Genomic DNA, 121,896 nt, shown 5'->3' on the forward strand with positions numbered 1-121,896 from the left:
TCAGATTGGATGTATAATGCCCACCACTGTGACTGAGAGAGTAAATAAACCTGTTCTTGTACAGACAAACACCTCACCTGCCAGTGGCCAATTAAGTGTCTAAATGATGTGTACATTCAGTGCTTCTGGGGGAAGTGCCGCTTCAGGTGCTCAGCAATGCCTGTCTTTCCACTTACCCTTTCCAAATCTATATTCATTTTGTTATGTATGGTGGACTTGATTAAAAAACACAAATGTAAAGTCTCTAACTTTTGTATCAGGATAGAAAAACTGCAGACACCAGAAGTCACATACTGTAGGAGACAAAAGGGCAAATATGATCAGAGAGCCACCAGTTGGGTGAAAATGACTTAGAGTGCCATCTGCAGGCTATTAGGGTATATTGTGTGCCATATACCTGCAGACTATATACTAAAGGGAAAACTGGTATACAATGGTCGCTCACTTTGTTCTCTTTTTTTCCTTAGAAATGTATTGACATCCTTATAGAAAAAGAGTACCTTGAGCGAGTAGATGGAGAAAAGGACACATACAGTTACCTGGCTTGAATAAAAAAAATAATTTTATACATATATTTAGAAATTGCCTGATTGGGTAACGTCATTTGTGTGACACTCGGCAGATAGTAAGTAAAGTGATGGAGAGAATGGTGACAAGGAAGAACTTCATACGAGCTGATTTGTTGCCACCTGCTCTGACACTTTTTAACCACACAGGAAACGGGACTCCAAAATGCCAGCCTCAGGACTGACACCATTTCAAGCATGTAAATATGGATATATGGACACCAATGCCCTTTAATTTAAGAACTGAGGGTAGCCTGTACCCAAGCAAAACAGATGTTTGCATGCTACCACCTCCCTCCTTTTAAATCAGTACATTTTGGCTGTATGGGCAACAGATGCCAATAAAGCTAGTCCCTAGTTATATTGGCAGCACAATGATATAGAGTATGAATGGACCTAATGTAATCTGCTATGAAATCCCATTTGTATAGTGTGTTTCATTTTTTTAATGTGTGAAAATAAAACAAAAAATATAAAAAAAAAAAAATCTGTACAAGTTGTTTTTGTCCCAGCAAAATATAAATCACTAACTTCACTGTGACAAAGTAATAATCATTACCTAAAGCAAGATTGATTGGATGCAAAAATGTATAATTGGATCTTGCCTGGAATGGAGGAGGTTATATTACCATTCACGTTTTACATTGGTGACTCCTACAAACAACCAAATCAGTATTCAGAAAATGGACTTTCTAAAACAGACACAGCTGCTGTTGGTGTCTTCTGTTTTATAGAGCTGTATGAAGGAAAGGCTAACACTGGGTTTGGCTAGTGCTGCCCTGTGTTTGTTCCCCTTGTATTTCACAAAGTGTAATAAAATTTGCACTGTCCATCAGGTCCAAAATAAATAAACAATAATGCATAGAGCAGCCTACATACATACATACATACATTCATTCATTCATTCATTCATTCTTCTTCAGGGTCCATAGGGTCCACAGAATCTACCTTGGCGTATGTAGTGGAAACGATCCATTGCACCAAACAGCTCTAGCTTTGCCGCTCCCAGCATGCATCAGTCCTCCCTATATACCCCACCCGCAGCCACAGGCATTCAGTTTTTTCGTTTGGTGCACCTCAAGTATCCAGACGTACCTGTTATAACAGCAGGACTGCCTAGGCAGTCCCAGGCTTTTTTCTTTTGATTTACTTAGTTTCAGACTACCGAGTTTAGCAGTACCAGGCGCCGTTAAAGACGCAGGTACTACGACTCCTTTTACCTCCGCCGGGGCAGAAAACACCAATATCGATATGTGCCCTGAGGTTCTCGGCGGCCCTCAACATGGCTTAGCTAGCACCTGTGCTGAGGTCCAGACTGCAGGTCCGGCACGGAGATGACCGGTAAGTCCTAGCATCCGGTGTAGGAGACACATCGATGCAACTGCGGGTGAAGGCCTCGTGTGACGTATCCTCATGAAGGCGGCCGGGGCCATATCGTCTGTCGCCGGGGATGGGTGGTAAGAGACATACTAGTCAACGTCTTGCTACTGTGAGGTCAGCGTACCCGGCCGTCAAAATCGCAGCCTAGGGGAGATAGGCGCTTCCGCAGCTGCTCCTCCCCAAAACCAGACGCAGCTTCCGGGGCGGAGTTTAGCGTCTGGTTTGCTATATTTGACCACCTTGTGGTGAGACGATCGCAGATTGCAAGTGTGTGTACTGCTGTAGCTGCTGGTTTCAGAGGTTGGTCGGTCTCCCTGTATACCTCTCCCTTGGGCCTAGTATATAGCACTCTGAATCAACTAGCCAACTCCGGAGGGGTATTGGTAGGATATAGAGTACCATTTGCAATAGCAATTATGTGTATTTATGCATTGCATGTGACTTTAATGCTAGCTGCTGTATTGTACTGCCTTTTTGTTCCAAACTGTCAGTTGTACCTATCAGTGTTTCTCCTCCTCCCTCTGAAAGTTGTGGGCAGTGTCATTGATAGGGAGTCGCATTGCATTTACGCTGTACACCTTATACCATTTACGCATTTGTCCTGTCTAAAGGTGTAGGGGAGGAGGAGGATATGCCAGTACTCAGATCATGTGTGTCTTGTTTGGCAGGCCTGTCTGAGCAGGATGTTAATCTGGATTGGTTGCGTAGCCTCTGTTGTAAACAGCTACCTGTTCAAGCCAGTACAGCTAGAGTTCCAGCGCTAGAAGCACCCGAGTGGTATCAGGTTTTCTCGCACTTGGACAAAGTCGCAGAAGCGTGGGCTCCAGCTCCGGTATTTCCTCATGCTATGGGGTATTCACAGCAGTTGCATCCTTCCTTGTATATACCCCCATTAATTCCTGTTGGGTTAATTCTACTACCCACTCTAGTCAAAGTATGCCGCCGTCTATAGCTCCTCAGCAGCCAGATAGACAGGTGGTGGCAAAGCAAGCGCATAAGAGAGATTCCTATCAGTTGCCTCATGACGACCCTGACTCCTTCAGATTCCGAGTTCTGGGTCTTGCTCAAAAGAAGACCATCAGTCTCTGGTGGATGTCTCCTCTCTGGTGAGAGTGGTTAGATCTGTCCTCAGTATAGAGGAAGAGGAGGCCCCACCGATAGCCAAGGTGGTCTTTAGTTGCCAAAAGGTGGCTAAGGACTATTTTCTGAACAACTGACGAATCTTATGTCTGAGGCATGGAGTACTCCTGGGAAGCATTTCCATGCTACGAGGAATATAACCTCTCGGTACCCATTTGCACTTGGTGAGTGTAACAAATGGGAAGCTCCCCCAACGATAGACGCTCATGTCACGAGGTTGGTTTGGAGCGCTATGTTGCCCATTCCTGCAGCATGCTCTTTAAAGGAGGCTACAGATAAGAAACTTGATAATGAAAACATTGATTTCATATGATTATCTGGAGCTAATACCAGACCAGCTATGGCTGTAGCCTGGGTAGCGAAAGCTATGGAGGAATGGATGACAGCTCTGTAGGGTACTATACCTGATTCTACCAGAGAACAACAGTCTTTACTCTTATCAGATTTGGGAAGCAGCTGTGTATATGGGGGAAGCGGTTATTGATGCAGGTATTTTGGCTTCTAGGGTCTCTGCAGCCTGTAGGTCACTTTGGCTAAAAATCTGGAAGGCGGATGCAGGATCCAAGAAGGTTCTTGAATCTTTGCCTTTTGCGGGGAAGGTATTGTTTGGACCAGAACTGGATGAAAGAATGACTTCTCTGGCAACACCAAAGTTTGCCTAAATTTAGTAGTCGTGGACGGCAATTCAGCTGTCGACAGCTCGGTCCTGTCGCCCACAGAGTAGGGCGAAGGGTCAGTCTTCCTCTAGACGGTCAGCCCAAGAAATCTTGGTCAGGCAAATGTCCTGCCTCCAAGCCAGAAAGTAAGTCTACTGTCTGATGGGGCAGGCCTCACCCTAGGGGGTCTTTGGGTTGGAGGTTGACTCCTACAGTTCTCCCAGACCTGGTATCTGGCAACTACGGATACCTGGGTTCGAGAACTGGTCTCTCAGGATTATGCCATCATGTTCAGGAGGCATCCTCCTCAGAGGTTTGTGGATACAAACCTGCGTTTAGACCCGTGCAGGCCTTTGGTATACCGGGAGTCTATTGGGACCATCCTGAGGTCAAGAGTCTTAGTCCCTGACCTGTGACGCAACAGGTAAAGGGTGGTGGTTCTAATTTATTTTTTATTCAAAAACCAAATGGGTCACGTCGCCCTATCCTGAATCTGAAGTCTCAACAGGTACATCCATGTGCCAAAATTCTGTATGGAAACCCTACGGTCAATTATTCTGGTGATGGAGCCTGGGGATTTCATGGTATCCCTGGACATACAGTATGCATATCTGCATGTGCCCATTGCACGATACCACCAAAGCTTTTTCAGATTGGCGGTAGATCAGCAACATTAACAATATCAGGCTCTACCCTTCGGTCTAGCCACAGCCCCTCGGGTATTTACCAAAATAATGGCAGTCATGACAGCTCATCTCAGATGACAAGGAGTCAGGATACTGCCATATCTAGATGACCTCCTGATATTGGCTCAATCTTAGGAGATATTACAATGTCCTCTGCGGTTGACCATTGCTTACAAGAGCACAGCTTGGTAATCAATTGGAAAGTGTCTGATGGTACACTTGAGGGTGCTGCTGGACTCTCTGGGACACAAGATTCTTCTACTATAGGACAAGATTGTTGCACTACAAACTTGGGTGCGCAGTCTGCTCTGCAAACAAAGTGTCGGTAAACTTGGCAATGTAGGTGCTGGGCTCCATGGTATCCACATTCGATATGGTGGCCTATGCCCAGTTCCACTCCAGGTCCCTGCAACAATGGATCCTGGCTCATTAGGATGGTCAGTATCATCAGATAAAGTCCCAGATGATCCGCATCTCACCAGAGGTTCGGCTCTCCCTTGCATGGTGGCTGGAGATAACTCATTTAAACAAGGGTCACCCATTCTGGATCCCGGGAAATGGTATTCCTCACCACGGATGCAAGTCTGTGAGGATGGGGAGCGGTAACAGGTCACACCTTTAAGGGAAGGTGGACGGTCCAGGAAAGTCACCTGCCAATAAATATATTGGAGCTTTGTGTAGTGCACAAAGCACTCTTACTGGCGCAGGACCTCCTACAAGGCAGGCCTGTCCAGGTTCAGTCTGATGTAGGCCACTGCTGTCGCATTGTCAATCATCAGGGAGGCACACTAAGTCCGGCAGCCATGAAGGAAGTGGCAAAGATTCTGCTATGGGCGGAATGCCATCTTCCAGCAATATTCATCCCAGGTGTACTCTACTAGGAAGCGAACTTCCTAAGTCGCCAGGACATACACGCCGGAGAATGGGCTCTTCATCCGGACGTTTTTCAACTCCTGGTGACCAAGTGGGGATTACTTGACATAGACCTCATGGTGTCACGTCACAACCACAAGGTCCCCAGGTATGGGTCCAGAACAAGGGACCCCTCAGTCACCTTCGTGGATGCTCTGGCGGTGAGGTGGAACTTCAGGTTGGCATACCTGTTTCCTCCAAACTCTCCTCCCAAGGGTCGTCAGAAAGTTCAAGCAGAAAGGTGGCAGGATAATACTGATAGCTCCTGCCTGGCACAGGAGACATTGGTTCTACGACCTGACATATCTGTCGATAGAGAGTCCACTTCCACTGCCTCTACGGCTGGATCTGCTAGTGCAGGGTCCCTGCCTATATCAAGATTTACCTAGTCTGGCTTTGACGGCATGGCTGTTGAGTCTGACGTCCTCAAAGCCAAGGGTTTTTCGGCCTGATTCAGACGATGCTGAGGACAAGGAAGCCTGCTTCTGCCCGCATTAATTTTTTCTCTTTGGTGTGCTCCCAGAAAAGTTTACCCTAAGATTTTCAAGGTCGCAAGAATTCTTGCTTTTCTTCAGGCGAGATTAGACCTAGGTCTTTGCCTGGCTACCTTGAGAGTTCAAGTTTCTGCATTGTCTGTTTTGTTCCAATACAGGATTGCCCCTCTGCCGGATGTTAGAACATTCTTGCGAGGGGTTCTCTGGCTGCAACCTCCATTTGTCCCTCCGGTAGCACCGATGACTTTGTAGACTTTGATTATCAGGGCATTACAGGCGGCTCCCTTTGAATCTTTGGATACGGTGGACGCAAGATCGTTGACAGTGAAGACACTTTCTTCCCGCTAGCTCCTCGGCTCGTAGAGTTTCGGACTTGGCAGCGCTGTCATGCCGCTCTCTATAATTGATTTTCCACCAGGATAGAGCTGATCTCCGTACTAAGGCGGGTTTCCTTCCAAAGGTGGTTTTCCGTTTCCATATAAATGAGGAGATTGTAATTCCCACCTTTCAGTCTTCAGACCTGTCTGCAGGTGAAGCTTCCCTGGATGTGGTTCGAGCTCTTCATATTTGCGTGTAACGTACCACCTCCATCAGGAAATCAGACTTGCTGTTTGTGTTTTATATGGGTTTCACAAACGAGGCTGGCCAGCAAACAAACAAATGGACGTTGGCTCGCTGGCTGTGTACGACTATTTCTCAGGTCTATACATAGGCTGGTCTCCCTGTTCCTAACACGGTGACAGCACATTCTACTCTGTCTGTCGGACCGTCGTGGGCAGTTAGACATGTTGCCTCGGCTGAACAGCTGTGCAAGGCAGCCACTTGGTCTTCTGTCAATACGTTTATCAAATTCTATGCATTTGATACTCTTTGCCTCCCAGGATGCTTCCTTAGGGCGGCGTATTCTCTCTGTGCAGGAGCGTCCCCACTCTTAGGGGAACTGCTTTAGGGCGTCCCCAAGGTAGATTCTGTGGACCCTATAGACCCTGAAGAAGAAAATCAGAGTTTTGGTATAACATACCTTAGATAACTCCTTTTCTTCGAGGTCCATAGGGTCCACAGAGCACCCTCCCTGACGCACCTGGCCTCAGTTGGGATCTGTTCTTCTTTTCTGTCACTGATTCCCTCTTCGTGTGTTGAGTGTTTCTTGTGTACAATGTAATAACCTTCTCCACTATCAGTCTCTTGTTGTTAGGCTTGTTTACAAACTGAAAGCCTGGGGGTTGGTTATATAGGGAGGAGGACCGATGCATGCTGGGAGCTGCAAAGCTAGAGCTGCTTGGTGCAATGGATTGTTTCCACTACACACCCTAAGGTAGATTCTGTGGACCCTATGGACCTTGAAGAAAATTTTCTAAGGTATGTTATACCATAACTGATTTTTCTAGGGTTATTAGCAAGACTTAGAGTACATTGCCCTAATTAAAATGGTCTTGCTTAACTGAGGCTACTAGAGGAAAATTACTATATTAGACACTGTTTCGGTACCAGGCAGTACTGGCTGAGAGATTTTGCTAAAGATTTTCTTGTTCGTGGTCCATAGGGATCCACATGGATACCATGGGGGATGTTATGGTTGGAAGGCCAGGCACCAAACAGTTAAAGCTTCTGCTCCAAGAATGCCCCTGGTCCTCCATATATACCCCACCCATAGCCATAGGACTACAGTTGGTTGTTTGGTGCGCCAGGTTCAAGATGCACCTGCTCAGAGCTGTCTTTAGCTTTTATGTTATTTTATGTTTTCTGATTTGGCAGTACCAAGCGTCTGAATTAAGATGCACGTACTGCGGCTCCATCTACCTCCGCCGGGCCACAACATCAGTAATTGTGCTGGTGATTTTGGCGGGTCGCGGCTTAGCTAGCAGCAATGCTGCGACCTGGACTGCACCGGATTCTTGGAGATGTCAGGTAAGGCGGTTCCTCTCTTACGAGGAATCGCACACGGCAGTCCTTGCTTTTGGTGTCAGACACACCAGAAGCCGCTACTGTCAGGGCCCGGAATTGTCCGTGCCCTCACTACACCAGCCGGGGCCTTATCGTTTGACACCAGGGATCGGCGGCAGACGCTATCTGCTACCACGAGGCCAGCGTACCTGGCTGGTAAACACCGCTTAATGGAGGTAGGTGCTCTCCCCCCCCCTCCTCTACTTAGACGCAGTTCCTACGTTTTGCTTGTCTGGGTTGCTCTACTTACCCTTCACGTGAATATGAGACTCTCACGGTCCATGCTCAGTGCGCCCTGTAGCTGTTGGTCTCAGGAGGGTCTGGGTCAGTCTCCCTGTATAGGTCTCCCTTGGTTAAGGTATATGTTGCTCTATGTCCTACCATTCCTTTGCGTTGCTGTAGTTGATTTAGAGCCGATTGTAATTATATTACATATGTATTGTATGCGATTGTTTGCTAGCTGCTGTATTGACACGGTCTTTAATTTCTATCTGTCAATTATAACTCACTGGTTTCTCTCCATCCTCTTGGGGTGGGGGTTTCTTTCTGAGTACTTCACATTCATTAAGATATTTTTTTGAATTTAATAGTTTTTATTTATTTTTAAGAAAAAGCAAAAGAAGAACATAAAACAGAAAACAAAACAAGTAAAATAATAAAGTGCATCACATTAAACAATCTGTGTGGTCTCTTTTATATTAATCATATCCAATAATATAGTATAAAGCATACAGGGCATATTACGCCACGTATTCTCAATTATGGCATACATCTCGTCTATACATTACATACCTAAATTTAAGCATTTCTACAACCTCCTCATAAGAACATGTAATACAATACACATATACATCCCTTCGGCTGCATTACAATTATTACAAAAAAACTAAGTATTGTGCACATCTCTATCCCCATTGGTTATCCGCGCCTGATCAAATCTATTCTCTTCCTGTCTCTTCCCATACGGCGATTCCAGCCATCTACCCCAAACAAGATAAAATTTCTTCTCAACCTTCCTGGCTAAATACACAAATTTCTCGTGTGCCAAGGTCTCATTTACCAGTGCTACCCATTGTCCTATCGTTGGACCCTCAGGAGCCAACCATGTTCTAGCTATGCAAACCTTTGCGAGCATACATAAATGAACAACATATTGTACAAAATGTTTATCTAATGTATCCTCGTCAATAACAGCCAGTGTACATACCATAGGTATTAGCATATCCCTAGGAACACCAGTGGACGTCAATATACAATTAAACTCTTCCCAAAAATAACTTATAATAGAGCATGACCATATTAGGTGCCAAAAATTACCATTAGGGGAGTTACATTTTGGGCATTTTGAATCGGATCTACCACCGAATTTAAATAAACGATCTGGCGTTAGATATATTCTATGTAGCAGGAACGGTTGCATTTGCTGAAACCGAACTGTTGTAGTAGCTACTCTTGGACTACCCATGGCTGATTTCCACACATCGTCTGGCAATAGTCCAAGGTCAGCTTCCCATTTTTGCCTAATGGATGGTAAATCCATATTGTGATGCTTTCGCATTAAAGCTGCATACATAACAGACACTAAGTGGCTTGGTCCAGCACCCATTAATAAAAATTTTACAGGGGAATCCCAGATCATTAGGGGGGCATCCACGAATTGTGCATCTATAACATGACGAAGCTGGAGATATCTATAAAAATATTGTTTTGGAACATTAAACTCACATTGCAGCTGTTCAAACGTCTTAAGTACCCCAGACGCATATAGTTGTCCAAGTGTGTTCACCCGCCATTTCCCCCAGACCCTGTCTACCTGCAGCGAGGCAAGCTCCTCAAGCCCCTTGGTATTGAGTAAGGGAGTATCAGGATCCCATCCCTGGCCCTGGAAAATCTGCGTGACCAGCCTCCAAATCAAGACCGCTTGCCTAACTAATGGAGCTCTAACACCCCTCAGGTTGCTACTAAGTAGCATTTGGAGTGGAGTATGTCCACGGGATTCCTGTCCCACCAGAAGAGTCGGTAATCCATCCGCCTGAAGACCCTGTATCCATATCCACAATTGCGTCGCATAATAATAAAACTTAAAATGGGGTAACACCAATCCTCCAGCATCCCCTGACCTAGTAAGTGTATTCAGTTGAATACGGGCTCTACGGTTAACCCAAATCAAAGAGGATAACAATTCATCTATTTGTCTGAACACACTCTGAGGGAGATATATTGGGGAGTGTTGCAACGCATAAAGGAGTTTTGGTTGTAAAGCCATTTTTACAAGGTTTACTCTGCCAGTGAGTGTTAATGGCAGTTTTCCCCATGTAGCCACCTGGGATCTTAAATATTCTATTTGCGGCTTAATATTTAATGGCATATAACTGTGCGGATTGATAGTTATCCATATACCTAGATATTTGAAAGAGTCTACCCATCTTAATGGGAGGGATATAAGCAGAACAACAGGGCACGCTCCTCTAATGGGAAGTATACATGATTTGTCCCAGTTTATCGACAGACCCGAATACTTTCCAAAGGAGTTAATAATTGCAAGGGCATTAGGCATGGAAGTGTCGTATTCTGAGATAAAGAGCAGGATATCATCAGCATATAATGCTATTTTATCTGATCTTTTTCCCATGGAAAATCTCTGAACAGCAGGACTAGCCCTAATCAAACAGGCTAAAGGCTCAATGGCCATGGCAAATAAAATAGGCGACAAGGGGCAGCCCTGCCGTGTACCCCTCGAAAGAGGGAAAGAGGATGAGACAAAACCTTTGACAGATACCCTAGCCACAGGCGCCGAGTATAGCAATTTAACCCATTTAATGAAGCCAGAGCCTATCCCAAAGCCCCTCATTGTCTCCCATAAGAAAGGCCACTCCACAGAGTCAAACGCCTTAGTGGCATCTAATGACACAATTATTTTAGAAGAGGGATCCTGGTGTGAAATCTGTAGTTGGGTAAAAAGGCGTCGAAGATTAAGCGCAGTTGATTTTTCGGGCATAAATCCAGTCTGATCTGGATATATCAACTGGGCAATCACTTGATTTAACCTAATGGCCAGGACTTTAGCAAGGATTTTAATGTCTGTAGGGAGGAAAGAAATAGGCCGGTATGACTCCGTCTGTTTAGGGTCTTTTCCCGGCTTTGGTAACACTATTATAAGGGCTTCTGACATGGATTGAGGGAGAGAATTACATTCATACAATTGATTAAATAGCTCGAGTAGGCGAGGCACATAAAACTGACTATGTTTTTTATATAATTCCAAAGGAATCCCATCTAACCCCGGGGCCTTGCCATTTGGGAAGGATCTTATAGCTATGCCAATTTCCTCCGCAGTTAAAGGGGAATCCAGGAAAAGTTTTGCCTCGGGACAGTTGAGGTAAAACTATATCTAATAATGTTGCATTTCCTCATTACTATATGACATGCCTGAACTGTATAGCCGCTGATAGTACCTAACAAACTCCTGTGTAATATCTGGTGTTTGATCATAAGTTATGCCCCCTGGATCCACAATCTCTACTACAGTTATAGAAGGACGTTCTAATCTTGCTAAATTGGCCAAATAACTACCAGGTCTATCACCTGTTGCATATCTAGAATGTGAGTTGAATAAAAATTTATATCGAGCCTTATCTGTCAAACAATCGTTCCATGCCCTCTGTGCAGACAGCCATGCATCCTTGGATGATTCTAATCCATCAGCTAGGTAAGTGAGCTCCAATGATTGGCAGGAAGCCTCCAACTCCAATTCCTTTTTTTTTACAAAAAGACCTTAAATCAGCAACACGTTTAATCAAAGTCCCCCTAAGGAAAGACTTAAAAGTATCCCATACTACCTGAACTGGGGCCGTACCACAATTAATTAAAAAATATTCCTTCCACATTTCTTCCAAATCAGAGCCCACCCCCATACGGGTCAACCAAAATGAATTAAGTTTCCAAAATGATTGGCCCCTTTGCCATCCCAGATCTAGTCAATGGAGAATGGTCCGAGATTCCCCTGGTCTCTTAGCGCACAGATTTAATTCTAGGCAGCATATCCCGCGTGAGGAGTGCCAGGTCAATTCGGGAGAACGTGAGATGAGAGTGCGAAAAACAGGAAAACTTTTACAGTAGGGTATTTCGTCCTCCACACATCGACCAAGCCCAACCCAGCCACATATGACGAAAACCTGTTGCCTTGTGGTGAAGGACTTTTCTGAGTCGTACCCCTTCTATCCAGAGCCTGGTCCAAAAATTATTGAAATCCCCAACACATATTGTAGATGTTCCCGGGGACAAGGCCATAAACTCAGCTACTTTTTTTTAAAACTGCCGAAGAGTAAGGAGGCGGTATGTATAATGCCAACAATAAAAGTAATCGATTATTTATCCTACATTTCAAAAAATAACCCCCTGGGTCAGTCTGCACCATCTCCAATACAAAAGGGACCGATTTGCGGACAAGAATGGAGACCCCCCTGGAGGCAGATGTGTGTGTGTGTGATGCGTGATAAGCCCAACCCACCCATGGTTTTTTAAGGGACAACAGTTTCCCGCCTACCAGGTGTGTCTCCATAAGACAGACTATATCTGCTCCATATTGTTTAAGCTGTCGTAACACTAGGGAACGTTTTATTTTATCATTAAGACCCCGTACGTTCCAAGTGAGAACATTAATATTAGCTTGGCCAAATGTTTCAGGCAGCCATTTTTCCAGAAATTCCTCCGGATTCGAGCCCTCCTCTTTTTACGGTAGCCCCACAAATCTGACGTTGTTACGCCAAAGGCGCCCCTCCATATACGACAGCTTCTTATGCACCGTAGCCATCTGAGAATCCAAAGCAGCCACTTTCTCTTTTAACGGAGATATTGTATCCTCAAGCTTAGAAGTACGTGTTTCCACCTCTCCCGGACTCGTTGCAGATCATGATGGATTATAGATAGGTCAGACTGCACTTTGCCAATCTTGTCAGCGAGCCTTTTCTCACTGGCCGTGACTGCATCTAGCACACTCCGCAAGGTAGCTACAGAGGAGTCCTCCGGTACAGTATCGGCAACAGGAGACGCAGGAGGAGAACAGACATCCCGTTCATCTCGGGGTGGAAGCTGCTGCATTGATGAGCGAGAATAACGCTCCAGCTTCGCTGCTGCAGCAGCATGATGAGTTTTCCCCATAATAAATAGGTGAGGCAGTATAGTAGTGTAAAGTAGATAAATATCAGTATCAGCAGCACCAAGCACTATATCTGTATTAGGTGAAGCCACAGACTCAGTACACAGCCCAGCAAACAAAATGGCGACCAGCAGCACATCCAGCCCGCAGGATAGAAAGGCACCCATGCAGGAGATCAAGACAGCAGGCAGGGGCATCCAGTAGCAGGTATGGCAGGGTGTCAAAGCCAGCCAGTAGGGAGAGTCCAGCAAGGCTGTATGCGGCAGCGTGTATATCAGCACCGCACGTAGACATGGAGCCCGCCGGCGTCCCACGTGACCCGCCGCGGCTATCAGACCCGCCCGGGAAGTCTGCCTCTAAGAAGGCTCAGGAGGCTGTGAATTGCTCCCAAATCCATCGCAGCAGGTGCTCCAGGATCTCCGACTTCTGCCCAGTGCACTCTATCCCCGGGGCGCTGGAAACAGGAGGTGGTAAAGAATAATTACACTGGAGAGCTCACACCTGCGTGTGCTACTCCATAGATGCCGTGGCCACGCCCCTCATTAAGATATTTTTGAAGGTGGTCATTGTTACCTTTTATACTTATATATGCTAAGCGTAAAGAGAAACAGGAGTTCAGGCAGGTTTTATTTATTTGACACTCTGTTATAACTATCACTGCTATTGCTCCACTTGACCCTCAACTACCAAGATGTGTAGGGGTTAAATTGTACTTCACATTTACTTGTGAAGACTGAGCTGCCCAATTCCCTCTCTCCTAATTGGCGACGCTCAGCTGCAATTGATCATGGATATGTTTGCTGAGGGGAGATTTGGTCTCGCTATCTGAGTATACCTTATTCTCAGGACCAAGTTATATCGCACTGGAATCCTACCAATTTATTTGCTTGTATAAGTTGATTCAGTGCGGATTTGTAAGTATATTTGTATGCATTGCACTTGTATCCTACCAATGTGATTGCGTTTGAGTGCCATTTGCAAATATATTTATATGCCTGTAGATCCTGTAGTTGTCTTGATAAAGCTCCCCAAAGGAAGCGAAACTGGTCGACAAAAGGATAAGTGCCCACAGACTGCATCCAGGCAATCCAGATATATCTGCTTTGTCACATTGTGTGGACCTGTACCTTTGGAGGACTGTCTTACCAAGGTCCATCAGCATGCATCCATTACCAAGTGGCTATCACTGACTGTAACCAGAGACAAGCGATCCCCAGGAGGAGTGCCAGAAACCGCACCAGCCGCTGTAAACAGACACTGTGGTTCCCCAGACTCAGGAGGAGAGCCATACAGCGGAGATGCACTGCCGCCATCCTCAACAAGTTATACGGGGAGGCAGACACTAATATTGAGTGAAAGCATTTCCTCTGGATCCCGTGCACTTAAGGTAAAGGAATCTCAGTTTGTGCTTTTTCAACTTGTCGGTGAGCATTGCATACAATATGTACGCAACTAAACTAAACAGGAGACCGAGTAATTGTAATTCATTAGTGAGGATTTATAAAGTTACCTTGTTTCATATTTCACATCATTTTATACAAGGGCTGAATGTAGTCCAAGGCACACTATTTTATACATGTATGTTTTATTATGTGGTAGGTTTGTTATATTTCATGTGTGTCAAAATTGCAAACTTTGAAACAAAATATTTAGACAAGGCTCCTCTTAGTAAAATATAACAAATGTAATATACATATTCAAAGTCAAGTGGTTATTATATTGTAGTAATTTATTAAGCTTCACTCTAAAGCGCAATCCAACAATCTTTTGGGTTTATTTGATGTAGATCCTACCAAACTTATGTGTTTAGGTAGTTTATTTTAATGCCCTTTTGCAAATATATTATAAGCATTTTATGTGACTTATGCTAACTCTGCTGTAAAAACAAATAAAAAAGTTTTTGTTCGCTTTTGTTTTTTTCCTAACCCCCCCAACTACCTGGTGTATAGGGGTTAGAGAGTACTTCACATTTATTTTTATCTGTGAAAAGGGTCACTTTGCATTGTTAACCCTACACTGGTTGTAGGTTACTTGCAAGTATTTCCCATGTCTCAGGACAAGGGTAAAAAGGAGACTGTTGTCCCTGTGCTGGTTTCATGTAAATCCTGTGCAGTTGGCTTCTCAGGATTTCATACAGGATGGACTGTGTGTTGATTGTTATACACCACAACAGTCCACCTAGTCAGGACCTCTTCAGGGGTCACCTTGAATGTCCTCCTGCTCTCAGGTTATGACGTAGTTAATGGACCGCTTATCAGCCCCCACACTGCCTCCCACTTTGGATTGCCCGCAATGATTACAGCCTGCTATGTTTCCTCTTCCTGGGAAGATGTACAAATCAAGAAAGTCATCTGCCAATACACATTCTGGAACTGCGAGCAGTATACAGAGCACTGATCATGGCACAGGATCTGCTCCAGGGCAGACCAGTCCGATAATGCGACTACAGTGGCCTACCTCAATCATCATGGAAGCACAAGAAGTTATACAGCAATGAAAGAAGTGTAAAAGGTTCTGATTTTGGCAGGACATCATCTTCTAGCCATCTCTGCAATATTCATACTGGGAGTGCTAAATTGGGAAGCAGACTTCCTAAGTCGCCAGAACATACACACCGGAGAGTGGTCTCTACATCCGGGAGTGTTTCAGCTGCTGGTAAACAAATGGGGTGTTCCGGAGATTTCATGGCATCATGCCACAACCACAAGGTCCCCAAGTATGGGTCCAGGTCCAGAGACCCATCAGCAGCATTCGTGGATGCACTGGCAGTAAGATTGGATTTCAAGCTGGCGCATCTATTTCCTCCAATTTCTCTACTCCCAAGAGTTTTCAGAAAATTCAAGCAGGAAGGCGGAACGGTAATACTGGTGGCTCCGGCTTGGCCCAGACATCATTGATTCACCAACATACAGAATCTGTCCATAGACAGTCCTTATCCTCTTCCTCTATGGCAGGATCTGCTTGCCGGCATACGGACTTACCTCGTCTGGCTTTGATTGTATGGCACTTGAATCTTCCATCCTAAGAGCAAAAGGTTTTTCTAGTTCTGTAATTCAAACGATGCTTAGGGCACGGAAGCCTACCTCTGCCGCATCTATTAAAGAGTTTGGTATTCCTTTGGTCAATGGTGTTCCCTGGAAATACTGAATATCTTCAGATCAAATTTCCTATGGGAACTGGCTTTTCTTCAGACTGGATTAGACAAAGGTCTCTGCCTGGCAACTTTGGGAGTGCAGATACATGCACTCCCAATCAGTCTGGTTCCAGAAGAAGATTGCTTCAATACCAGATGTTAGAATTTTTTTCCAAGGAGTTCTCCTCTTTGTTCCATCGGTAGCACCGTGGTATTCGTCTTTGATTCTAAAGGGGCTATAGACTCCCCCAGTTGAACCTTTGGACTCTGTGGATTTGAAGAAAAGATACTTTTTTTTTTTTGCTATTCAGTTCGCAGAGTCTCTGATTTGGCAGCGTTATATTGTCGCTCCCCATTTTTGATTTTTCACCAGGATAAGGCTGTTCTTTCATACAAGGGAGGGTTACCTTCCTAAGGTGTCCCATTTTCATGTGAATTAAGAAATTATTGTTCCAGCCTTTCAGGCTCCAGACCTTTCTGTAGGTGAAGCCTCCCTGGTTGTAGTTTGTGCTCTCCGTATCTATGTGGAGCATTATATGGTTTTTACAAACAAAGATGGCCAGCTAACAAGCAGAACCTGGCTCGATGGTTACGTATGACTATCTCTTAGGTGTACACACAGGTTGATCTCCCTGTCCTATACACAGTGACAGCACATTCTACTCGGTCTGTAGGCATTTACTCATGGTGCCTCTGCTGAGCAATTGTGCAAGGCAGCCACGTGGTCTTCTGTCCACACCTTTCTTAGGTGTTATACCTTTGATTCTTTTGCCTCTCAGGATGCTTCCTTTGGGCGACTAGTTCTCCTTTCTGCTCAGAAGTGTCCCCCACCCTAGGGGAACTGCTTTGGGACATCCCCATGGTATCCCTGTGGATCCCTATGAACCCCGAAGAAGAAAATTAGTGTTATGGTAGATGTACCTAGATAACTCCTTTTTCTTCGAGGTCCATAGGGCACCCACCATGACGCACCTGATTTCATTGGGTTATTTTCTTTCGGTCACAGATTCCCTCATCTTACTTAAGTGTTTCTGGTATACGATTGCTCTTCCTTCTCTTCTTTCCTTCTGTCTTGAGGCTTGTTAACTAAACTGAAGGTATATATGGAGGAGGACCCGGGGCATTCTGGGAGCAGAAGCTTTAACTGTTTGATGCCTGGTCTTCCATCCATAACATCCCCATGGTATCCCTGTGGACCCATTATGGACCTTGAAGAAAAGGAGTTATCTAGGTACGTCTACCATAACTCTAAATTTCTTGGCCACAACCACAATTATGCCAAATCTGTTACTTGGCCATGCCCAAAGCTGTTTTATTATCAGGTAAGAATAATAATTAGTAGGATTTGGTTGGACATGAGGGGATTATGGGATAGAACTAAAAATAAGAACTTCTTTGTCAAACTAGACTAAGCACACCATTAAGAGCGAGGAAAATTTTACCCCTTCTTTGGGACCATTGTTGCTACTTGCAGCCAGGAGACTGATCCTGGTATGTAGAGGATGCCACTGCAGATGTCTGCACAGTAGAAATAAGCAGTACGTAGACTATGGGTACCTATGAAAGTACAGATAGTTTGACTTTAATATTGTTTGTAAATCACTTTGCCATGTGCCGTTGAATTTAGGGTATTGTACTGTATGTATAGCTCACTAAACACAGTGAATTGAAGTAGAGTAATTGTGAGATCTGCACCTGTTTTCAATGAAGTTGGCTAAATGTGACTGACATTCAACGTGCCACAATTTACTGTAATTAGAAGTAGTAGCATCTAGTCCAGTGATTCCCAACCTCGGTCCTCAAGGCACACTAACAGTCCTGGTTTTAGTGATATCCAGGCTTGAGCACAGGTGGTTCCCTCAAAATAACTGAGGTACTAATTAAGTCACCTGTGCAAAAGTATGACTATCCTTAAAACCTGGACTGTTGGTGTGCCTTGAGGACCGTGGTTGGGAGCCCCTGATCTAGTCACATGACAAAGGGGTAGTTATAGTAAGGAGCAGGTTGTCAAAGCCTGTGATCATCAGCGGCTTTGACCGATGCATTGAAACCAGCAACTGAAATAAATGCTAAAAAAAAGCCTGATTTACTTCTATTGAGGTTTTAAATAATTCTCTAAAAAGCGGTCTTGTGTCAGTTGAAAATGTTGCTAAAAAAAATAATTTGCATGCGTCAGTCGCCCTGTGTTTTCCATTGTGCTTGGTCACATAACTATAAATCACTTGTGTGTTGCAATTTATTAAAAAAAAAAAAAAAATGAAAATGTTCCCTCTGGTTTAGCCCAGACAAAACAAAAATAAAATCAAATATTGTATCTCCTTGTACAATCATTTCAGCTACAAGAACCATCATTACATGTGATATACCATGATGTATGTGAGAATCTTAATTAATGTTTCCCTTGATCATCAATAAAATATTCTCACACTTGGATTTTTTTGTATTTGCTTTCTTTGCCCCACAAAGGCCTCTACTAAGCCAAATGAAAATGTGTAATCTTTTCTTCAAATAAGTGTGTGGGTTGGTGAGTTTGGGATAATCCACATGCAAAGCACTTTCCCTTACGATTTATACATTTTAATTTTGAGTGCTGTGTGTTTACTAGAATATATAATTTCTGTACAAAAACATAGCTGAAGCCATTTTAACTAGCAAACAATACTGCAGCCTAGTGACTTACTGTACTTTTAATGGTAGCACCCATATTCATGATGCAGTGATCTTAGTGGATTGATAAATATAATTGGACCAAACCACAAAATGGCTGCCTCCACTGTAAAGATGTGTCCTCATCCATCTAGCCACCTTGCGTGTTAAATGCCCCTTCTAGTCGCGCCATGCTGTGGCGTGACTTTGTAGCGCTGAGCGTCTTTTCATGCAACTTTTTACCTAGAAATGTGTCTTATTCATATAGCTTCTGCTCATTCAAATGATATGTAGCACGCCTATATACTGTGCATGACTACGGGTGTATCTGCATGCAAAATACAACGTTATAGTTCCACAGCCGCTGACACTGTAACATAGTATTTAGCATGCAGGTGCAGCCGCAGTCACGCACAGAATATAGGCATGCTGCAGATCATCAATCAGAAGAAGCTGATTGTGTCCTATTCGCATTGCTGTGCGAATAAACTCTTTTAAATGTAGAGTTGGAAGAAAAGATGCACTGCGCTACAGCGTCACGTGGTTCTCAGGCGTTGTGTAATGAGACTTGTAGTGTACACATCTGTATAGACAGATGCTAATTGACTAGCTTTGGGACACATAGAAAATCACTTCAGTGATGATTTTCAGGTTAGAAAGTTTCTTCAGAATGCTTTTTCTAAGAAAGAGAAACTCATCAAGGGATCAATGAGTTTTACCTGCAATGCTTATTTGCCACACACAGCATACTAAGTTTTCTAAAAGTGGTGACCGAGACTCCCGTAGAGAGCGCCGTAGGTGACTGTATTACTGGCTATAGGACGAGCGGAGTAAGGTTCGGCGCTGCCACCACATGTACCGCTAAACTGGGAGAGCAGTGAAGCTGTGAGTCGGGACTTACCTGCATAGCAGTTGGGCTACATTACTTTGTGGTACAGTTGCCATCACCATCTATTTAAGCTCTCTGATTGGAGCTGACACCCTCACAGTAAGGCATTATACGTAAGCACATAGTGCAGTGATTATTGGAATCGGCAGGTTTCCAGCATTTAGTACAGCTATTTGAACGGACATGCAGAACTATCTGGGCAGTAAGCCCCCCTCAGTCTAACTATTGTGTCACATGTTACAACTTTCTGATTTTGAAGATCTGGATATTCATTAATATCAAGCATGCTCTGATCTGTGACAGTTTTTAACTGATAGTAAAATGAAACAATTTGTTAATCCAGCTGCAATTGGCTACATTTTATGTTGCAATTGATTCTACAAGCAGTGCTTTATATATTTTTGAGGAATTTTCCTTTTAATATGTCATCTGTATGTATTTGTATGTTAATTGTTTACGGATTGAAATTGATATTAGCATATGCACAATTTTTAGTGTTGGAGTGCAGGCACTCTTGTTTTAGTCTGTTTGAAGCATATATTTGCCTAGAGGGTATAGGTAGTTTACCCTCTGTGAGCTGCCACTCCAGACACATTTTTGAGTGAGACACACTATATACAGTATATGTTAGGTTTGCCAGAAATATCATAGACTACACCAGTGCTTCATAATACCCCTTTGTCCTTCATCCACCAGGGGACACTGGAGCCTCAGTACAATGGGTATAGGAGTGGGTTAACCGGGAGCTTGCACCTTTAAATAAAAAACTACTGGTAGCTAGCTCCTCCCCCTCTATACCCCCCAGGGCAGTCTAAAAAATGTGCCCTGGGAGCTGAACATAAGCCTCCTTAGGGCTCTGAAAAGTTTTCAAGATCTGCTATCAGCAAGAGGACAGACAGGCAGCCTACTGCCCCTGCCTGTCTGCACCGATGGAGCTGCCGGGGAGACCTTACCGCTGCTGCATGCGGTTTGCGTTGAGGTCTCCTGCTACAGAGACCTCAGTCTCTCGGGTGCCCAAAGACGTGCTGCATGCAGTGCATGTTGCAGGACCCTGTAGCACATGCCCGCCGCCGGCAGCACAGGCAGGGCTAAGGTTAGTACAAACAAAAATCCGGAGAATACCACTCTGCGCTCACCCAAAATATAGAATTTACTTATCTTCAATATGAAGTCCTGATCTTGGGACCTCAAATCCTTTTTATAATGGACACTTTATATGATAGGTGTGGGATGTATGTTCCAATGTTGATGAATATGTGGGAACATAAAACATAGAAAACAATCTAGTGCAGACGTATAAGAATTCACTTGAGTACACAATAATTCACATATAGGGGTGTATATGATCTACCCCAAATTAATACATATATAGTCCATTCAGGTATATGCTCTCCATATGTCCATATTAAAATGGAAAAAAAGGCACATTTAAAAACCAAAGAGACAAAATTTCCAAAAAAATAAAAGTGTTTTAATTGGATATATCCAAATGAAGGAGTTCCAAATAACTTTAAAAATACAACAATGCTTCACAGCTGAAATATCCACAAAAGGTGAAGATGGCTTCCTACCAGAATACAGTGGTTTTTTGTGCGTATAAGAGTGATCTCACTGCCCGCAGTAATGCACCCAAATCTTCGATGGAAATGGCACCGTCCTCCTCTGGTCTGGTCAGGATAGCTGTTCAACACCAATACCGCCAACGCGTTTCGATCAGTACTCTGATCTTCCTCAAGGCTTGGATGTCTGCCACTCTTCCCATGGGTATTTATACCCAGTGGGATAAAATGCACCTAATTACTGGGAGGAGCCATCCTCACTTACAAAATACACATGTTTACAAATATTGCATAAAAAACTCTCTAACATAAAAAATATCTTCCTGAACAAATGACCATGCCATCGTTTCTTTAATAACATAAAAAACATAGATTTTATAGTCTTTATTTGTAAATAAAGTTATATACATAAATTTCCGGCTATTACTTCCGGTTCGGCCAATAAATATGTCCCCACAAAACTTAACCATAATGGTTCCTCCTGCCATTAATCTGATCCTATACCTCCGTGTAGCCTGCGTTGCCCCAAGGGCATCACCATCCGGTCCCGCATCTGCATCCGGTTCGGACACAAAATGCGTCCCCGCGATGCTTCTACACCAGAGTTCCCCCCTGGCACTGCCTCAATGGGGGACTTCGGCTACACATCCGTAACGTGACGGACATCATCTTCCGGTCCCGCATCTGGGCGGGCCGAGAAAGATGTCCCCGCGATGTTTCCATACCAGGGTTCCCCTTCCATAGATTTATTAATAGGGGACAAAAAATAGTGTTGTGCATTGAACTCTAACCCGGATGTTATTCCGGTACTATTCCCGTTACATGCACTTCACAGTTACCTACCCAATTATTTTAAAAAACCTTAGATGAACAATACAACAATTATTGCTTTTTGAAATAACCAGATATCTCTTTTTCTTAAAATTTGGCAAATCGATATGTTGACATTTGGCCTATATAAAAGAATCTTCAGTGGCCATTTTAGATCCTGGCATATCTGTTTTTTTCACCAAATAATCAATTTGACAACCTATGCGTTGAATAATTAAATGTTATTCACAAAATTAACCATATTTGACATATTTAGTGATATACAGTTAAACAAATAAAAAACATCATTTTTTTTTTTTTTTTTTAAAACAGACATCATTTTTTTGGTGATCCGTTATTTTTCAAAGTTATCCTTGGTGTTCTCCATATGTTAGCCCTTTAAGATAGAGGAAAAATATCATATAAGAATTACATATTCAAAAACCAGAAACATTATTACTCCAAAAACCACTTCACTTCAAAATCCTTATTTAACCCATATGGCATCAAGGTTTTAAATGAGTATATGTGTTCCATCTCAGTTTTGGCTAAAACTTTCGCAACGTTATTGCATCTCCAACTCCCTTTTACTAATTTACATGCCCCAAAGGCTGTAATTTCTTTCCGATTTCCCTGATGGTATTCCTTAAAATGTAAGGAGAGTGCATGGGTTTCCAACCCATTCTTTATATTACGTAAGTGTTCCCCGAACCTTATTTTGAGGTTCCTGGAGGTTCTCCCCACATAATATTTCTCACAACTACATTTTATGAAATAAATAACATTTTTTGAGGCACAAGTTATAAATTCCCTTATTTTTTTGGTGTGGCCATTTATTGTTATTTCTTCACATTTATTCATCCCCATAGTGTTTTTACACATACAACACGTGCCACACCTAAAAAAACCTTTCGACAAAATAGTGGTGCCCGTTTTCTGTGGAGACAATGCACTCTTAACTAAATTATCTTTTATGTTTTTAGCCTTTCTGTATATGAATGTGGGGATATAGATAGAAAGTTCCTATTAGTTCCAAAGGCAAATATAGAGGGTAAGGGAGACAAAGGTGATACATTAAAGAGAGACTTGTCCATAGCATTTATCTCGGGTTATACCACCCAGTTCAAACAGGTAGAAAAAATCTTCAAAACACATTGGCCCATTTTAGTAGAGGACCCTCTTTTAAAAAATGTTATCTCTGATAAACCCAAATTCATATACAGAAAGGCTAAAAACATAAAAGATAATTTAGTTAAGAGTGCATTGTCTCCACAGAAAACGGGCACCACTATTTTGTCGAAAGGTTTTTTTAGGTGTGGCACGTGTTGTATGTGTAAAAACACTATGGGGATGAATAAATGTGAAGAAATAACAATAAATGGCCACACCAAAAAAATAAGGGAATTTATAACTTGTGCCTCAAAAAATGTTATTTATTTCATAAAATGTAGTTGTGAGAAATATTATGTGGGGAGAACCTCCAGGAACCTCAAAATAAGGTTCGGGGAACACTTACGTAATATAAAGAATGGGTTGGAAACCCATGCACTCTCCTTACATTTTAAGGAATACCATCAGGGAAATCGGAAAGAAATTACAGCCTTTGGGGCATGTAAATTAGTAAAAGGGAGTTGGAGATGCAATAACGTTGCGAAAGTTTTAGCCAAAACTGAGATGGAACACATATACTCATTTAAAACCTTGATGCCATATGGGTTAAATAAGGATTTTGAAGTGAAGTGGTTTTTGGAGTAATAATGTTTCTGGTTTTTGAATATGTAATTCTTATATGATATTTTTCCTCTATCTTAAAGGGCTAACATATGGAGAACACCAAGGATAACTTTGAAAAATAACGGATCACCAAAAAAATGATGTCTGTTTAAAAAAAAAAAAAAAAAAAATGATGTTTTTTATTTGTTTAACTGTATATCACTAAATATGTCAAATATGGTTAATTTTGTGAATAACATTTAATTATTCAACGCATAGGTTGTCAAATTGATTATTTGGTGAAAAAAACAGATATGCCAGGATCTAAAATGGCCACTGAAGATTCTTTTATATAGGCCAAATGTCAACATATCGATTTGCCAAATTTTAAGAAAAAGAGATATCTGGTTATTTCAAAAAGCAATAATTGTTGTATTGTTCATCTAAGGTTTTTTAAAATAATTGGGTAGGTAACTGTGAAGTGCATGTAACGGGAATAGTACCGGAATAACATCCGGGTTAGAGTTCAATGCACAACACTATTTTTTGTCCCCTATTAATAAATCTATGGAAGGGGAACCCTGGTATGGAAACATCGCGGGGACATCTTTCTCGGCCCGCCCAGATGCGGGACCGGAAGATGATGTCCGTCACGTTACGGATGTGTAGCCGAAGTCCCCCATTGAGGCAGTGCCAGGGGGGAACTCTGGTGTAGAAGCATCGCGGGGACGCATTTTGTGTCCGAACCGGATGCAGATGCGGGACCGGATGGTGATGCCCTTGGGGCAACGCAGGCTACACGGAGGTATAGGATCAGATTAATGGCAGGAGGAACCATTATGGTTAAGTTTTGTGGGGACATATTTATTGGCCGAACCGGAAGTAATAGCCGGAAATTTATGTATATAACTTTATTTACAAATAAAGACTATAAAATCTATGTTTTTTATGTTATTAAAGAAACGATGGCATGGTCATTTGTTCAGGAAGATATTTTTTATGTTAGAGAGTTTTTTATGCAATATTTGTAAACATGTGTATTTTGTAAGTGAGGATGGCTCCTCCCAGTAATTAGGTGCATTTTATCCCACTGGGTATAAATACCCATGGGAAGAGTGGCAGACATCCAAGCCTTGAGGAAGATCAGAGTACTGATCGAAACGCGTTGGCGGTATTGGTGTTGAACAGCTATCCTGACCAGACCAGAGGAGGACGGTGCCATTTCCATCGAAGATTTGGGTGCATTACTGCGGGCAGTGAGATCACTCTTATACGCACAAAAAACCACTGTATTCTGGTAGGAAGCCATCTTCACCTTTTGTGGATATTTCAGCTGTGAAGCATTGTTGTATTTTTAAAGTTATTTGGAACTCCTTCATTTGGATATATCCAATTAAAACACTTTTATTTTTTTGGAAATTTTGTCTCTTTGGTTTTTAAATGTGCCTTTTTTTCCATTTTAATATGGACATATGGAGAGCATATACCTGAATGGACTATATATGTATTAATTTGGGGTAGATCATATACACCCCTATATGTGAATTATTGTGTACTCAAGTGAATTCTTATACGTCTGCACTAGATTGTTTTCTATGTTTTATGTTCCCACATATTCATCAACATTGGAACATACATCCCACACCTATCATATAAAGTGTCCATTATAAAAAGGATTTGAGGTCCCAAGATCAGGACTTCATATTGAAGATAAGTAAATTCTATATTTTGGGTGAGCGCAGAGTGGTATTCTCCGGATTTTTGTTTGTGTTAATGTAATTTTGGTGAGGATAACACCAAGGAGATTTACCCTTTAGCAGCCTTTGTAGCGCAATTGTTGGCAGATATCACCTTCTACATTCTTAGGGCTAAGGTTAGTGTATCCCTGGCTCTCTGGTTAGCAGAGGAGCCAGGACAAGTGTTTAGGCATTCATCCACTGTGCGCTTCGCTAGCGCTAAGAGCGCCATAGTGGGGGGGTGGAGCCTAAGTTTTCCTTCTGTTCCTGCCTCCCAGCAGCCTCAGCGCTTCCAGAAGGACGCTGGTGGCCATTTTACATGCACTACAGGCTGGAGACTGTACAGAGAGCTGTGTCAGGAGTCAGGCTAGTACTCTGTGTATCAGCACCTACATTTTATTCTTGTTATCAGCACTATTCTGTTAGCGCTGCAGAGATCATAGTTTATCTCCCTCTGTGCCCCTTTCAGCAGGGTCTCTGTGGGTGTGATTGTATAATCTGTTATTGCGGTCCTACTATCCTTTTCTGGGTGTGGGTGTCTGTGCTATAGACATGTCTAACAAGAGGTCTAAAGCTGCCCAAAAATCATTTTCTTGCAAGACTTGTGGTGAGAAATTCACACAGGGACAGTCTAATACTTCCTTACTGTGTGACAAATGTGTGTCTCTGCCTCAAGATACTGATCTTGTAGTTCAGCCTATGTGGTCTGATCAATTGACATCAGTTATATCAAATCTATCATCAGAGCTGGAAGCAGCTCGCAAGGACAGGGAGAGGCTAAGACAGACAGCAGCTGAACCAGATTGGGCTCGCTCACTGGCCAGATCTGTTGAGGGACTTACAAAAGCAATGTCCCAGGCTCCGCCTGCTTCTTCTCCTGCTTAGGTCCTTAGTAAGAGATTGATTCATAACCCCTTACGCTGGGATTAATCAGAGGATGAGGAGGTGCAGGACCCTGAAGAGGGCGAGGTTCAGGAAGAGGAAACTTACATTCCTGAGAACCCTGAACCTGCATCTCAGGGCATGGATGCTTTAATTACAGCAGTACGCCAGGTGTTGCATGTAGAGGATTTAGAGGTTACTGAAAAACCATCTATTTTCGGTAAAAGATTTAAACAGTCTGTTACTTTTCCAGCATCGGAGGAGCTGGATGAGATTCTTTCTTCCGCATGGAAACACCCAGACAAAAAATGTCTAATTTCTAAGGCATATGTCTTAATCTCCTACTGTCAGGTGGAAAGGGGTAATATGTGAAACTCCTCCAGCAGTGGACCCGTCAGTAGCCCGTCTTTCCAAGAAAACGGTGCTTCCGATGCCTGGCGCTGCTTCCTTAAAGGAAACCTCTGATAGGAAGCTGGAACACACATTAAAATCCTTATATACAGTTGCAGGGGTTTTGATGCGTCCAGCACTAGTTAGTTGTTGTGTAAATAAGGCCATCGAGGCCTGGGTGCTGCAGCTGGCAGAGGGGATTAAGACAGGTACGTAAACTGACTGCAATCTGTTTGGCTAACCGAATTAGGTAGAGTCGGCTGCATTCCTTTGAGAAGCGTCTAAGGACATCTGTAATCTATCAGCCAGATCTTCAGAATTAGCTATATCTGCTAGAAGGGCTCTGTGGCTGCGTCAATCGCAAGCAAATGCAGTGTCCAAGAGAGCGGTAGAGGCCCTTCCTTTTACTGGGGAGGTACTTTTCGGATCGGAATTAGATAAGTGGATTTCGCAAGCTACAGGTGGGAAATCCACTTACCTACCATCTGTAGCTCCTCCTCCTACTAGAAGACCTTTAGCAGGTCCCTCCTTTCGGTCCTTTCGTGCTTCTGGAAGATTTAGAGGGCGTTCCAGAGGAGCTCCGGCCTTCTCCAGAGGCTGCGGTAGAGCTTCGGCATCAGCCGCCTCCAACACACAGCAGAACAAGGCAGCTGCCAAACCTGCCACATGACGTCCTTCTTTCTCATTTGGGGGATCCCAGGGTTGGGGCGTGCCTTTTATGTTTCAAGGAGATTTGGATCCAGTCTTGCCAGGACGCCTGGGGCGGGTCAGCAAGACACAAAAGCAAAGTATGTGCAGCTTGTGATATTTTTTTTCTATTGAATATAGAGGTGTCTTTTGTATTGAATGCCGTTATTTTTATAAGAAACTACTATTGAAATTGAGGGTCATCATGGCCTGAGCCGGCAGATTGTGGGGAAAAAATATATTAATAAGCAGAAAGTAAACATGCTAAGAATAATGGTAATTGGATGGAATCCCTGTGTGAAGCTTATTTAAACACCAATGCTTATGACATCAACAGTAGTGACTAGAAGAGCCTTCTGGTTATGCCCCTGGGAGTCAGATGCTCATTCTAAAAATAAATTCACTAATCTCCCATTCGAAGGGGCATTATTTCCAATAGATAGATTAGACTTATGCAAAAGTCCCTGGGAGAGAAATCACGGAGGATGGAACACTTAGACCATCGCTTCTCTATTACGTCAGCAATTCAAAACTAATAAAAAAAACAAAAACAAACTATAGAACAGGAAGAAGATAAAACAGGCAGAATATTCCTTCTCCCTCTAAACTAGAGATGAGGTTTTGCTGAAAACTGAACACACTCGAATTTTGGGGTTCAGAGTCTAACCTAGTCCCGACTCGGATCACTTGGGAGTTCTGAGTAGAACGGGGTCTTCTCGCCAAATTGGATTTAAAAGACTGCAGGCATCTTTGTCATGGTGTATGTATGTTTGTCAGACACTAGCTAGCACCTGCAATTCAGTGCTGACATGCTTACAATTGTTTTTCATAGATGTGATATATTCTTTTAAACTGCCATGTGTTTATGCTGTTTAGTTTAGCCAGCCAGCTCGCTGCAGCCTTTGGACAATATTGATGAAAACAATAGTTAGCTGGTCAAAATTTACTGGTTATTGATGTTTAGTACTATTATAGGAACAAAAGCAGGTGCAAGTTACATAATTTTAGCGGTTTTTTTTTTTTAATCAATTTTTGAAGAAATCTCATGGAATCACTGATTAATCCACAATGCTTACTTTCATCAGCCAAGTACAGTACAGAAAGTGATTCATGGACAATACTTTCCTTTTTTTTGTTTTCAGAATTTTTATTAAAGTTATTTGAATACACACCCCAAAAAAAAAAAAAAATAGTAAATGTGGCAAGCATGGAAAGAAAAAATTGTGGCATACATCCACATTTAAGTACAATTTGGAGTCATAATATTCAAAACAGGATATGCATACAACCCCAAATAACAGAAGAAAAAAATAGGAAGTACCCGAAGGTGCCATTCGGATCTTGGAGGCCAATAAAGAATGAGGTGCATAAGAAAACATGGAGATCTTACACAATGACCCTGCCAGAAACAAATGTAAACTAACCGCATATCAAGTCAGTAAAATTTTGTCCCTAAAATAAAAAACAAGCTAGCAACGCCTGCCAAAATAATAACAAAATACACCTAAAGCAAACCCCAACTCAGGTATACCTGGATCCCATGATGTCCTCCCCCCAACTGCACTAACACACCCCCCCCCCCGTTATATATGATAAATAACCGGGTAAATGACTGGGGCAAAAAAGTGGCCATACATGAGACGAAGCAGGTTCCTCCCGCAAAATACTTTTTTGCATTTCCGTAAAATAGTAAAAAATATACAGAAGTAGTTAAATATAGTAGGCTAGAAACAGACATATTATGAATACCTGGGGTGCTTAAACAAAGAAATTACCTTTACCAGATATAGCAGGGTAATCCCATAAAATAATAAATACATCAATTTATTTATACCCTTTTCACACTGAAAATGAAAATCCTGGGTCATTCACTTTTACCCGGTAATTTTGCTAAACAACCCGGGATTTTGTTGTGTGAAAGGGTCATCCCAGGACTAAATTCCCAGGTCTCCGACCCTGGTTTTTTACAGGGTCGTAGACCCGGGAAATAAGTCCCGGGTTGACCCTTTCACACAGGGAAAAAACCCAGGTTGTTTAGCAAATTACCAGGTAAAAGTGAATTACCCAGGATTTACATTTTCCTGTGTGAAAGGGGTATCAGACAGAAAATGGCAAAAAAAACTGGCACGCAAAATGCTGGGTAAAAGCGGTCTTGTGGGGTTGGTTTTTTTTTTTTGCCATTTTCTGTCTGAAAGTGGTATAAGATATAAGGCTAATTACAGACAATGTTCATATCTAAACAGCCAAATAAATGGCCTCCAAACTAAAGGAGGTAAATTTTACCCTTAAAATAACTCGTACACATACATTTATATGAAAAAAAAAAAAAAAACCCTCTAAAGCAAGCAAAAAAAAAAAACCAATATCTAGGCAGAGCGGGAGTCATGTATAAAATAGTGAATTGTGTACAGAAATTTAAATAAAAAAGAAATGACAACCAAATATATTAGAATTATCAAAAATAATAGTAAATAATATAAAAGTATGTAGCTAAGATGATATATAAAGACATAATACAAATAACTGGGCAATTACAGAAGAGCCTTTGAATAAACTACGGCAGATCATATTTTAATAACAACCTACAAACATCACATGGTAAGGTAAAAAATAGGCTAATGCATATCAATCCGGCCATGCTTTGGCCTCCTGTGAGAATGCAACATAAGGAACAGTCCCGTTCCAACACACCCGAGAGCAAACAGAAATCACATAAAATATAACGGTAGCAATTCCTGGAACCACGGCACACCCCATAGGATTAAAAGACGGGGCTGATCAAATTCAGGGAGAACCACAGTCATAAGGAAGGATAATTCCATGAAGTGATTTTCCACAAGTGGAGTGTGAACTGCAGGATCAGAAAATGGCGCTTCAGACATCTCAACTTCCTCCCGAGGCTTCCAAGGGATATAGCAAGGAGAGAGAATATCCACTTGCAAGTCACCAAATTTGCTGATAAGTCTCTTGGTAGAGGTATTAATATCTTGAATAATCTGTTGTAGAGGTTTCCATTCTTGCCTTACACAGTACAACAGATGAGATGAGAAAACCAGCAGTGAGGAGGTATGGGAGCTTTGTAATGGAGGCCTGGGTGGGGACAGTGTAGGTAATCCTGCAGGGAAACTGTCCCTCCACACACACCCAGGATCAACCAACCTCTAGAGCAGCTTAATGGGAGGTAGTGGTGGAAGCAAAGCAGGCAGTCATACACCACTGACACCAGGAAAGCGATAAGCAAGTTAGTAGGGAGCCAGATCAGCCACCTGCATCTATGACCTCCGGACTCTATACACCATACAGCAGGGTGTTGCCACAGGCCAGACAACACAGGAGCGCTGGAAGCATCGTGAAGGAAACTGCAGCCAGGACTGCAGCTAGACCAGGAGGCTGTCTTCAGCACCAGAGCTGGTAAGTAGAGTCAGCGGGCACGCAGGGGGATCAAACTACCACGGGCGGTGCAGTGATGGTTAAGGCACCTATGGTGCTAGTTTCAGCCCGATACCACTAGGGGAACAGCATAGTATATGGAAATTAAGCAGATTAATGCAGATTAAGAGATTAATGCAACCAACTGCCTTTGTTTGTATAAGCATTTTAGAAACTGTCCATCATTGGGAGAGAAGCAGCTGAATACAAAAACTTAATAAGTAATTAATCAATTGGTGGGAAGTAAATAGTTGCACAGGTAAATTCGAATAGTTTTGTTCTAACAATTTCACAACTAGCATTACTCCATCATGAATAGTTCAAAATAAAACAAATCATTAGGACTAACTAATATATGGCAATAGTCACATTGTAATACATGCATTATTATATGAATGTCATAACACAGTGACTATTCATAGGCTATCCTAAGAAATGCAAAGCTAAAAACAGTAGGTTTTATATCCAGTTAGTAGAGATGAGCGGTTCGGTTATATTCGGATCTCAAAAATTGCATCAAATTGGCTATCCTGCTCTCACGTGTTTTGGATAGCCAATAAGATAAATCAAATTTGCGTTAATTTGGTAAAAAGTACAAAGTTAAAACTGAACCGCTCATCTCTACCAGTTAGAACTACAACAAGACACTTTATACCAGGCAATTAAAAGAAGTCTCCTGCAGCTGAGTCACTGGTAATAATGCCCTTACATTTCAGATACTGTTTATGGAATCACTTTAAGTGACAGATATGAACTATTGGCTACAGTTTGTTAAATATTAAAACTTTTTTTTTAATGAGGGATGGGATTCAATTAAGGGCGATGGATGTAGAACAGCAAATAGCATTCGTCTACAGCGCAAGCTTTTCTTCGCACCCCATAGGTGCGCAGGAAAACTTAATATGCCAGCATTAACAACAGCCGGGATCGCTAGCAAATGGATTCCTCTGTAAATATGAGATCATCTAATACACAGCATCTCCGTTCTCAAGAGTAGAAAATATATTAATATATAACTTTCATAAGTTAATATATACAATTAAGTTTCTTACAACCACAAGTAAAAAATTGTTGGGTATACAAATAAATACCATGCAAAACAAAGTAACAGTATTTGACACATCCACTACAATTTCATCAGTAAACAATAAGGAAGATGCAACAAGTGTTGGGAATGTTTTTCTCCACCATTGGGCTGGTAACCTGTGCAAAATGTATAGTCTTCAGATAGAATTATTTACCCTGTTACCAAGAAATCTCTCACCTAGTGGAAACTTCCAAGAGTAAAGAAAATCTCACTGTTAGAGACAGATTGGCAAATACTGACAACAGATTCTATTGCGACACTGGGAGCTAAACTCCTCACAAGGTACATGCTCATGGGAAGAAACAAATTCACATAAATGTACTAGAATTAAAGTACCCAGTTCCAGGGACAAGGTATAGGCTAGCTGAAATCTCCCTGGGAATGACTAGGCCTCCCCTCAGTTTCCTCTCATCCTTCCTATGCTGAATAAAATCAAAAGTACATTCTGGCTACAGCGTATGTGCTGCCTGGGGAGCCTGGGAGATGCTTCTACAGCAAACATGGCCTTCATCCACATTTATTGCTTTAGGGCCCAGTCGCTCTCATAAATGTACAGCAACTACGTTTAATGGGATAGAAATGAACTGAAACAATGCAGAGATGAGGGAATATCAACACAGGCAAATAAGAACTCTTCAAAAGTGTAGTAGTTTGTGGACCGTGGTGGGATCTCAGTCTGGTGCTTTATGCTCTGATGGATGCCCAGTTTGAGCTAATTAAGGAATATGGATGTTCCTGGTGTCAGGTACTTCTGCCACAGTTGTAATGTTACAGGCACTGTGGTGCAAAAAGATGCCGGATAAAATGGTTCTGAGAACAAATACCACTTTCTTAATAAAGGCTGTATCTAGATTTCATTTCAACGAGGAGTTTATGCTCCCATCTTTTTACCCAAAGCTCGTGAGTGAAAAATAAACTGCATTCACTAGATCTAATAACAATCAATATACAGTATATATATTTACCCAGGGGGTGTCAGGGAGCACAAAATGTGTGATGATTGATGTGCAGGAGGGGGAAGCAACAGCAGAGAAGCATGAGGAGATAGGAGGGAAGCACCATGCACAGACAGTATGGATGAGTCTGTGGATAGGGGGATGTGGTGTGGAGGGGGAACAGTGGAGCACGCAATGTTGGATGAGGTGTGGAGGGGGAACATACTAATTAAACACCCACTGCAATTCTGTATCTCCTGTTGAGATTTGGAGTGCACTCACTACTGTGCAGTCTCCATGATGCTCCTTAAAGGAGGCATCAATCCATAACCGAGATGGCCATCCTTAGGTCTTCACATGTGCGGCGCCATCTTGTTACTGTGAATCAGCATCACAGTGGGGCTCAAACATGTCCCACATAGCTCTGAGAGACCCTGCGATATCCTGCATTATATGCCACTATCATTGCTTAATACATGCACAGATACCCAAATACAGTCACTGACTGGTGACCTGTATGTTCTGCTCCATCCAATAGTCTGACTTAATATGGCTGTGCAATCATATTGCTGCTTAAAAAAAAAAAAACACCTCACTGGTTAAGTACTGGGATGTTCTATGACTTGGGGGATCTGCTGGTGTGTACTATTACTCTGCTATTACCATATCAATAGTACAAATACAGCGGGTAAAATAAGTATTGAACACATCAACATTTTTCTCGGTAAATATATTTGTAATGGGGCAACCCATGCAAAGAAATCATATATATATTAATAAATTAAGTTATGTGTAATAATGTGAAATGACACAGGGAAAAATACTGAACACGCTTACTGAAACTTATTTAATACTTCGTACAAAAGCCTTTGTTGGTAATGACAGCTTCAAGACGCCTCCTGTATGGAGAAACTAGTCGCATGCATTGATCAGGTGTGATTTTGGCCTATTCTTCCACACAAACAGTCTTCGAAACTTGAAAGTTCCGTGGACCTCTTCTATGAACTCTGAAAATCTATGGAAAGAACTAAAGATCAATCGGATTCAAGTCAGGTGATTACCTGGGCCATTTTAGCAGCTTTATTTTCTTTCTCTGAAACCAATTGAGAGTGTGTGTTTGGGATCATTGTTTTGCTGAAATGTCCACCCTCGTTTCATCTTCAGCATCCTGGTAGATGGCAGCAGATTTTTATCAAGAATGTCTTGGTACATTTTTTGTTTTTGGGATGATGTGCAGTGCCATTTCTCCTCCAAACATGGTCTGTATTACGGCATCCAAAGAGTTAAATTTTGGTCTCATCTGACCAGACTATATTCTCCCAGTATTTCACAGGCTTGTCCAAATGTTGGGCAGCAAACTGTAAACTAGCTTCAACATGCTTTTTCTTCAGCAATGGAGGCATATGCATACAGGCCATGCCGGTTGAGTGCATTACTTATTGTTCTCTTTGAAACAATTCTACCTGCTAATTCCAAGTCTTTCTGAAGCTCTCCACAAATGGTCCTTGGCTCCACAACTCTTCTAATAATTATTTTCACTCCTGTGTCAGAAATCATGCGAGGAGCGCCTGGTCATGGCCGGTTTCTTGTGAAAGGATGTTCTTTCCACTTCCAGATTCTGGCCCCAACAGTACTCACTGGAACATTCAGAAGTTTAGAAATACTTCTGTAACCAATTCCATCAGTGTGTTTTGGAACAATAAGGTTGCGAAGGTCTTGAGAGAGCTCTTTGCTTCTACCCATCATGAGATGTTTCTTGTGTGACACCTTGGTAATGACACCTTTTTACAGGCCATCAGTTGGAACTGGATCATCTTATATTCATTTGCAGTGACAAGGGGCAGAATTACTTTCTAATAACTGATACATTTCAGCTGGTGTCTTGGCTTTCCGTGCCTTTTTGCACCTCCCTTTCTTCATGTGTTCAATACTTTTTCCCTGTGTCATTTCACATTACTTATTTTATGGACATCTATGGTTTGATTTATTTGCATGTGTGGATTACATGGGTTGTTGCTGACATTTGGTGAAAATGTCATTACAATAGCCCCATTACAAATATATTTACCAAGAAAAATGTTGATGTGTTCAATACTTATTTTACTCGCTGTATATTCAACATCTCCCCATCACCTTCTGCCTCCCCACAATCACCCTCAAAGCATTCACAGGGGGATAAACTTAGCATTTGTTTGAATGTGTTAAAAAAAAAAACACATGCATGGACAGGGGCACTGAAAGGAGCTCATCCCTGTGATGTGTAATAAATAAATGAAATCCCTGTGATGTGTAATAGTGGTCACTTCACTTCTGTTCTTTCCCTCCGCAGTGCTACTGTGCATGCACGGTCGGCTGACCACGCATGTGTAGCAGCCATTCTGCAGTAACTTGCTGGGCTTGTAATAATTTTTGTCGTCAGACGGAGTCCCAGAGCAAAATATTTTGAGAGCCCCTGTTCTAGACATTCAGTGGTGCCTAAAATCTGTATTAAACCCACCACAAAACATCAGTGTATCAGTCCTTAATGAGGAGAACCATCAGAATATGTTTAGAGATAAAATAAAAGATGTAAGATAACATTACTGACAGCAATTGAGGAAGTGTAAAAATAGGTTTGTAGTCTTTGTCAAGGGAAGAATGAAACCAGACATACAGGAGGTAAAGAAGTTCAAGTATATTTTATTTGAGGTGGGAGATGTACCACAATACATTATTGCCAAAAGTTCACTGGTACAAAACATTTTGCAGCTGGCAAAAAGAATAATGGATTTCTTTTTCATCTCTATAAATTACTTGTACAGTACTCCGTAAATTCAGAACTTCAACTCGCATTTTTTCTTTGTAGCTAAAATTGCGCCAGTATTAGAAATTCCTGAAGAAGGTAAGGCATGGGCTGTAAGAGGAGGTAGCTGGTGAATCAGGGGATCTCCATTTCTCTCTCAATACCCACATATTTCAGAGCATCAGCTTGGCTATATCTACAAAAAGGAAGAGGGTGACAAATCTCACTTATATGCTGGTATGATAGACGTTTCACATGTTTAGAAATCAAAAAAGATTGATAGTAAAGCACACCCCTGACTGATACATAACATTTGCAACCACATCATAAAGCAGACAACATATCATCATGCTCAGGGTTGTGCACAAATAATGCTGGGCTGCCCTGGTTGACGCTGGAAAAGCTGTGACTACTAGAAAGCACAGTGACTAAGACAGTGCAACAGTCTAGTAACAATGTGTAAGATGATGGCACTTATAAAACCCATCAGCAGCAAAGATTACAGGAGGCAGAAGCACCTATTCCAAAATTGCGATACACATTCACAGTGGAACAAACCAGGCTCTTGCTTTATCAGGACACACATTATGCCAGGAAACCCCACTTGCCGACTTTGGTAACATCACTCAGATGATAGAAGTAGCACTATTACAGAATACCCAATCACTTCCATCTGCATATCATTGGAACGTGGTTCTAACCCTATTGTAGCTGGAACCAATTTAGTTTCTGCTGATCTCTGTGTTATACGTTCAGTCTGTCCCCAGTAGGTTGACCTGAAAATGTTCTTGTTTCTCCAAATGTGTCAGTATTGTTTTGTGCCTTCCATAGTATGTCCCTGTACTCTGAATGTTATTGGACCACTGCTGTTATAAATAAATAGGTTTATAAAAAAAAAAAAAAAAATACACTGTAGCTCCTATCTAGTAGGGTTCTGCAGTTTAAGGTAATTATCATAATACGCACCTGTAATCAAAGAAGAGTTCTTCACCTGTCTGGATGGCTCTTTTTGCAAATATGCCTATTCTATGGTCTCCATTCACCATCATTACTGAAACGACAATAAAATATATTGTTAAGGCTGGATCAGTTAAATTGTGGCCTGTGATGCTATCAGTTTGCTTTTTGGACAGGACAATGGGCCTGATTCAGAGACACATGATGGCTATTTTTACGCAGATTGAGCGACTGTTTGCCGTTGCGCATGTGTACAAGCTGCACTGCGCACACGCTGTGATTGTCTTGCGATTCTGCACAGAGGATCCATTCGTAAAGCGAGTGATGGTAGTCAGCGTTTGGGGGAGGTAACAGGAAAAGTGGTCATAAAAAACGCACGTGTTTTAGCATTTAAATGCCCTTACAGGGGCGTGCATAAGTTAATCATTGTAATCTCATATGCAACATGAGAACCCTCAGCGTGTTAGGAGAGCTGCAGCATTTGTGGCTGGTCAGACCTGCCACAAGATGGCTGCTTGGTGTGCGTCGATGTTACAGATATTTCCGCAGGTAAGCGGTGTCGTACGCAGATGAGAAGGCAGCAGTTGGTGTCCTTATGCTTGGGTGATCTTTGGAACCATTAACATTTTCACATCTGCGTTACGTACGAAATCACAGCTGCAAATCACATTAGCGGCCATCTCTGAATCAGGCCCTGTATTTGCATAAATGACAGTTTAAAACCAAAATAATTTATAATATACATTGCACTACATGCAGCACAGACAGTTTCCTCATTGCACATCTCTGTTTGTGACATACTCCGCTAGACAAACTTGGTCCTCCAACAAAATATGGTGATCGAAAAGCAAGCGATAATAGGATCTGGTGGTTGAAAGTGTAAATGTTTTAATCAAAATATTAAACATCAAAAATGTTATTGTGCTAGATAAATTCAGATTTGTACTCACAACAAAGAGCACTGAATTTTTTTTGTATTATTTTTCTAGTGCCTTTAAATTGTCACAGCTGTCCCCGATAATTTGTTTTTGGTTTTTTTTTACACAGCAATTAACCTGGTTCTTAAATTATGAATTTACACAAAACTGTGTTCGCACTGGAGTTACCAACGCCTCCTTTTAAAATAATTTATGACTAAAGTCCCCCATACATATGCAGTTCCCGTTAAGCCAGTTTCTTGATCGGACCAGAAGAACTGATTCACCAGTCAGACATGCAGATCGGCTGCCATCGATGTTCGACGATCCATCGTCAAATCAGTGAAATTATTCATGTTAAAAAACTCAGATTTATTGATCCCAACAATATTTTGATCAGGTTCACCAAATCCGAGAAATCCAACATGTCAGATTTCAACAATACCCTGGCGTCTGAAGATCGGGGAATTGCATCAGATATATGAAGGCCTTTAGCCAGGTCTTGGGAATGGCTGCATCAGGTGTGATGATTAAGTGTACATACAGAGCATTATGCATCTCCCTTGTTTATAGGGATGAGCTGGCAGCTTTAGTCCCAATGGCAGTAACATGATCCTTTTCCAGATCTATTGTGTACTTCTAACAAAACTTTTTCCCTCCAGAAATGCTGAATATTAATTAGCATGGAGCTGGCACTTAATAAAACTGTATCTTTAAATCCTAAGCTCCTCCCCCCCTGCAATCCCACAATTTCCTGCCTTTGTTCAGTGCCTGAGGAGTATGGCACTGCTGCGGAAGCTGTGTTACAGCTTGCCGTTATGCAGCTGCGGCGCGGGGGGAGGCGGGGTGTGCGCCAGCGGGACCCCCCCACAGAGCACTCCAGTCTCTAGGAGAGACTGTCTGGACCCGGGGACAGTGTCCGTTCGCACCCTTTTAGAGGGTGCTGGGTGGCAGCGCTGTCCCGAATGGCGGCACCATCTTGCCGGGTTTGAAGAGGGCGGCTCCATTTGCAGGAGCGCGTACCTCACAGGCAGCTTCATCAGAGCATACAAAGTGCTTTCCCCAGAAAGGGGAGTAGCATGTGTGAGGGAGTGCAGCCACGTAATAGGGGAGGCAGAGCCTGTAGCTGCCAGCCTCCCCTACACATTACAGCAGCAAGAGTACCGTAAAGTGACAGTCCTGGCTGCTGCCACGATCTTTCCAAACAAGGATGGCTGCTGCACTCCGAAGCGCTTAGGCCCTGCAGGCTGGGATCATCGGCTGCTGCAGATCTCAGCTCTTCTCCTGTGCAGCGGTTGGAAGGAAGGCGGAGTATATTTCTTTTTCTATTGTTGCCTGTGTTATTATTTGCAAGGGGCGGCACATTGGTTCTGCCTCCTAAAGTGGATCAGGTGGCTCCATGGCATAATACACATGTTCTACAGATTTAGCTTGTGACAGACACAGGTTTTTCATCCTAGGATGAATTATGGGTCTACTGACGCATCAGCAAGGACTATGACAAACTACACCAGACCCGTTCCAGCACGGCGGCTCTGACGACACAGATGGTGTAATGGTTAGCTTTGTTGCCTTGCCGCACTGCGGTCGTGGGTTCGATTCCCGCTACAGCCCTGACTGTGTTTGTATACAGGAATTTTGCTGTATTTTGGCCGATGTTTTCTCCCATGCACAGGGTACCGGGCAGTTGCCTTGGGGGCCTTGTGTGGATAGGACCAGTGTTGCTTAGGCATCTGGGGTGCTGCATCCACCAGGGTAGGACCTGCATGGGCTGGGGCTCTCAGCAGGTCGGTGTAAGCCTAGTGAAGCTGGCAGCACTTCACAGGGATGCCAAGTTCTGGCTTTGGGTATTCCCTAATTTTTGGTGCAGACTTCTTTCCCTCTATAGGGTTAAGTTTCCGGCCAAGGTATGTCTTGCTCTGGCTGCGTGCTATGCAGCGTGGGGCGTCATAATATACGTCAGGTTCCTCGGTTTTGGAGTGCCTTTTCAGGAATCCTCTGCTGTGCAAAATGCAGGTGTAGAGTAGTCTTGGAGGTGTCTTACTCCTTCCAAGGCCCCGTTACATATTTCGCATGCGAAGGAAATGTGTGAAGTTTTGTACTGTCCCAAGGGGTGAGGACCTACTGTCCTTTTCAATTCTTTGCGGCTGTGTGACACTCCATGCGGTGGCAACGGCCAGTAACTGTTTTTCCTTCAGCATATCTCTCCCATCTCCTTAGGGAGGCCTAGGAGAAGCCAGAATAAGAGACCTCTCTTCCTCACGCAATTGCTTCTACACATTAGGTAACCTCCCATGGTTGTCGCTGTGGCAACCTTTTTCCGCCCTGCACACGCCCCTTCCTGTTCAGGGCGCAACGTCCTAAAACTTGAACAGTTGTCTCCAGCCTGTTTTAATGGGTTCTAGGGTTGTTATATGGCCTTGACGAGACTCGATGTGGGGTGCGTGTGATTTGGTCAATTCTGCTGACAAATTCTTCCAGGGGTTTACAGAGATTCGCCCTGGGATTCCCTGCCGGATTGATGGGACAGGTTAGTGGCGGGCTCTGTGTGGGAGGCCATACAAGACAGGGCACAGGTAGCTTACGCTACGGCCGACTTTGCCTCAAAGGTCCCTTTGGCTCTCCAGTTCACATGCACACTAATAACCAGGTTGTTCCTTCCAATATCTTCTGTTTGGTAAGGACTTTTCTCGATTAGCCAGACCTGGATACCATGTTCCCCACTGGTCGAGAACGTACTTTTCTTCCTCTGGCTGTCCCTCCCGGCTTGGTACGCATTTCCAAGTTTTCGCACCTCATTTTGAGGTGGTGCATCATTGGAAAGGTCAGTCTGCCACAAGCAGATTCTTCCCCGGCAGGGGTTGGATTTCCAGGGGTAATTGGTCTAGTTCCATTCGCTGTTTTGGGGACATGGCTCCAGGAAAGCCTAGTGCCTAACGGGCTTTCTCTCTCGCTACCCAGTTCACTCGTAAGTGGTAGGTCGGTTGCTCCGGTTTGGTGATCGTTAAGTCTTAGGTGAGTACTGGGCATAATTTGTCATGGTTCCATCTGGGACCTCGGAGGTCCGCCACCAGGGCGTTGTTTTTTTTTTTTCCCCATTGCTTTTCCCCAGGAAGCCATGAGTGCTATGACATTGTGCCGTGTTATCATGGCACTCCTCTCAGCTGGCATGATTTTGCTCCAGTTCCGCCGCAGGTACGAAAACTGGGGTTCTATTTCCTTCCTAGTTCAAGTGCCGAATGGCTTATTCGGGCCATTCTGGTCTCTTCGTGATAGGAGCACAAGGGAGGTGGGTAGTTCAGTTCGCATGAACTCCCTCCGATCAGGGATCCACAGTGTGGAGGCCAACACATCCTCGCTAGACATCTGAAACGCGTGGGAAGGTCGTTATGATTCTACAGCGGGTACTCGCCCTGTCTATTCCGGGCCCTACCGTTCGTGGGAGCCGGGTGTTTGCAACACAATACCGTCGGTGCTGCCGCGTATTGTGCACATGGAATGTGTCAGGATTCGTCCCCCTTCGGCGGTTCGGCTTGTGCAGGATACCTCGGCTTCACAATTACGGACCTTCTTAGGTTGATTGTTTCTAGTACTTTCGGATCAGTGCTGTATCTCGACTTTGCAGGGTCTCCTTTGTTCCTGGTCTGCGCCTTCAGTTTCAGGGGTGGCCTCTGACACCTCTCTCCGGGGTGTTTTTCTTGCGGCGGACAGTGAAGGGACCCTACCGACTTTGGTCGAAGGTTCGGTCGGTGCCTCGTCAGTTGAACCTTGTGGATCATTCTGTTGTTTATCAGTGACCAGGTTCTACTAATGGGTGTCCCATTGGGTAATTCTCCAAACTGGACAGGGTTTGCCCGGCATCCCTCTCGTCTCAGTTCCCCTTCTGTCTGACCGCACACGTCACTCTCCATTAGTGGAGGGTTTCCATTCTTCTTCTCCTCCAGGTCCAATCCTTGGTCCTTCTGGATTGGCTCACTGTGGCCACAGCCACGATTCTCCTGGGCTGAGGTGCCATGAAATTGCTCTTCTTCTCCGGGGCCTTGGGCCACCGTCTACAATGGCTCGGCTGTTCAATGGACTCGAGCTTCAAGCCATAATTCTAGCTCTAGCCAGTCAGTCAGTCGAACACCGACCCGGTGATGGCAAGTACATCTTCTGGCAGGTATCAGAGCACTGTGGCGATGTCAAAGTCTTCCGGGGCGGAGACTTTGGTTCAGTCTCTTTCAGCAGTGGTCATACAGATAGCAAAATTGGACAGTGGATTTCTACAGCAGAACCAGGTTTTCTCCCAGGACAGTGGTCTCCCTTTCCAGGGGTCTTCCTACCGTTTGGCCGTGAGGCCTTCCGCGTGGGGTTCTCATGGCCTCCCTGCATGTTTACGAGGCTCCACAGCTTGGTATGTGCTCCAGGTATCCGCTGGCTTCCTTGATTGTTGCGTGGAATTGTGTCCGCCATCCCCACTGTTCCCTCAGGTCTCCAGGGACATTGAGGTTTCCAGAGTGAATGTAATCATAGTGGCTCCAGGCTGGTTACGCTGGTCATGGTACGCGGACGTTCTCCCAAGGTCAGTAGGTCTGGGGTGGCGTCTTCCACTTCTTACAGACCTGTGGTGACTAGGCCCGTTCTACAAGACCATTTTCCTAGGTTGATTTTCACGACCGGACTTCTGTGACTGAGAAAGCCGAATGTTTTCTCTCTCCATCCGTATTAGGCTGCGAGCTTACCTCCGGGTTTGGAAACTCTACCTCTTGTGGGGTACCGTTAGAAGTTTTCGCCTCTCGTGTTTCTTGGCCTTCCTTCTGGAGGGTTTGGAGGCCAGTTGACGACTTTGTTTTGTGACAATACAGGCTTTAGCCCTTTCAATTTCTTTCCGGCGGCTTTTGGCTCTTCTTCCGAGGGTCCAAACTGTTTTTACAAGGTGTGCTGCATATTTAGCCACCATTTCGTCTGCAGGTGGAATCCTAATCTAGTCTTATCGGCTCTCACCCAGGCTCCATTGGGGTCGTTGCATCCATTGGATCTTCAGTTAGTTGCTTGGAAGCAGGTATTCCTTAGGGCTATTACCTTCCCTCACCATAGTTCTGTGTTTGGGGTTGGCAAGCCACCTTCTCTTGTTTTCCATGACGATTGTGCGGTTGCTCCGTACAGGGTTTATGTTCCAGCAGACACTTGTTTCAGCCTTGTACTTACACAGGATATTGGACCTTATTCAGAGGCGGCCGTACAGTCTACGACCGCACGGCCGCCTCAATGTTTTGCCAGTGCGCATGCGCACGAGGGAGCCGGGTCCCTCGTGCGCATGCGTGAGACCCGCTACGACCGACAATGCCGGTCGTAGCGGGTCTCTTTCCAAAGGGGGCGAGCTGTCGATGTTGATTGACAGCTCGCCCCGTTTGGAAGGCGGGCCGGGGGTGGCAGCCCAAACGGAGGCCAAACGCCTGCCGTTTGGGGGAGGCCCCACTCTCCGGGGCTTACGACAAGTGAGACCCTACCCTAGGGTCTCGTCGTAAGCCACGATGGTCGCGATGGTCTCTGACCATCGCGACCATCACCCGAGCGGTCATTAGAGCTGTGGGTGTTAACCCACAGCCTAACGACCGCAACAGAGGCGGGCGGTCAGGATGCAAGTGGCCGCCCAGTTTCTGAGCGACCGCTTGCATCCTCCGACCGCTTCTGAATGAGGCCCCTTTCCTTCCGGTTCTTCCTGGGACTGGGATGATCTGGCTTTGCTAGTTTTGTTGTGCTCTGCAGATTTCCTTGGATACGCCTTCTTGGTATGCTGCACTGTTCTCTGCAGATTCTTTCTGACTCACATGAACATGGTTGGCCGGCTACTCAGCAGCCACTTGCTCGGTTCCGCTCGTTCATCACTCAAGCCTATTCTGGTGCGGGGCGTCTGCCACCAGACTGGGTGTCGCCGCCTTCTGCTAGAGCGGCATTTATCTTCTGGGCAACGTGATGCGGGACTTCAGCAGCACCAGTCCATATTGCGGCTACCTGGTCCCTTGTCCGCACTTTTGCTCATTTTCACGATTCTGGTTTTTGCCTCCAGCGGAACATACTTTGGGTGTACAGTTCTCCGGTCAGGCAGCCTGAGCGTTCCCCTCCCCTGGGGGTGGCTTTTTAACGTCCCATAGTCCAGTCTTCCCCAGCGTTGCTGCAAGAGAAAATAGGATTTTTGGTCAACTTACCGTTGAATCCTTTTCTCTTAAGGAGGCTGGGGAACACTGCGATCCCTCCCTCACGCATAGTCGTGCAAGATGTTGGTTTCTTGAGGTCTTTTCCCTGCTAGTTTGTTTGGTTGTTGTAACAGTTTCACAACGTTCCTGCTACTCCTCTCCAGACTCTTCTAAAGAAGTACTGGAATTGTGGGATTGCAGGGGGGTGGAGTTTAGGATTTAAAGCTACAGTTTTATTAAGTACCAGCTCCAGCCCTAACCTACAATCCCTTGGTCCAGTGTTCCCCAGCCTGCTTAAGAGAAAAGAATTCAACGGTAAGTTGACCAAAAATCCTATTATAGTTAACCATAAAGTGAGAGATCATTACTAAAATCTGACTAAACAGATCAAATATAATGAAAAGGCTGGGTATTAGTATCTGGAATAGTTATAGAATTTGCTGGATAAATGTAGTGAATGGCCACATAAAGGAGCAGACTGATGTTACCTTTTGCATAGCAGTTTGGATTCACAGAATGGTTTGCAAAACGAATTTTGTTGCCTTTGCGAGTTGCATCAACCACAAAATCTAAAACAGACAATGAAGAAATCTCGTTAAAAAATAAATAAAAAGTAATACACAGGCAGCTGTATATTTCTTACAAAGTCAGTGTACACAGAAATAAAGTGTACTGTGTCTCTACAATCAACTGGATCAATGGGACATAAAGTAATAAAATGGCATGTCAGGGTGCAATGTTTTGGAAATCACTTTATAAACGCCTTTGCATCAAAGTCAATATGAAGGAAGATTGTTTGGTTTTAGGAGACAAAGACTGAGCATTGTGGCCTTAACGTCAGAGCTATGTATGGAGTATGTCTAACAATGTGCATCATCCCAAGCATAAAGAATGGTGGCAGGAGCACTATCCTACTGCTTCATGGACTGACAGAGGGCAAAATGTATGCAAGATGAAGACAACTCTTGAAAGAAATCCTGCTGCAGACTACATACAAGATTATATTCCAGCAAGACAATGACCAAAGCATAAAGCAAAAAAATATTTAAAATCAAACATCCTGACGTTTCACTAGTATAGCTAAAATCTAAATCCCATAGACAATCGGTAGAATGATCTAGAAATGGTTGTCCATAGCACCCTGATCCTGAACGTAAGCAGTATTGTACAGAGGACACATACGAAGTGATAGCAGTGCATGAATGAAGAAAATAAGAGTTATGGTATGACATACCTTTGTTAACTCTTTTTCTTTGAGGTCCATAGGGTCCACAGCCATTACGTTGGGGTATGAATCCCGGTCACCAAACAGTTAACGCAAACGAGTTCTCTGCTCCCAGGATGCACCGGGGTTCCTCCCCATATACCCCACCCCCTGCCTCAGGTAGCCAGTTCGTTACAAAGCTCAAGCAGGCAGAGACAAACAAAGGGTAAGAAAGAAAAGACCCATACTCACGAGTCCAGACTCTCAAGAGAAGAACTACGGAAAAACCTCCCCCAGAACTACAGGTGTGTCTGGGTGGGTGTCCTCTGGACCCCATGGACCTCGAAGAAAAAGAGTTAACAAAAGGTATGTCATACCATAACTCTTATTTTCTTCTTCGGGGTCCACAGCCATTACTTATCCCAAAGCACTAACCCTACGGGCGGGGACGCTCCTGGCTCTCAGAAGAGAGGAGAATCCTACGCCCAAAGGAGGCATCCTGAGAGGCAAAGGTGTCAAAGGAATAAAATTTGACAAAGGTATGGATGGAAGACCATGTGGCTGCTTTGCATAATTGCTCAGCAGAAGCACCCCGGCGGGCCGCCTATAATGGACCTACCTCCCTAGTAGAATGTGCAGTCACTGAATACGGCAACCGCATACCAGCCTGTATATAAGCCAATGAAATTGCCATGCGAATCCACCTGCCCAGTGTCTGTTTGCTGGCTGGCCAGCCACACTTACAACCATAAAGCACAAAAAGTGAATCGGACTTCCTCCATTTGCTCGTGCGTTTAACATAAAATCTCACCGCACGGACCACATCCAGGGAAGGCTCACCTTGTGAGAGACTTGTGCCCTGAAATGCTGGAACTACTATTTCTTCATTAATATGAAATTTAGACACCACTTTCGGAAGGTAACCTTCCATAGTAAATAGCACTGCTCTATCTTGATGAAATACCAAGAACGGCTCCCGAAAGGAAAGCGCAGCTAAATCCGACACTCTATGTGCAGATGCCATAGCAAGGAGGAATACAGTCTTTGCTGTTAGCCACTTGATGTCTATTGAATTTAAAGGCTCGAAAGGAGGAGCCTGTAAAACCTTCAGAACTAGAGTCAAGTCCCACGGAACAACCGGGAAAACGAAGGGAGACTGAATCCTCAACACCCTCTGAAAAAAGGTCTTTATATCCGGTCTCAGAGCAATTTTATGTTGGAACCAGACTGAAAAAGCTGACACCTGTACCCTTAAAGAGGCCAGGCGGAGCCCTTTTTCCAGACCGCTTTGAAGAAAATCAAGCAGGATATAAGGAATTTCTGTGGATCATACCCTTTCATTTCACACCACTGAAAGAAAGTATGCCAAACCCTATAGTATATACGGGCTGAGGATGGTTTCCGTGCCTTCAACATCGTCCGTATAACAGATACGGAAAACCCCTTCTTCCTCAAGACGGAGGCCTCAAGAGCCATGCCGTCAGCGATAGCCGATGAAGATCCGGGTACCAGCAAGGACCCTGTAGCAACAGATCCGGTCTCAATGGCAGAGGCCATGGAGTGTCTATGGAGAGAGACCGTAGATCTGTGAACCAGTGCCGTCTCGGCCATGCCGGAGCTATTAATATGACGGTGCTGCCCTCTTGTTTGATCTTTCTGACAACTCTGGGCAGAAGAGCAAACGGGGGAAACAGATATACCAGCTTGTAACGCCACTTTACTGTCAATGCGTCTACAAACTGGGCTCTCTGATCTCTTGTCCAGGATCCGTACCTGGGAACCTTGTTGTTCCTTCTTGATGCCATCAGATCTATTTCTGGTAGACCCCACCTGTCCACAAGGTTCCGAAAAACCTGTGGATGTAGGGCCCATTCTCCTGCATTTATCTCTTGCCGACTGAGAAAATCGGCCTCCCAATTCAGGATTCCTGGAATGAACACGGCAGATATCATGGGCAGATGAGTTTCTGCCCAAACCAGGATCTTTGATACCTCTGCCAAGGCAGCCCGACTCCTTGTGCACCCTTGATGATTTATGTAGGCGACCGCGGTGCGATTGTCCGACTGTATCTGCACCGACCTGCCCTTTAAGATTTCCTGAGCCTGCACTAAAGCTTTGAATATAGCTCTTCGCTCGAGGATGTTTATCGGTAGCCGGCTTTCCGCCACTGACCACTTTCCCTGGAAAGTGTGTGACCCCGTCATCGCCCCCCAACCTTGAAGACTGGCGTCGGTTTTGACAAATGTACAATCCGGCACCCAAAAGGGGCGACCCCGCCTGAGATGCTTTGTCTGCAACCACCAGGTCAGGGACAACCGTACATCTGGAGAGAGACGCAGCAGCTGAGACCTGATCGTGCGATGATCCTTGTTCCAGCGAGACAGAACTAATTGCTGCAGTGGTCTGGAGTGGAATTGAGCGTATTCCACCATCCTGAAGGTGGCCACCATTGACCCCAGGACCTGCATGGCTACTAGAACGGATATCTGCCTGTTGCGAAGCAACCTACGTATTCGTAATTGTAGGGCAAGGATCTTCTCCTCCGGCAGATATATTTTCTGCACCACGGAGTCCAATCTCGCTTCCCAATGACACATCTGTTGTACGGGACAGGATGACGACTTTTGTCAGTTTATGATCCAGCCGTGACTGTACAGACATGATACTGTCAGCCTCAAATGATCCTGTACCTGCTGTGGGGACTGCCCCAGCAACAGGAGGTCGTCCAAATAAGGCAAAATCCTGACGCCTTGGCGTCTGAGGCATGCCATCATCACCGCCATCACCTTGGTGAATACCCGAGGGGCTGTGGACAGGCCAAACGGCAGGGCCTGGAACTGAAAATGTTCCTCCCGTACCGCAAAATGAAGACATTTTTGATGAGACTGTGTGATTGTGATGTGAAGGTAGGCATCCTGTATATCTAGGGATACCATATAGTCCCTCTGTTCCATTGCCAACACAATAGATCGCAAGGTTTCCATCCTGAACCCGTGGGCTCGAACAAATTTGTTGAGCTCTCTCAGATTCAGAATAGGCCGGTATGACCCATTCGGTTTCTGAACCAAGAACAGATTGGAGTAAAACCCCTCTCGGAACTGATTCTCTGGCACCGGAATCACTACTTCTGATGCTAGCAAGGCAAGAATAGCCTTCTGAAGGGCCAAAGCTTTTTCTGAACCCACCTGCGGGTTTACACAAAAGAACCTTTGCGGAGGAGTCCTCCAAAACGTCAGGGCGTACCCGTGGGAAACAACTCCTCGAACCCAGGCATCCTCCGTCGTGAGGTGCCAGGGCTCTGAGAAAAGAAGTAGTCGGCCCCCCACCCCGGGATCCCCCAGGGGGAGGCCCGTCCCATCAGGCCACTGGTTTATCCTGGACGTTTGTTCTGCCAGGGCTTCCTGGGTCCTGCCTTTTTCGGTGGAAATCTCGCTGAGGGCTGACCTTTGGCCTTGCCCTGCTGCCGAAACCCCCGAAAGTACGCCCTCCTCAATTTAGACGAGGTTGCTAATGGCAAACCTGCCATCTATGAGGCTGCCATGGAGGATACAATTTTGTCCAATTCTGGACTAAAGAGAACACCTCCTGTGAATGGAAGGAATTCTAGGGCCTTTTTGGACCCGGCATCTGCTTTCCAATCCTTCAACCAGAGGATCCTACGTGCCACCACGGACTCTGCTGAAACGTTAGAGGAAAGGATCCCTGCATCCAAGGCGGCATCTCCCAAATAAGAGGCCCCTTCTCTAATAAAGGAAATCATATCCAGTTGCTCCTTAGAGGCATTTGGTATAGACTCCGTTAGAGTTTTGGTCCACTCCTCAATAGCTCTTGCTACCCAGGCAGTGGCCATAGCTGGGCGGGTGGCCGTTCCTGCCAGCGAAAAAATTGATTTGAGACAAGTCTCCAGTCTCCTAACCATGGTTTCCTTCAGTGAAACTGCTGGGATTAGCAGAGTGGTACGTTTAATCAGCTGTGCTACATATGCATCAACTGACGGTGGATTCTCCCACTTGGCACAGTCCTCTGCTGGAAAAGGATATAGAAGCGCCATTCTTTTAGAAGAATGGCTTATCTTATCCGGACGGACCCAGGCTTCCTCCATAAGTTCTGATAAATGTTCAGACTTTGGGAATTCTGCCTTAACCACTTTCTGGCGCTTAAACAGGGGGGCTTTCCTAGGCGGAACATCCCCTTCCTCGATATTTAACACCGATTTTACAGCCCTTATCAGAAAGGGGACATCAGCTACTGTGAAATGATCATCACCCTCCTCGGAGCTGGACTCCTGTGAAAAGTCCTGTGCCTGTTCCTCCTCGGAGGAGGCACTGGAGTACTCACCCATATGAGGCGATATATGGCGCCTAGATTTAGGCTACTTTGGCTTGACAGCCTGAGGCTGAAAAACCCCCGAGGATGATGCCATAACCTTACCAGCACCAGGGTCCATCCAAGGCGGCCACATCATGGGCATAGGATGCATCTGCTGAGGCAAACCCCAAACGGGTGGTACCGGGGCAGCCAACCGTTCCGCCACCTGAGCCATAACCTGAGAAAATGACACCCAAGGGGGCTCAGAGCCTGAAACAGGCAAACTTAATTGGTGTGGTGGCTGCCTGAAACAGTTCCCACAAAGCCCATTTTGTAGAAAGTCCTGTGGGAACAATCCTGCCTTGCAGGCTTTACAGGATATCAGCAATGGGGCTCCCGCCACCTGACCCTCAGACTCCTTAGACATAACACTATGCCACTGGTTCCGAGTGTATATGTGCTGCTTTCTACTCTCAACCCACACACCTGTAGCAAGGGAAGGGGAGAGACAGCGACATTATACAGGAATTACAGTTCTTTTACAGAAGAAACACTATCAATAACAACAATCACATGTCATGCATAAATACTCTGCAAGCCATATGCATATAAGCTCTCACTACCACAATCAGCCTAAGCTTAGGTAGGATAGAGCCCTGTAAAAACCTAGACCAGCAGTAGGCAAGGTATACAGGGAGACTGCCCAGCATCCTGTAGGAGCAGCGTTCAGAGAGCAACTGACACACACTCTGGCTGCCCTATATGGAGACTGGGAGGAGCAATCCACAATCACTGTGCCAGAGGACTGAACTAGCGTGTGGATTGGGGGAGGGGCCGCCGGGGAAGCGTACCTCCCCTATGCTGCTTGGACCTGCCCAGTAAACCCCATGGACCCCGAAGAAGAAATATATAGTTTGTTTTCAGGGTGTAAAAAAGTGCAAAAGGGGTGAACACTTTTTTTTTTTAATTCATTTTTAAAGCTACTGTAGACTTTTACACCTACCATTGTTCAAGTTGAAGAGGAAGCTACACATGTACTTGTCGTACACTTTGCCTCTTCGATCCGCTTCATCCTGAGATATGATCTGAAGACAAAACATAATCAGGTTTTCTTGGCATCCAAGTGAGAATTTCCCTGTATATAGTCACTATTAGAAGTAGATATTAATTTACTTCTACACATCAATTATTTATTCAAACTTCTTCTATCACTAGTAAAAGGGACCCGTCCCACCTCCCTCTCTGTCCGCTGCCCCCCCCACATTCTGTAACACCTGTACCCCTCTGCCCCGCCCCTCTCTGTTCATTGCTCTGTCCCCCTCGCCTCTGCCTCCTCCCTCCTACAGCTGTATACTTGACTTATCCGGGTCCTCTCTGGCTAGGGTCTGTCCTGATGCCCTAGTAGTGGGGAGGCGGTGCACCCCCAGCACATGCATTTTTGAGACAGGACAGACTAGGAGATTATTAAATAGATGTAGATTATTTTGTTTCCTGTACAGTACATGAGGTCTCTTTTTACCAACTACCTACTGAACTTAACCTGTCTGCCTTTCCCAGTGTGTTTATGCGAGAAAGGTGGCTACAGAGGTAATAAAATAAAGTTATAGTAGGAGTAAGAATACTTGAATATGCAAATGACCCGGTTTCATGCTCATGCACACAACATACCTCTCCACAGTACTCCGAAATGAACTCATTCTTCTGTACAGGGTCTTTAATGAAAATCCCCCAGCCAGCCACATCAGATGGAGCCAATAGCAAATGCTATGAAAATAGAGATCTTATGTTGCAAATTAAATATATATATGTATGCATGAAGAAAACGTAATGCCAGCAATAAAATGTCTTTTGCAAAAAGGGAGCAATAATAGAAAAAACAAAAAAAAATAATCTTTCAAAGACTAATGCAGTTTACATAACCCACCTCACTGTGCCATAAGCAGTTCGGTTGCAAGACATACATTCGAGTACGTGAACATGGCAAGCATAAGCCGCAAAAACCACAAAACTGCACCTGTTGCAAGGCACACATTCAATGGCATTTCCCTCCCCTTTCTGAGACACAAAGAAATGAACATGAAAAAAGTATATATAATAAAAAAACAAAAAAACAGATTAGATGAGACCTGTTCTAACATGGCTGCGTCTCATGATTGTTGTAGAAGAAATGTAGTTTGAAATGGCCGGCTCACGCTCTGCACCGTTTCTTATGTCAAGGCAGCCATATCGCCCATTCACGTGCATCTAATCCAAAGACTGGAGAGGCCTTACCTAGCATTCTGCCTCTTTGCCAAAATTGGATGAAATCAGTCTGCAGGATCAATTGTTATTGAAAGAGGGGGCAAACAAAGACAGGGTATTTGTTACACTCCTCTAACCCAAGGGAAAGGCAACATTATCGTCACTTATCTAATCATGTGTCAGATGTATGGCTGCGCACGGTCTGCTACCATAACACTCATGTTGTTACACAGTTTCTCTGGTCACTGGCTGCACAAGCTGCAGCTTAAATAATTGTACAGCACGTCTCCTTAATGAGTATTGTTATTACAGGTATAATATTTCACTGGGTGAGACCAGGGCTGTTTTAACAATGGGTAATAATGAGCAAATACAGTGAGAACCAGTGATGGAGTTGGGTAAAAAAAAGGCCCTAGAACAAAAACTAACCAAAAAAAACCCCTCTCTCTCAACTCCCCGGTGACTATAGAAAATTAATTACCCTTCTATTAAAAAAAAGGGTCTACTCTGTTAAGCAAGATGCTTGATCACGCTGATAGTAAGTTATCCTAGGCTAAACCAAGTAATAATCCTAGCACATACATAGCCCTAAAGATAGCTCAAGCTCAATTACAAACCATGGGCCGTATTCAATTAGAAGCGAAAAGCCGAGATCCGCGAAAAAACATCGGCGATTGCGACTTTTCACCTGTCGCTGAATAGCAGGAGAACAGAAGGGCATAATTTTTGTTTAGGGGTGGAAAGGTGGGAAAACCACTCAGAACCCTTGGGACAGCCCCTCAATGGACAGCTGCGTCAAAAAATTCCTAAAAGTAATATAAGAACACCCCAAATAAGTACTTTGAATTTGGGGGCGAAAATGCACAAAGTGGGGGGGACAAGTTTGCAAACTAGCGAAATAAGGTTCTGGGGGTGCACTAAGAAGGGGTCAAGTGTTTTTGGGATTGCAGGTGCTTTTATGAGGGAGGAAATTCACATTTATTAAAACTGCACTTTAGAGACATTAAAATATGCTAGCACCCATTTTCAGGTACCCCAAATTTGACAGGACTACTTATTTTCACCAAAAATACTGCTTTATGCCATTCTTCACCACTTGTGCAAAGATGCTAATTAGTGGCAATTGTGCGAACTTAAGTACCCCAAACAGTTATAATAGGGCTAATCGGGTACTACTACATTGATCCCCAATGTTTCTGCATCTTTTTAGGGGGCTCAGGCTGATTTCCCGAAGTCTGACACCACTTTTCGCCTGTTCCGACTTTGCGCGTTTTCACGTCTTTTGGAATTGAATAGGACGAATAGCGGGTACGCGCACGATAAGTTTCCGCAGCTAAAATACGCGATGTAGGCGAAAAGTCCGGCAAGCGAAACTTTATCGCATACGTGAAACTAATTGAATACAGCCCCATGTCCTTAAAATAAAGCGAGCTCAATATCTAAGTCTACTGACCCAAACATGCATATAGTGTTCGCTGTAACAGTGGAAACAAGTAAAAAAAAAAAAAAAGTTATTACTGTTCTGCTCTGGACCACTGGATGCATCTACTATTCTGTGTTCTCTCTATAGATTTGGCAAAGGAATATAGGTCTCACCAATGTGGATGCATCTACTATTCTGTGTTCTCTCTATAGATTTGGCAAAGGAATATAGGTCTCACCAATGTGGATGCATCTACTATTCTGTGTTCTCTCTATAGATTTGGCAAAGGAATATAGGTCTCACCAATGTGGATGCATCTACTATTCTGTGTTCTCTCTATAGATTTGGCAAAGGAATATAGGTCTCACCAATGAATATAGGTCTCACCAATGTGATATATATAGGTCTCACCAATGTGACCCACTGATATCATACAATGGCTGCTTGTGAAAGAGGAGGTACTCTTGCAGGAGGATAAGTCAGCCAATTCTTTTAGCCGAGAACTTAACCGTCAAGCCCCTCAACTAACATAAGAAGCAGCAACGCCAACATAACATGCCTGTGGTACTGACCTTTTTGGAACCCCGCTGAATGCTGCAGTTCTTGCATGACACATTTTTGCTGTCCCAGTGATCAGCAGCCCCACAGGTGAGACATAAGTCTGGGTCACACTCCCGCACAGCGAGGTAACAAGGACACTGCTTGGTGTTGCACTGTGCTTTACAGCGACATCCAGGAAACCGGTTTTGGCCTTAAATAATAGGTGTCAGTTAGTAATATACTATGTCCAATTTACCAAAATGGAAGAACTAGACTAAGCATGGCAATTGAAAAATGTAAATATTCTTTATAAATCAAAAGCAATAGGTCTCCACCTACTCATTATCTTCACTTATACATTTTGCTAAAGAATAATCTCCAACATTTAACCCTGGTATATTTTCTCTTCAGGCATGCAACTTACACTCAGAGCTACACTGGCAGAACTTCTCACAGAAATTCTGTGCAATCACACAGGGACAGGAGCCGTCACAGGGCTGGCGGGGGTGATCACAAGGCTGGTAATTGTAAACATGATTAGAGGAGCCATCTGGAACAGAGAAAATGGAATTAAGCAGGTAGAAAAAACACAGTATTAGCATTAAAGTCATACATGCGATTGTCTATCAACTAAAGTTGTTGCACAACGCAACGAATAGGTACATTGAGACATGTAGCATGCCTTCCAGCCTGTGGGGGTAACAACAACAACAAAAACTATAAACCAGGAATACATCCACCACTAGAAATGCATGGGCATAAATTCCTTCAACTCAAACACACCAAAACCTCATCCCTTTCCTCAGTCTGTCACAGACATGGGCAGAATGGAGATACAGTAGTAATTCTTGGGAGAGCACAAAATACCTTTAACTATTGCAAGTGAACCGCACTCTTATTTCAGAAACTCAATATGGCTTTTGCTGAAAAGTTCATGTTAATCTTTGGTAAAAGCAATGATCACTGAAAAATCTCTTCCTACCAACCATATCATGCTGGTTAGTACCTGTGTGCTACCCTGGATTAATAAGATTTCCACTAGCCAGGCGACCTTTTCAAAACCAGACATTGTTTTTTGTTTTTTTCCTTTCCTTCTCAAAAGAAAAAATGAAATAAGCAAATGTAAAAATAGAATACAGCTCATAGAGTAGTTCTATTCTCCTGTCAGTGCCAGATTAAATTTCTACATGGGCCTGGAGCCCTACACCCATTACATCATACCTTCGGGGCGGGGTTGTCTGAACCGCCGCCAGCTTCGGTAAGTAGAGGTCTGGATACTGATGCTGTAGTAGCGCTAGTGGCTGCAGGGTGCCATTCCAGGCACCCGGCAGCCACATGCAGGTGCCGCTACATTAAGGTGCCAGTGCCTGCTGCATTTATTCTGTGGTCGCAGTGTCCAACATATCACACAGAAAGCATCGCATCAACTGACATATCGTACAGAGCGCATTGCATCACAGTGAGCGACTGACATATCGTACACAACATCGCAGCGACTGACATATGACTGGCATATAATACAGTAGCGTTCCCGCTAGGCTGTTTCAGCGGGGCGCTGCACCCTGCTCTATTTCTGAAGAAAAGCACCCTGCCTGCAGCGCAGCACCCCGCTGAAACAGCCTGCTGCAGTGTCCCGCGGGTGGGGAAAACGGCAGAGCAGCGGTCACCGCCGGTGAATTGATGCCGTGCGCTTTCACAGTGACCACGGCACTTGGGGGCTGCCCGGCATGTCCGTAAGTGTCGGGCACGCCCCCAAGAGTGACGAAAAGGGGACGAGTCACAGACATGCCCCCTTTTCGGATATAATGGAGGACCTCTAAAATGTTACATACAGTACAGGGGGTATAGTGACTGATAAAATACCTGGGCTGCACTATACAGTTCAAGAGAAAGGTTGGACACAGTGCTGCTCTTTACAGTACAAGAGGAAACAATGAGGCTCAATGTGGACCCTACATGATACATGAGAACACAGTGCAGCTCTATAAGTGCCCTATATAGTATTGGGAAGCATATATCTCTCTATCAACTCACAGTTAGAAGGTGGTTGGATGTGCTGTTTGGGGGGTGAGTGGATGGGGCTTTAGATGAAACTCGTGGAACACAGCTGTGGATGGACCATGGGGGAGAGCTTAGCGCAACCGGAGCTTAGTGCGGCCAGGGTAGGGCTTTGGACTGCATGGAGGCGGAGCTCCAGGCGGCCCCCGATGGGGGAAGGGTGAGGGGTTGATTAACAGGGTTTCAAATCTGCCAGCCGGGAGGTGAATGGGCAGGGCATTGGAATGCTGTTGAAAGTGACAGGAGACAAGATTTTTTTTTTCGGGTCTGCACCGCACTGACTGGATCCTGTGGGAGGGCAGCTCCCATTGTTAATCCAGGCCCTGTATCCTGTGAATCATGGAAGAGACATCCTGACCAATCCTCAAACAGAATTGTCCAGTAGTGGATATCACACAGATCGATCATTATGAGATTATGCCAATTCCCCCAACACTATAATGCATTCTAGACTAACTTGCCTGTGCACATTCAGTAACCAGCCACTATAATGTAGATGCACAACATATATATATATCTATATCTCATAGCGTCCTGCATAAAATCCTAGTATATATACAAACCTTTTTTCAACTGTATTTTCCTGCAGTGTGCAGCCCAGAGTCTGTAAAAACAATATTCCATTAGGGAATTTATGGAATTCAGTTCAAAATAGCATTCTTTAGTTTATCAGCAAGCCTTACAACATATAAAACAAATTAACCTCTAGACATCCCACCCAAATAAAGAGGTCACAAGTGCATTTCTTACAGTGTAAATGTATGGTATATACCATTTGAAAGACAACGTACATTCTGGCTTGTATAACATGGTTTAAACAATTAAAATTCCCAAAAACAATCAATAAATCATTTTTTTCCTTATTAATCCAATGCCCTCTGTATTGATGAAAGGGAATATGTTATGGTAATGATTACCAGCAATAACTAATTGAGTGATTGTCAGCATGCTTATTTTTAATATAGATGCTCTAAAACTTGATTGTCATCAACACAGGATGAATGGACATGGCTTGCAGTCTGGCTATAAGCCATCTTATTTGAAGCATATTAAGTCCACACAACATTAATATACAAAGAAAACATTTTGTGGACTGTGCTAGCAATAAAACAAATGTAATTCCCTTTTGGTCTTCAGTGTTCTATTTATTGCCATGGGTTGGGAAAAAAATAAAAGCAGGGGACAAGCTCCCTCACTTAAAATGTTTCCATGAATCCCATTATCTCTCTCTAATGACAATCATTACCATTTTGTAGACATTGTGGTTTTTCTTCTCACAAGCACTTTTCAAATCTAACATAAATACCTATTCATCTCATTGGCAATTATCAGTGCACCAGACCTAATAAAACCCCCCTCCATACAGCTAGGGACACAAACACAATTAGAATAAAAATGTGACCTGTGTTTCCGTTTCTTCTTCCTTGGTGGTGTGTCTACATCCTCAGCAAGAATCGGAGCTATGATATTAGATTCCTTTACTCTGAACTCGTAAACCTGCAACAGAAATGCCGTACTTCACTCACTTTCTGGGGGAATTACAGCACATCTAGCAGAACTGAATTAAACATAAATCAGAAGGAAATTGAACAGGTATTATTTTGTTTCTACTGCAAGAGACGTTCAGAGATTTAGGGCATAAAACACAAGATGCATATATAAACCACAGTCTCTGAATCAGGCCCCACGAGGTCCCAGATTTGCTAATGACACACTATTATTTTTTCTAAATTCCTTCAACTTTTTCTAATCACTAACAAAAACAGTCTTATTGAGTTAGATATTGAATTGATGCTGAGGGAGTCAGAATTACCTGCCGACAAGTCTTTGTGCCAATCAGCCTTGCAATTGCACAGAAGTTGTCGTAATAGGTGCCAATGAGAACTCTAAACAATGAGGCTTCAGCTCCACTCCAATCTACATTCTCAGGGGGCTCAATATTTGGCTTCATCTTGACTGGCGTCTGACAACGAGAGTTTGCTTCTAGAAGACAAAATGAAATGAAATGACTGACATCAGTCAATACGTAAGACCACCACGACAATCATTAGTAATCCATCAAGTTACTTACCAGAAGAGCATGAGCTCTCGTCTTTCTTCTCTTCTTCCTCTTTATCATTGCTCTCCCCACTGGTTTCATTGCCAGCTTCCCTGTCGCTATCTGTGTCTTTAGCTTCTGACACATTGACTGTTGGAGTGCTTGGTCTGCTGGTGCTGTTGGGAAGTCTACCTCTTCGGCGACCACAAGGGCGTTTTGGTGGCGTCTTTATCCTCTCTGCTGTCAATGCTGCAGCAAATTCCGTAGCACCGTCCTGCAGAATAAAGTTCTCTTAGTGAAAGTGGTGCAAATTTATATTTACAATAAATAATAAATTGTACACTTATAGGGGTTTAACAGTGATGTTCATGCATACCTTTGAAGAGACTGTGGGGTCTTCAGCAGCTGTCAAAAACATATGATCCCATGATCCCCTGCAATAACTTGGCTAGCAAAGAGTCATGGGAGTTAGGCAAGAACTGACAATTTAGAAACAAAATGAAACTATACGGTGTTGCTTTCATTTGTTTTAAGAGTATACATATTTTATAATAATTAGAGGGTATCCATTGCCAAACACAGCTTCACCGTTTATATAAAACAAAAATGCTTTTCAGGTATCACATTTCATACATACAGAAAATAGCTTATTCATATACAATTATTATATAAACACAATTGTTATACACAAAATGACATAGAATAAATATATACAGAACAGTTTTGTTGTACGCTAAATAAAAGTCCTAGATTACATGTATACAAAGAAATCCCCTAAAACAAGGCAGATATTCAATCTACTGGCTACAATGCAGGCCCCCTCAGTCCAAAAATAAGAGTTATGGTAGACTTACCTTTGTTAACTCTTTCTTCGAGGTTCATAGGGTCCACAGGGATACCATGGGGTATGTAGTTGGAGTAATCCATTGCACCAAACAGCTACAGCTTTCAAGCTCCCAGCATGCACAGGACCTCCTCCCTATATACCTCACCCCCAGCCACAGGCCTTCAGTTCGTAAACAAGCCTAACGGACTGAAAGCGGAGAAGGAAGTAAAATGTACACAAGAAAAACTCTCAAAAAACAAAGAGGGAATCAGAGACACAAAAAGAAAAGAACAGATCCCAGCTGAGGCCAGGTGTGTCAGCGGTGGGTGCCCTGTGGACCCTATGAACCTCAAAGAAAAAGAGTTAACAAAGGTAAGTCTACCATAACTCTTATTTTCTTCTTCGGGTTTCATAGGGTCCACAAGGATACCATGGGGATGTCCTAAAGCAGTTCCCTTAAGGGTGGGAACGCTCCTGAGCAGAAAGGAGAATCCGCCGCCCAAAGTAAGCATCCTGGGAGGCAAAAGTATCAAATGCATAGAATGTGATGAAAGTGTGGACCGAAGACCAAGTCGCCGCCTTGCATAACTGTTCTGCAGAGGCGCCATATCTAAATGACCACGATGGTCCCACAGACCGAGTAGAATGTGCCGTTACCGTGTTTGGAACAGGGAGATCAGCCTGAGTATACACATGAGAAATAGTCATACACAGCCACCAAGCCAGAGTCTGCTTGTTAGCTGGTCAGCCTTGCTTATGAAAGCCAAATAACACAAAAAATGCATCTTACTTCCTGATGGAGCTGGTACGATCCACATAGATACGAAGAGCTCGAACCACATCCAGTGAAGCTTCATCTACAGAAAGGCCAGAACACAAAGGCTGGGACTACAATTTCTTCATTCAAATGAAAATGGGATACAACTTTTGGAAGGTAACCCGCGCTTGTACGGAGGACAGCTCTATTCTGGTGAAAAATTAAATATGGAGAGTGACATGAAAGTACTGCCAAATCAGAAACTCTGCTAGCTGAGGAGATAGCGAGGAGAAAAAGCGTCTTCATTGTCAACCATTTGAGGACCGTGTCTAAGGGTTCAAAGGGGGGAGCCTGCAGTGCACTGAGAACAAAGGATAAACCCCACGGTGCCACCGGGACGACAAACGGAGGTTGCAGACGGAGAACACTCTGAAAATTTTTTCTAACATCCGGCAGAAGGGCAATTTTGCGCTGGAACCAAACTGACAATGCAGAAACTTGAACTCTCAAGGTAGCCAGGCGAAGAAAAGCAAGAATTCGTCGACCCTGAAAACCTTAGGGTCATATTTTCTGTGGGAACACCAATGAAAAAATGATTGCCAAATCCTGGTGATAGATGCGGGCCGAAGCAGGCTTCCTTGCCCTAAGCATCGTCTGGATCACAGAAGTAGAAAAACCTTTGGCCTTTAAGACAGAAGACTCAAGAGCCATGCCGTCAAGGCCAGCCGAGGTAGATCCGGATATAGGCAGGGACCCTACACTAGCAAATCCGGTCGTAGAGGAAGTGGACTGTCTATGGATAGACATGTCAGATCGGTGAATCAATGTCTCCTGTGCCAGGCAGGAGCTATTAGTATCATCCTGCCGCCTTGCTTGAATTTTCTGAGGACCCTTGGGAGGAGGGAGATTGGAGGAAACGGGTATGCCAAGCTGAAGTCCCACCTCACCGCCAGAGCATTCACAAAGACAGCTGAGGGGTCCCTTGTTCTGGACCCATACCTGGGGACCTTGTGGTTGTAACGTGCTGCCATGAGGTCTACGTCCGGTAGTCCCCACTTGTCCACCAGGAGCTGAAAGACATCCGGATGCAGAGCCCATTCTCCGGCATGTATGTCCTGACAACTTAGAAAGTCTGCTTCACAGTTTAGGATCCCTGGAATGAATATTGCCAAGATTGCTGGAAAATGGCGTTCTGCCTATACCAGAATGTTCGCCAGTTCCCTCATGGCTGCCGAACTTTGTGTGCCTCCCTGATGGTTGATGTAGGCCACTGTGGTTGCGTTGTCAAGACTGAATCTGGACAGGCCTGCCCTGAAGGAGGTCCTGCGCCAGAATAAGCGCCCTTGTCCACTGCACGAAGCTCCAAAATTTTTATGGGCAGGTGACTTTCCTGAGCTGTCCATCATCCCTGAAAGGTGTGATGACCTGTCACCGCGCCCCATCCTTGCAGACTTGCATCCGTGTTGAGTACCACCCAATCTGAGATCCATAATGGGCGACCCTTGTTTAAATGAGTCGTCTGCAGCCACCATGCGAGGGAGAGGTGAACCTCTGGCGAGATGCTGATTGTTTGAGACTATATCAGATGATATGGACCATCCCAATGAGACAGAATCCAATGTTGCAGGGACCTGGAATGGAACTGGGCATAAGCCACCATGTCGAAGGTGGATACCATGGACCCCAGACTGTATTGCTAAGTGAACTGACACACTCTGATTGTGGAGCAGTTTGCATACCCGTAATTGCAGGACAGCAATCTTGTCCACTGATAAAAGAATCCTTTGCAACAGGGAATCCAGCAGCGCCCCCAAACATACCATCTGCTGAGTTGTAGAAAGAGAAGACTTTATCCAGCCGTGCTCTTGCAGACATGCAATGGTCATTTGGAGATGGTGTTTTAAAACCAGAGATTGCGCCAATATCAGGAGGTTGTCCAAGTATGGTAGTATCCTGACTCCTTGTCGCCTGAGATGAGCTGCCATGCCTGCCATTATCTTGGTGAACATTGCTGTGGGCAGACCGAAGGGCAGAGCCTGAAATTGGTAATGTTGTTGACCCACAGCAAACCTCAGGAACTGGTGAGATTGTGCAATAGGTACATGCAGATACGCATCCTGTATCCAGGGAAACCATGAAATCTCCAGGCTCCATTGCCAGCATAATTGACCGTAGAGTTTCCATACGGAACTTGGGCACATGGATGAATTTGTTGAGAAACTTCAGATTCAGAATAGGGTGATGAGACCCATTTGGTTTCAGGATCAAAAACACATTTGAATAATAACCCCTTCCTTATTGCGTCACAGGAACGGTTATTATAAGCCCTGAACTCAGGAGGACACAAATAGTCTCTTGGAGGGCCAAGGCCTTAACTAGGTCTGAAGGAAGAGTTGTACAAAAAAAAAAAAAAAAAAAACTTCTGAGGGACATGATTCAGGAACGTGAGAGCGTATCCATGAGAGATCGCTTTTTGAACCCAAGCATCCGTAGTTGTCTGATGCCAGGGGTAAGCAAATGGAAGAAGTCGGCCTCCTACCCTGAGATCCCCCAGGGGGAGGCCCGCCCCATCAGACTTACCATCCGGCTTGGAGGCTGGACGCTTGACTGACCAAGATTTGCTGGTCTGCGTTTCCTTGTGGGAATTATCCTGTTTGGAGAAGGACTGTCCCTTTGCCCTTCCTTGCGGGCGAAAGGACCGAAATGACGACTGCCTATACTTAGGGGTAGTCGTAGATGGCAAGGATTTACATGATACCAGCGCAGGAGTCTCAACCACCTTCTTCCCCATAACAATGTATCACAGGTATAAGGTATAAATGCAATGTGACAGTCTTCACAAGTAAATGTGAAAAGACAAATTACCCCACACACCTGTACAGAGGGATGAGGAGAAACACAGTGATAGATATATCTGACAGTTTAGATATAAAAGGCAGTACAGCAGCTAACATTAAAGTCACATACAATGTATATATAAATTCAAATGCACATTGTCTCTGAATCAACTGACCAAACCCCCGGGGGCTTGGTAGGATAAAGAGCACTATATACTTCACCCAAGGGACTGGCATACAGGGAGACTGATCCACACCTCTGAGAACCAACAGCTTTCAGCAGAGCACTCTAGGTGGACTGCGAGTCTCTCAATACACGAGGTGGTCAGAAATAACAAACCAGACGCGGGAACCCACACAGGAAGTTGCGTCTGGGTGGGGGAGGAGCAGCCTAGGGAGTGCCTATCTCCCATAAGCTGCGTTAACGGCACAAGTACGCTGGCGCCTCAGTAGTAGACGCTACTATTGCGCTGCTAGTGCATCTACTACCCATCCCCGGCATCGGACGATAAGGCCCTGGTGGTCTAAGGGAGGACGCGGCTCACAGGCCCCTCACTAGCAGCAGTCTCCGGTGAGTCTCCTACATCGGAAGCCAGGACTGCAGCGCACGATTCACCGACAACGAGAAATCACCTTACCTTGTCATCTCCTTGGATCCAATTGCAGTCCAGGCCCCAACATTGCTGCTGGCTAAGCTTCGCTGTGACCCGCCAGAATCCCCAGGGCCCGTTGCAGGAACTGGCGTTTCGGCATCAGCGGAGGTAGTAGTACATGCGTCTTATTTGGACGCCTAGTACTTAACCCAGTAGTATAAAAAACTAAGGTAAATCAAAAAATAAAAAGCCTGGGACTGCCTAAACAGTCCCGCTGTTTTAACAGGTGCGTCTGGATACTTGCTGAGCACCAAACACAAAAACTGAATGCCTGTGGCTGGGGGCGGGGTATATAGGGAGGAGGTCCTGTCCATGCTGGGTGCTTGAAAGCTGTAGTTATTTGGTGCAATGGATTACTCCAACTACATACCTCATGGTATCCCTGTGGACCCTATGAACACAGTAAAAGGAAGGTGACAGGTGGCTGTAGTAACAGTAATGCTTTTTTATTTAGGAAACGGTTACTAAGAATTAGGTGAGGATGGATTCAGCCTTTAAATACATACTTTAAAAATTTACATCATCCAAGCAGTTTTGAGAAAATCTCCATAGAAGTATAGTACATACTAACAATGTCTGCCTGTGTTTTTAGCCCATGAATTGTTTAAAATATTTTTATTTTATTTCAGAAATTTCAATAAATGTGGATTTTCTGGACACAAAGGAGACCTTTGACAAAACTGTAAAATCGCACTGTAACATATTCTGTATATATGGGTCAAAACCTACAGTGAAATATCTTATTCAGCGATATATTCACTACTCCGTTAGGTATCAACTATTCTAAAAATCATCTAATACAGTAGAATGAGCACATTCAGTCCTACAGAAAAGACAATCTATACAGGACGCAGAACTTGTAAAGAGAAATAAGTAATAGCTTCCCTGCAAGTACATGAAATACAAGCCTTGTGACTTGAGTAACACGTCTTCTCATGCCTTGAGGAATATAGCTAAGGAACAGAGTGGTGTAAGGGTGAGTCTATGTGTATGTGGGGGTGTATGGGAGGGTAAGACTCCACAGAATTGATTAACAAACAATTATCGGAAGCATCTTACCAATAGTTGATAACAGTGAGGTCCACAAGGTTTTCCATCATTTGCGCCTTCGTTATTTTTTCTTTTGTAGGTGTTGGGAGTGGCATGAAATGCTGTTTAAGACATTAAAGGGGAATTCATTTATCTAGCACTAAAAAAGCATATTTCATGTAGCACAAAAAATAAAAATAAAAAAACTTTGTTAGACATGTATAAGGCATGTGAAAGTCTTAAAATAAATACCATCAACATTCAGTGAAAACCACACCCCCTAGCACCACTTGGGGCATTGCAATGGAAGTAAAAAGTGTCACAAGCATGACAACACAAAGTAGAAAAACACATGCATACTATACTAGTAATAGGACTTTCTAAACCAACAGTGTTTGCATGATTTGTTCAAATGTTTAACATTTGAAGAAATTTCCTTCCATAGCGTTATATATTAGGAGCAGCTACAAGGGTCAGAAATAGATGCTGCTCTAATAAACAGTTTGTAATTATATATTATACAAAGAGTATACATGAAGTAACTTGGGAACCCATGCTCAAATGACATGTTTCACTAAATCTAAGTGAAAAGAAGTTAATACGACTATGAATGTAATGTGTGCAAATGTTTGTAACTTTCAGGCGCATCTGTATCAAGCTGATTTTTGCATAAAATTATGCAAAAACTGCAGTTTCTGCATAATTTTATGTATGGATCCTATGTACTAATAGCACAATGCAGAATATTTCACAGAAATCTCCAGCAAAGTGCTAATTAGCACTGCAGAAGGCAGTTCCCATTATTATCAATGGGGACTGCGATCTGACTCCTATGTGTTAAACTTCAAAAAGCGAAGCTTATCAGAGTTTAGCACCGATAGTTTACACCATCTTTAAGTGGTGTAAACTACTGTAAGCCTATGGGGGCTCCCAGGGCAGGAGAGAAATCTTTGGATCTCTCCTCCGCAGCCCCCGGCCATTTCCGGAAGCCAACGCTGTGCACATGCGCAGTGTCAGCTTCCCCTGGGAAAGTCTCACACTTCAGTGAAAGACTTCTCCTAAATGCCGGGGATATAACTCGCGGGGACAGCGTTTAACGCAACCGCTGTCCCTGTGAGTTCATCATAGTACATAGCCAGGATATTATTCTTAAAAATAAAAAAAAATAATACATAAGTACCACGATTATTAGTATATAGACCCCTAAGTCAGTACCAAGTAACACCTGCTTTGCTAAAAAAAAAAAATCAATAGCTTCCAAACGTTTCTTGTAACCAGTTAAGAGTTTCTTCTATTGATGTAGAAATCTTCTCCCACTTTTAATGTTTCCAGTTCAAAAAGACATTTTTGCACATAGTGCATGCATTAGAGCTCTCAATAATATTAAAGTCTGGGGGCTGTGAGGGCCATTTCAATAAGGTATGATTTGAATCGTTGTTTTCCTAAGAAATACAGTTTATTTTCAGGTTCAATAACTTCACTGACTCGAGTGATCTGCAGATATATCTTTAGATGATGGTCGTTCATACACACTGAATGACCATCATCTATGCGGGAGCTGCGGGTCGGAAGAAGGGTCGGGGCCGCCCGCTCCCCGTGGCTGCCGCTGCTGATCGCCCGTACATACTTGCCGATGGACAGATATGTCTGCAGACATATCTGTCCATAGGCTGTGCTGCACAGCTAATGCGATATGTCTGAACGACGTTGTTCACAGGCATATCGTCTGTATCCTCTGATCAATTGTTCAGCCAGTATATCGGCCAGTGTGTACCCAGCTTTAGTTTCAACAGTTCCTCCTAACCCATTTATTAATGAAAGATGAAATTCCAAGACAAGATCACTTAGATATACTGTATTTTTATAGCCTTCCATTACTTTGTAACCATCTTTATGTTTGAGCTCTGATTCAGCTGCTTAGAGAGCCTACAATTGTTGAGACTCTGTATCCTTTAAAAAAGAAAGTTTAAAGGTTTTTTTTAATAAATATGGAAAAAATGAAAAAGAAAGAAAGAGTATCAACTGGAAGAGTGCTGACATTGTTGCACATGCCACGTTCAGTTTTTTCTCATTCTCTTTAAGCTTATTTGTTTATGCTGCAGAAGTTGTGCTCCAGCATTTGCTAACTATATATTATAAACGTTGATTTATTGCTCTGAAAATACACCAATAGTTTGTAGATCTAATCTAGCTTGATCAGTGGTTCCCAAGACCTGTCCTACAAGTCCAGGTTTTAAAAGGCATTCTATGATTGAGTTCAGAATCACAATGGCTAAGTTTCTTGGATTTAAACTTGCATATCCTTAGAAGGACTGAAGAACTGGATTTGGGAAACCCTAATCTAGACACAAACAAGTGACAACCATACAGACAAAGAACTAATATGAGCACAAATTTTTAGTGTTAACAGTAGTGAGGGAAGCCATTTTTACCTAATAAACTACTGTGTGTGTATAGCTACCACACTCATTTTAACACACTGCACCAGAATAAGTAATATAGTTAGCTTGGTATTCATCAGAGTATGTAGCAGTTTAAGGGCCGTATTCAATTAGAGGCGAAAAGTCCGAATCCACGGAAAAGTATCGCGGATGGCATAATTTTACCAGGCGAAAACTAATCCCCGTATTCAATTCCAAAGACCTTTCGCGTACACAATGTAATCGGCGGAAAAGTTTCGCCTATGAACAGCAGTCGGAAAAAAGTGTAGAATTGGAGTTTTGCGCTGCAAACTTCGGGAAAACACCCTGCACCCCTTGGACAGTCCCCCAAAGATAAACTGTGTAAAAACAAATTGAAAAAATACTTTAGAACACCCCAAAAAAGTACTTTCATATTGGAGGTAAAAAAGTTCAAAGTTGGGGGACAAACTTTAAAACTAGCGAAATAGACTTCTGTGGGGTCCCCAAGTATGGGGCAGGTGTTTTTTGGTTTGCAAATGCTTGCGGCAGGTGGATTTTTTACGTGATTTTAAACTTCACTTTAGCAACTTAAAAATATGCTAGCCCCCATTTTCAAGCACCCCAAATTTGCTGGGAGTAGTTAATTTCACCAAAAAATGCTGCTTAATGCTATTCTTCGCCACTTGTGTTAATGCGCTAATTGGCACAACTTAATACCCCAAATACCTTCATTAGGGCTAATCGGGGGAATCTATAGTGATCCCCAATTTTAGTGCATCTTTTGGAGGGTGTCAGGCTGAGTTCCTCCTCATTTTTGACAGGACTTGTCGGCTGTTTCAGTTTCACCGGGTGCCGTTTTCACGTCCTAATTGAATATGACGAAAAGCGGGAGCGCGCTCGATACTTTCCTGCAAGCAAAACATGCGATGTAGGCAAAAAGTCCGGCATGCAAAAAAGTATCGCGGGTGCGAAACTAATTGAATACGGCCTATATCAGACATGTGTAGGAACTTTTATTGCACCAAAGTGTTTCACTTACGATGTAAAAAACAGTCATATTTGAAACATCGCCTACAGAACAGAGTATGGAATGAATGAAGACTCTGTTCCCTCTGCACAGATTTTGCGTTTGGTCCATCAATATTAGGTGTGCACTCTGGAGGCAGAGCGCCGGGTAACTGTTGCTCCGTTAATTCTTTGTATCTGAAAAAAGTAAAAAACACAAATGTTTTAGTTTTACCCCATACGGACTCAACAGCAACATATACTTATATCTATTGTGTTTTTCGCAAGTAATTAGATGTAAAACATTGTACATCAGAAGCGGGCAAGTTAAATGGCACACACTAACCTGCCTTTATTCATATAACATCCATGAGAAAACCAGAGAAGAAACTGTGGCCCCTTCCAGTTTTGGCCTGCATGCTAGAACGCTGAAGATATTGGTTTTGATGATCACACAACAAATCAGGAGCCTGTGCTAAATGCTGGTAGACTTCCTACAGTTTCAGGACATGAATGGGTTTCTAAAGAGCATGCTGAACATACAACTTTGCCAGTACCTCCTATGTCACACTCTAATACCCCTAAACACAACAGGTCTGATGCAGAGTTGAAGAGCTTTGCAGAGCGTTATCTTATGCATTTTCGCACAGTGGATGCTCTGTGTATGCAAGTACAGGCGATACAGAATCATACACATTTCAATCCCATCCACACTTACATCTAGAGATGTATAACTGGGGTTTCTCACCTAGGCAACACTCGGTGAGGGTGTGTAAATGCAACTGCGGGCTATGCAGAGTTGGCTGCAAGCAAAAATATAACTCTATGCAGCCTCATCTTTTGCAGCTAATATAGGGTAGGTACAATAACTACTAGCAAAACAAGCTTACAAAAACAAGATGTGTACAACGCTGCATACAGGCAAATATATTATTACCATGCACGCACAGAAGGAGCGACATACACCCAATTTACTTTACATCTTTATTCATATGTTGTGTGTGCAGATATTTGTTGATGAGTAGTTGTATGCTAAATATGGGCCCTCTAAAGTCCTCCCTGGAAGTTACAGTATTAAGCAAAAAAATAAATAAAATGGAGATCCATTGCTCTGTTAGTGGCTATGTTGAGATTATGCAGAGACAGCAATAAACTGGCATTGACAAATATACTGTGCACATTACCCAGGTGCAGAGAATCTGTAATGTGCAATGCTATTCAGTGAGCATTACAATCAGTACATTTCTGGTTTATAATAAAAACACAACCTGGTGCGCTGTAAGTTAGAAAATTAACTATAGGAAAAGAAGAAGTGGAGCGCTAGTTGGATCAAGTGACCACACTAATTAATGCAACCAAATTTATTGCAACATAACACAGTAAACATGTATAAACATACAATATATTCTACACTGGTAGGATGTGAGAATATGAATGAGCAATAGTCAATAGAATAAAAGTGTGGGACCAATCCAGGGTCCAATGGTAGGTAACGTTCACAATCAAGCTCTATATACGTCCACTGAAATAAATAAAGTCAGCAAGTCCATGTATAATGTTGCCAAAATTTGCCTTTTTGTCTGCTGAAGGGAGTCAGGGTTTTTAAATAGCCGCGACAGATGCATAAATGCGGCATTTAAGAAGGGTGAAGAATAGCACTATTTTTGGGGGGCAAAATAACTATGCCCATCAAATTTGGGGTACATGAAAATGTGTGTAAACATATTTAAGTTCCTTCAATAATTTTTAAAAATTCTTCAAAAAAAAACCACCTGCATACTTGGGAACCCCTCTGAAATCTATTTTGCTACTTTAGGATTTTGTCCCCCATCTTTTTTTTTTAACCCCAAAATTCAAGGTACCGTATATACTCGAGTATAAGTCGACCCGAATATAAGCCGAGGTACCTACTTTTACCCCAAAAAACTGGGAAAACTTACTGACTCGAGTATAAGCCTAGTGTGGGAAATGGCAGCAGCTGGTAGTGCCCCCAGTAGTAATTCCCCCTGGTTGTGCCCCCAGTAGTAATCCCTCCTGGTAGTGCCCCCAGTGGTAATCCCCCCTTTCAGTGCCTCCAGTAGTAATCCCCCCCTGGTAGTACCCCCAGTAGTAATCCCCCCTTTTAGTGACCCCTGTAGTAATCCCCCACTGGTAGTGCCCCCTGTAGTAATCCTCCCTTGGTAGTTCCCCCAGTGGTAATCCCCCATTTTAGTGCCCCCTGTAGTAATCCCCCCTTTTAGTGCCCCCTGTAGTAATCCCCCCTTTTAGTGCCCCCTGTAGTAATCCCCCCCTGTAGTAATCCCCCCCTGGTAGTGCCCCCTGTAGTAATCCCCCCCTTGTAGTTCCCCCAGTGGTAATCCCCCCTTTTAGTGCCCCCTGTAGTAATCGCCCCCTGATAATGCCCCCTGTAGTAATCGCCCCCTGGTAGTGCCCCCTGTAGTCCCCCCTCCCCACCTAGTAGAGAGAGACGTGAAAAGAATAAAAATAAAATAAACACTTACCTTAAACTCCAGCTCCTGGTCCCGCCGCTGTCCGCTCCTCCGGCCGCTTTGCATGGGAGAGACGTCGTCATGACGACGTGTCTCCCATTACCCACTGCGGGAGCCGGAAGATGGCTCCCGCAGTGGGAGCAGCAGCAGCCGCTGAGAGTCTGACAGACTCTCAGCGGCTGCTGATTACACCAAACACGCAGCTGCCGGCTCCGGCGGCTGTGTGTTTGGCAGTGTGTAGCGCTGACCGAACTCCGTCCGGTCAGCGCTACACTTGACTCGAGTATAAGCCGAGGGGGTACTTTTTCAGCACATTTTTTGTGCTGAAAAACTCGGCTTATACTCGAGTATATACGGTAATTTTTTGGGGTGTCCCGATTTTTTTTTAAAACCTTTTTTTTTACATTAATTTTAGGTGACATTCCCAGGGGTGCAGACTATTTTTTTTTTTTTTTTTTTAAGAATGCACCCCTAAACCCCAATTCTGCAGTTTTTTTCGCCACCTATTGTGTGGAGAAAAGTTATCCCCGTTTTTTTACAGAGACTTTTCGCACAGGCGAAAAATTATCGCCGATAACGGGTTTTCGCCTCAAATTGAATACGGCCCTATGTCTTCTAAATAATATATTTTGACTGCCTTAGTATGATATTGGCACTACAGATGGCTGCCTAGGCAGCCTATTTGCTCAATTAACTTTTCTCATAGTTTGGGTTGTGTTGTGACAGGATTATGTGTCCATCTGTTCATTTTCAGGACCCAGTGACCAGATCTTCCAGGTTGTTGAGAGCTTCCTGGATGTTGAGGTGTAGAGCCCAAGCTGGATGGATTCCCTGTCTACACTTCTGAAATGTTAGTTTATGGTGGTCTTTCTCCAGAATAGTTGGCTTTGGTTAATGTTTTTTGACTTGCACAGCTTTGCTGTGTGTATCCCCCCCTCCCCCCTAAGGAAAGCTTTGGGACATACAAAGATAGAAATGTTCCCCAAAGTGGATGCAAGTGAAAATAGTATTTTTGTTCTTACCATTAAAGCCATTTCTCCAAATCTATATGCGGGACACTACGGTCACACCCTTAATGGCTCTGTAGTTACTGTAAAGCTGGCCACACATAAAGATCTGTCCAACCAGCCAACTAGTTGATTGGTTGGAATGAAAATCTGGTAAGGTATGAAAGCAAATGACAATCAGCAATTTGCTCCCAAATGCCGGAAAATGGACAAAAACTGTTGTTTGAACAAATAGTTTAGTTCAAACATTTAACAAACTTGTCTGAATAACCATTTTCATCTGTTTTCTGGCATTTAGGAGCAAATTGCTGAGATTTACACCCATGCGTTACCAGATTTTCATTCCAACCAATCAACTTAGTTGGCTGGTTGGACAAAATCTTTAGATGTGTGGCCAGCTTAAGTGTCACAGTCCAATTCTTTGTTTTTGTCCTTTTTTGAGAGCTTAATTTGAAAAGAACTAATGGGCCCCATCCATCTGCGATGGATTGCCGCGATCCAGTGATGCTGCAACCCAGCATCGGGGAATCGCAGAAATCCAACATGTTTGATTTTGCTGATTTGACGATCGCGATCAAAAAATTATTGCGATCAAAAAATTTCTGCGGTTCGGCGACGGATCGCAGAACATCGATGGTGGGAGGTCGGCGTTTCCATCGCTGGATCGAAACTACTAGTCGCTGATGTATGGCCACCTTAAGGCACTTTTGCAAGGAGATGTTATATAGGTGAGGAGCTACATTACAAAGTAGCTGTAGCAGTTTGATTGACAAATCCTGCATTCTACCCTCTATACCGCAAGTGGAGAAAATAAGAGATATGATAAGAACTTACCTTAGTTATCTCTATTTCTATGAAGTCCATAGGGTTCCACAGGGTACCTTGGGGTATAGGTGGATGCGGCAGTCATCCGGGCACCTCAGAGTTAAATTTTGCAGCTCCCAGGATGCACTGGGGTCCCTCTCCTATACCCCGCCCCGAGCCAAGGCACCTTGGCTTACGTAACAAGCCATAGGACAGAGGAGGAGAACAAAGAGAGAAGAAAGTCTGGAACACACAAGAAGCACATTCTCACCAAAAAGGAGATGGAAAACCGGTGACCAGAACAAAGCCCATCGCCACAGGTGCGACAGGGTGGGAGCCCTGTGGAACCCTATGGACTTCGTAGAAATAGAGATAACAAAGGTAAGTTCTTACCATATGTCTTATTTTCTACTTCAGGGTCCATAGGGTATCCACAGGGTACCTTGGGGATGTCACAAAGCAGTACCTTCAAGGGAGGGAACGCTCCTATGCAAAAAGGAGAATCCACTGCCCAAAGGAAGCATCCTGAGAGGCAAAGTACCAAATGCATAATACCACGCAAAAGTATGGGCAGAAGACCACAGACCGAGAAGAATGAGCAGTAACAGAGGACGGCACTGGGACGCCCTCATGAGTAGAAGCCTTAGAGATCGCCCTGCGAATCCACTTGCCAACGTTAGTTCGTCGGCAGACCATTGCATATGGAAACCGTAGAGAACAAACAAGGAGTCCTACTACTGAAAGGAGCTGTTACGGTGCACAGAAATCCGGAGCACGTACCACACCCAATGAGGCCTCACCTGCCGAAAGGTCTAGAGAGCTAAAGGCCTGTACTAGAACTTCCTCGGTAATGTGGAAACTAGACACCACCTAAGAAAGGAAACCAGCGCGAGACCTAAGAACCACCCTGTTCTTGTGAAAAATCAGAAAGAGAGGGCGACGAGAGAGAGAACCCCCAAATCTGACACCCTTTTAGCTGAAGCAATAGCTAGCAGAAATACAGTCCTTGCTGAAAGTCCATTGAAGTCCACCGAGCCCAGGGGTCCAAATGGAGGTTCCTGGAGAGCTCGAAGGACCACAGCCACAACCTGAGGAGCCACTGGAGGGACAAAGGGAGGCTGAATGCAAAGGACAACCTGCATAAAAGAGTGGATATCATGAATGGGGGTCACCCCCCTCTGAAACCACACTGCACCCACAAGGAGGCAAGGCGGAGACTTATTTACGCCCTCCCGTAGAAAAGCCAGAACCCTGGATATCCAAAATACCTGGGGATCGGACACCCTTTAAAGTAGGTATGCCACACCCTGTGGTAAAACGTGGCAAAGGCGGGATTCCGAGCACTGAACCTGGTGTTGCACCACAGAGCTGGAGAACATCTGAGTACCAAAGATGTACGGACCATGCTTGAGCCACCAGCAGGATCGAACCCCCGTCTTGCTTTAACCCTTGAAGCACTCGAGGAAGTAGGGAAAACAGAGGAAACAGGTACGCAAACTGGAAGGTTCACCGTATCATTCAGCGTCTCTAGTTCTGGACCCATACACCCGCAGCCTGTGGTTGTGTCTGGAGGCCATAAGGTCCATTTCTGGAAGGCATTGTTCACTGGGAGCTGAAATACCTCTTGGTGAAGGGATGGTCCCCCAGGATGCACATCGTACCGGCTGAGGAAGTCTGCTTTCCAGATGAGGACTCCGGGAATGAACACTGCCAAGATGGCTGGGAGATTGCCTTCAGCCCAAGTCAGAATGCGGGAAACCTCTAGCTAGCGCTGCCTTCTGACAACGAGGTTCCCTTTGACATTGATGTAAGCCACTGTGGTGGCATAGGCAGACCAAATTTGCCCGGGCTGTTCGAGCAGGAGTCTGACTAGTTGCAGCGCTCTGGAGACTGCCCAAAGTACAAATATTGATCGGGAGGACAGGTTCCACTGACATCCACCATCCCTTAAAGACGTGTGGACCCGTCACAGCTCCCCAGCCCCGAAGACCGACATCCATCGTAAGAAGGACCCAATCCGGGATCCAAAACGGGGTCCCCTGTTGAGGTGAGACGTCTGCAACTATAAGGTTAGAGACAGTCGCCCCTCCAGAGAAAGCACCATTGTCTGTGTCTTTAACCGACGGGGCAACCCAGCCCACCTGGAGAGAAGCAACCTCTGCAGAGGCCAGGAATGAAAAACTGGGCATACTCCACCATGTCGAACGTCGACACAATGGACCCCAGTAATCACATCGCTGAGTGAAAGGATACTCGGCGACTCTGGAGACAAGTGCGTAACCTTGTCTGTAACACAGAGATCCTCTTACCCTCGAGACGATACTCTGCTATTTAGAGTCCAACAGTGCACACAGATGGAACATCCTCTGGGATGATGATAGGGAGGACCACTTCCAATTTATCAGCCAGCCGATAATGTCAGTTGCAGATGGCTGCTGAGTACTTCTGGAGACCCTGCTAACAGAAGAAGGTCATCCAGGAAAAGTATCAGGCGAACCCCTTGGATCCGCAGGAGGGCCGCCATGACCGCCATTACCGAAGAAAACACCCTCGGTACCAAAAAGAGAGTCCAAAATGCAGTACTCGAAACTGGTAATGGTGGTCCTATTACAGCGAATCTGAGAAAAAAAACTGAAGAGCTGTGGCAATGGGGAAATGCCGGTAGGCATCCTGAACATCCAAAAACACCATAAAGTCCCCAGGTTCCATAACTAACAATGGAACGCAGGGTTTCCATCCTGAACCGGAGTACCTTACAAATACATAAAGGCACGTGAGGCGGAGGATAGGACGGTAGGAACAGTTTGGTTTTTGTACCAGAAAGATCGGAATAAAAACCCATCCACCCTTAGGGGTAACAGGACAGGCACTATTACCCCTGCCTGGAGCATAGAGTGCACAACCTTCTGGATCTCCAAGGCCTTGTCTGAACAAAGGTCCGTGAAAAACTGATGAGGAGGCCCTCTGTGGAAGGAGAGGGCATACCCGTGAGAAACAACTTCCCTCACCCGAGTGCTGTGGTGGTCTGACACCAGCACTTGGCATATAGCAGAAGTCGGCCTCCCATCTCGGGGTCCCCAAGGGGGAGGCCCGTCCCGCCCGGCCAAGGGTCTATCGACAGGTCTGGCGGCCGGACGTCTGATACTCCAAACCTGTTTCTTGGGCTTACCAGCCTTCCTGGCCCCCTAGGGCAGTGTTGGCTAACCTTGACACTCCAGCTGTTATGGAACTACATAACCCAGCATGCACTGCTACAGTTTTGCTATTAGGGCATGCTAAAACTGTGGCAGGGCATGCTGGGATATATAGTCCAACAACAGCTGGAGTGTCAAGGTTAGCCAACACTGCCCTAGGGTCTCGGAAAGGAATGCTTTCCCTGGGAACAAAAGGACCAAAAGACGAGGTCCCTGACCCAGATGGAACCGGAGCTGAAGGTAGACATGCAAATATTGCTGCAGCCAGCGTATCCACTATTTCCAAAAAGAACCTGACCATTATAAGACAGAAAAGCTGTCCTTCTTGGACTCAGCATCAGCTCTCCAAGAGCGCAACCACAATGAGCGGTGTGCCGACACCGCAGCCGCGGAAACACGTTAAACAATCCACCTGAGGGGGGAGTCTCCCATTCTAACGGTAAGTAGGGCTCAAATGCAATAGTCTCAAATAGACAGCTAAAACAATTTTCCCACTGGGAGCAACTGGGGGAAAGGATGCCTCCAAAGCATCCGTCCACCGTTCCATGGCCCGTCACCCAACCGACTGCATTAGCCGGTCTGGAAACACACCACTGTCTGGAAGCCCCTCCAGCAAGTGAGTAAACATCCTACAAGGAGGATATGGACGGCATAGTTAAGGACGCACTCTTCACTAGATTAGTGAAAAAAAAATCCTCAGCAAACGGGCAGGCATAAGACAGGCGCCTGTGAGACTGGAACCCTGTGCCAGGCAATTTCCACGCTGCCTCCAAACGATCCATTAATTAACCAGAGAGGAAATACTGTGGTGTCACCCTTAATATCCTTAGAAAAAAAGGGTTATTAGGCCAGGACTACCTAAGTGGGAAATCTATGACAAAGACTCAGCCTCCTAAGGAGGGGGCTCAGAGTCAGACAAGTCAGGAAACTCACCATCAACTGATGTCACATCATAATCAGAATGAGTAGACTGGGATGACAGTAAAGACCATGTAGACGTCCGCAGCGGAGATTCCCCCTATAAAATGTCCGACAGGTTCTGCAGAGTGATGGAGAGTTCCCCCCCAAACAGGCTCCGGGGAGACTGTGTGGCGGTAACAGCTGAGGGATGCACAGAGGCACCATCATCAGCCGAGGGGAACCCCTGTATGGGAGATGGGACTACCGCCTGCTGCGAGAACCCCAACTGGCGAACGTAGGGGGGGGGCATATCCTTGCGCAGCGACAGCTACCTTAAGCGGTCAGTGACTACACCTCTCCAATCCTCCCTCTGCACTGTACACAGAAAAGGGAGACAGGGACATCATATAGTGCAGAGTCCATACTCCCAACATAGTAATGAGAGTGTAGATGACGTATGTGACACACCACACAGGAAACACAATATTAACTGTGAGGTAACATTGCACCCTGACAGAGAAAAACAGGGATAGTAAATGGCTAACAGTTAGTTAATAAAAGACACAGTCAGACACCACTAGCATATTCACATACAATATAAAAGAAAAAAAAAAAAAAAACACCCGCACTAAGATCAACTACACAGACGCAGAGTCTGGTAGAATATAGTGCAGCATACACTGACCTGCCAACGGAGGAGAGGTATGCAGGGGGACCCGGACCCAGATGCTGCCCTGAAACAGCATTCAGCGTCTGCACATTGATAAAATGGGCGCCGAGGAGCTGAAGGGGTTGTGGGGGGCGGGTCTGGGAGAGAAGCGCTGACACAGCCCGCCAGACTGCTGTGGAAAGGCGCTGTGCAGCGGGGGAGGTGCCGGCTATAAGATAGGGAAGGCGCACTCCCCTGGCCTGTGATTAACCCCCGGGTCCAGTGGGCGCCGGGACTCCGTGCCAGTCCCCGCTGTAGGCCGTCCCCAGGGAGCCCCCTACACTGGAGACAAATTGACTGTGACCACAGCGGGAACCCACTACTTACCTGCGACCCCCGTACACAGTCCGGGGATCCTCCGGGGTCCCCGCTAGCTGAGACCCCGGAATCCCCGGATCAGTACCGGCGTCCTGGCCCGGCGGGGTGAAGAAGCGATAGCATGGGCATCCTATAGGACTGTCCATGCTATCCGCTCTGAAGTTTGCAGCGTCTGCTGCCTCCAAAATCTTCAGGGGCTGTGTAGAACAGCCCCACTCTCAGAGTTACCCGACTCCGAGCCGGGCACCTACGAACTGAAGGTGCCTTGGCTCGGGGGCAGGGTATAGGAGAGGGATCCCAGTGCATCCTGGGAGCTGCAAAATTTAACTCTGAGGTGCCCGGATGACTGCCGCATCCACCTATACCCCAAGGTACCCTGTGGATACTCTATGGACACTAAAGTAGAAAGGGATTTAACAGTAAACACAAAAACCCTATTTTCACATTCATTCCAATTACAATATGAATGACCTATGAGTCTAACTTGATTAGACATTGATATGCAACAGAGGCAGGCAGTCTAAAAACAAACCTAAAGGTAACCAATGACCGGATTGAAGAGGTTGCCTTGTGTAAAGATTGAGGTAGACATTTTGGAAACCCATTATCAAAATGCTTAAACATTTGGTATAAGGGCATACTCAGACTAGCATTTCTACAGTTGTTGCTAATGCTATGTAAGGTAACAGGAACACACCAATGTAAAAATTGTGCATTATGCAGACTTATTGATATGATTTATGATTTACACTAGTGCTTGTATGAACAACAGAGACATGCAAGCTCCAGAGTAATGATCTTAATACTTGCACCATATTATCCCAGCAAGTAGTCCTTGTTACATTTGGAATGCAGCATGATTTGTTGCTGACAAGATGTTCATCTGATCAAACCCTTAAGTATTTTCACATATACCACAGGTTCTCAAACTCAGTCCTCAGGACCCCGAACAGTACATGTTTTCCAGGTCTCCTCACATAATTGCAAGTGAAATAATTAGCTCCACCTGTGGATCTTTTAAAATGTGTCAGTGAGTAATAAATACACCTGTGCACCTGCTGAGTGACCTGGAAAACGTGAACTGTGTGGGGTCCTGAGGACAGAGTTTGAGAACCACTGACATACAATGAAAGAATTTACTTTACAGCAAATACACTTTTTTTTAATTATTTGCTGTATTCCCCACATTCTACTGTACACTCACTGTACTGAGCGCCAACACCTGGCATTGGTGTGAGTGGCCATGTGATGTGTGACCTGGAGTTGTTTTGTCATTTCTGCAGGCATTAAGTTCACTTGGCTTTCGCCAAAATGGGTAGGACAACTTACTAATATAGTGCTGATCATCTTTTATTTCACATTCCTTTAACCACAGTAGAAAGGATGCAGTAGTACTTAGCTTAGTATTTAAAGCAAAACAAAGCTCTCTTAAGGAAAGGCATAACATGCACTAATGGTACAAGAACTTTGCCTAATACAGAAGTCAAATGTTGCAGCCCCCTTATATAGAATGCACTAACCAATAGATGTAAACCTATTTCATGAGGCTTATTCATTAACAACATAAAAACATGCCAGTCTTCTAATAGTGACATTAAAACTACTATATCTGTACTTGTAAGTGCCTAGGCCAGAACTGGAGATGCAAAAGTAAAAGAAAAAAACAATACTGCCTGCATAATTGATGCCAGTATGTTTTCTTTTACACACTCAAGAAAAGAAAATAGTAAAACCCCAATGCGTTGCCTTACACTATCTATACAAAGAGCACATCCAATATCAAAGCAGCTATTTCTGTGTAAAGCATTTTCTTATCAATGGTACATTCATGAAAAATGCACATCAGCTATCGGTGTAAAAATGTTCCGTAACCCATGGCAACTACAATGGAAAGTGGTGAATGGGCACACAAATTTGGCCAAACTTGTACTAAGAACCTCACTTATACTCCATTTCAATAGTAGAGTTTATCAGGATTATTTTGACTATCATTGTTCTTAGTACTCAGAGTGTGCGCTGTGTTCTCTCTCTCCTCCACCCATGGCAACTAATCAGGTTGGTTTTCAAATCACAAACTCTACTAGAACAATTATAATCTGCTTGCTGTACAACAGATTTCAGGAACATCCCCATTACCAGAAAGAATAAAAGTGTAGCAGTATAGAAAAGGATCTCTACTCATTTCTGCATATGGTTACATACATTATTCGCAAAACTGGTCTTACTTTTCTTTCAGTTCCTCCGTCGTCCCTTTATCTGGAAACATGGAGGATATTGCTTCAAATATTTTATCAGAGGGAAACTTGCGTGGCAGTTGCGTCACCTTGTCTGCTAAAAAAAAGTCACAAAGTTTTATTGTAGACACCTGTGGTGGTTACAGTAAAACCCATAGAAATTGCTCATTCAGCTTACCATCCATGCTGTCTTCCTGATCCTTTACTTTGTCATCCTGCTCATCATCCGGATTGTCATCTCCATCATCATCATCATCATCATCATAATCACTATACTGGCCCAGGGCATTGACCAGCTCCACAAATATCTCATCATTAATAAAGCCGCACTCTGCAAAAAAATACATCAGAGAACTCAAATTAAAAATATCAGTCTTGAGTACAAAAGCAATATTATGGGGACATTAATTCGCACTTTTCAAATATCAAGAAAATAATTCATTAAAGATGATCCATAATTTAGCTGAAATAGATGCAAGCTATTACTGATCCAACCACACATTCCTATTACAGTGGTTGGAGCCACAGCTCTGCATTTGCTGGAATCCCTGATGCCATAACCATAATTATCTACTACAAGGGGCAGCTCAGTCTGCTGTAATAACTCATATTATGCTGTAATGCTGTGCCACAAACTCTAATGACCAGCCCCATGTAGACACGTGTCAGAGGGTGGATTAGCTAGAAGATATTTTAGGGTCATAGGGTGTTGGAGCACCAGCTAGAATATGTTTATTATATTGCAAGAAAAAGTGTCCTGCTAATTAAATGTTGTCCATTATCTGGATGGTGCTATAGTACTGTCAATAATGTGTATTGCCACATACTTAAAAATTACTGTTTGGCTTGCCATTTGCAAACTTGATACATTTGTTCAGGACAGATTATATATATATTAGAGAAAATTATATTTATATATATATATATATATATATATATATATATCCCCTAGACATTCCATTTCTTGCACAAAAATGCTTGGGAGGGTGCAAACAGAAATACACGATAAATGCAGACTCTGGGCTACTTGCGCAAAACAATTGAATAGCTCCCATGCAGTTTAGACAACTAACCCCCAAAATACATATACTTTTTATATAATATACAATATATAACACACACATACACACTGTACTGTTCAAAAGTTTTAGGCAGGTGTGTAAAAAATGCTGCTAAGTATGAATGCTTTCAAAAAGAGAGGTGGTAATAGTTTATTTTTATTGTAGTATTATAGTTAGGTGTATGATTCACCAATCATACCAAACAGGTGATAATGATCATCATTTTCAGATGTAGGTTGAAACATAGGGCCTGAGTCAGAGCCGCTCGTAAGCGGCCGCTCGTTCGCTCCGAGCGATGTTTGCCCAACTGCGCATGCGTACGGATCGTTATACGCATGCACGAACCAGTCAGTGCGGCCGAAAATCCTTTGTTCGCTAAATAGCGAATGCCTGCTAATATGAGTGACAGGAGGAGGGGTGGTAACAGGGGAAGGTGCTTGTAAACGGGGAGTGGAAATCAGAACGTAGGCGTGCTTAAAGGTCAAAACGGGCGTTTTAAGGGTGTGCATAATTAATACTGGAGCGTCATTGACCACGTCACTGGGTTATTTTATAGCCAGAACTGCTCGCAAATTTGTGGTAGCAAACACCAGCCCCAAGAATAGCGAGCAGTTCATACGCTGTTCGATGTACTCGATTAATCTAATAAATAGCGGACATGACGTATGATGCGAGCGGCCTGGGGGCGTCTCTTTCAAAATTACAACCGCAAGTTTTGTTCGCTCGTTCAGACAGAGGCGTCAACAGACCGCAAAGAGCGAATGGTTCATTTGAATAGCCACCCCTTTTTGTTGAACGAACGACCGCAAATAGTGACCGGCTCTGAATCAGGCCCATAGTCATTAACAGAAACAGCTGAGTAGGAAGCTTAAAACTGGGGTGAGGAACAGCCAAACTCTGCTACAAAGGGGAGGTTGTGAGCACAGCAACAGTCACAAGGTATTTATAATGTGTCAACAAGGTCACCCCCAGGCAAAGATGTCAAAGCAGACTGGGGTTTCAAGATGTGCTGTGCAATCTCTTTTGAAGAAGGACAAAGAAACAGGCAACATTAAGAACTGTAAACGCAGTGGTCGGCCAAGAAAACTTAGTGGATCAGATTAAAGATTCATCATGCTTACTTCCCTTCGAAATCGGAAGATGTCCAGCATTGCCATCAGCTCAGAACTGTCAGAAACCAGTGAGACCCAGGTATACTAGTGTTCCCGCTAGGCTGTTTTAGTGGGGCGCGGCGCCCTGCCCTCCTTCTGGAGGGCAAAAAGCACCCTGCCCTCCAGGAGGAGGGCAGAAAGCGCCCTGCCCTCACAGCCTGCGGGTGCCGTTCTCACCCTCGGGACGCAGTGTCCCGCGGGTAGAGAAACATGCGGTGACCCGGTCACCGCCGGAGAATAGACGCCGGGTAAAAATGTGAATGACACAGGGAAAAAGTATTGAACGCACTTACTGAAATGTAATACTTCATACAAAAGCCTTTGTTGGTAATGACCGCTTGAAGACGCCTCCTGTATGGAGAAACTAGTCGCACGAATTGCTCAGGTGTGATTTTGGCCCATTCTTCAAATCTTGAAGGTTCAGTGGGCCTCTACTATGAACTCTGGCCCTGATTCAGAGCCGGGCGCTCTGACAGAGCGCTCTCTCTGAATCAGGGCCATCCCTGCTCCTTTTTTGAGCGGCCTCCTGGCCGCTCGCATAGCTGTGGGTAACCACCCACAGCTATAGCGAGCGGCCAAAATGATGGTCACGATGGTCAAGACCATCGCGACCATCGGACTTGCGATGAGACCCTGCGGTAGGGTCTCGCTGCCGCCAGCCCAGGAGTGCTTTTGGCTGTATCAGAGCCAAAAGCATTCCCACTGACATCACTAGTGATGTCAGTGGGGCCGGACCCAGACGGTAGGCGTTCCCATGGGAACGCCTCCGTCTGGGCAGCCATGCCCCCGGCACGCCCACCAAAGGGGGCGTGCTGTCAATCGCCATCGACAGCACGCCCCCTTTGGTGCGAGACCCATAACGACGGCTTGGTCGTCGTTATTCGGGTCTCGCGCATACGCACGACGGAGGCGCCTCCGTCGTGCGCACGCGCACTTGGGCACCATCGACCCGCTTGCGAGCTCTCAGATCTTTAGTTCTTTCCATAGATTTTCAATTGGATTCAAGTCATCAGCTTTATTTTTTTTCCCTGAAACCAATTGAGTGTCCTTGGCTGTGTGTTTGGGATCATTGTCTTGCTGAAATATCCACCCTCGTTTCATCTTCAGCATCCTGGTAGATGGCAGCAGATTTTTATCAAGAATGTCTCGGTAAATTTTTCCATTCATTCTTCCTTCAATTATACGAAGTATGCCAGTACCGTAGGCTGAAAAACAGCCCACCACCATGATGTTCCCACCTCCAAACTTCACTTTTGGTATGGTGTTTTAAGGGTGATGTGCAGTGCCATTTCTCCTCCAAACATGGTGTGTATTATGGCATCCAAAGAGTTCAATTTTGATCTCATCTGACCAGACTATATTCACCCAGTATTTCATAGGCTTGTCCAAATGTTGTGCAGCAAACTTGAAACAAGCTTCAACATGCTTTTTCTTCAGCAATGAAGTCTTGGGTGGTGAGCGTGCATACAGACCATGGCGGTTGAGTGCATTACTTACTGTTTTCTTTGAAACAATTGTACCTGCTAATTCCAGGTCTTTCTGAAGCTCTCCACAAGTGATCCTTGGCTCTTGGACAACTCTTTTCACTCCTCTGTCAGAAATCTTGCAAGGAGCACCTGGTCGTAGCCAGTTCATGGTGAAATTATGTTCTTTCCACTTCCGGATTATGGCCCAAACATTGCTCACTGGAACATTCAGAAGTTTAGAAATCCTTCTATAAACCAATGCAATCAGTATGGTTTGCAACAATAAGTTGGCGAAGGTCTTGAGAGATCTCTTTGCTTTTACCCATCATGAGATGTTTCTTGTGTGACACCTTGGTAATGAGACACCTTTTTATAGGCCATCAGTTGAAACTGAACCAGCTGATATTACTTTGCACTGACAAGGGGAAGGATTGCTTTCTAATTGCTGATAGATTTCAGCCGGGATTAGAGTGGACTTCTGCCAGTTGATTAGCCAGCCGTGCCGTTGCAGCAGTGCAATGGTCAGGTCCAAGTGGCGTAACAGGAGCTCTGGAGATCCTGCCACCAATAATAGGTCGTCCAAGTACGGCAACATGCGGACTCCCTGCAGCCGCAGAGAAGCCGCCATGACCGCCATCACCTTGGTGAAAACACGTGGTGCTGTCGCCAGGCCAAAAGGTAATGCCCGAAACTGGAAGTGGTCGCTGCGGATTGCAAACCTGAGGAACTGTTGATGGCGCAAAAGAATAGGGACATGCAGGTAAGCGTCCTGTATGTCCAATGACACCATGTAGTCCCCAGGTTCCAGCGCCAGAATGATGGACCGTAGGGTCTCCATCCGAAACTTCGGAACCCGCAAAGACTTGTTGAGTGCTTTGAGGTTGAGAATCGGACGATACGACCCATTGGGTTTCTGTACCAAAAATAGATTTGAATAGAAACCCTGGCCCCTCTGGGAGAATGGAACAGGCACTATAACTCCAGCCTGGAGCATAGTGTGCAAAACCTTCCGCAGCTCCGTAGCCTTGTTCCGGTCTGATGGTAGACCCGTGGTGAAGAATCGAGCCGGGGGTCTGTGCCGGAAGGAGAGGGCGTATAGGTGGGAAACCACCTCCAGAACCCAAGTGTCTGTCGTAGTGAACGACCAACACTGGGCGAACTGCAGCAGGCGGCCTCCCACCCTGGGATCCCCCAAAGGGAGGCCCGGACCGTCAGGCCGCAGGCTTGTCATCTGGCTTGGGGGCCGGACGTCTGGTACTCCATGCCTGCTTCCGGGGCTTGGCCGATTTCCTAGGGCCAGCCTGTCGAGGAAACGACTGTGGTTTGGGCCTGCCCTGGGCCCTAGATGACCGAAAGGACGATGGTCCAGAACCAGAAGGAGCAGCGGCCGACGGGAGACAAGCCGATTTGGCTGCCGCCAGCGTGGCCACAATCTTATCCAGATCCGGACCGAAGAGAACTTCTCCGGTAAACGGCAACGCCTCCAGACCCTTTTTGGAATCTGCGTCCGCCTTCCAGGATCGCAACCACAAGGTGCGACGAGCAGCCACCGCTGCTGAAGAAATTCTAGACACCAGTGTAGTAATGCCTAGGTCCGCCTCGTTGATATAAGTGGCCGAATCACGGAGATTACCAATCAACTCCGCCTGTTCGGCCGGACAGTCGGAATCAAAAGAAGCCTCTAATGAATCCGCCCAGCGCTCCATCGCTCTGGCAATCCAGCAAATGGCCATAGCTGGCCGCGCTGCCCCCCCTGCAAGGGAATAAGCGGACTTCAGGCAGATCTCCACCTTGCGGTCCGTAGCATCCTTAAGGGAGGACATAGATGGCATCGGCAATGTGGCACTACGGACAAGACGGGTCACGTGAGAATCCACCTGTGGAGGGGATTCCCACTTTGCAAAATAATTATCCGCGAACGGATAAGCCACCGCCAGACGTCTCTGCGGCTGGTATCTTTTGCCAGGCTGTTTCCACGCCTCCTCTAAATGGTCCACCAACTGACCCGAAAGAGGAAAGACTGTGGCATCGCCCTTCACATCTTTGAAAAAGGCATACTTAGATTTAGCCGCTGGGGGAACTTCGTCCTCAATCACCAAGGCTGTGCGGACCGCCCGAATAAGTCCAGGAATATAGACTTTGGACTTAGCATCAGCGTCCTTAGTATGGGGAGGTTCCTGATCGTAAGGATCCAGAATCTCCCCATCATCAGACGTCCCCTCGTCATCCTCATAAGGAGCCCACAGAGACGCCACCGGCCGTTTATGCGGCCGCATCACAGACTCCCCTTGCAACACATCCGACAAGTGCTGTACAGAACTCGTCAGGGAGTTAACCCAGGCTGGCTCCTGAGAAACCAGGAGCGGGGAAATAGGGAGACTGTGGGGTACCACCAATTGTCGTGGGAAACCCTGCATGGGTGACGACACCACTGACTGCTGGGATAAACCCATCGGTGTAAACGCGGGCTGCGGAGCTAACTGGCCCACTAAGGCTGTAAGCGCCTGAGCGAAACAAGCCCAGGGCGGCTCCTGTACCGGTGCTGTAACCGTAAGAGGCCGCGCCATGGACAAACAGTGCCGGCAAAGGCCCTCCGCGCTACCCTCCCCGTCCGCTAACGGTACTTTACACGTAGTACACTGTAGCCGGAGGGGAAAATCACTTTCGGACATGATGGCACCACGTATGTGACCTCTCTCACCAATTATAACTTAAATAGGCGAGAGACCACCCTGCAGCACCGCACCGCAAGGGCTTAGCAGAAAGAACAGGGACAGTAATAAAGCTGACAGTTTAGAGAAAAGTTACAGGCAGCAGCGCTAGCACAGTCACATACAATGCAAAGAAAATCAATTCCTGCACTAACAGCGCTGATCACTCAACTACGCAGACACAGGGCCTGGTAGGACACATTGCTGCATACACAGACCTGACCACAGCGGAGGAGAGGTATGCGGGGGGACCCAGACCACGATGCTTCCGTCCAGCGCTTCCAGCAGCGTTCACCATGCGTTCTGGAGAAGATGGCCGCCGAGGAGCAGAGAGGAGGCCGGCCTGGGGGAGGAGCGCTGCCACAGGACCAGTCGGCAGCGTGCAGAGAGGGCTGTGTGCAGCGGGGGAGGCGCCGGCTGTGAGGCAGGGAAGGCGCGCTCCCCTGGCATGCATTTAACCCCTGGGACGCCGCAGCGCTACCGCTCTGCTGCGGTCCGCTGTCCCAGGGAGTAGTGGAAAGCGCAGGTTGGTCGCCTGGCTCCACGCTGCAGCCAGTCCCCAGGGAGCCCCCTGCCTGGGGACTTAGGACCATGTGACCAGCGGGGACCCACCGCGGGACCCCGCTGCTTACCTTTGTCCCCCTTGGATCCGGCCATGGTCCGGAACATCTGGGGTCACCACTAGCTGTGACCCCAGATGCTCACCAGCATCCCCGGATCGGTACCGGCGTGGGTGTAGGGAAGACAGCATGGACGTCAGGACTGACTGTCCATGCTGTACAACCAGATGTGCAGCCACAGCTGCAATGAAGAAAGCTTCAGGGGCTCTTCTAGCCCCCACTCCGACAGGTGCACCCGACTCCGGCTGGGCACCAAACTAAACTGGGGTGCCTTGGCTCGGGGGCGGGGTGTGGGAGGGGGACCCTAGTGCATCCTGGGAGGCTGAAAAGCTTAACTCTATGGTGCCCAGCGACTGACGTCACACCTATACCCCAAGGTATCCTGTGGATACCCTATGGACCCTGAAGTAGAAAAACAAATTTTATCTCAAGAACAACAACATATTGTGTAATCCATCAGTCAATAATGAACATTTCCAGCCAGAGCAAGAAAGTGCAAACGTGCAAATAAAGTGCATCAGTATAGTAACCGACACTTATCATGTTGGCATATAGACTGAGAATCAGCAGCACGACGACAGTCATTTCGGTGCTCACAGGCACCTTCTTCCAAGGGCAGCGCTCTGATACTGAGGTTGTAACAGCCTCAAATACTCACCTTGGAAGCTCGTCACCTCCCCCATTCACATCTCCCACCTTCACCTGATTGCTCACCTGTGTCCGTAATATGCTGTCTCTCGGCTGGCCGCATAGTCCCGTCAGAGGTTGCACGCCCAGAATCTACTGTGTGCGGTCCACTGACCGCAAGACATAACGCGCACTTAAACCTAGCTAGTTACTTTTTTGCTCTGGCTGAAAATGTTCATTATTGGCTGATGAATTACACAATATGTGGTTGTTCTTGACATAAAATTAGTTTTTTGCATATAAACAAGGTGTGCTGACCGTCTTTTATGGACATTTGGTATTATTCATGCGATATGATCATGTACCCGCTGTGGATTTCAACGATTTGAGTGCGCAAGCTTGTGTATATAGATTATAAATATATAAAACTAACATATACATACACACATTATATACTTGAGTATAAGTCGACCCGAATATAAGCAGAGGTACCTAATTTTACCACAAAAAACTGGAAAAACTTATTGACTCGAGTATAAGCCTAGGGAGGGAAATGCAGCAGCTACTGGCAGTAATCCCCCCTGGTACTGCCCCCAGCAGTAATCACCCCTGGTAGTGCCCCCAGTAGTAATATCCCCCCTTGTTAGTCCCACCAGTAGTAGCCCCCCCCCCGGTAGTGCCCCCAGTAGTAATCCCCCCCCTGGTACTGCCCCCAGTAGTAGTCCCCCCCAGTAGAGAAAGAGGTGCCAGTAATAAAAAAAAAAAACACTTACCTGAAACCCCGCTCCTGGTCCCGACGTTGCTTCCGGCTCCTCCGGCCGCTTTGCATTATGGGAGAGACGTCATGACGTTTCTCCCATTACCCACTGCAGGAGCCGGAAGATGGCTCCCGCAGTGGGAGCAGCAGCAGCCGATGAGAGTCTGACAGACTCTCATCGGCTGCTAATTACAACAAACACACAGCTGCCATTGCCGGCGGCTGTGTATTTGGCACTGTGTAGTGCTGGCCGAACTCCGTCCGGTCAGCGCTACACACGAGGTGCAGCTGTGTCACAGAGACACAGTCTGCACCGCGGCCCGCATGGTACGCAGCTGAGTGAGGCGCCCTCCGATATGTGCGCCCTACTCAGCTGCGTAATGGGAGAACCGGCCCTGGTCCTGGAGCATCACTCGAGTATAAGGCGAGGGGGGTTTTTTCAGCACAAAAAATGTGCTGAAAAACTCGGCTTATACTCGAGTGTATATATATATATATATATATATATATATATATACATACACACACACAGACATACATACAGACATATTACATTTAAGTAAATATAGATCCTTACTAATATTCACATTATTATTATTTTTTTTTGAATTGATCAACACTTAAAAATACCCTTAGCTGATTAGGGTATATTTTCCTCCTTTACACGTGACTATTAAAAGGTGCAAGTTGTACTACAAAGACAAATAAAAATAACTGCAAATCAGCCCAATTTCTTGAATCTTTCCTTATTGCACAATAGATTAAACTTGTAAAATGTGCATATATATGTATTTCACAAAGCCACAAATAGAACAACCTGTACATTACTTCATATTGCAGCGTTCCCACCGGCCAAGCCAGACCCACAATCATTATAGAATCAGGTCTGCACTGCTGCCAAGAGATTTGGCTGGAAACAAAACATGTCCACAAACAGCTGTGAAAGAGCAATTACCAGCCAGATAGACAAAAGACTTCCACCAAGGACACAAACTGTAGAAAACCCAATTGTTCAACTTCACCCTTCCTCTACCAGAGTAGGCTGTGATACAGTGGCAACGAGCCAGTTGTAGTGTGGGATACGCTAGGATACAGTACGCTCCTTCAAATTAATGCTAGCAATAGACAGACAATGCACAAACCTGGTACACAATCACCTTTCAGGTTTTCAGCACAGTCTGATCAACAGCAGAATGCAGATAAACATTTAAAGCTAGATTGATGCAATAAATGACTGATCTTACCCCTGTCTCCATGGACCTTTCCATCATAGTTTTTGATCAGTTCCTCAATAAAAGTCCCATCTTGGTCCAGTACTTCATCACCCATGTAAGGAATATTATGCAATACAGTTTCGTCTTCCACCTGAAAATACAACGGCAACCATTACATGTAATAAAATCAGGCCCCAAGCATTTAATAGCTAAGCAGCTGGGGAGTTTCTCAGTCGTGGCACCCCAAGCTGTTCAGTTGCTTTGTATTAAAAAGTGGGATATTAACTGTGATGTCCAAAGCGGTCATAGGGGCGGCTGTTCCTGGATCAGAAATATATATTGTGGACTACATGATGGTATGTGGGCAGATACCATTAAAAATAAATAAAGCTGGAATGTAAATCAATCTACTTTTAATTCAAGTATTGTGGATTTCTATATAACTCATTAAGTCGATTGCAGTTTATTAACACAGACTAGTGGGCAAATGAAGACACTCCTCATCCGCAGCAGACTTTTCCCCAGTTAATGTGAGTTTCCTGCCAAGCTCCAAGTTTGAAAGGAAGTTTCACAAAGCCCTCAGGGCTTAGCCCCAGTCACTGTTAAACTCATCGTCAGTAAGTCAAAGTGAACTGAACGTGCAATAACATACTTTAATCAAGGACACGTACAGATACAGGACACTTACAGATACAGGAAAGGAAAAACAGTTTTCTAAAAGGCATTCTAAATAAAAACATATTTGAGTAATTGTAATTAGAATGACAGTTTTTTTTTTATATGCTCTCACATTGCTAGCGATGAGCAAATTTAGGGAGGATTTTATCTGTCTCCCCCCATTGCCTGCAATAATAAATGCTAAATCCATACCCACATACTGTAAAAGCGTGAGTAAACTGACTAACAACAACAACAACAACAACAAGAGGAGATTTCATGGGGATCATGTGAATGAGAGAGAAAAGTATTAGTTCTTTAGTGTAGGCTAGGCTTTACAAGCAAAGTTACCTACATTGTTAACAGAACATTACAGATTTAATTAATATCAATACTTTCGTTACAAATATAATGGTGGGGGGGGAATGGTTTGCCTTTTTCTAAAATGTACTTGGCATTTTGTTTTATGTACAGTATATTTATGTGTTTGACGGTTTCTTGAAGAAAACCATAAACATCCACTTTGAGGGTCATGATGTTGAAATACTAAAAAAACGTCTTGTAAACAACTGAGTTCACATAAACTTACCAACAGAATTCACTTGTGGTAGGGAAACCTTTATTCAAATATGGATGTGTAAAAAATAACTTACTACAAACTCTTGGGAATGATTTGTCCATGTTTGCTGATTCATTGTAGGTTTTTGTGGTGTAGTGCTCGAATATCCTAGTGTAAGTCATTATACTCTTGTAACGATCCAACACCTAGCGACCACAGTGGGGCACAGCGGTGACCTCTGAAAGCAATTGAATTACCCCCAGTATGTATTCATGTATAAATGGCCATATGTATAACTGCACAAATGACTGCCATTTTGGGTATAGTAATACAGAACTGGCTACAAAACGACAAGTAGAAGTTGATGTAATATAAATAAACACTTATCAGGTGAGGTATGATATGTCAACAGTTATCATGCCGATATGAGCATGTCAACGCTGACTGTTGACATTCACCATGTAAACAGTGATTAAATGTCAACATATCGGTCCAGGTGGCCAAGCGGTCATTTACCTGCTCTTGTCAGCTACAGCACATCTACCAGGTCCCAGCGGTCATGTAACAACCACTTCCGGGCCAGACCTCTGCTGCTTCAGCATTCCCAGTAAGTATTCTACTTCTATCCCTCTAACTCTACTCCCTACCCCTGCCTCTAGTGCCTAATCTTCCCCCTGCAGTCTAATTTTTACTCCCCGCAATTATCATGTAAAATGTAATCTGCATTACAAAAAACAACAGGATTTTGGTACTTACCGGTGAATCCATTTCTCCGGTTCCATAGGGGACACTGGAGTATATACGGTGGTGGATTAGAGCCTGGCACTTTAAATAATTTAAAAGTGTGACTGGCTCCTCCCCCTTTATGCTTCATCAGCCCCAGTTAAGAAACTGAGCCCGAGAGGAGACGGAGGACAGCAGGAAAACGAAGAGAAGTCCATATAAAGGAATAAGGCTGACTGAAGGAGAACAGAGGAACCCACTGTATGGAACACATATATACACAACCACATAATGCAGATAACCACAATAGAACTAGAATAGAACAAACCAAACCAAGAAGGCAGGTAAGCAAGCAGAGCAGGGTGGGCGTCCAGTGTCCCCTATGGAATCGGAGACATGGATTTACCGGTAAGTACCAAAATCCTGTTTTCTTCTTCATCCACTAGGGGACACTGGAGTACAAGACACTGGGGACGTCCCAAAGCCGATCTCCTGGGTGGGAAGCGCTGAGAAACCTGCTGATCCTGCGGCCAAACCAACAGGGACCGCCATAAACCCGATAAGGAGAGCAAAATAAAAAAGCAAGAAATGAGGAGCACAAGAGAACATCAACTCTAGTCAACAGCGGATGTTTTCAATTGGAACAGACCAATCCTGAGCTTTGTTATCAGAAAGCACCAATCAGGAATCTGTAGGAGGAGAGAAGCAATAGCACTCAAGAAACCTAACCAGATTCCAAAAACAGGAAGATGCAACAGCTGCTGACAGAAAAATCCCAGCACGGCCGGGCATCAATATATTAGAATATAATATATTTTTAAATATTCAGAGCTTTTCCTGTCCACAAAATTCTCTAGCAAGAGAGTATACATGAAGGCCAGAGCCAAGACAGAACAGTCAACCTGGATCAATCTTGAGGTCCACCTGAGTAGGGGGTTTTAACCAACGGAAGGGTGAAAACATAGAAGACCCTAACCAGTGGAGATCCTGAGAGTGAGCAGAGGTCCGCAGTGGTCCTGACGTGCAAATCGGTCGTTCGACCTGGGTATAGGGGCGAAAGACTAATCGAACCATCTAGTAGCTGGTTCCCTCAATGCAGAGGCTCAGAAGCAGGACAACCCATTCCGGAAACAAATGCATAAGACCGCAACCGTATACCTCCAGCGAGCGCAGCGTTCACCTCGTCTGGAAACAACAAAGTAGGAAAAACAACCGGGATACCCTAGCAGTTAGGAATCCTGGATGCAACAGCCACACCAGGAGGACAATCCTAAGGAACTCTTCAGAAGAAGAGCAAGCCAACAAACAGACACCGGCCAGCTGCAGAACAATAAAGATAGGGAAGCACCCTACGCAGTAAGGCTGGAACACTAGGAGGACAATCATGAAAGTGTACTAGATAGGGCGGAGAGTACTTATCTAGAAACCATGGACTAACTGTAGTACACCCGCTAGGGCCCCTGGAGATAAGGGATTAACAGCAGCTGTCCCAAGAAGACCTATCTGTATTATGAAAGTATCAACAGATACCGAACAGGCAAACACAGAAAGGCCTCCTGCGTGGCAGCCCAGAATGTAGCAGAACCCAACAGCTTCTAGAATGGTAGCATCATTAAACACTTGTCCAGCCTGAGATGAATTAGGAGAGACCTCCGAAAACAAGCAACAGTCAAGGCAAATCAGCACTGCGAGCTTACCTCATGCTCTTATGAGAGAACTTCCGTTCGTCTACCAGGCAGAAGCTGAAATATATAACAATTCCTGCCAGAGAATGACAATCCCCTCAAGGAGAGGAAAAACGCTTCTAGAAGAAGCGTGACAAAAGAAGGATAGGACTTATCAAAGGACTGGAACCAGGTCCTCTAACTGAGTGTTGGAGCCAACAATGCTCACAACTATCCGTGACATCTCTGGAAAAGATGGTAAGGAAATACGAACACCACCAGTGGAGGCAGACATATCAGTCCGGGAAGGAGGGATCAAGCAAGCTGTTTTGAAACTATGGACTTATACGCTAGGAAAGCTCTAAGGTGAAGAGCCAAGAGACATGAACAGGTACCATACATGGCCAGATGATTCCTAGGACTGCAGCTAGGGTGCGGGAGGGAGGAATAACGGCTGTGTAATGTCAGGTATGTATTATCTGGAGCTTTTTCCGAAACATTAGTGGGGTCCGTTTACCTGTGAGCAACTAGAAGTCCCCTGGTCGCATCGTAGAATCTCACTCACCTTTACCCTCTCTCAGCATCCAGCCTCGGCAGTATGAAGAGTAGCAGTAAGGTTCATAGGTAGCCTAAGATCCAATGCTCTACAGCTGGGACTTCAGTGGAGAAGTTGCAGTAGAAAATGCTGTATAAAACTAGCAGAATTGTTAGTGAGGACGTGTAGGTCATACATTGGAACCCCACTCTAAGAATCATCACTGCTGGGGAGTGGGGGTGGTTGGTGGAGAAAAAGAAAAAGAGAATATAATTATCCAACAAGACGGTCTGCCAGAATCCTCTATGTGCTTAGAAAAAAAACGGGCCAACTGTCTTTACCCACGAGAACATAGTGCAAGCATCGATACACTAACACCTTGTATTGTGAATGTACTTACTAGCTAAAGAGACAGAATCACAGGAAACATAGCATAAGATCTTAACCAAGACTCTGCTGCTCAAATATATCTATAGATATGTGACTCTAGGTCTCAACCAATGACCCCTGACATTAAACAGTTGATAGAAACGAGAGGGATATCGAAAACAAACAATACAATTGCCCTCAGGCCTGCAATATAGAAGCTGTAACTGTAGTCTGTTGTAAAATAACCCATTAATCTCTGAAGGTGGATTAGAACCCGGATTATCTATATTCTGGTTGGAACCTACATGGGGCTACTGCTTGAGAGACTTATCTTGTTGAGATTGCTCATTCAGTCAGCGACAAGTCAATTCTAAGGAGTACCAACACTAACCTGTGAAGGGTACCCATACAGAGATCTTTCACAATCTAAGCAGGGATAGACCAGTAGACCCCATAAACCCAGAAGGGATCTCCCGAGATCATCATTATGAATGAATATATATATACATACATACATATATATACACACACACCCCTACACCCAAGAAGTATATTAACTGACAAGAAAGGAACTGTCCAAGGCCGTGATGCGATTGCCCAGGATCTAAAAGATGTGAGGCACAGCTTGAGCTGTGCAGCACCTAAAGGTTCAGTTCTTTATATACGTTCCCAGACATACAACATATAATACAGTTACACAGACATACAACATGTAATACAGTTTAACTTAGCACCTTAGGCTTCTCAGTGAGTTACCTTACTAATGGAGCCATTCACTACCGCTCCTGTATTGTAAAAAGTTAACTTACTGAAGCAGGGCTTTTTTGCAATCCTATGTCATAGGAAATCTTGATGAACACAATGTAAAGTTATAAAATATGACTGTAGTCCCATAAAACCACCTAATCTATTGTTCACTGAGCTAATGTACCCCATGCATTACAAATTGTAGTGCATGTGCAGCCACAGCAAAACACATAGTTGTGATGTCTGTAGAATTATAGGTACACCTATAAGTTGAATATTTGTGGGAGGAAAACCATGCAAGCACAGGGAGAATATACATACTACACACAGTTAAAAGTGCTAACCATTACACCTTCTGTGCTGCTCTAATATATATATATATATATATATATATATATATATATATATATATAATTATTTTTTTTTAATTTACATATGCTACTGATATGCTAGCGCCATAATACCTGGTAACAGGCACGCATTAGACATGGCGCTGCATCATTACATGATGTGAGTCAACTAGGCGTTCATCAGTCAGCACTGCGCCGGGCCCTGCATGTAGCCGGAAGAAGCGCCGGCTGAAACAAGCAGCTTTGAACCGCATAATGCGGTAATTAAACCACCCGTCAGAACCGCTACAGCGGTGATCATTTTAAATAACCCCCGTAGTGCACTAAGGACCTCATTCAGAGGCGTTCCTTAGTTGCAAGTGGTCGCACTGAATCAGTTACCACCCACAGCTTAACGACCGACCAGGTTCATGGTCGCGATGGTGATCACCATTGCGACCATCGGGGCTTACGACCAGACCCTAAGGTTGGGTCTGGGCACTCGTAAGCCCCAGGGAGCTTTCTGCTCTGATGGAGCAGGAAGCTCCCCACTGACATCACTGATGATGTCAGTGCGGCCGCCCACAAAATGGTAGGCGTTCGTAAAGGAACGCCTCCGTTTTGGAAACCACCCACCCCGGCCCGCCTACCGAACGGGGCTAGCTGTCAATCAACATCGACAGCCGCCCCTTTGGTAGCGTGCTCCGGAGCTACAGAGTTTCTCTGTCGCTCCGGGGCTTGCGCACGCGCAGTGCGACCGCTGCGCGTACGCAGGCCTAACCATCGAGTCGGTTATGAGCGCATCGGCGCTCGCGACTGACTCTGAATAAGGTTCTAAGTGCGGGGGAGGGCGCTGTACAGCGGGGACTGTTTTAATAGTGGCTGTCACTAAGCCCTGTGCAGAGCGCGCCCGCAGGAAGTCTGGCCAGGAGAGACACTGCCGGCTGTATGCACTTCGTGCAGCAGTGTAAATACAGAGAGCCGCGCCAAGCTGCTGTGCATAGAGCACCCGTGGGGAGATTGCCTGGCCGGGGAGCCCCGCTGTCACTTGCCCAGCTAATGAAAAACACATCTCCTGCTGATGAGGAGAGGTGTACATACTTACTACATGCTGCTGCGGCCAGAGTGCTGGGCAGGGAGGGGGGCTGCAGGGGACCCGGACACGAGTCGGTTTCAGCTGTGGCGGGCCCCGCTGAGTCAGTGGACTCCTTTAAAAAAAATAAACTCCTCATAGCAGTGCTATTGAGAAGGGGGGCCCCCTCCATAGGGTGACCGGACACAGGCTGCAGTAGCCGTGGCGGTACGCTCCCTCTTTGCAGGTAGACAGTCACAGCTACAGTCTACCTGTCCTCCAGTGAAGAAAAAGGAAAATAAAAAGAAAATACTAAAGGGCTTGAGACAGCCCACTTGGTCCGGCTCTCTCAGGCACATTTTCTAAACTGGGGCTTATGGGGCATAGAGGGGAGGAGCAAGTCACACTTCTAAATTATTTAAAGTGCCAGGCTCTACTCTACAACCGTCTATGCCCCCAGTGTCTTGTACTCCAGTGTACCCTAGTGGATGAAGGAGAAAAATAGGTATAAACATAAAGACCAGTTATAAATTACACTCACAAGAGTTGGAGCAGAGTTTAACAAAAGTCAGCTTAATTGCTCCTGCACGGAAATAAATGCATATTTCCAATTCGTTGTCATCATCAGTGCGCAGTAGCACCAGCCCTACCCTGGTATAAAAGAGATGTTGGATAATAAGCGTATTTACACTTCTGGGCAAACTCTGCATAGCCTGTAATTCCATCAACATGCCCCCCCATTGAACATGGCCTAATTTATACCCTTTTAATTACAAATGATATGCTTGAAATGCGTATGACTCTGCATTGGCCACACTTGGTAATGACACTTAATAATTCTGTATATCACTTACCATAAAATTTTGCTGAAGAGGAGACCAAGAGTACATGATAGGCACAGAGGCTACAGCATTCAGTGTTTTAAGAGGGATGACTTGCTTTGGAAAATCCAAGTCACTGATCACAGAGCACTAAAATATATATTAAAGAAAAACACCATAAGAGACATTTTTAAACAAAAAAAAGGTATATAAACAAATACAAAACATGCAACATAGTAAACACTGAAAAAAGTCACAATTTATTAAAAAAAAAAAAAAAAAAAAAAAAAGATATACAGTTTTAGGCTCCTGTATTTCTCAGGGCGCAGACCATCTAACAGGACCACTTTGCTCCAGCAAACTATGCTCTGGATCTGAGCTTCCCAACTCATTTACTACTGCAGTGCAGGATGGTAGGGGTCATGTTGAAGGGTCTGCAGAATGTCCTCAAGTTCCCCATGACCCAGATTTTTCACCTGTAATCTAACACAGGTAGTACAATTGATTGCACCTAGGCTGTTACTAATAGGGTGCCCAATGAAGCAATCCAATTGTTGCCCTGATCGGGCGCGAATGATGCGGGTGCACATATTTCTGCTCGCCCCCTCCTGAAATGGCGAGCAGCAATTGACGCCCAAACCTGTAGCTTTTTACGTGGCTAAGCCTGGTCTATTAGGGCAAGACATTCGCGAAAAGACGCCCAGAAATAATTGAAAATCGCCCCCCATCTCCCATCACTTTAAACGGGAGATCAGGTTAGGTTTAGGCACTAGGGTGGTGGTTAGATTTAGGCACTAGGGGAGGAGGTTAGGATACTTACAGACAGGTGTCTGTATCCTAACCCTGCCAGGATGCCGGTGTTGGGATTCTGACCGCCGGGATCCAGAGCGCCGGCATCCTGTACCCAACCCAAAAAAGGTATTTGTGCTAATAACATCTGCTCCAAGCTGACAAGTTTCTCTGTTAGATATCGACTTCTCTTAACAAACTGGTCACAGATATCCCAGAATAAGTCAAGCTTGGGCCAATGAAATATCAACAGAAAGTGATCCCTACATGAGGTCATTTGGAAATTACAGAGGAAATTGGCACACCTGCCGGCCCTATTTCCAGCAAGCATTTACCTCTTCATTATTAGCAGGCAGCCAAGGGCACAGGTTCGTTGTACCCTCCCTCTCTCGCTTTAAACTGAAACACGGCACTGACGCTGCTGGCTGTAAGCTGCTACACAGGCCATTTTACAACTGTAGGCAACAGTCTGCCTTTCACATCCACCTAACTGCCAAGGCTGCCCCAGTCCAGAGAGCAGACACACCACTAGACTCACCCCCATCCTCACCCCTTTCTCCATCAGTACCCCGCAGCACTGACTGAGGGGGCCACAAAAACCATAGAGGGCGGCACCCGTATTGTGAGTAGCGCTGGACTAAACAGTGACAGTGACAGCGACGTGATGTTGGAGACAGAGGGCAGTGCTATTATAAAGCTCTACTTGTAGAGTATTTTAAAATGTTGCCTCCTTTGAATATATCTGAATTATTCAGCAAAAGACCCCCATATGTTAAGGAGATGGGAGTTACATTTTAAAATTAAAGAAACAAATATAGAAGTATCCTTTAAACAATTTATTATAATGAAAAAAGTTATTAGTTCCAAGGCACATACTTCTCTCGTTCCGCGTAGAGAGCCGACAGAGGTCATAATGTGTACAGGCTGTATCCTTCGTTGCTTCCATTCTTGGTTTAAAATTTCAGTACGCTCCAGAATTTTTTGACGATTTGTATTAAACATACTCTGCAAATACAGAAATATAACATGTCAGACATGACCTATTTAGTACTACTCGTCTCCTATGGAACATTCTAATTACTATTAAATATCACTTCAATAAACTTTTGTAATAATGCAATTTAAGTAATCCAAATAAATTATATTGAACTACGATGTGCATTCCACGAGTAAACGTAAGAAGGAATTTGACATTTCAGGAGGAATGTACAGTATTTATCATTACATTATGATTTGTACAATTATTATTTGTTAAGAGGTCTTGTTGAATAGTCTTGCTCCACTTTTCTATCCATCTGTGTAAAACAAGCTAGCCGTATATCAACTTTTTCCTGCTGTCAACATTTATGATGTTGACATTTTACCAATGTCCACATTTTGATGTAAACTTCACGATTGTGTCCCCTGGTAAGGTAAAAGCACATCTGTCATGAGTTCCTATAGCCAAGAGCAGGGAATCAATTGTACAGATGTTATATGGAAGGTTTAGCAACTTCACACCCCAGCATTATAAAGATGATTTTTTTTTTATTTCAGTGCCCTCTCCATGATGAAACACAACACTTCTTTGCTATATACATGAAAGTAGTGGTCATGACACATAGTGGTCTATGTACTAAGCCTTGGAGAGAGATAAAGTAAACGGAGACAAACCAATCAGCTTCTGTCATTTTTGAAACACAGCCTGTAAACTTACAGTTAAGCTGGGTACACACTTACCGATGTGTGTACCCAGTGATGCGTTGCCCTACGGACCGACATATCGGGCAGCCGATGCACATTACACAATCTGGTGCCGATGAATCGTGTGTCAGCAGCTGGATCATTCACTCGGCCCTACATGCAGGCCAACGGAACGACCCCGATGGACGACCTGCACATTTGCAGATGTGGACGATATGTCGGTCCAATCCACCGGATCTTGCGACAGATCGTCTACTGTAATGTGTACCCACCTGTAGGACCGGATTGGTTTATCTCTCTCCAAGGCTTAGTACATAGACCCTATAATTGCTTATGTAAAGTTCATTACAGTGCATGGTGAGGGTAATATTGTACTCCTCACCTAACTCATCTGATTTGTTGGACTATGTTCTCCCCTGGTCTTACTCTAAGTACACAATTTAAAAGGAGAAAACAATACTATGGTCAATTAAAAAGGGGCTTTCCACTTAAAAGAAATAATTTATTCCATTTACCAATAATAGGACTCTTCCTGGGAGCCTTTATCCTGAATCATTACTATTCACTATATTAAGCAATACCCAGGGCCAAAATATTACTGGCAAAATACACATCTAAATACAGCAAATGGGAGGGGGCACCAAAGTATTATTATTGTGTAACAGAGGGGACTAGTTGTTAGTGTTCACCCTAGGTCCAACGGCAGACAGGGCACCGGACCTAGAGCAAGAGCACTTCTGCACACTTAAAAAGGGGGCGTGGTCAATGGAAAAGGGGCTTGTCTTTATGACGCGTCCCCTTTTCGCTACTCTAGGTGGCGTGCCCGGCACTTACGGACATGCCAAGCAGCCCCGCTGACTGTGAATGGATGCTGGGCACATGAGCCCGGCATCCATTCCCCAGCGGTGACCGCTGCTCTGCCGGTTTCCCCACCCACGGGACACTGCAGCCCACGGGTGGAGGCCAAAACCCGCAGGCTGTTTCAGCGGGGCGCTGCACTGGAGGGCAAAGTGCTTTTTGCCCTTCAGAAATAGGGCAGGGTGCGGTGCCCCGCTGAATCAGCCTAGCGGGAACGCTAAGTTGTCATATTTAATTTAGAAAGTCTCTTCAAAATGACTGCAGAGAAACCATAAGCCTAAAATACGTCATTTATAAACAATATCTATCCACATTTAAATTTATTATGTTAAAGTAAAAGTACTCAGGAAAAACTTGTGTGTGTTAGTCTTCAGGGGGTCACTTTTACTTAATGCACATCACAGTTTCCAACAGTAGGCCTGCTGCAGGCTACTGTCCTTTCAAGCACATCAGGGTCATGGAAGTGACAACAGTTTGCAGTGAAGTAAACAATACAGATACAGTACTACAGAAACATTTTATGCAACATGTTTTAAAAAACATTTTATTTTTGTTACATTTGTATTTTAGGTTTTGTAGCCCTTTACATTGGATTTAGTGCTGAAGCAAAATAAGACGTTTATGAAAAGAAGGAAATTAAACATCTATTCACTTACACCAGTGTATACAGAATTATACATGTGTAGATCTATTGAAAGTTGGCTACAAAATATTTCCAGATAAACAGGCACACTTAAAACTCTGATTATGAATCTCATTTATGTCCCATTTAAGTAAAGTTAAACAGGTGCAAGGAGCTTTACAGCACTGTCAATTCAGCTGAATTGCAGTGAAATATAATGCTAGTCCCTTTGGCAGTAGGTAGGTCAATGAGCAATATGTTGTAATGAAATTTTATACAGACAAAATCCCTCAGACTAGCCCATCCTTGTGCTTATCAAGTACCTTTACTTCATCCGCTCGTCTGAACCGCTTGAGTTGCCGTAAGCGCATATACTCAGATTTCACCCGCTTCCTCCAGCACACTGGCCCCTTCTCAGATTTCTTGCCTGTCTGGCCCATGATTATCCTACAGAGATAAAGAAAATATTACATTTAGGTTTCCAGCACTAGAAAGTATATTACATACACATGATGCCAGCAGAAAAGGCTTATGACATGAAATCCTACAGCTTATACAACTGTTAATTTAAAAACAGTGAAGCATGATCATGTATAAGATCATTTTATATAATAAATACATCTTTTGTTGCAACATGACACAAATGGGACCAAACGTCATATGGATCTTTTAACAAATGGAATGCATACAGTCTTAAGTGCATCGGGAACTAAAGTGAAAACTTATAGCTCTGTCAAAATTGTAAAAAGAGCAAATTAATGTCAGGATGCCGAATTGTCTAATACAATATACGGGATCAATGTGTGTTTAGGAAATGCATGGTATTTACTGAATAGAGAGAGTATTGTTTCAATTTTACACAATTTTTTTTTAATATACTAACCAACTTCTGTTATTTTGTCTATTTTTTTTCACATAAAAACATTTGTCCGGCATTCATTCGCCTTCCAATTTAACACATTTATGTCTCCAGGATAAAGACAGAGGCAGTCACTGCTTAACCATAGACAATTGGCACTGGCTTTGGTCACTATTCTCATGTTACAGCATTAGCAACTGTGAGTAGAGATGGGCAAATAGATTTGAGGAAATTTAGAATTTCAACAATTCACTCAAAATCTGTATTTCAAAGTCTGTGTTACTCAGTGCATGGAACATAAAGAAGCTGATTGTAGAGGATTAATAAATGTCACATGTATATAGTTTTATCAAAGAAGTCTACAACCTGGCATTTATTTTTCCTGGACTGTTCTACTGTGGGTGCCATTTGTGATGGTGATGTGAGCTGTGACTTATCAGTGACCTGACCTCTTGATATTCTAACCTTTATCTTCACTTCTGCCCTGTGTACATGTGGTACACTTACATCCTATTTAGTCAACGCTATAGTGACTCACAATCTATTGGAGTCAATAGCTTTGTGTAAGAGATTATTTTCCTCCCATTTGTACAAATTAGCCATGGTTTCACATATCTCCAGCATCAGGACCACTCACCCTGGAAGCCACTTAGACCTCTTTCGCATCCTGATTTTATCCCACCTAGATAACTAATTTACTCTTCTCCAGTCTAGCCTCAACATTGCTGCCCATTTCATTTTCCTCTCTCAAAGCTCCACCTCTACTCCTCCTACCTGATTCAAGTTTATACTCCTTTCACTCACCTACAAAGCCCTCAACTACTCTTCTCCTCCCAATAACTCCAGCCTCAATTCCACACTCTCGCCTGCTGTATGCATATCCAGGAAACTCCTTACTGCGCTCTCTGCTTGGACATTGCAAGTACTTCTCACTCTGCTTGCTGCTTATGGATTGACTAAACCAGTTCTGTACAATGTAATTGTGCCTTCATAATACTGAAGATACTGTTTGTATTGCCTTTTTCCATGGCTTTATATCTACCCACTTTAAACATGATTTATTTTAGTAACTAATTCCTGCACCGACTACTTCTCAAACACTTCTCTTCATATTTCACTTTTGTAGCTGTGCTCATACATTCAGCGGCACTGTTCTTTTACCTGTATTTTTGAACATTTAACTACAGTGTCTCTAGATCACACAGCCTCCACTCCAGTTTTAATCCCCCTTATTCCCTCATCCACACCATGAACACCTTTACTTCAACCACCCCCTCTTATTCAGTGTCTACATAATCCTTTACTTTACCTACTTTTTCCACCGCCTAAATCAACTTGCTGTTCCCCCTTGCTCTCCTCCTCAGTCTCCCTTCCAATCCTCTGCTTCTCTCCCCCACCTTTCCTGTTCCTCCATTCTCAACCACCTCCCTCCCTCCATGGCCCTTCTACCCCACCACTAAGCTCCACTCCCTACTGTCTCTGCCTGTCACCTTCAGGGATGCCAAGAGAAATCCTGGGCCCCGGTACAGCAACTTCCCAGGGGTTCCCCCTGGTGGGAGTGTGGCCACAGCCTGTTAGGCATGGCTGCACCTCTTTCGAGGTGTCTCTAGCATGTGAGAAGCACCCACTCAGGAACATGGCATAGCTTCCAGCAGCTGGGACAAAAGTATTCACTATTAGGATGGCGAGACAGACCCATAAAAGCTGCATTTTTAGCTGGATGTATTTAGACGTTATAATGAAACAGACAAAAATGAAGGTGCAACAACTTTATGTTATACGTCTCATGTAAATAACACAAATAAAAATAAAATGCAATTTTTGTTATAGAGGTAGATGAACGATGAACTAATATCTCAAAACTTTCCAGTTCTCATCCTAACCCATTGCACAATGTTCCTTTCGCCTTCATTATCTACCCCATCTGTGTCACCTCTGTCTGTCCTTCTCCTTTAGAATGTTAGCTCCCACAAGCAGGGCCCCCTTCCCTCACGTGCTTCTCCTTCCCTTACTTATACTATCATTTATGCCTAACTCCCAAACGGCATCTGACACTTGGTTGCCGACGTCCGGCTTTTTATTTTATTCCTTTTCCTGTGTTTTGTACTGTTATTCTTTTATATGCACAAGAAAAAACTTTATAACTATTTATCTGAAAATGTTATATCCATCTATATACAAGCTAGTTTATTGGGCCCGTGCACCCTGGCTTCCACTGCACACACACCTCATCCATCTGCTGCTCTGCCCCACTATATACTTACCTTTACCAGCTCAGAGCAGGATGAGTGTGCATGTGTATTATATATAGATTAAATATATATATATATATATATATATATACACATACACACACACACACACATACACACACAAAGAGAGAGAGGGAGAGACACGCAGGTGTGGTCAAAAATACAGCAAAATAACAATGCTTTCAAAAATAGACAACATACCTACAAAATCCCTGACTTTATACAAGCGTACCTAGAAGAATTGATGTGGTTTTGAAGGCAAAGGGTAGTCACATCAAATATTGATTTGATTTAGATTTCTCTTCTGTTCATTCATTTTGCATTTTATTAATAGATAAATATAAACTATTAATACTTCTATTTTTTAAAGCATTCTTATTTTGCAGCATTTTTTCCACACCTGCCTAAAACTTTTGCACACTACTGTATATCACTGAAGTGCCAAAAGTCATGGGATAGCAGTATGTAAAAGGTTATGGTAGGTGGCATCACTTCCATGGGATATGGGAGCAGAAGACCCACCAGAGTGTCCCTGTTAACATTATAACACTGGACATAGCGCCTCACCTGGGCTCGTGACATTGATTACTGGACCCTGGAGGACTCTCAACATGTGGCGTGGTCTGATGAGTTACAGTTGTTTCAGGCTGATGGTAGGGATCGGGTGTGGTGCAGACCCCATGAGGCTATGGACCCCAGTTGTCAACAAGGCACCGTGCAGGCTGGTGGTGTGTCCATAATGGTGTGGGATGTGTTCACAAGGCATGGATTGGGGACCTCATTCAGAGCTGCTCGCAAAATGTGAGCGCTTGCTCTGAATGAGGGCGGCCGCATCTCTAAAATGAGCCGGCCTCCTGGCCGCTCGCTTCCTGTGGGTGACCACCCACAGCTTTAGCGAGTGGCCAGGTTGATGGTCGCGAGACCATCGGGGCTTGCGACGAGACCCTTGTGGTAGGGTCTCGTCTGCCGCAAGCCGCAGTGAACTTTCGGCTCTATTAGAGCCGGAAGCTCACCACTGACATCACTCGAGAGGTCAGTGGGGCCGCCCCCAAACGGCAGGCGTTCCGCCGGGAACGTCTCCGTTTGGCAAGCCACCTCCCGCCTACAAAACGGTGCGAGCTGTCGATCGCCATCGACAGCCGTCCCTTTTGTAGTAAGCCCCGGAGCGACAGAATTTCTCTCTCGCTCCGGGGCGTGCGTCCGCTGCGCGTGCATGGGGTCTCTACATCGACCCGCTTGCAAGCGGATCTGAATGAGACCCTGGGTCCGCTGGTCCGTCTGAACAAGTCATTGACCGGTAAACGCTATGTTGCATTGCTTGATGACCATTTGCAGCCCTTCGTACCCCCAACAATGATGGAATATTCCAGCAGGAGCACCATGTCATTGGTCCCAAATTGTCCAGAACTGGTTCGAGGAGAATTCTGATGAATGCTGTGGCCACCACGTTCAACTAACTTGAACCTAATCAAAAATTGGTCGGATGTGGTTGAGAGATCCATTCGCACCCAAGATCTTACACCTACAAATATCAGGGAAGCTGTCCAGATGGCATGGGTAAACATCTCTCCAGAGGTCTTCCGTCCACTTGTGGAATCGATGCCATGTCGAGTTGGAGCATTTCTCTGGGCTAGAGGGTTCCTACACGATACTAGGCAATCTATCCCATGACTTTTGGCACTTCAGAGAGAGAGTGAGTATGCAGTTTGAAAAGCATGTGAGTGCCGAGTTTGTATGATATTTTTTATGTAGATGGTGTGGTCACATACCAAGGGCACCCCAGATGGTCGAGTGCCGTGGATTGAGCCTGTCGTTTATTTAAATTTTGTGGTCACACTTGCTAGGGCACCCTGTTTTTCAAATGTAAGACAAACTTTTTTCTTTTTCCAGGTGCTTATTAACTGATAGCCCTGGGTGTGGTCCTGTCTCTTTAAGGCGGGACCCAGTTTTCTGTTTAAAATGTATGCAAGCTTGAGGCCAAGAAGGCAGATCAAGTTCATTTATCTGAGAATCAGTGTAGGGACTGGCTAGATGGGAATGACCGTGAAGCGGTGGCCAGCTTAACAAATTATTGCAATATTTTGGAACCAACATTCCCTATGTTCAAAGGAGTTGCAGTTTGAAAAGCATGTGAGTGCCGAGTTTGTATGATATTTTTTATGTAGATGGTGTGGTCACATACCAAGGGCACCCCAGATGGTCGAGTGCCGTGGATTGAGCCTGTCGTGTGTGTATATATATATATATATATATATATATATATATACACACACACACACACGTACCCGCTAGGCTTTCAGCGGGGCGCTGCACCCTGCCCTATTTCTGACGGGCAGAAAGCACCCTGCCCTCCAGCGCGGCGCCCCGCTAAAACAGCTTGCGGGATCTGTCCTCCACCCATGGGCCGCAGTGTCCCACGGATAGGGCAACGGCAGAGCAGCGGTCATCACCGGTGAATGGATGCCAGGTGCATGCGCCTGGCATCCATTCAGAGTGACCACAGCACTTGGGGGCTGCTCCGCATGTCCTTAAGTGCCGGGCACGCCCCCAAGAGTGACTAAAAGATTACACGTCATACACACCCCCTTTTCGGGCGCGCGCAGAAATATCCTTGCTCTAGGTCCAGCGCCCTGCCTGCCGCCGGACCTAGAGTGAACACATATACACATACATATATTAGCTTCATTTCCTCAAACTGCAAGCTACATGTGGAATTTCTATTTTGAATGTGCTAAAATGACCTCCAAATTATTTTATACATTATTTTCTTTAAACACTTCCACTTATGGAGGGGTCTGGTTATTTTTCTGTTCTTACTTGTATGCCATCATTATAAGTTTCAGATTGTTACTGTCGTTATGCTTCTATTTTTGGTAGGCACAATGGCAGACCAGGGAAATCATGTAAGCTCTGTTTGAAAGATTTCGCTTCAATGCCTTGTTTGCATAGACGCCTGCCTTAAATGGATCTGTGACTTGTCTGTGGCACAAAAAGATATGCCTCACCCAGGCCTAAAGGGAACTGGCAGATTCCCTATACAATTAATGTAATTAGAATATTCACCAGTGTAACGCTCAAAAAAAGTCTCTAATCGTCAGGAGGACTGCACCTAACCAGTGAAAGTAGATTATAATCAGAAGATGGATGAAGCACACAAAACTTTATAGATTCATGGGTTATTCATCACTGATTACAAAATATATCTGCATTGAATAATCATAAGACTTTTTGGCTGCGAACACTTGTTAACAGTTCTGGCTGCAAAAGAGATATTCAAATAAAAACAAGGTAATTCTAATTAAATGGAATTAGTTTCTTTCCCACGTACTCGTCCTTGGATTCCCATAATAGTGTAAATGTGTATAAATTAAATGTTTTGTTTAACCAGTGTAGGTGTAAACAATTCTCAGCTTATAATTAAAGTAATGCCATTTTCAATTTTAAGGACTAGACTTTAATGTAATTTAATGTCAAGGTCTCCTTATAATACTAGTATAGTAGTACAGGGAGTTTGGAGGGAGTGTGCTAAGTGTGACGGACAGTGGCAGCTTTAGAGGTGGGGCTGAAAATTCAAATAGGGGAGCGTCACCAACTGCCATCCCAAACGCTGTCAAACATCGCCAGACGGGACTCACTGGCGGTTGGTATGGTTTCTCCATTTAAATTTTGGATTGTCACAAACTTAAACAGTGACTGTAGAGCAGGGGTTCCAAACCACGGTCATCAAGGCACACTAACAGTCCAGATTTTGATTTTAAGGATAACCATACTTGAGCACAGGTGTGTTAATTAGTACCTTAGTTATTTTGATTTAATCATCTATGCTCAATCATGGATAGCACTAAAACCTGGACTGCTAGTGTGCCTTGAGGACCGAGGTTGGGAAACACTGCTGTAGAGGGACTTTCCAAACTCCCTGTAGTATGTTTTTTTCCCTACTATGTTTTTCTTTTTTTTATGAAGTTATTTATATAGCATCACATTATTTTGTCATAAGTCTTTGCCCTAATGTAACTTACAATGTACAATCCCTACCACAGGAACACACACTAAACCTACCTGCAAGTTTTTGGAGTATGGGAGAAAACCAGAGCACCTGGAGGACACTCACGCTAAAGAGAAAAAAATATAGGGGGCGATTCAATTGTTTTCGCCCGCGGCTGATGGTGCTAGACGCCCGACAAAGAAATTAAATTGTGTGCGGGAGCACACATTTCTGCTTGCAGCCCCCGGGCAGGAGAGCAGAAATATGCGATAAGTCGGCATCCAAACGTGTGTTTGGGCATCAAAAGCAGGATTTAAGACAGGTTTAGCAGTTTTACGTGGCTATACCCTGTCTATTTGGGCGTGACATTCATGGGTGCCCAAAACAATTAAATATTGCACCCTGATCTCCCATAAAATTTTCTATCTAGTAATAAATTGTATCTGTTATACTTGGTACGCTATGATTTACATTCAGATATAATGCACTCACATTCCATTGCAGCTGCTGTGGTACTATTCCAGGTAGATTACTGAAGATGAAATCAGGCTACCGACTACATAATCCTTTTTAAATGACAGTTCTCACTAGTCTTCTTGATAGAAAAATATTTTTATTAACAGTATAGTATACAGGTGGTTGACATTTTAGTCATATTTATGACCTTTGTCAAGACAAAAAACAGCATAATCTCAATGAAAGCGCCATGAGATAGGAATGCTGTGTGTTAAGTACATTGCACAACTGCTTCTTATGACACATCAAATAGATATGGAAAAATCATTATTTTTCAACTTAGATTTAGGGGTATATTTACTAACCAGTGTGTCAGTGAAGCTGATCATCACTCTTGCTTAGCATTTATTTCTATTGCCGTTTAAAAATATAATCGGTCAAAGACGCTGATGACCACTGGTTAGTAAACATACCCCTTAAAGCAGTGATTCTTAACCTCGGTTCTCAAGGCACACTAACAGTCCTGGTTTTAGTGATATCCATGATTGTGCACAGATGGTTAAATCAAAATAACGGAGGTACTAATTAAGTCACTTGTGCTCAAGTATGGCTATCCTTTAAACCTGGACTGTTAGTGTGTTTTGAAGACCGTGGTTGGGAACCCCTGCGTTAGAGTCTCCACAGTTGCTACATATCTATCCAGACAAATGTTCTAGATCACGTGTAGTCACCATCATATTAACAAGCAATATGGTCACCAAATTAATGCAGTTAATAAAACAAGGAAGGAACACCACTTTAAGAAAATATGAATTGAATAGAAAAATTATGTGCATGATAAAACAATGAAAATTGTAGTAGATATAGACATGTAACGTAACAGACAAAGCAAATGGCAATACAAAAAAGGTACTTATACTGAAAATATCAATGTAACTAGATGCTTACCAGTCAAAAAAATAAGAATACAAAACACACACCTTCTAGTAATATGATCTTTTAATCTTTATTCCTTGGAGCGTTCACTGGCAGCAATGGGTCCAGCTAATAGTCGCCTAGCCAATTACATGTAATTGTATCCATGTGTATTATACCATCCATTCCGAATAAATCCAACAACACTCTTACATCAACTATTGCTCATATGATCTATATGAAAGACTCCATTATAAAATTCTAGTTGAGAACCACTTTCAATAAATAAAAAAATAAGTATTGATACTTTTTGTGAACTCATTAATGCAGCAATCCTATATAATAATTTTAAACAGCAAGTTAAGTGCCCATTAAGCATGCTTTTAATAGTCATGGTTCTTAGCTATCCTCCTACAGATCACTATTTCCTCTTCAATGCATCCCTGGATAGGATATAGTCAGGAAGCCGGTGGTCGAAAAGCCGAACGCCGGCTTCCCTACTGTGAAATCCTGGCAAGTGACTTATGATAGGCGTCTAAATACCGACACCCATTATCAGCCCCACGCCGAAATCCAGATGCCTGGCATACCGATCGTAAGTAAGCCGGGTATCGGGAGTGGTGGGTTAGGATTAGGGACTCCCGGGGGGAGTTAGGAGAGGAGGGTTAGGTTTAGGCTAGGGGAACGGGGGGGGGGGGTTTAGGGTCAGGCACCACCAGGGGGAGGTTAGGTTTAGGCACCCACCCCGTGAGAATTAGGTTTAGGCACCCCTGGGGCGAGGTTAGGGTTAGGCACTAGGGGTAGGGAGGTTAGGCAGCCCTAAGGGAGGGTTAGGGGGGAAAGGGGTGTTGCCTTAGTCGGGATCTTCAGATGCTGGCCTTCCAGTGTCGGTATTTCATCCGCCAGGCTTAGGTCCGGTGGTAATTCATACAGATTCCCTCTGGATGGGAAGCAAGTATGGCTGCCACAGTGTCACAGCATGACAGATCAGTGTTCTCCCCAGAATTTTTTTCCAGCCGGGTGGCATCAAAAAGTAGCCGGCGGGGGCCTTAATAATAGCAATAATAAAATGTTTTAAACCCTGACCCTATGATTTAAACTTAAAACAACATTTTATATATTCTCCTCTTATTATTAGAGGCCCTAGTTGTCTGATTATGAAAAAAACTGCAAAGTCTGTAGGATCTGGACCTTTTTATACAGCTCCCAGATACTGTCCCCACTTGCAGGCTCCCAAAGTGCCGAGTGGTGCACCCGCAAAAAACTGACTGGGGAGAACACTGCACATGATAGCAGAGTGAGAAGGACTGGGAATATGCCACAGTGCAGTCAGGCACAAAACAAATTGGCTGCAAGACAGACAGTCTGCGACACAGGCTCACAGATACAAACAAAGCAGGTCATGTGAAGGTGGCTGGTGGGGCAGAGGGGGGCTCTGAGTGGGAGAGGTAATAGTGTACAGTTCAGATAGAAGTCAGAGGAGTGTTCCAAAGCCTCTCTGCTCACTACATAAAGCACATTGTGACTGTAGTTGCCATGTTAGTCCATGATACTGAACAGAATTCATATTCAAATAGCAGGCTGATGAAAACATAAGAAAAAAAAAAAGGAAAATTGGTATATATGTAGAGTTTTCTAATCTGCCACTGGGATTTCTGGAAAAAAAAAATTACATTGCTGCTATGAAAATTTATATATATATATATATTTATGAATGATACATTATGCTGCCAAATTACTTGTTTTGGATGTTCATGCTGATGATGCAGCGTATAAACTTCCACTTTTAAGAGGTACTGCTTGATAGATGCATACAAACATCCTGTCACACATGTGACCACTATAAGCACTGTTTTGTAACATGTTACCGAAACATTGTTCAGTGTATGGAAGAAATGCAAAATCGTTGGAATTACTGGTTTACAGTTTGTTGTATCGTCATATAAAAAAAATCTAGTGTGTGGTCCGCATTAGCACTGCAGGCAATCAAGGATTAGAATATATACTGTACATTTGGATGAATGGAACATAGCTCCTTTAAACAGAAATCACCTTAATATTATAGAAGTGACTGTCCTTAAAGAAGGGATTGCACTGTGCCATCCTTTCTACAAAAAGTTATTAGGCACATAGTGGAGTTATGAATTTACTGAACATAAAGTATTATATTAGGTAAATTGGCAATCCTTTATGAAAATCACCTTCTACTTATGACATCAATGCTGTCTCTACAAACCAAGGACACAGACTATACACTCCATAACAGTTTGCAATTGTCAGCAGTTCTTATCCCGCAAAGTAACAATGGTAATTGAGATGAGGCATGATAATCTAATGATATATTGCTCAGCCACTTTCCTGTAACCGACATTTAACAAAATATGCATCAATGCAAAAACCATTCCACAACCAGAGTCTGGGCCCTTTTATTCAATCAAAAAGGTTGAATAGGGATGAATATTTTGACAATTTAAAATACAGGCATCTTAAGAATTTCAATGTGACCAGTGTTCATATGGTGGACACAAAATAACATATGAAAAGGAGATAAAGGAACAGTAATAGATTACAAAGCGTGTTTATGCAATTTGCAGATGTGTGCACGTTAAAAGACTGCTATTAATAAAAGTTCAAAAACGCAATACATAGAGCAAAAACTATCCATCTATTTTATACATCAAAAAACAATTATAAAACACAATGTGCTAAAACATGCACACAAATGCATAATACACACCTAAACACACCTAAACATAAGCTGTCCAGTACTGCTCTTGCCCATCATCATAATGACGCAGTAGTATGTGCACCCGAACCTGACCACTTAGAAATAAAAATGTCTCTCAAACATGTGCCCGTGCCCTGATCTGCACGTGTTTGCATCGGTGTGAACACACCCTTACTATACTCAGCCTACCTTAAACACTAGAAAAAAAAAAAAAAGTGCCAGAACACCACAAGCCTGCAGTCACGTGTGTATCCCCTTTTTTGGGCATGCACACTGTAATAACGCACAAATTACGCTGAGATAACTGGTGTAATAGAGAATAAAGGACTTAAAATGTTGTATATATATGGACTGAGGCCACTCTCCTCATTTATTAATGAGCCACCAATGTGGCAGGCTGTGTGCTTCAACAATCATCACACACACACACACACTTTCACACTCCTTCAATACTTCCAACATTTATCTACACTCTGCTCTAATCAAACCACTTCTACCAATTACATCTCTCTTTTGTATTCACCGACTCCTTTAACTTGCAACTGCTCAGTCTCCTCAGAATGCATCGAGGCATTAAATCATGATGGGAGGGAAACGTAAATTTAATATTGTGGTTTGTTATTCATACTATACTAGCTAGCCAAATTGATTGCGTTTATTCACCATTAGATTAACATTTACTGCATAGCACTATTATGTCTCTTTATTTTATTAAAAACATATGGTGCGACGGAATTTTTTGCGCTATATAAGAAACTGTTAATAAATAAATATACATGCATGCATTTAATATACTATTGGATGATTTGAAAAAGTCCTTCAGGAATGGATAAAATGGTGAAGGTCCGATTCAATTATGAGCAATGTGCCTTCTGAATCCTCGTAACGGCTGCATATGATGATCGCAACATCAATCATATACCCTGCATACCCCTAGGGGTTCAAAGGAACATGAGTGATGTTGCTCTAGAATCGGACACTGATACTTTGCTTAGCTGATTTTACTAGTCATTTGCTGAGGGAGGATGGAGTAGCTTAGATGATTGTGCTAAATGTTTCTCAATATCTTAAGGACACTTTCATCTACCCCATCTGTGTCTCACCTGTTTGTCTACCCTTCCCCTTGAGATAGTAAGCTCCTATGAGCAGGGCCCTCTACACTCTTGTGCTTCTCCTTGCTTTACTTTCATCTACTTCTTACTCCCCCCCACTAGGGCACCTAACACTTGGTTGCTTAAGCTCTGCTGCTTATGTGGGTGTTGTGGTCACTAATGTAGCAATGTATATTATCCATGTCCTTGTCCTGCATTCTATTGTATTGTACTGTAAGTCTTTAGTCACGTAATTGTTTATATATTTGGTAAGGCGCTGCGGAACACTTGTGGCGCCATATAAATAAATTATAATAATAATTTATGGCTTTAAAATATCTGCAGCAGGTTAGGGGATGACCAGAAAGACCAATTAGAAGCCAAAACATCTGTGGATTGAAACTTCTTCCACTCACATAGCTCCTGTTTGCAGAAGGCATTAACCCCTGTGCAGAAAAAGTGGAGGCATAAGCTCCAGGTTGTAGTGAACCTTTCAGGATTTCTTAAGGATTACAAATTTACTAATGCATTTGTCCTCTGTGGAAATTTATATTAAACACCAAAGTATAAAACTTAAATGTATTATTTGGATATATTGTATTGCCATGCATAAGGGTTTGCAAAATCAATCCTCAAAACTTTGAAGAGAAATCATGAGGCAAAATTGGTCAACAATGCCCTAAACCAATTTTTGAAATCTTATAAAATACTTATTAACATTAAGTCATAAAGATGACAGCAGTATTGAAATATGACAGTCTTCAGAGATTTTATCTACATTATAGCTTTTCAAGCAGTGGTAACATATAAACAGGGCACATTACAGATACATATATATGTACTTTCCTGTTCTGCTATACACTACTAGAAAAATAGCTGTAGAACTTACAAATTTCCAAACCAGAATAAAAAGAAGGGGCAGCCCCTAAAAAATGTTAGGGTTCTGTAGGTTGAGTCACTGGCACATGCAAAGTCCTAAAGCAAAACTAAAAAAGTTTTCTGGTAAAAATAGTTTGTGGTGTAAGCCTTAATCTAGATGCCACACAGAAAAACAGTTGTGATCGAACCTACCACAATTCAAGGCTAATGTAATTAACTTTGATGCCACGTTTCTGCTAAATAAATAAATAAAAAATTGCGAAGAGGAAACTTTTTTTTCTTGCTACATTAAACATCCCACAAACATATAAAGTTTCAATGGAACCTTGGGATTAATTGAATCGATCTAAAACTCTAACCACCAGCATCATAAAATGTAATTTAATGGCTAAAAATGGTAATTATGCAAGGAGAATTAGGATAACTGATCAGTCACAAATAAATAAAAATATACAAAATCAGATACTTCTGATTTTTCACTTTTTTTTTTATGCATGGAGCCCAACATAAGTTACAAAATGATCAGTAGTAGTAAAGGAAATGCTTGCCAAACAAAAAATATGCATTTCTCCCCTAAGGGGGAATTGTTTAAATGGACATTTTAGTACTGGTAGTCGTTATCTTTACATTAACAGAAACGTTGTAGGTAGACGGAATACATGAAATACAGGCAAACTAGGGGGGAATGTAATAGAGTAAGAGTATAAGAGTATGTAAAGGTGCTAATTTTCTTGTGATTTTGCAGGGAGATTTATTTATTTATATATTTTTTGAAGGTAACTCAAGCTTGGGTCTGTCTTTAAAACTATCACCGCTTTAAATAGCATCAAAATAGCCAAAAGATCTACACTTTTACAAATTCATACTCTACTACATTCCCCCCACCGTCTTTTAACAGAAGTTACTTTGGTTAAAATTACAAAGAAACTGGGTAAAATTAGGTAAGTATTTTCTGGAGAACCACAGGGTTTATAAAAAATAGGCATGCAATGGCCACTGTTGGCATGTTATGGGCACTTGCAGCATTTCAAGTAATGTTTCCACAATCCACATCTAAGAGTCGTTTAGAGCTATGATACAAAAGGCAGACCAGTTAGCAGTCACCAATAGATTTCACTGGTGTTCTCTGCAGGAAGCAAAAAGTTGTTTGCAGTATCTATGTGGAAAAATGCCAGGAACCAGGACCTGAAGAACTGTAAATGATGCTTGATCTTTATAAAGTTACGGCTTGATGTGCTTTAACATCTTTGCATAGCTACGCAAAGGTACAATGGGTATGTGACCTCTGTAACAAGAATGAATTGTGTTTCTATTTCTATATGGGTGATAGTGGGAAATCACAAGAGGAAAGCAGAAGTGTGCTAGATCAAACAGGGAGGGAGTTATGTATAGTTTACTAAGTAGACTGGCTTAATTTAAGTGTTTTAAGAGTTATCACCGGTACTAAGCCGATGCAATAGGAAATACTTGACAATAATGATGTTTATTCAGTGAAGAAAAACTCACAATTCTCAACAAGTCAAGTGCTAGATGAAACTTCTGTAGGTACCAATATAAATAAAGCATATATTTATTTAATCTAAAAACAGAAAAACACCAACAAATAATGTAATTGCTACTTATACTGCAGTTTAATCTGGCATTGCATACATAGGGCTTGATTCAGAGATAGAAGCAATGCCAAGGTTTGCGCGATTGAGCTATTATATGCAACTGTGCATGTGTTCACCTGAGTGAATGCAGAGACACACTGTTGCATATGAGATCATTGACATTAGAACTGGCATTGCAAGACCATGGGCATTCCTGGGAGGTGACTGCAAAGTGGCCTGAAGTGAACACCATAAAAAGGCCGTCTCATGGGCGTGTTATGGGAATGTCACAGACGTGTCAGTTCCAAAATGCAGGGTCGCAGACACAGAAGCCATGTTTAGAGCAATTTCAGAAAGAGAAATTGCACCAGCCTAGGCTGGTGCAAGGGTCAATGATCAATATGATGATGTGCCAACAGCACTAACAAAGGAGTTACACTGGCCAAGGGCATTGAAAGTGGGCATCTCAGTTCTTGCACAATCCGGTGCACAAGAGAAAAGCGGAAACTAGTATTTGCATATTACCGCTGCTATAGACTCGATTCAATAGCGATTGAATAGCGCCGGGAATGAGCTCCTGAAGCTATTCAATTCTGCATGCTGTTAGGGCGGAGAATGTCCGTACTTAGTCGTGAGAGCGGGCATTCTCCGACTAAACTTCCCGACACAATGCTGTTTGAAACAGCATTGCGCCCTGTACTTTTGTCAGATTTCTGCTCGAACCCCAGAAGGGATGCGAGAAGAAATCCTTAGTCGGGGTTAACAGCGCGCTTAATTCAATAGCTCCGGGAGCTCCTTCCCGGCACTATTCAATTCGTGTTGAATTGAATCGAGCCCTTTGACTCCAGAAACAATATCTCAACCACGACTGCAATAGAATCCATCTCTATATCAGGCCCAAAGTGTGAAATTTCAGAAAAGTTAAATCCAAAAGCTAATGAAAACAATCTCTGCATTTACACACTTCTAGTCATGTGTCTAGAAATGTTCTTGGGGCCAAACTTAATGCAAAACATATACAACACTAAAAGATAGAACAATAAAAACAGCCTGATTTTGTGTGTATTACTACTGCCCTTTTAAATCCAGCTCTCAAACCCACAGAGAATCAGTTGAGTACATAAAGGTTTACTTTTTTCTTTTTCTTTTTTTAATTGGTGAAAATGATCACAGTATGGCTTATTTTTATATTTAAATGACATGTGCCAAGGTGCAATTAATGTAAACTTCATCTACTGTGGACAAACAGACCGTTATGGTAGTCGAAGTACACCTGCTGGAGAGACAAAAATAGGAAACCAATGGCATATGCCTAAAACACAAACATTTGCAGATGTGTTTTTGTAGACAAGAGTTATACAGCAAAATGTTATTTATTAGCACTTGGAAAACATGTTAACAAAAGATCTCTACCAACTGCCCTGTGGGGGGACAACTAATTTGTGAAAATGAAGAAATTAGTCTACAGCTCCACTCTTAAGGTGCGTACACACTGAAAAGATATATCTGCAGATAGAGTGATCTGCGGATATATCTGTAGATGATGGTCGTTCATATACACTGAAAGACCATCATCTTTCAGACAGCCACAAGTACCGCTGGCCAGGGGTTGCGCCGCAACCCCCACCCCGCGGCTGCGTGTGTACGGGCGATCAGCTGATCGCCCGTACACACTTGCCAATGGACAAATATACCTGTCCATCGGCTGTGCAGCACAGCCGACACAATATGTCTGTGAATGGCATCCTTCACAGACATATTGCTGGTACACACTGGCCGACGGGCAGCAGATATATTGGCCAATCAATTGATCGGCCAATATATCTGTCAGTGTGTACCCAGCTTTACACTAACAAAGTTGTATTTTAGTTATTTTACTTCACAACAACCACATGGATCTAATTTTTATAAGATATAAGAGAACCTGACATTTACATGAACACAACAAAAGAATCCAGCTAATCTAATAGTAATTTAAACTGCTACAGCTACATGGAATAAGTCACTTATATTATACACTTTTTTTTTTTTTTTTAAAAAGGATTAAAGTACATCTGCCAAAGTGTAGTTTCTAAACCAAACCATATTTCAACTTTGCTCTCATTGGGCACGATTCTACTCAGCACGATGTAAATAGCGCCGGGAGTGAGCTCCCGGAGCTATTCAATACACCGCGCTGCCAAGTCCGACTAATGATTTCTTCTCGCATCCCTCCGGGCCCTTCGCGCCTGAAAAACAGCCTCGCGCCGGGAAGTTAGGTCGGGGAATGCCCGTTATCGCACCTAAACACCCTGTTTAAGGCGCGAGAACGAGCCTTCCCTGACCTAACATCGCGATGAATTGAATAGCTCCGGGAGCTATCTCCCGGCGCTATTTACATCGCGCTGAATAGAATCGTGCCCTTTGTGATAAATCTTACTACTTGGTTGTTAAAGCATGTCCCACCCCTTGTCAATACAAAAGCATTTTAATACTAAAGTTTTAAGTGTAAAGCTGCATACACACACAACGATTTTTTGAACGATTATCGCCAAACGATAGTTTAACGATAATCATTTGAAACAATCGTTCACTTTCTGAGTCAAACGATGAACGATTATCGTTCATGCGCGTTCACGTTTGTAGCTCAGTCAGACTTGTCAACTGAACGATTTTCATTAAGGGAATATGCAAAAATCGTTTGTAGTTCAAAAGAATCGTTCATTACACTTTAAAAAATCTGACAGATAATCTGACAGAAAATCGTTCATAAAATCGTTGGAAATAAAATCATTGTGTGTATGCAGCTTTAGCATTTCTTCTGATCATTTCTTATGCTGGGTACACACTAGACGACATGTAGTCCGATCCGGCGGATCGGACCGACATATCAGGCACATCGTCTCCTGTATACCCACTATGGAAACTCCTGCAGGTCATCAACAACATCCTCCGTCGGCCCTACATGCAGGGCCGACGGGGGATGTCGTTAGCGAGCTGTTGCTGTCGCTACCCTTATCGGCAAATGTGTATGCACTTGCTGATTCTGGCTCCCCAGCCGGGTCCAGTCGCTGCCAATGTCGGGCTGGGCAAACATTGTCTAGTGTGTGCCCAACCTTAATGTCAAAATATTCAAATTATAAACACTTCAGGTCAGGTTAAAAGACTGAACTTGTACCCATGTTTGGCTTTTAATGAATCTATAAAACAGACCACCATCTCACACTTTTCATTAATAAATGTCACATGATAAGTCAGGGTGGCTGTTCGCAGTGTCATACAAATAGGCCAGGTAAACTGATAGTCCTTTCCAAATGCTTGGCTGAACAATGTTCTTTATCAACAGTAGTTCACATCACTATTCGCACAATGCTATGCAAAACTTCCCAAGGGGGCGTTTCAATTCAACATGATGTTGAACAACCCATGGAAGAAGTTCCCGAAGAGATTCAATTGACCACTCTCTACAGTCCGACTAGAGCAGGGATGGCCAACCCACAGCTCTTGTTTTTGTGATGCAGCTTGGCAGACCCCCACTGGAACTGTGAACGCTGGCCTCTGAAGCGAACAGAGGCTAAAGAAGCCTCTGACCGAATCAGAGGGGAGCGTTCCCAGTGATGCAGTGCACGAGTGACGTCATCAGCAATGTGAGGAGCCTGTACGCCTGCTGGATCTAGTTAGATCCAAGTTAGTGCGGTAGCACTAGCAGGAGCGGGAGCCCCGACAGCATGGACCCAATGAGGTAATTACTGGGCTGGGGCACAACTACAGGAGGCCCTACATATGGGGCACAACTGAAGGAGGCCCTGCATATGGGGCACAACTGAAGGAGGCCCTGCATATGGGGCACAACTATTGGCAGCCCTGCATATGGGAATCTGGACGTAATCCCGACCGCCGGCTTCCCGACTGTCTAATCTTGACAAGGCACTAACGTCGATATCTCTGCACCTTTCATTAGACCTTACCGATCGAAGGTAAGCTGGGCGCAGACAGCAGCAGTGGGGGGTAAGTCATACTGAATCCCTGCATATGGGACACAACTACAGGCGGTCATGCTCCTGCAAATGTCATACCAAAGGCGTGCGCACAAAATGGGGCGTGACTACAGATATTTCTTGGCTCTTTGCCTCTGACTGGTTGGCCACCCCCGGACTAGAGTATTTCTGCTCGCACCACAGGAGGAAATCTGACTTTAGTACCGGCTGCAATGCTGTTTTGTGGCTTAGCGCAGCAAGAACATCCTCGCAGCCGGCACTTTAGTTCGGAGAATAACGGTTACTATGACTAAACTTTCATCTTAAGGCACGGTAACTGGCATTCTCCAACTTAAGTGGTCCTAGTCTGACTTAACAGCGCGATCAGTTCAGCTGGAACCTTTCAAATGCTTTTCTGTGGTGGGAAACTCCATTTCCTCTATGGGGTGAATTAAATTCAATGCGATGTTGAATAGCCGCGGGAGGGAGCTCCTGTGTGGTTGGAGAATGCCGGTTATCACGCCTTAACAAGGGTGTAAAGGCACGATAACCGGCATTCTCTGACCAAAGTACCGGGCGCACAGCTGTTAGCGCTGCGCTAAGCAGAAAAACAGCTGTGCGCCTGGCACTTTGGTCGGATTTCTGCTCGCATCCCCAGGGGGGTGCGAGAAGAAATCCTTAGCGTGCCCAAACAGCGCGGTGAATTGAATAGCTGCAGGAGCTCCCTCCCGCTGCTATTCAACATTGCGTTGAATTGAATTCCCCCCTATGACTACACTCTCAATATTTGGTTGCAAGGAACACAGTGTAAATTCATATTCAGATTTTGGGGTCAAATCACTTAGCCGAGAGGACTGCGAGTTGCCATTGCACCCATGGGGCTACAAACAAAAATCAGCAACTCTGGAGCTAACGCAAGTGTGCCATATAACCACATATCACCGAGAGTGTACCAGCAATCGCACATTCTTGTGCGCCATCAGCAACGTCGTCCAATCTGATGTATTGCATGTCGAATGAGACAACGGCATGCAGGTGAATGCGGGAAGGATAAGTATTTTGCAGGGCTGTTCACCGGTACATGCAGTGTGTACTGCCGACTGATATATCCTTCTGATGTGTACCCGGCCTTACTAGCATGGACTCATGGAGTGAGTATAATTGAAAGGACCCCCATTGTATTTTACAGCCCAGTTTAATGAGTTACCAAGCAATCAGAGGGCATCAGAACAAATTTGGTGTCCTGTACTTAAGCAACAAGTAGGACATTCTTACTCAAATGTATAATGTTTTGGGACGTGTTCAGATCAAACAATAAAATAATGGAGCATTGCTTTAATACAAAGGGTGTAAAAATAGTAATTTGATTTTTTTTGCATGCTGGGAAAATACAGACTACTTGTGCATGCACTGAACAAATAGTGTGTAGCTTTATTTTGGTATTTAAATTAAGCCAGGACAACCCCTTCTTCCCAAATATAAAGCTCTGAACATATTGAATCTGCCCTGCAGTGCAACACGGTTTTGCCAAGGTGCAAATTGCTTTTATTTTATTTTTATATTTGCCCCTAACTCTGAAACAAGCTGTCCTAAGACTGCAAAGCACACAGTTAATACCAACGTACTTGTGCAAAAAGATTTTTGATGTCTGAGTTGAAAAACATTCCATCACTGTCCTATATGTGTTACACAATTATTTAAAAGCAAATTCTGTCGTTGAATCCCTTTAAGGTTCAGTGTTAATTATATTGTAAACGCTCTTGCAAAAATGTTTGTAATATATCATTTGATTTTAATGAAGATTATCTTAAAACGAATATGGTGAACACATTACACAGGCAAGATATGAAACAAAGTTAGATAGCGAGACAAAATATGCAAGTTTCTTTGAATAAACAAATAAAGTAACAAGGTATAATTGGTACTTGTGGGTAACATTGTATAATTATACAGATAAAATAAGAAGCAGTGTAGGAAACATGTCAGTGCTATGCGGTCGAATACAGCCAAGTTCAAATGTACAATGATAATAATGTAAAATAAAATCTAAAAATTGTATCCTTGAGATAGTACTAAAGTTATTTCCATTAAGTCACCTTGTGCTTCATCTATATCGTGCGACTTTCCTGCAGTCATGTACTCCGTTTTATAGTGACAGGCTAGTGTATGTGTTATATATATATATATATATATATATATATATATATATATATTATATTCAGAGGGATTTTCCTCCCATTCATACACGTAGGAGTGAGTGACAGAGTGGAACTTGCAGCACCGGTCTATCAGCCTGTGAGCACGTCGGGGACACCAGTGTATATGTAACACGCAGCCGGCGAGCCGATGACCTGGGTACATGGTGCCGCTATCCTGTCCCCATACTGACCCCATACATATACCTGCTGCAGGCAGCCCCCCTCCCCGCACATACACTACTGCTGAGTCCGGGAGCCCGACTCCTCCTCCCCGGCTGGGGGCGGCCCCTTTGTCCTCGCCTGCACTCCTCACACAGGGCCCATGCTACACCGCTCTACTGAGCATACGGGACAGACGAGCATTACCGTATGTGCGGCTCCCGCCTCCGGTCCTGCGCTTCCCCTGGCCGGCTCTCCGCCTTCCCCCCCAGTGTGTGTGCGGCCACCAGGCTCTCTCAGCAGCACCGGTCCCGGGCGCCAAACTAACCTCCCTGATCCTCCTCTCCCCGCCCACCCTGCTCCCGGCTGCAGCCACGCCCACACCTGGCCCTCGCTTCCCCATTGGCCTCCTGAGCGGCGTCCGAAGCGCCTGCGACCAATAGGAAGGCAGAGAGGGAAACGAAGCCGGCGCCAGCGATCCCTCCTCAGCCAGCCGCGCTCTTTGTTCTGCTTTCCTGTGTCGGGCGGGACAGGGGCGCGCTTTGCTGCCTTCCCGGTACCACCGCGGCCTCCCTTCCTGCGCCGGGCGACAAAAAGTGCCCGGTACATCTACTTCATGCGCTGTCCGACCCCATGGCCGATGAAATTATACTTTATAACCCTAGTGCCCGTAAATACATGCATTGTGCTGCAGACTACACCGCATTATAACCCGCCTGGGACACTGCCTCCGGCACATAGTAATAACTTTATCAGGGCCAGTCTAGCGCGCGTCCCCACAGTGGCGGGAGACAGGAAGTGGGCGGCTGAAGTTTGAATTTATAACCTGCCCGTTGGCGGCGGTAACTGTCGCTCTATTTGTAGCATGGTGGGCGGAGTCAGTGCAGGGGCCGGGCACGTGGGTACAGGCACGGTGCGGTGACGTAGCAGCCCGGCTGGTTGCCGGTGTGCGTCTGTAGCGGGCGGAGGTCTGGAGCTTAGTAACGGAGCTCGTCTCATAGTGTGTGACTACGCGTCTCTGTATTGCTTTTTGCTAATGACTGCACACACACCACCCGTTCCATTAGGTACAAAATACTCTGTTCCTGGACTTCCTTTTTAATTTATGATTGAAACCACCTGTGCTTAAACACCCATCTCATGAGATA

At 44.2% G+C, this 121,896-nt stretch overlaps 2 protein-coding genes across 9 annotated transcripts in view; one reads left to right on the plus strand and one right to left on the minus strand.

Moving 5' to 3' along the window:
• CUL1 (cullin 1) overlaps nt 1-1,042 on the plus strand; it is a 132,629-nt gene extending 131,587 nt beyond the window's left edge. For all 4 annotated transcript variants that reach the window (XM_088474257.1, XM_088474254.1, XM_088474256.1 and 1 more), the window contains one exon: nt 468-1,042. In XM_088474257.1, the coding sequence (XP_088330383.1) occupies nt 468-548 (81 nt within the window). In that variant the 3' untranslated portion in view covers nt 549-1,042. The remainder of the gene's footprint in view (nt 1-467) is intronic.
• A 34,449-nt stretch (nt 1,043-35,491) lies between these two features.
• EZH2 (enhancer of zeste 2 polycomb repressive complex 2 subunit) lies at nt 35,492-121,092 on the minus strand. Of its 5 annotated transcripts, none has more exons than XM_088474268.1 (21): nt 120,956-121,092; nt 100,002-100,125; nt 97,392-97,520; nt 95,760-95,876; nt 88,281-88,401; nt 78,822-78,974; nt 78,635-78,737; nt 67,023-67,186; nt 63,612-63,703; nt 57,856-57,927; nt 57,513-57,753; nt 57,255-57,424; nt 56,844-56,938; nt 56,005-56,045; nt 53,808-53,933; nt 53,416-53,594; nt 50,848-50,943; nt 50,183-50,264; nt 44,156-44,236; nt 36,581-36,665; nt 35,492-35,810 (listed from the first exon to the last, which is right to left on the minus strand). In XM_088474268.1, exons 2-21 carry the CDS (start codon nt 100,116-100,118, stop codon nt 35,750-35,752), a joined length of 2,325 nt encoding a protein of 774 aa, XP_088330394.1. In that variant the 5' UTR covers nt 100,119-100,125; nt 120,956-121,092; the 3' UTR covers nt 35,492-35,749. The 5 variants fall into 5 exon arrangements, with proteins under 5 accessions (XP_088330394.1, XP_088330392.1, XP_088330393.1 ...); XM_088474266.1 differs by having other exon boundaries at nt 78,635-78,740; XM_088474267.1 differs by lacking the exon at nt 120,956-121,092 and adding an exon at nt 120,826-120,919 and having other exon boundaries at nt 78,635-78,740.
• Between the last annotated feature and the right edge of the window lie 804 nt (nt 121,093-121,896).

Source organism: Taudactylus pleione, unplaced genomic scaffold, assembly GCF_031769625.1.
Source record: "Taudactylus pleione unplaced genomic scaffold, aTauple2 ptg000150l, whole genome shotgun sequence".
Lineage (NCBI taxonomy): Eukaryota > Metazoa > Chordata > Amphibia > Anura > Myobatrachidae > Taudactylus > Taudactylus pleione.

Excerpts from the sequence above, each read along its gene's own strand:
- EZH2 (XM_088474266.1), bottom strand. The coding sequence starts at position 100,118 with ATGGGCCAGACAGGCAAGAAATCTGAGAAGGGGCCAGTGTGCTGGAGG. Across the intron at positions 97,521-100,001 it reads GACGAGCGGATGAAGTAAAG|AGTATGTTTAATACAAATCG; the intron begins GTACTTGATAAG and ends CTGTATTTGCAG. Across the intron at positions 53,595-53,807 it reads CTGCCAGTGTAGCTCTGAGT|GCCAAAACCGGTTTCCTGGA; the intron begins GTAAGTTGCATG and ends CTATTATTTAAG.